Source organism: Siniperca chuatsi, linkage group LG20, assembly GCF_020085105.1.
Source record: "Siniperca chuatsi isolate FFG_IHB_CAS linkage group LG20, ASM2008510v1, whole genome shotgun sequence".
Taxonomy (NCBI): Eukaryota; Metazoa; Chordata; class Actinopteri; order Centrarchiformes; family Sinipercidae; genus Siniperca; species Siniperca chuatsi.
In genome coordinates, this window is record NC_058061.1 from 23,116,779 (window position 1) to 23,238,674 (window position 121,896).

General features: G+C 41.3%; 4 protein-coding genes across 11 annotated transcripts in view; all 4 read right to left on the reverse strand.

Moving 5' to 3' along the window:
- myo15b (myosin XVB) overlaps positions 1 to 45,904 on the reverse strand; it is an 81,915-nt gene extending 36,011 nt beyond the window's left edge. The window contains exons 1-39 of the mRNA XM_044178562.1: positions 43,394 to 45,904; positions 43,092 to 43,268; positions 39,741 to 39,805; positions 39,554 to 39,617; positions 38,121 to 38,230; positions 37,884 to 37,958; positions 37,453 to 37,546; positions 37,199 to 37,302; positions 37,006 to 37,069; positions 35,650 to 35,763; positions 35,380 to 35,541; positions 35,186 to 35,299; positions 35,033 to 35,091; positions 34,739 to 34,862; positions 34,541 to 34,636; positions 32,476 to 32,607; positions 31,610 to 31,735; positions 31,436 to 31,513; positions 30,030 to 30,178; positions 29,479 to 29,524; positions 29,260 to 29,384; positions 28,300 to 28,414; positions 28,043 to 28,218; positions 24,553 to 24,646; positions 20,148 to 20,210; positions 19,785 to 19,842; positions 19,567 to 19,691; positions 18,517 to 18,612; positions 18,184 to 18,419; positions 7,535 to 7,704; positions 7,330 to 7,402; positions 7,058 to 7,240; positions 6,854 to 6,963; positions 4,620 to 4,687; positions 4,252 to 4,336; positions 1,635 to 1,667; positions 1,410 to 1,490; positions 816 to 919; positions 425 to 658 (exon numbers count right to left, since the gene is read on the reverse strand). Coding sequence (XP_044034497.1) covers positions 425 to 658; positions 816 to 919; positions 1,410 to 1,490; positions 1,635 to 1,667; positions 4,252 to 4,336; positions 4,620 to 4,687; positions 6,854 to 6,963; positions 7,058 to 7,240; positions 7,330 to 7,402; positions 7,535 to 7,704; positions 18,184 to 18,419; positions 18,517 to 18,612; positions 19,567 to 19,691; positions 19,785 to 19,842; positions 20,148 to 20,210; positions 24,553 to 24,646; positions 28,043 to 28,218; positions 28,300 to 28,414; positions 29,260 to 29,384; positions 29,479 to 29,524; positions 30,030 to 30,178; positions 31,436 to 31,513; positions 31,610 to 31,735; positions 32,476 to 32,607; positions 34,541 to 34,636; positions 34,739 to 34,862; positions 35,033 to 35,091; positions 35,186 to 35,299; positions 35,380 to 35,541; positions 35,650 to 35,763; positions 37,006 to 37,069; positions 37,199 to 37,302; positions 37,453 to 37,546; positions 37,884 to 37,958; positions 38,121 to 38,230; positions 39,554 to 39,617; positions 39,741 to 39,805; positions 43,092 to 43,268; positions 43,394 to 45,889 — 6,678 coding nt within the window. The 5' untranslated portion in view covers positions 45,890 to 45,904. The remainder of the gene's footprint in view (positions 1 to 424; positions 659 to 815; positions 920 to 1,409; positions 1,491 to 1,634; positions 1,668 to 4,251; positions 4,337 to 4,619; positions 4,688 to 6,853; positions 6,964 to 7,057; positions 7,241 to 7,329; positions 7,403 to 7,534; positions 7,705 to 18,183; positions 18,420 to 18,516; positions 18,613 to 19,566; positions 19,692 to 19,784; positions 19,843 to 20,147; positions 20,211 to 24,552; positions 24,647 to 28,042; positions 28,219 to 28,299; positions 28,415 to 29,259; positions 29,385 to 29,478; positions 29,525 to 30,029; positions 30,179 to 31,435; positions 31,514 to 31,609; positions 31,736 to 32,475; positions 32,608 to 34,540; positions 34,637 to 34,738; positions 34,863 to 35,032; positions 35,092 to 35,185; positions 35,300 to 35,379; positions 35,542 to 35,649; positions 35,764 to 37,005; positions 37,070 to 37,198; positions 37,303 to 37,452; positions 37,547 to 37,883; positions 37,959 to 38,120; positions 38,231 to 39,553; positions 39,618 to 39,740; positions 39,806 to 43,091; positions 43,269 to 43,393) is intronic.
- A 3,195-nt stretch (positions 45,905 to 49,099) lies between these two features.
- On the reverse strand, positions 49,100 to 94,867 carry llgl2 (LLGL scribble cell polarity complex component 2). 8 transcript variants are annotated; one of them, XM_044178446.1, is made up of 27 exons: positions 94,537 to 94,866; positions 82,298 to 82,417; positions 77,083 to 77,180; positions 72,718 to 72,799; positions 72,402 to 72,517; positions 71,597 to 71,755; positions 70,736 to 70,898; positions 70,457 to 70,592; positions 70,302 to 70,356; positions 69,939 to 70,093; positions 68,794 to 69,005; positions 68,117 to 68,184; positions 67,880 to 68,033; positions 65,466 to 65,570; positions 64,072 to 64,167; positions 63,637 to 63,833; positions 63,349 to 63,496; positions 63,019 to 63,166; positions 62,695 to 62,811; positions 62,430 to 62,596; positions 58,124 to 58,388; positions 53,136 to 53,286; positions 53,030 to 53,046; positions 52,785 to 52,832; positions 52,379 to 52,421; positions 50,855 to 50,916; positions 49,100 to 50,750 (listed from the first exon to the last, which is right to left on the reverse strand). In XM_044178446.1, the coding sequence occupies exons 2-26, from the start codon at positions 82,370 to 82,372 to the stop codon at positions 50,877 to 50,879; spliced, it is 3,015 nt and encodes a 1,004-aa protein (XP_044034381.1). In that variant the 5' UTR covers positions 82,373 to 82,417; positions 94,537 to 94,866; the 3' UTR covers positions 49,100 to 50,750; positions 50,855 to 50,876. The 8 variants fall into 8 exon arrangements, with proteins under 8 accessions (XP_044034381.1, XP_044034377.1, XP_044034380.1 ...); XM_044178442.1 differs by having other exon boundaries at positions 53,018 to 53,046; XM_044178445.1 differs by having other exon boundaries at positions 50,844 to 50,916; positions 53,018 to 53,046.
- Positions 94,868 to 106,579: 11,712 nt separating this feature from the next.
- galk1 (galactokinase 1) lies at positions 106,580 to 121,599 on the reverse strand. The gene is made up of 8 exons (XM_044178657.1): positions 121,312 to 121,599; positions 119,872 to 120,061; positions 119,510 to 119,629; positions 119,083 to 119,218; positions 118,732 to 118,913; positions 117,460 to 117,610; positions 117,198 to 117,360; positions 106,580 to 108,266 (listed from the first exon to the last, which is right to left on the reverse strand). Exons 1-8 carry the CDS (start codon positions 121,474 to 121,476, stop codon positions 108,192 to 108,194), a joined length of 1,182 nt encoding a protein of 393 aa, XP_044034592.1. The 5' UTR covers positions 121,477 to 121,599; the 3' UTR covers positions 106,580 to 108,191.
- On the reverse strand, positions 108,273 to 114,809 carry LOC122867633 (BTB/POZ domain-containing protein KCTD21-like). The gene is made up of 2 exons (XM_044178658.1): positions 112,559 to 114,809; positions 108,273 to 110,454 (listed from the first exon to the last, which is right to left on the reverse strand). Exons 1-2 carry the CDS (start codon positions 112,961 to 112,963, stop codon positions 109,990 to 109,992), a joined length of 870 nt encoding a protein of 289 aa, XP_044034593.1. The 5' UTR covers positions 112,964 to 114,809; the 3' UTR covers positions 108,273 to 109,989.
- Positions 121,600 to 121,896: the final 297 nt, after the last annotated feature.

Below are 121,896 nucleotides of genomic sequence, written 5' to 3' on the forward strand. Positions count from 1 at the left end.
ACAATAACTGGGAATAGCCCTAGAAAGTTCAATGCTAATGTTGCCAGAAAACTCAGATACTTATGTGCTATTCCGACCTCTTTGCCTATGCATACATCAACTCCAAGTGTCCTTTAGACTCAGCCTGCATTGGTCATTTAAATTACGCTGAATGTTTTTGTTTTGTATCACTGTCTGTTTGGCACTTTGGGTCTAGAAAAGCGCTTTACAAATAAAATAAATACAATGAATAAAATAAGTCAATAAACAACAAGAAATCAACAACCAAATGGGAGGGTATAGACCTGAACATAAATAAGGATAGTTAGTAGAAATGTATGAAAGAAAGCAGCAAAAAAGGCATAGTAAGACATAGTAAGATAAGGATGTGCAAAAAAGCAGCATTGGAGTACACTACAAAAATATATACTATATGAAGAAATACCTCAGGCTGCCTGTAGCTGGAAGTGCGTTGAGGTGCAGGTGCAGGTGCTTTGGGCTGGGCAGGTGGGTGTGAGAGAGATCGAGGGGATGGTGAGCGTTCCCTGGACCGTTGCTCGGACTTTCGTCTCCGCTGCCTCTCCTCTTCCTCCTTTCTCTCCTGCTCCTTCTTCTTCTGCTGCTGCTCCTGTGTCTGCTGCTGGGACAGAGTCATCGCCTGCAGGGTCATTTGCTGGGCCTGAAGAGGAGGAAGCGAGAGGACAGGAAAGTATAGAGTTGGAGGGGAGGCAGGAGATGGAGTAAGGGAAGGTAGACATGGGTGGAGGGGCAAATACAGCATGAAAAAATTGACCATCATGCTATAAGAATAGTGTGCTAAGTGTGCTTGTCCTCACCATGAGAATGGCCTGCTGATTGATGAGGGCCTGCTGTGTTGCTGCCATCTGCACGGGGTCAATGACAGGCGAGGCAGGCATGGAAGTCTGAGGCAACATCATGGCTGTGTAGGGATGAATATGACAGTTTTTCAGGTAGAAATGAGCTACATTTAAATCCGTATCAGAGGAACATAAGTAGCATACAACACACACAATGTATATACTATGACACAGATTTTGGGGGGTGGGGGCGATAATGTTTATATCCTTCTTCTTATATCAAATCATGTTTCTGCTTTCTAATATATATGTCTATATTTGTGTCCATGGGTGCCTAGTTATGTTTTAAAATGGGGGAGCAAACTTGGAAAGATACATAATTGGCGCGGTTATGTGGGGTCGTTGCTTTTGTTATAAATTCACACATTTAACATCAATGACAGGTAATCAATTACATCCATCCAGAACCTCTTCACATACAGTAATGTGCATAAGTATTTCATTTGATTCATTTTCTTTAACCTACATGGTGTTAAATAAGCTCTGTAAAATTTTTAGTTGTCTCTGCATTTACTGATATAACTGGATGAAAGGTTCATATACTGGGATTACCTGGCATGGTTGGCAAGGCCATCATGTTTGGCATCATGGGAGTTGCACCATTGAAGGGCATTGATGGGTCAACCGGCATTCCTGAGCAGAGGCAACACAGTAACAAAGATTAAAAAACTGAAAGATAGTTACTTTTTCTGATAAGATTCAAGGTTTGAGAACATTTCTCCAGCAGGACACAAAAAAATTTGATTCTCTGTGACACAAATGAACCTTTGCACTTACTCATAGGATAGCTTGGCATTGTCATAGGCATACCTGAAAAACAGAATGATCAGTTCTAATTACAGTTTACAGAGACTGAAACATTTCATTCCAAAATGAGATGAGAAATGTTAAAATCCCTTTTTATAGGTAACATTACAGTTAGATTCATTGCAATTGAAGATGCATTTGTATATACAGTGCATCCGGAAAGTATTCACAGCGCTTCACTTTTTCCACATTTAGTTATGTTACAGCCTTACTCCAAAATGGATTAAATTCATTATTTTCCTCAAAATTCTACAAACAATACCCCATAATGACAACGTGAAAGAAATTTGTTTGAAATCTTTGCAAATTTAATAAAAATAAAAAATGAAAAAAATCACATATACATAAGTATTCACAGCCTTTGCCATGACACTCAAAATTGAGCTCAGATGCATCCTGTTTCCACTGATCATACTTGAGATGTTTCTACAACTTCATTGGAGTCCACCTGTGGTAAATTCATTTGATTGGACATGATTTGGAAAGGCACACACCAGTCTATATAAAAGGTCTCACAGTTCACACCATGTCAGAGCACAAACCAAGCCATCAAGTCCAAGGAATTGTCTGTAGACCGCCGAGACAGGACTGTATCGAGGCACAGATCTGGGGAAGGGTACAGAAACATTTCTGCAGCATTGAAGGTCCCAATGAGCACAGTGGCCTCCATCATGCGTAAACGGAAGAAGTTTGGAACCACCAGGACTCTTCCTAGAGCCAGCCGCCCGGCCAAACGGAGCGATCAGGGGAGAAGGGCCTTAGTCAGGGAGGTGACCAAGAACCCGATCGTCACTCTGACAGAGCTCCAGCGTTTCTCTGTGGAGAGAGGAGAACCTTCCAGAAGAACAACCATCTCTGCAGCACACCACCAATCAGGCCTGTATGGTAGAGTGGCCAGACAGAAGCCACTCCTCAGTAAAAGGCCGCCTGGAGTTTGTCAAAAGGCTCCTGAAGGACTCTGAGACCATGAGAAACACAATTCTCTGGTCTGATGAAACAAAGACTGAACTCTTTGGCCTGAATGGCAAGCGTCATGTCTGGAGGAAACCAGGCACCACTCATCACCTGGCCAATACCATCCCTACAGTGAAGCATGGCGGTGGCAGCATCATGCTGTGGGGGTGTTTTTCAGCAGCAGGAACTGGGAGACCAGTCAGGATCGAGGGAAAGATGAATGCAGCAATGTACAGAGACATCCTTGATGAAAACCTGCTCCAGAGCGCTCTGGACCTCAGACTGGGGCGAAGGTTCATCTTCCAACAGGACAATGACCCTAAGCACACAGCCAAGATAACAAAGGAGTGGCTACGGGAGACCTCTGTGAATGTCCCTGAGTGGCCCAGACAGAGCCCAGACTTGAAGCCAACTGAACATCTCTGGAGAGATCTGAAAATGGCTGTGCACCGACGCTCCCAATCCAACCTGATGGAGCCTGAGAGGTCCTGCAAAGAAGAATGGGAGAAACTGCCCAAACATAGGTGTGCCAAGCTTGTAGCATCATACTCAGAAAGACTTGAGGCTGTAATTGGTGCCAAAGGTGCTTCAACAAAGTATTGAGCAAAGGCTGTGAATACTTATGTACATGTGATTTTTTTAAATTTATTTTTTTCGTTTTTTATTTTTAATTATTTTGCAAAGATTTTAAACAAACTTCTTTCACGTTGTCATTATGAGGTATTGTTTTGTAGAATTTTGAGGAAAATAATGAATTAATCCGTTTTGGAATAAGGCTTTAACATAACAAAATGTGGAAAAAGTGAAGCGCTGTGAATACTTTCCGGATGCACTGTATACTACAATATACAGTATACTGTATACTACTTGGCATAGACATGAAGTGCTGCTACCTCTGTTACTTTGCAGTAATGTAATTCTGTTATTCTTAATATCTTTAAATCTTAATATTATTAAAGTATTCCCAATACTTTGTAGCATTTCTAATTTCTAATTCTTGGTTGTATACTGTATTACTGTTTATCTCAATTATAATTTTACAAGGTTTCTGCAGGGTTCACCAAGTTAAATTTACAGCTTTTTAAGACCTGTTTAATATCACAATTTAATACCTGTTCCACAATTATACTGACTAAAGTATAAAAGTAACAGAAAACCAGTAGGGAGATTAAGGCCTAGAATGATCTATAATTATATCACAATTTTTTTGGTACTTTCCAACAGTATATAACAATTAGAAGAGTGCACTCAGTAGAGTGCAGATCTCTGCCAGGCCTGGTATCACCAAATAGTGACTGAATAACACAGCAATTTCTGAAGTCATTTCGTATGTTATCACAACTCCTTTTTTGCTTTTTGCGTGTCATTTCGCGCCATTTAGTCTCTACTGACTTATATTGTGCAGAGACTAGAGACAGAGACCCTTACTGATAAAACAGTTCTGAGGACAAAATAAAACATGTAAAATTTATTTTTGAAATATAATGCAAGTAACATTTTTTTAAATATAGACTTTTTCAGGTTGGTCGTTTAAGAATGTTTTTTAATGCAACTATACTGTACACTAAGTGATTATAATCCACATGGTGTGGAGTGTATTGTGGGGATGGAGCAGGAGATCCAGTTTTCCTACCAGTTCCATACATGCCAGGCTGCATGGGTCCAATTCCTCCTCCTCCTCTCATCCTGCGGTTTAGCATGGCTACTCTTTCCATGTCCTACATACACACACGCACACAAATGAGTAATAAATTACATTGTGAGTGAAAAAGCTGCCACAAACTGGAGGAGTGCAGTTCCTCGAAAGGCAGCAGGAAACACAACCCAGTGACTTCACACACTCAGTAATAAGATACAACCAGAGATACACAATCCATTGAGACCATTGAGCATGCTCAATACACCTTGTGGTATAAAACTTTAATTCTTTTTAGGAACAGGCAAAGTAGCCTTTATATTAATTACAGGTTAAATAATAAAATAAATCTGATGATCACTGACTGGAGGTCCTTGGTCTAGTACAGGGTCAAACAAGTCATCAACGTAGGCATCCATCTGTCGACCACGGCCTGCAAACAGGTGGAGAAGAGAGATTAGAACAACACAAGGATGTGGCTGGGCATGGTCGGAATTACTCATTAGTGGGTCCTGGGACAAAAATGAGCTGAGGAACCCTACTGACACCCCCTCCACCACTACTACCTCTGTGTGCACTGTGCATGTATCCTGTCACCTTCAACTAAACAAATTAAAGTTATTTAGGAATATGCACTGTGTGAACACACTATAAACTTACATAAAAAGGTAAAACTAGTTTTTGATACAACAGCATAATAATCAGTCTGAATTTCCTTTTCAGTTCATTAATCCAGCACCAAACGGCACACAGATAAAGTTAGCACCAGTGAACATAATGGAGCATTTACAGCTAAAGAGCCAGATATTTTTCTCAGGAGTTGTAGAAAGAGAATAAAAATTGGACTTCTGTTTGTCAGGTGATGAGAAATGCGGCTTCATCTAAATGCTTAATGTTATTCTGTATCTGCTGGATGTGTAATTAGTTAGCTTTTTGCTAAACTGTTCGCCATATCAATGTTACGGTGACAATATGTAAACATTGTGTTTACAGATTGTTGCACTGCCCCCCAGTGGCCAAAAGAAATCAATTACTGCAGATTTAAAATTTCTTCATGACAGTTCAAGAATTACACACAGTTATTTCTGTTAGTCAACTTACAACAACATGTACAGCTGCATCAACCTCATTTACGCTTGTCGCCATTTCTCTGATGCTATTTTTCATGGGTGTCGCTAGGTAGCTAGCTAGCTATGTAGTTTTAGTTGTTTTTCCAGCCAGTTGACATACAATGTGTGTTGTTGTCTGGAACCATGATACTTCTATAAAACTGGGCCCCAGAACCAGATAATAAAGCAGGACCCAGTTTAAAACTCTTGTCATTTGAGTTGCCAAACAAATTTGCAATGAATGAAATTACCACAAACCAAACACACTGTAAGCCTGTGGCCTTTAGGAGCTCTGAGGGTCTAGGACCTCTAGGAGCATGTGTCTGCTTTGTCCAGTTGGTAATTGAGCCTTGAGTTGGGACAATGCAAAGTCACTTGATTACATTTGTGTCTGAGTTCAAAACAGTCTCAGTTACATGACCAAGAAGGTCAGCCAGTGTGAGCACAGTCACTTGGAACAGTGAAAGTAAATCCAGAGTAACTGATAGACCAGCTGTTGAGATGTGCCACGCAGAGATAATCATGTTGTGTTTCATTTGTGGTGTTATGATTATGAGATGATATATGAGAGAGTTCAAAGAGAAAGTGAACAACTCAAGAACAAGAGCTGAAAAGGCTTTGGCACAAAAGGAGTACAACAGATTCCACAAAGAAGTGCAAAAGAGCATCAGGAGGGACAAGAGAACACAGGTGGAGAGATAGCCAAGGAGGTAGAAATTGTGGCGACTTAAAGGAACATGAAGGAGTTATATACCCTCACAAGGAAATTGACATACCCACATAGTAATAAACCAGTTACAGACAAGAAGGGCCAACTGCTTTCAACCCAGGAGGCGTAGCTTGACAGATGGGTAGAGCATTTTGAAGAAGTCCTAAACAGGCCACCACCGGCAGAACACCCACATATTCCCAAAGCCAGGATACCACTACAAATTAAGTGTGATAGACCAACAAAATCAGAAATAAAGGCTGCAATCAAACAACTGAAAACTGGCAAGGCTGCAGGCCCTGACAATATTCCACCTAAAGTAGACATAAACTCATTAGACATGCTCTATGGCTTCTTTGGGAGAATTTGGGAAGAGGCAAAGACACCCACAGAATGGGCAGAGGGACACATTGTGAAACTGGCAAGAAACGGTGACCGAATAGGGATGTGCATCTCTATCACTGAGGCAGATGCGATACGCATCTTGATGCATTGCCAACGATCTGATACATTAAAAATATATCTCCATCTCTCTTGAAAAATCTGAAGTGTCACCAAACATTTGATTTGTAAGAATTCAGAGGAACTTGTAGTTTTTCTGCCTCCATGTTAATCTTTAATGTGACACGCCTCTGTAGTAGCTTACAGGCCACTGACAGCACCCTCAATTCAGACGTCAGAAAGGTGTGGTGGAAGGGGGTTTAAGATGCTGTTTGATGATCCGATAAGCATTTCATTTAAAGCATACTGGTACCTTAACATTTCACAATGTAACACCTACCTTCCTGTGGATAATCTCTTCCCCAGGGGCTTCCCTCAAAAGAAGGCAGCCCAGGAGCTTGCATGGGAGGTGCTGGTGGGATGAAGTCATCCAGATCTGTAGCTGGCATCCTGGAGCGAAAGAGAGAGACACAGAGATGCTCACTGTTTTAGCAAATTCTTCCTGGATTGGCCACTAAAACTAGTCCGTTGTTCACTGCTCTACCTGTCTCCTTGGCTGCTGAACAGGTAGTCAGAGTTTAAAGAGGATGGAGTCCCTGGTGGTGGCAGCACTTCAGCTTCAGCTCCAGCCAGAAGATCCATGACAAAGTCCGAGCCTACCAGATCTGACCAACCTTCATCAGTCAGAAGAGACACCGTCCAGCCCTGCATCGCCTCCGACACACCTCTATTGCACACCAATGCACAGGAGAGGTATGAAAACTACCACTACCAAATAGAGGTAAATACACTGCATGTTCAGAAGTAGAGGAGTACCTGAAATGAAGAAGCCATGAGGCCAGCTGCTCTCCTGTGGTCCATGATTCCACTTCAGTTGTCAGCTTTTCATCTGAGAAAATATATCAAAGGCTTGTTATGGGTTTATAACAGCAGATATTTTTACACTGGAGTTGCCAATAAGAAAATTGGTCCAATTTCATCATAAAGTTTTTCTAAAGAATTTCACTTCAGTCAGTCTCACCATTGAAGGTGTGTACATCCAGCAGCATAGTGCCCTTCCTCTGGTTGGTGGTCCACTCTAGTTGGACAGGGGGGTAGATGCGGGCAGTGGGAGCTGGGAGCTGGAGAGATGTCAGCAGTTTGTGTTGGCACAATGAGCGGTACTCCCCTGGACCATGGTCAGACACATACCTGCACAAGAAATACTGTACACTGAGTCATATACAAACAGATAAAGTGGTTTAAAGTGTTTTTCAGACAGGGTATAGTAACAAAATGGTAAATCACACTATAGGTTTGTGGCAGTATACACACGTCCACACCTTTCCTACCGTCATTTAACATTTTTTTCAAAAACCCAGTACTGGTGTTACTGAGCTTTTTTGACTGCCTCCAGCGAGGATGCATCTGGATGCACCAGACCACTAAATGCTCCAGCTGGTGGGCGATGCCGTCATGCAGATTGTTTTATATTTTCCCTACATGTCTTGCCGGTCTTATTAGAACTATTTGGCGGGGTAGTTGAGTATAAAAAAGTTGAGTTTACATGAGCAACCACACCTGTCTTTATGGATTGCAGGAAGAAGATCATTGCTGTAGCACTTCTTTACCAATGAAGATATTGGATCCATCCAATTCTCCAGACTCGCCATCAGGGGAGAATATCAATTGGTACTGGAGCGTCACCTGGATGGAGTATTGTTTCAGCAGTCCTTCAGACTGACGAGGATGCAATTGCAATGACAACCTTCTATCCAGGGTTGGACCCAGGATTACAAGGATAGACTGGCTATCTGCCTTCGGTAAAATGCATTGATAGTTGTCTTCTGGTAATGTTAATAGCGTAGTAACCAGTAGCATAAACTATGATTTGCTATTATGATGAGGTGCTGTCATATGCTATGATATATTTTGTTTGTGAGCTGGAAATGGGAGGAAATGTCAGTGTCTAATAAAAGACTGACTTTGTTAATGTTAACTTATTAGTCTGTTATTATCTTATTACTCTGTTCAAAATTAACACCACCCTCTAACAATTAACCTAATACACAGTCTATATAGCCTATACCCTTCTACAGCCTTAATCAATTATGGTTCTTTGAATAGCACCATAGGCTACATACAGAAAAATATAAAAAATGTATATGCTTCATTTTGAATTTTCAGGTATTTTACAACTGGTGATTCACTGCGGAACATTGCCTTCAGTTATCATGTGGGTCACAGCATAGTGGCCGTCTCCGTTAAAGATGTGGCTGCAGCCATCTGAGAGTCCCTGGTAGAGGAGTTCATGCCCAAATGCCCCATGCCCCATTCACAGAGTTGTTCCGTAGCCACTCCTTTGTTATCTTGGCTGTGTCCTTAGGGTCGTTGTCCTGTTGGAAAATGAACCTTAGCCCCAGTCTGAGGTCCAGAGCGCTCTGGAGCAGGTTTTCATCAAGGATGTCTCTGTACATTGTTGCATTCATCTTTCCCTCGATCCTGACTAGTCTCCCAGTTCCTGCCACTGAAAAACTTCTCCACAGCATGATGCTGCCACCACCATGTTTCACTGTAGGGATGGTATTGGCCAGGTGATGAGTGGTGCCTGGTTTCCTCCAGACATGATGCTTGCCATTCAGGCCAAAGAGTTCAATCTTTGTTTCATCAGACCAGAGAATTTTGTTTCTCATGGTCTCAGAGTCCTTCAGGTGTCAAACTCCAGGCAGGCTGTCATGTGCCTTTTACTGAGGAGTGGCTTCTGTCTGGCCACTCTACCATACAGGCCTGTTTGGTGGAGTGCTGCAGAGATGGTTGTTCTTCTGGAAGGTTCTCCTCTCTCCACAGAGAAATGCTGGAGCTCTGTCAGCATGACCATTGGGTTCTTAGTCACCTCCCTGACTAAGGCCCTTCTCCCCTGATCGCTCAGTTTGGCCGGGTGGCCAGCTCTAGGAAGAGTCCTGGTGTTTCCAAACTTCTTCCATTTCCATCCGATCCGTCCAAAGCCGTTTCGTCAACTCATTGTAGTGCCATTGGAAAAAATAATCTGGCATCTTGAACAGACATTCGTGTTGTAACTGACTCGGGTGATCAATTTGACAGCCGTTACAGATTTCAGATCTGACAGGCAAACCACCACGGCTCTCACCGTGTTCACAAATAGGTCAGAGAGCACCCCGTCAGGTTCGTCCTCTTTCTTGGGATAGGGGTGTGGTGAGGCGCTTGGAGCTGAGGATACCGAAGAAGAAGAAGAGGGCCAGTCGAGGGGGGGAGATGGTGTAGGAGGAGGTAGAACCCAGTCAGAGGTCTCCGGCGGTGAAGGTGGGGGTGTCGTATTGAGGGTTGGGCTCCCGATGTGCGGTGGTGCTGCTGCTTCAGGAACCGTATCAAGCTCCTGCGGTGCTGCTGCAGGGTTCTCTTCTGGGATCGCATGCATGGGCCTCCTCCACGGGGTAGGCTGACAGTGAGGTGGTGGTGGAGAAGGGATCGTCGCATTCTCACCCTCTTCTCGGAGCTTGCGCTAGCAGCTAGGTCCATGATGCATAGCAAAACAGGTTGGTCGTATCCTAAGAGGGGTCTTGGCTAAACCTCCCATTTACGCATATAGCCTGCATTACACCACTGCGTGGCTGGATCGCCTGCTCTCCTTAGAAAATTAATAGAATCTTGTGACTTGACATACGTATTCGCATCCAGGCTGCATGCACCTTAAGTTGTTCCATTGTTCATATAAAAATATTGATTAGTGCAGCTTGAAAGTGAGCCTATGTAGCTTGTGGCCAAAGTGACAATCACAGGATAAAATGTAGTGTAACAGTAACACAAGTAGAGAAGACTCATAACCATCGAAGTGACTCAGTAATGTCAGTTTCACAGCAACATCCTAAGTTTGCTATTAGCTAACATTAGCCACTATAAGCCACTGGTCATACCAGGGCATGTAAGACGCGGCAAAGCGGCAAAACCTTACATGTGTTGTATTGAATAAGGGAGTGTTTTATTGTTTATTCAAATGTTCATTTTTGAGAGGAAGATTGTGTTATTTCTTTTTTGTAAAGTCACATAGTTGAAATATCTTCTGACTCATGGAGCTGGAGATGTGATTTCAGTTAAATAATGGCAGTTGCGCTTTTCTAGTCTTTCCGACTACTCAAAGTGCTTCACACTACATATCACATTAACCCCATTCACACACATTCATACACTGATGGCAGGTGCTCATCAATACAAAGAAACTGACTGATCAGTCACTAACATTCACACACTGAAGACACAGCCCTAGGGAGCAATTTGAGGTTCAGTGTCTTGCCCAAGGACACTTCGACATGTAGGCTGAGGGAAGCCGGGATCTAACCCGCTCTACCACCAAGCCACAGCTGCCTAACTTTTGTCTTGTTTTTTATTTTTATTAGACCTGTGAGGTATTTTGAAATCAGTGATTTTTAATAAATTTCACAAGCTTAAAATGTGAGTGGATATTTAATTTTAGTTACTTTTTCACAGCACCACATGGGTGTAATGTAAAACCATTACTGCATTTCTCTACATGTCCACATTCAACCAAAAATGATCAGTTCAAAGCACCACATGAATATTGATGCATATAAATGAGCCTGCTTACGATGAATCATGGCAACAACAGCTAAGAGGAAAAAAAAAAATTTCTGACACAGAAATTGAGGTGCTTGTGAAGTGGAGGAAAGAAAGCACATACTGTTTGATGGCCAAAGCAGCAGGGTCACAAACAAAAGAAAATGCAGTGAGTTTAACAGAATGATATTATTCCCAAAAGGAGCTTTAGGCAGAAAGGTAAACATTATATATTGTTTATCATATCAAACACACACCTGTCGGCTAATTCCCGCTGGTAACAGCCAGTTGCCAGAAACCCCAGAGTGGTCAGTAGCCTACTTGTATTTGTACTGGGATGGCACGGTTCTGTCTTTGGATCTTTGGGGATATCTTGGTGGAACACTTCTCTCAGGGCGTCTAACACGTATTTCTGGAAATTACTTAACTTTGGGCATGACTAAAAAATATGAGTGTGGTTTCCATTTTGTGGTCCAGATTTTCTCCAGCACTGGTTGGAATCCACTTTGCTGTTATTTGCAGAGTTCGAAAAAAACCTTGTTGTAACTTTCCATTTCAACTCCCTCCAGGCATCTAGAGATATATCTACATTAATTTCAGCCTCCCATTTGTCCCTTATTCGTAAGGTATTGTTTGGGGTTAACGAGAGGAATATCGAGTATACTTTAGAGATTACATTTCTAACCTCATTACCAACTTGGAGTTCTGTGAGGAACTGTTCTATTGGAGTAGGCTTTTTTTTCATATTATCCCATTCCTTATGTGTTGTAAGAAAGTGTCTCAGCTGTAAATACCTGAAAAATTCAGTCCTTGGGAGTGTGAACTCTTGTCTTATTTGTTCAAATGACTTAAGCTCCCCATTCTGAAGAATTTGATGCAAATAACTGAGTCCATATCAGACCACTTTTTAAAGCCTGCATCTATATGTGATGGTGCAAAATCCTTCAGATAACCTACACTAGCCACTGATGAGATATGCTTCCAAGGGAAATGTGCCTGTTGTTAAAATCTAAATCAAATAGCCGCTGCTGCTGCAAGGCCTATTCAAATGGAATGGAGTTTCTCTGAGAGCAAAGAACTTAAAGAGCAAAAACTCAAATTCAACCCAAAAGCAAATTAATTTGTGCCAAAGGGGAACACCATGACTTTGGATCAAGGCTCAAGAACCTGTTTCATCCGCACATGATGTGTGACCAAAAGTAAATATACAAGGAAGGAAGGAAATGTGCTGATTAATGTGACAATGTTAACATCAGGGGGTGAGGGAAAAAAAGGGTGTTGGTTTGCATGTGTGTGTGTGTGTGTGTGTGTGTGTGTGTGTGTGTGTGTGTGTGTGTGTGTGTGTGTGTGTGTGTGTGAGAGAGAGAGAGAGAGAGAGAGAGAGAGACAGATAAGGGAGGAGAATATGTTTTTTGTTTCTCCTCCTTTAGTTAAATTAATCCAGAGAATCAATTTATTGTCTTTAAATTTTGCTTTTTCTCCATTAGCATGATAAGACATGTCTTTTCATCCGGGGTGGAAAGTTCTGGTCTTGTCTGGCAAGTATCCAAATTAACACCTTTACTGTTTGAGAGGGGAAGCCCAGAGTTTATTCAGACCTTCCCCCATCTTCCACCCGTCGTAAACTATGTTGCTGTGTGTTGTTGAATGTGGGGAGACATTCACCCCCTTGCTGTTCTCACTACAAATGTGTTCAAGAGAGAATCAGCAGTTATCAAGACTGTTTGTATTTTCTGGAACAATACACCAGGGGGCAGTCCAAAGAACTGATGCGAAGCGGCCTACATATGACATCAAAACAAGGATATTAAAGAGCACAGAATAGCAACAACCTATATGGATAAAGCATTTGGATGGCCTGTCATTAAAGCAGAGGATGTTCATGTGCAGCAGGAATTTGCGCTGTTTCTAAGAGGTTGCTGTAACACTGACAGATATACAATACATGGAGGAATTGAACATTCCATCAAATATGAGGCATAGTGAAGTGGCCCTACAAGCTGCGGGAAAGATGGAGGTTTACAGTTTGCAAGATACAAGAACGACGAGGCTACAGGGCCACGTTCCCAGATATGGTGAACGTTCTGGAGAACCAAGTCAAAATCTTATCTCATCCACTTTTTGGTGATATTTCAGATGTACGACCAAACAACCAAATAAAGGCTGTAAACAGGAGCAAACCACTACCCAGGAGCAATATCTCTTTAGGCATGTGGTTGTACTGGGGCCGGAGACCAAGACTATACCCTTTCCATTGTTCCAGTACAATTGAAATCTAAGAAGGTAGATAAGGTGCTGCAGACCTATGCCTTCTTAGACCCTGGAAGTACATCAACATTTTGTACCAATAGTTTCATGAAGAAGCTAAATCTACAAGGCACAAAGACCAACATTCTGCTGCGCAATATGGGCCAAGAAAAGGTTGCCAAATCCTTACAGGACTGGAGGTGTCCAAACTGGACGGTAAATGGGAATATCTCAGAGAATATCAGGATCCTAGAATTGGACACTGATGTTGAAATCTTGATCGGGACTAAAGTGCCAAAACTCATGAAACCCTGGGAAATAATCAACAGCCAAGGTGATGGATGTGGATTATGCCGTGAGGACCCGTTCCTTTGAGGGGCAATAGTGGTTGTTGCCAGAGAAGCTGGAGGAGCTGTTGGTCTCTCAGTATAACCAATATTTCAATGAGAAGGCACTGGAGGAGAAGCAGGAGATGGACCTGATGTTCATGGAGATATAAGTCCACTTGCATGCAGGGAGGTCATTACTGCATGGACTTACCCTTTAAAGTGGATGACATCACTATGCCAAACAACCAGTGCATAGTTGAACAGCACATTCAAAGTCTCAAAAGAAAGTTTGAAACAACTAAGACCAACCAGGAGGAGTACACAGCATTTCTTACTGAGATGATTGACAGTGGATACGCAGAAGTCTCAAGACCAGTTGCACTACAAAGACGACAGTGTGTGGTATCTCACTCATCATGGGATGTACCACCCAAAGAAGAAAACCCTGTGAGTGGTTTTCTACTGTGGAGCAGGGTTTAGAGAAACCTCCTTGAACTGTCAACTTTTGCAACGTCCTGACCTCACCAACTCTCTCTTTAGTGTCTTAATAAGATTTAAACAGGAGAATGTTATTCTGATGACCAACGTCCAGGCTATGTTCCACCAAATAAAGGTATCAGAAAAGCATGTGGATTTCCTCCGCTTTCTGTGGTGGCCCATGGGAGACATGTTACAGAGTCCAGTAGAACACAAGAATGAAGGTACACATCTTTGGAGCAGTTTCATCACTGAGCTGTGCCATCTACGCTTTGAGGAGGACTGCAATGTGGAAGTGACTGAAACCATCTACAACAACTTTTACGTGGACGATTGTCTGAAATCTTTGCAGCTGTTAAAGTAGCAGTAACAGTTGGGCTGTATTGTCATCTATGCCTGAGGTAAAGTGGTCTAAAACAACCAGGCAGCTGCAGACAACCTGCCTGTGGAAATGGCACTTGGAATGAATTGGTGCACTAAAAGTGACACTTTCACATTCAAGCCTGCACTGGAAAAGTGACCACACACCAGACGTGGGATTCTTTCAATTGTCAGTTCCATCTACGACCCACTAGGAATCTTGTCACCATTCATCTTGCTACCAAAACTGCTATTGCAAGAAATGTGTCGAAAAAACATGTCCTGGGATGACCCTATACCCCAGAAATTCTCACAACAATGGACAGGATGCCTGCTGGACCTGGAGAAGGGGGCAGAATTTAAGGTGGACTGCTGCATTAAGCCAAAGGACTTCAGAAGACCCTACATGCACAGCTGCACCACTTTACAGATGCCAGCGACCATGGTTATGGCACAGTGTCTTACCTGAGGCTGGAGAACCAGGATAAGAAGGTACATCTTGCATTCATGTTGGGCAAAGCCAGAGTCGCACCATTAAAACAAACAATTGAACTTCAGAATTAGAATCAGAAATACTTTATTGATCCCCGTAGGGAAACTCTTTGTTACAGTAGCTCGCCTTTATGTCAGTGCACACAGGAGAAAGTACTAGCAAACAATATGATACACTATAAAACACTCTAAAAACAGGTCAGAAAATAAATTAAGTATCAGGTGGGTATAAGTATAAGATAAAGTGAAGTACCAAGTGGGTTTACCGATTGATGATGATAACACAGTATAATAATACAATGTAATAAAATAAGTAGTAAGTAATAAGCAGAGGTGCATGTACTGTCGAGAGTAATAGAGGTATATAATATCAATAACAATAAATAAGAAAAACTAACATGGGAAAACTAATATTGCACGGGAATAGAGAACTTACCGCTGGTTTGCTGGCCGTTAAAGTTGACAAAATGCTGAGCAAGGAATTACCACTTCAGGTGGAAAATTCTTGCTTCTGGACTAACAGTCAGACCGTGCTGAAGTATATCAATAATGAGAACAATTTCACACCTTTGTGGCAAATAGAGTGGCTTCTATAAGAGAAGCAACAAATGTTGTTCAGTGGATATACATAAGCTCAAAGAACAATCCTGCTGACAAGGCCTTCAGAGGTCTGTCTATGGATAACTTCCTAGCATGTAGGAGGTGGATTGAGGGCCCAGACTTTCTTTGAAAGCCAGAGGTGGAATGGCCAAGACCATTCAATCCACTGCCCATTTCCTCAGAAGACCCAGAGGTCAAAAGGGACCCAATGGCTAATGTCATTATCACACACAAAGGTGCAACTGCCAAACTCATGAACTACTTTTCTGAGTGGACTAAACTCAAGACCTCAGTCGCTTGGTTCCTTAGGCTCAAAACTATTCTTTTGGAACTAAGGAAAAAGAGGAAGGAATATGGAAGTTCTACAGTTAGTGCCAAAGAAAAAGGTGAAAATATTCTTAATATAGCAGACAACTTAAACTTAACTTAGAAACTTAAACTTAACTTAGAAGCTTAAACTTTTTTAGGTGGGCCCTTTGTATGTGGCTAAAATATGTTTTGCTGCTGCCCTCATCCACAGCAGTGCATTGCTCTGCTTCCCCGTCGGGACTCCTGTCTGCTTCTCCAAACTGGGGGCAAGCTGACCACCGTCTACTGTAGGTAATACACTGACTATGAATAAGTACCTTATACCATCTCACTTCAAAATACCCAAACTATCCATTTAAGAGTATGTGAGACGGAGGACTGAAATTTTAGGGATAGGAGAGATCTTACTTTGTACACAGACTCTTTTACTTATCAAGCGATGTTTCTTTCCTCATGGACGTGTAAAGTCTCAGTCTCTGTCCCTGGAATTATTATAGTCCATGGCATCTGCTGCATCCCAAAATTCATTCTCTTCCCAGTTGTGCGAAATCAGGAATCTGGCTGGGAACAGCAGGCCGTACCAGACTCCCTGTCGCCCTCTGAGTATTTTTCGGACATCCGTGAAGGCTGCTCTTGCTCTGGAGACACTGGCCGTGTAATCTGGATTCCCATTGTAGTTAAATGGGGTTTAATCTCAGACTCTCTCTCAAAATCTCCATACAGTCTCCTTTGTTGTGCAATTTTGCAATAATAGCACAAGGTTTGTCTCCTGGCCTTCTCAACACAAGGCTGCGATGTGAGCGGTCGATTTTTACATCTCTGTCCATCTGAAGTGTCTCTCTTAGCAGTTTGGATATTGCCGTGGGTGTTGAGTCTGGTTGTTCCGGGACTCACACGATCCATCCGTCCCTCCATGTCCTCACATTTTCCTTTCAAGTCTTCCACTTCCTTTTTGAGATCATTCACCTTGGTTTGAAGAGAGATTACCTCTTCTGACCAGGTTGAGAGCCCCTCCTCAACGTCTCTAATGTTTCCCTTCATTTCCTCGATTTCAGAGTGGATGGCAGTGGTGTTGTTCACAATGTCAACTCTTAGTTCTTTTAGTTCGCTTTTTAGTGTGTTAAAATCTTCTGCCAGCGCATTCAATTTCAGGTTAATCACAGAGGATATGTCTGACCTCACGGAAGAGAGAATGTCCGATTTCATGTCTGAGTTCATGTTTGTAGCTTCTGGCTTTGCCCAGGGAGCACGTTGGTCAAGGTTACCAGGAGTACTTGGCACCAAGGCTTTAGGCCTGGTACTGGAGGACCGGGTCCGAAATGCACAAGATTCTCAACCAGTATCAAACTTTTCTAATTTGTGACATGCGTATGCAATTAAAATAGGATTTTATGCTGTGGATACCGTTGCAGTGTCGAATTATTAGCAGTTCTGCAGGAGCCCTAATCAAACACGTCTTACTCTATGTCTTGCTCATCAGTGCCCCTGCTGATCATGAGCAGACTTTGATTTAAGATTTGAGTTGGCTTATATCTTTTTCAAACTGCTGGTTTGAATGTTTCTGATAACGTGTATCTATAATTAACATGTGATATTAAATGTGAGAGGCATCATTATACAATCTGGCTTCAATTCACTACCTTACCATCTGCATCGCCCATTTTCCCTGTTTCCAAAATGTTCGTACGCATGGGACAGATTTTACTTACAGGTGCGCACATTCCTCCCATCAAGGTTTTTTTTTTTACACAACTTTTGCATGGGAAGTGGCGTATGCCTCTTCCAGGCCCTGTTTTGTGTGTATGCAACAGTTATAAATTATTCCTGTTAGTAGCAGTAGTAGTATTACTGTATATGGAACTTTTCTTTTTGAAGAGCCTTAGATTACAAATGAAAATGCAATATGAGCCATCACTACAGAACATTCACTACAAAACAAGCACAACAAAAGATCACAGTATAACAATCTATTTAAACACTACGTGTAGAATTTGAAAATGTATGACTTTGGCGCCCCTGGTGGCAGTATAAAAACAACACTAGCAATGCATGCCAGATTTGACCCGGTGACACTTGATGAATTGGCTGAAAGCAACCTAAAGAGTGCACCGATTTTCACCAAGATTTCTAGAAACAAACAAACAATTTCAAGGATGATATATATAATCACAAAAAAGCACAGTATGACTTAATACCATTTAGATTTAGCTTAGCCTATAAAGGTGCACAGTCTACCCTCCACCAACCCCTGTTGGTAATAGAAGGCTAACGAAAGCCTAGCACCTACTTGAGCAGGGGTTTTTCCAGTGTTGGTGAGGGGGCAAAGGCACTGAGGCAGCAGGCCAGCAGCAGCCAGCCCCTCAGACTGTCCTTCTCCTCCTGCAGGCCCCACATGTGATAAACCAACTGGGCCAGGATCTCATCCCTCAAGGCTGGCCGGTTCTGACCCTTCTCCACTATGTAGTTACCCAACATTTGCTCCTGCCAGCCACTGAGGTCTGACTCACCTGTAAACCGTAAGATCTGAGGAGAAAAGGATTGAAAATTATAAATGAAACAAATGAGAGTAAAAACAATCTAATGTATTCTAACACAATCTAATAAAATCACTCCTATATACCAATTTGTAAATCTCCAGGGCAGTTCTGGCATCTTCAGGTTCCAGAGGGGTTAGGGGTCTCTGGAGGGGGTATCCCTGAGGCTGGCACCATGTATCCTGAGGACACAGCATGAGGAAACTCATAAAGACAGGAAATACAATCCTTCTTATTTCATATATGTTGGTACAAGATGATTCTCCATGTTTTCAATACAAATAATAATTTTCAGGCACTATTTTCCTAATGCCTGTGTAGTTATGATTTTCTGCTTTGGTTCAAGTCACAGTATTGACACGTTTCTTAGAAAGCATTTTAGACATGTATAATGAGTTCATCCTATTGTAAGAATTTAATTATATTTTGAATGAATCTCAACAAGTCTCCATATAAAACTGATTTAAGTACATCATGGGAATAGAATGGTTCATTGGACTTTGGACTTTCCATTAATATCAACACAAACAAACAACAAAGTCTGCATTGAGTCCCTGGTAGATCATTGGCTAACACTTATGTTACAATTTAATGAGCAATAACACACAGGCATTTTAAGCTGCCATAAATCGACCTCATGTCCTATGAAAACAACTCTCAGCACTCTGGTTTCCAGCAGCAGCAGAAGGCAACTGTTTTCAGAGAAAAAGCTCTAAAAACACATTGTACACTACCTGCTCAGCACCTGCTCTGCTTTAGCAGCTAAATATATATTTAGCTGCTAAACCAGAGCACAAAGCCAGATATTTTTCTCAGGAGTTGGTGAAGACCAAACCAGAGCTAAAAGGAGAGTGAATATTGTATTTACATTCATCAGGGGGACACAAATACCACTCCAAATGAATGCTAATGTTACTCTGTGTCTGCTCGATGTGTAAACACTACAGGCAACTGTTTGCTAACATGTTTGCCATAATAAGTGTATGATACAGTTGAGAAGAAGGTGATAATATGTCAGTGTTGTGTTTATAGCTTATTGTAGCAGCTCTGAAGTGTGAGGTGGAGCAGGATTTATAGTGTAATAAACCAGGACTGGATTATGAATATGTGGATGTGTGTGCTCCAAGCTTGCTCACCTTTAATATGGACTTGGCATAGCGAGAGAATGGGTATCTGTCTATATCCAGAGGCAGGGTGAGCTTGTGTTCTGCCTTCACTTGAGGAGGTGCAACCTCTGTGACCCCTGACGCATGCTGCCGCACTGGTGGAGAGGGAAAGAACAACAATCACAAACTAACAAAACACTATGGCATTATCAAATCTTTCCATCAATTGAGCTTTTTATGAAGCTGACCTGCTGCACTGCGAAGTCTGGCTGACAGCTCAGCAGGGATCTCCAACAACCCCACATCCTAACCGGAAAACAACATGAAGCAGACGTTACAGCGCGGTTACCACAAGACAAACTAGGTTGGTCCTTCTACTGAGGGCGGTGTAGTCCCTCATTCGTCCAGGAGTGTTCCATCGTAAAAAAGGTTTCTAATTGTGAACAATTGAGAATGACTTCCGGATGGGAGCCGAAACGTCTTGAATTTGAAAACATTGTCCAGATGACTACGACTGAAACCTTCTACTGAGGTTGAAATTTGTATTTCTGATGAATGTTACAGCAGGATCTCTATGATACAGGATTAGATTGGTCATTTTTTTCCCTTACCATTCCCGGAGAGACAGACTTAGTCCTTGTCACTGCCTTTACTTTGTTCTTCTCGTGAAATTCCTGAAATTGACACACACACACGCACACACACACACACACACACACACACACACGCCAGTAAGTCAATCATACTGCGACCAGCACGATCTTTAAATCATATTAATCCTTGAATTTGTTTCTGTCACCTGAAGCTTGTTGCTAATTCAGTGTGTAACGCCTCAGGTGAGTTATCCTCTTGTTATCCAGGTACATCAAGCACACTCAACACTCCCTCATTTCTGCCTGAGGAGTGTGTTCAATCCTATTCTTAGTTACACATCTTGTTATATACTCCTGCAACACCCACAGTCCTGTTGCTCCGCCTCATACAACAGGCCACACAGTTCCAAGAGTCCAGAAAGTTAGGTTTTAATCCAGAGGTTTACAGTTTAAAGAGAGCAGGACAGTGGCACTCATATGATTATGGTGATGATCAAAACCATCCCATGTATCTCTGTCCTTCCTAGTATTAAAAGTATTTGTACATTTATATTTCATGGTCAGTAGTTGAATCTGCTGTTGATCTTACTAGATAAAGGTATCGGATAAATGCCTAAACTGTAAACAAATGTCAAGTATGCAGTTCAAATTAAACATGGGTGAGCACATCTACATTTATTAGACTTCCGTTCAGCAACATGCACTGGTCAAATAGCCTGGCACAGAATGAGACACGGTATCTGTTATTTGCATGCTTTTCTTCATGTGGGTCCAGTATTAGATGTTATGAGGTCATATTTATTGGGAAAACTAAAGGTTTTAATGTAAACTATGAAAGTTTACATTTTTCAATATTTTTGCTGGAGGGTCAGATTAGCCCAACGGGCCACTTTTTGCCTACCACTGCTCTAGGAATTGCAGTGTTGGTCAATCAGTCCACTACTTTGGTCCAGACTGAAATATCTCAACAATTATTAGATAGGCTGCCATGAAATTTTCCACAGACGTATATGGTCCCCAGAGGATGAATCCGTGACTTTGGTGATATGATATGAAATGTCTAATGAACACTTGAAATCTTTACAGGGTACTCATGTGCACTTTAGTATTGCACTTTAAAAAGTTGGGGGACTCATGAGAGACAGATTAAATACAGAATGATCAAAATCCAAGCAGAGAGCTCCATGTCCAGAGAGGTGACACTCTGCGCTCAGCTGACACTGGAAACGATACATGTTGAATGTGTCCCAGTCTGTCTCCCTGTCCCTCCTTTCCAGCCACATTTAGGGCCACTGTGGCTTTTTATCAAAGTACAGTTTTATACAAGTACTCTTTCATCACTACTTTTAAACTCCACATGCAGTTTATAATTCAGGAAATCTGATAAAAAATTTTACACTCCAAACCCAAGCAGAGAACCTGATGACACCATCACGATGATTTTCTCATACTTTTAAAGCTCCTCCATAGCCACAGAAGAGATTATGCAACTGTCTTAATAGGCTGAGCAGTACTCCTTATTTCAAGTTAACAACTGATGTGTAAATAGCCTTTTAATGAGATTAATTAAATCCCAAGTAAATATTACTTGTATTATTGCTTTTTATATTGAAATGTGTGCTTGTCTGTTATATGCAACCACATAGAAAAACAATACTTGACATTGTTGCACGTTCGGCTGACCTGCTGTGTACTTACTAAAAGACTCTCTGGGTTACACTGGCAGTTACTTGGCATTAATAAACCGAACCAAGTGCACACTGTCTCCATTTCCCCAGTTATTACCACACAATGACACAATCCTATAGGAAGCTTTCTAAGAAAATCTAGTTACATAGATGGTTCCTTTCTAGGGAAAATAGTGTTACCTATATGACTCTAAAGCTAAGAATGAAAGACAAAAAGTGAGTATGAAACAGTTCCACAATAAATATGTAACAAATCAAACTGCAATATTCATATTGTACCTGAAAAAGACGACACTGACTGATGTCACTTTTGGCCCCAAATCTATCAGTTAAACTGCAGTCTGTGAGCAGGAGTCTGACAAATCCACTGTTCATAGTCCAAGCCTCATAAAACAATAACACCAAATAGACTGACAGTAATACAACTGAAGCAAAAGGACTAACAAAAAGAACAACATTTTCAGTTTCAGTTGAGTTTACAGCCAAGGCAAGAAAAGGAAAAAGATGAAGGAAGCACCAGCTGAAACAAGTGTTTCTAGACTATTTTGAAACCTGATACAGACTATCGCAATCTCTATTGTTCACGAGATTTCATGGTGCAAACTATTTCTCAAGGGAAATAAACGAATAGGCTGAAGGCATTCTTGCATGTGATCTGATGCGGAGGGTAAAAAGTAGCCTACCTGTTAGAGCTGAGGAGCTGGAAGTCAGATAGGCAGGTTTCAGAAGGCGGAAGGAGAGATGCAGTTCTGCTTCAAATTTCAATGAGAGAGGTTGAAGTCCGAGACCGGAGTGTGGCTGAGGTTTACGCAGGGTGTGCCCAAGTTACAGGATTAGATTGGAAGATAAGAATGCTAGTTAAAGGAAAGGAATGAGATTTTATAAAGTGGCTGTAATACTGTCAAGGAAGATGCTGCCATTGCTGAAATATGTACGAGAATGAACACACCCAATAGATTGTTTAGGGCACAGCAGTCATCAGTCCAACATTTACCTCTATAATTGAAATTTTTGCCTGTCAAGGCATACAATCCAATGCCTTTAGAAGAAAATCCTTTGCAAAAGTCATGATCTGGATTATATGATTTCCCTGGGAACTGGTGTTGGAAATCTCCCTTAAATGTCTCCTTAAATTAAAGACGCCACACATTTCAACTGATTTACGGAAATGAAAAATATTAAACACAGACTATATTCACATAGCCTACAATAAACTGACCACACACATTAAATCCAAATAAATATTGCAAACCACTGAAACAATCAACAAAGTCCTAAATCTGTGTGGCAAAACTGGGAAAAGCAAAGACATGAAAGGGTTGGTTCACTCAAATTAAAACATCTATCTCTGAGATGTCTGCCTCCACCCCAACACAACGAAGGTGACTGGAATTTTAATTTGGTGCTCAGAGATGACATTTAAAAAATTCAACAGCAACATTTGTTTCTAGAAACAGTGTCCTGTTGCCTTTGATATACAGAAAACACTGTTAAGAGTTGAACTGAAAACTGTTCATTGCAAGGTTTGTGGAGTAACAGAGACACTGTTACTGTTTACTATTAAATCTTTCAAAGCTAAATTATGTATAATGTACAGTATATGTATAATTAAGTTTTGGCCACGTGGGCCAGAAGAACAACACTGACATCATCTTATATAAAGTGTAACATGTAAGCAAACAGTTGCCAGTACACTACCCTGTAACCCTATTTACACATCCAGCGGACACGGAGCAATATTAGCAGGTTTGTGTCCATCTAATAAGTAAATAAAAAAGTCCAACATTGACTCTTTCAGTTCTGGTTTGGCCTTTGCCATCTCTGTAGGGAAATCAGCAGCTCTTTAGCTGCTAAATGCTCCACTATGTTCGCCAGCTAGTCTCTAACGGTGTCTGTGCTGTTTGGTGCTGAGCAGGTAGTGTGCGGTGGGTCTATCAGAGCTTTTTCATTAAAAGGTCGATGAATTTGCGGTCTGTAAAACCAAAACAAAGGGCTGAAAGAGGCTAAAATGCTCTGTAGAGCTGAGGAGAACTGCAGAATTGATTATTATTCTCTGTGGGTTTGTCACTATGAGTGACACCTATAGATAGTCATTTGATCCATTTTTTATATAAAGAATAGTGATTAGTGCGGCTATAAAGCAGCGTACACAACACTGACATAATATCACCTTATACATCTATTACAGCCAAAGTGTTAGCAAACAGTTCCATATTTCCACATAAAGCAGACACAGAACAACGTTGGTGTTTACAAGGTTCATGTTTTGTGGTAGATACCACTAGAGATAAACAGTTAAGGCAATTTTTACCTTATCTTACAGAACAGCATTAGTTTCTTCACCCAAGAAACTAATGCTGTTCTGTAAGATAAGGTAAAAATTGCCAATAGTTGGAAATTGTGTATACAGACCATTGACACAACAATACAGGCAGCACAATAGGTGAAGTCATTTGAGAGGAAATAAAAAAAGCACGGAGTAAAAAAAACTACACTTTGACCCTAAACATGGATGTCACAGCCTTATCACTGAGAGGGCATGGACATATTTTTCCTATTACAACTCATATGCTGTTGTGCTAAGCTGCCAGTATTACACAAGAGACATTTGGAGCAAAGATTTATAGCACAATAAAGTCAGCAAACACGAGGTTGTCAAGAAACCCAGCAAAGGACTCTGCAGAGGGGATCTCTCTCTCTCTCTCTCTCTCTCTCTCTCTCTCTCTCATATCTACCTTCCTCCAATGGCGTCTCTTGATGGTGTTCCTGGTTATCATCATCACTGCCCAGAACTGGATGAAGGACTGCTTCAGGCGCTTATAGTACTTCCTAGAAGAAGAGAGGGGGCAGCAACACACAAACACACAGTGCTCCACGTTAGTATTTCACTCTCTGACCTAATTTCAGCCCTCAGGTGAAACCTTAACTCAGTTCAATTCAACGGGGCTTTATTGACACGGGAAACAGACGTTAACATTGCCAAAGCAAGTGTGAAATAAAAGTATATACATAAACAGAAGAAATGTGCTATTCAAATATATACAGAAAAGTAAGATAAGATGATAATAAAAATTGCAGACTTGCAGTTAAAAAATACAAATACAATTGCCCTGCAACGTTTTTAGGGGTTCAAGCCCTGAAGGGGCTGCAACTCTATTATGCTTGTGCTGGTTTATTATTATTATTATTATTATTATTATTATTAGGGGTTCAAGCCCCGAAAGGCATAAATCAGGCATTGTTTGCCCAATTATCACAAAACTTCCAGCATATGTCCACATAAGAACCTGACACATGCCTTGAAAGTTTCCTTGAAATCAACCGCTACAAGGGGAAAAAATGTATATATATACCCTGAAAGTTTCATTCAAAATCGACCGCTAGGGGGCGCTACAAGGGCAAAAAATGTGCGTGGTATAACATGAATCAGACTATGAATCAGAAATTGTTTGTTTTCTTTATTCTATTTGTAAACATGCAAAAAAAAGAGAGATTTCACTGCTATAGTCACGTCTAGGCCACATTTGACCAGGTCCAGATCAAAAGCTCTAAACGGTCTGTGCTGGCTTGAACCTGGAATTGCCGCTTGCGGCTATATTTTTTTTAATGAATGCGTGTGTGTGTGGCATGTTGATACATATTGGGCAGCAAGATATGCCCTGTCTCCTTCTCCTAGGAGTATTTTTTAATTTTGAGAGGTCGTTTAGCTCTTTGAAATCTGAGATTACAGAGTTGAGCTTGTTGAACAACAGCATGCTGTTCCATGCTGGGGCAGCAGGCTGAGGGTAGCGGACGCCAACAGGCTCAACAAACTGATCCGTAAGGCCGGTGACATTGTGGGGGTGGAGCTGGACTCTCTGGCAGTGGTGTCAGAGAGGAGGATGCTGGCCGAACTACATGCCATCTTGGACAGTGTCTCCCACCCGCTCCATGACGTGCTGGTCAAACAAAGAACTACCTTCAGCGGAAGACTCATCCCCCCACAATGCACCACAGAGCGCCACAGGAAGTCATTCCTGCCTGTGGCCATCAAACTCTTTAACTCCTCCCTCTTAGTGTCAGTCTGTAAGACCCTAAGTCATTAAACTGGCCATTGATCATTAACATCTCTGCAATACTTGACATAATTGTGCAATATTCTGTGTTAATACTGCTGTGTAATATACTGTTTTCAGTTTAATTTATTGATATTTATTCATACCTCTATTACTGCTGTGCAATATCGTCCGTCTCATTATAATCTTAATAAGCTACACTTAACATGACAGTTCATGCACTATTACTTACTACTTGTATTATTACATTGTATTAATATACCGTACATACTTATCATCAACCGGTAAATTCACTTTGTACTTCACACTTATTTAAATTTTATACTTATACCTACTTTGTACTTAATTTATCTGACCTGTATTATAGTGTATTATATTTTTTGCTGAGTACTTCTATTCCTGTGTGCACTGACAGACAGTGAGCTGCTGTAACAAAAAAGTTTCCCCTCGGGATCAATAACGTATTTCTGATTCTGATTGTAAAGTAAATGTTCCTTATTTCATTCAATATTTTACATTAAGCTCATTTTTCAAGTACTCAGGTATTGTACTTCAATACAGTTTTCCATTTCTTCAGAATTTTTGAGGGACATTTTGTACTCCAGTTATTATGGACTTTGACATATATTTTAACTTTCACATTAAGACAACTACAAAACCAAGCAAATAGCAAGAATGAAAGAAAGTGGATGATATGAATCGAGAACTGGACTGATGTGATCTTTGCACTGGCTTATTGTGTGTCAAAGAAATGATTTTAAAATACTTCTGTTGATATGTAAAGAACTGAATCACATATCTGCTGCCTGTTTCCCCAAATTTGTAACATGCAAGCTGCCATTTGCAACGTGAGATCATTTCTTTCTTGTTAATTTTGACAAGTTTCATTAATCAAAACAAATGCCATACTTACCACCCACGCATGAGCATGCAGGAACCTTAAAGTTATCTGCAATTTGCAAGTAACTGCCACCATTTGTGATCTGCATGCAAGCAGTGCGTGCAAATCGTTTGGGTGAAACAGGCCCCTTGAACAAACTCCCAGAAAACTCGAGTCTGCTCCAACTCTTAGTTATTTTAAATGGAGGCTTAAACCTGCTTTTTATTGAAGAGCCACTTAATCTGTTTCACCTCTGTCAGAAGTGTGCTTTGTAGCACCTGTAACCACACCCAGTGATGCCACGGTGTACTCACACGCTGGAGTATACTTCCACACTGCAGCAAGGCGAGACGTTAAACCACTGGAGGAAGTTAATCTCAGTTTGGGGCTATTCATTCATATCTTGCACTGAACTGTAGTTTTTTATTTTCATGTTTATTCTGTTTTATTCAATTTAGCTTAATTTTATATTCCACATTATTTTATTCTTTTTAAATCCTGTTTATTGTGTCTTTGTATATTGTCTTGTGGTTCTTTTATAACTTATCTTAATGCCTTTTGTGTCTTATGTACAGCACTTTGAGTTACATTCTTGATTTTATATGCATTTTAAGACAAGCTCTTAAAACATTCCTGTTGTTGGTTAAACATCTCTAAATGTCATCTTTTCAGGAACTCTGACACACAGACATGCTCTTTCTTTCTTTTAGCTTTTTCCCTTCTTTTCCTTCTGTCCTTCCTTTCGAAGGAGGAGGAAGAAGGAAGAAAATAAAGAGAGGGAGGCTCTGTCTTTATTTTCTTCCTTCTTTGATCTTTTTTTCTTGTTTTTCTCCTGTCTTACTTTGGTCTTTGTGTAATTCCTTCTTTCTCTTTCTTCTATCCTCTCTTCTCTTCCTGTCTTGCTTTCTTCCCTTTTATACTTCTTTCCTTCCTTCCCTCTTTCCTTTCTTGTGTACTTCCTTCTGTCCTTCTTTGTGTCCTTTCTTCTTTCCTTCCTTGTGTCATTCCTTCTTTCCTTCTGTGTGTCCTTCCTTTATTCCTTCCTTCCTTCCTTTCATGTGTACTTCCTTCCTCCCTCCCTTCTGTTTCTTTCTTCAACTAAAAATGAAAAATCCCTGACTGGAGATACAAGGTATAGATAACTAAACTCTACTCTACATTAAGGACTTGTAAAACAGTATTTTGTGTATTTTATTATGTAGTTTTGTCATCTCTGAGGTGATAGTCTTGAATCTAGATGCAAGGACAGCTTTTATCAACCCGATACTCCTCTCTCCCTCCTTTCTGTACCTCGCCTGGTGTCCTCGGATGTGGCTCTGGATGACGATGGCTTTCTGTTTGAAGAACTTGAAGTTCTTCCTGCAGAGGAAGCCTCTGATGTTCCTCTGGATGGTGATGGCAGCCCAGGTCTGGGTGCTGATCCACTTCTCCTCTAGCTGCTGGTACAGAAGCTCCTTGAGGAACACCTAACACAGATACACACACATATCTAAACATGTTGATATGTACAGTAAAAACTTTAGTCTTATGAATGGGCACTTCGGCACCTTGGTGAGTCCCAGCTGGTACTGTCCCTCCTCTGCACCAGCCATGTCCAGCAGCGCTACCGCCTGCTCTCTGTCCGACACCTCACTCAGCCGCTGTGTGAGCAGCACCCCGTATCTGTCGAACAGAAACACACGCTGCCTTCAAGCTCTTCTTGGAGGCTCCATAATCAGCTGATGATTTGTTGGTGCATGCATCATGGCACAACTCCTAAACATGGCTTCAAACAGAGTGTCGCTCCGTACAAAGCCACACTTTTGGTTGTGGAGAGAACTGCATCAAGAGGGAGGGTAGAAAATAACAGGTAAACTGTGGGACACACTCTCCACTCACCAGCAATAAACACCCCCATGGATACTGATAGACACCTTGCTTACTCAATGATAATATTATTTGCGGTTTTCTTGTAAATGTTTACCCATATATCCCCAAAATGGGCATATGCTAAAAAATAGATAGTAAAAATGTATTATTTTTATCCAGACTAGTGAATGACAAAAAATGCAAAAATCTCATGTTTTTTCCCTTTATCACTGTAAGAAAAAATTGCTAAAAGTTTCAATATTTAATGACATAGCCAAACAGGTCTTACGATTGCATTTCATCGCCACTTGTGCGTCAGTTTAGAGGGTTTTATAGTCCATTTCCACTTCCCCCTTGCGAGTTTAATGCAACCCTTATTGATGAACCCTCCACAAGAACATGAAGACAGAACGAGGGTGTAGGGGCTGGATTTGGATTGAGCGTGAAAATGCTGATGGATGTTTGCTACACTGGATCAAGGTGGTTATCACTTGAATTGCCACAGCTCAGTACTGAACAGGCAAGAAGAGGAAAATAAGACTAGGCGAGTAAAAATGAGACACACTGATTACTTAACGGAGTGAACACATAATAAGCAGAATAACATTAAAGAACTGTCATGATGGCGCAGGCAGGGATGCTGTGTATGTTGGCAGCACCTCTCAATGAAGTAGGAGTACTGTAGCCGTATGGGGAAACCCTCTTTTCTGATGCGGATGGTCTCCAGCATCCCGGCATACCTCAGCTGGGCCAATACATAGTCTACGTCAAAGATCCCAGGAACCTGACAGAGGACATGTGAGGCACAGTACATGGTCATACAGTGTCTGCCGATGTTAAGATACTAGTAAGCATCAGTGTAAAGTATCTGGTGCTACCTTGATGTAGTTTGGCTTCAGACAACGAATAAAAGTGGTTTTGCATCTAAGAGTTAAAGGACAAAATATTGACACAGGTTATTCATCAGGAAACGTGATTAACGTTCGACCTACATGCATCTAAAGGAAGGATGAGCCGCATCTGACAGCTGTTTTATAGAACTGAAATGAAATATCTAAAGGGCACCAACAAGAGGAACTGCCAATTTCAGGCATCTGGAACAAATATTAACCAGTACAGGTACATCCTGAGTCCTGTATGATGCGCCTCATCTTGTGAAGTCTACTGTAGAATTGTTTTCAGTGATGATTCACACCAAATGAAAACATTATGAACTTAGACCAACTATGATAATTCTCACACTTCTTTCCATGACATTTACTAAACCCACAGTCTCTACAAACCACAGCTTGTTTGATTTAAACACATGCAGTGAAACTGTATTCCTTCAAGTGACACTGTGTTGGCTTTCACACTGATCCACAGCTTTTGTAATAACAGCTCAGTGTCAGTCAATCTGGTCAGCCAGGTTGGGTCAGTGTGTTGGTACCTCTCCAGGCGGGTGGTGAGTTCAGTCAGGGACTGAAGGAAGTGTGAGGCAGCAGTAGAGGGCTGCTGACGGAGGCCCTTCCCTCTCCAGCCCAGCTCTCTCTGCTGAATGTAACCATCCTGAACCTTCCGGAATAACTCAGACACCATCTGACAAACGGGGTCACATGAAGAAAACAAGCTAATTCACAGGCAAACTGTCAAAATGAGCAATTTCATGTTCAAGTTGTATAAGTGTGTTTTTGAAAGCCTACAAAGCAACCAATATATTTCGTTTTGATGTACAACATCTTCAGAGTGATCACTTTGGTAGATAGTTTTTCCCCTCAAAGGTTCCTGTGCTTGTTAATTGTTTTTTATTGTATAGTGGCAAAGAGTATGGAAGCACACTTCATTCACCAAAGCAAAAAAAACCAAAACAAAAAAAGCAGACATTTTCTCATAATTTTGACTTTTTAAAAATCTAATAATTATGAACCAATAAGTCATAACCTGTCTTTTAGAATTACAAAAAAGAGCTTTAAAAAGATCTTATAATATTTATATCTCATTATAGATATGGATCTTTCACTAATGAAAGCAAAGATTTGACAGATTGTGTTGTAATTATGATTTCTGTTTATCATAATTATAACATTGTGTAATTACAAGATACAGGTTTTAAACCAAAGAAGCAACATTTGATCAGAGAAAAATGTTTTATAATTATGATTTTTTTTAATCTAAAAATTATGAGATACATTTGTCATTTCTCCCAATATCACAATTATGAGATGCTAAGTCATAATAACAAGATACAGAAGTCACTATTATGATATAGCTTCACCAAATTTTTTTCACCATAATTCTTTGGTGAATGCAATGCATTTCTGTATGAGAGAGCTCAACACATTGCAACTTAGGAAAAGACATGCAATAGGAAAAAACTCATAAACAGCGTACAGAAATGCACTACAAATACAGAAAACACAAGCAGAAACAGAAAACCTGCAAGTCGTACATAACAACAGAGGTTTCCTGGGAATATTAAAAATTGCTGAACATACCTGGATGTGCACTTTTGTTAAGTTAATCGCTTGTGTTATTGTCCTTGATATCATTTGTTGGTTTTATTTATTTTATTTGACTTTTATTCACACATCTGTCTCTATATTTTTAGTTTCAGCGTGGATTAGTCTTCCATTGTTCTACTGTTTATCTTTCTGCTGTCTTAATAGTCTTATTACTTTGTTAGTTACACGTTGAACTGCACTAACTTGAAAGGTGCCATATAGTTTGAAAGACTGATTGATACACAAACCTGTGTAATCTGGTTACATTATGTGACCAAAATCTCTTGATAGAATCTTGATAGAGGGCTTCCTCTGTAGCTTCTATACACACTATTCATTCATACATACTATTCACCTTTAACCGACTCCTGGCAAAAAGCTCCACCACTTCTGTCCTGAACTGGTCATGGTTCTTATTCAGGAAATTATGAACCTGGAAAAAGAGTATTTTTTTAAATACAAATGTTATCGCTGCACCGGCTGCTGTTTGACAGATCTGCTGTATATAGCAGTGTGCTGTGCCCGACACCTGATAAGTGACAGCTCCAGCATAGTGATAGACAGTGAAGACTGGCAGTGGGTTCTTGGGCTTGGCATAGTAGGGGCTGTTCCCATGGTGGTAGTGGCACTTCTGGAGGAAGGTGTGGTCAGTGGCCTAATGAAAAAACACAGAGGAACAACACCAGAAAACACATACAGATTTACTTTTTTAATATTTTACACTCCCTCACACAAGGTCAGATGTAGAACAACATGGAAACATTATAAGATAACACCTCTGAATTTAAGTGAAAGCTCTGGTTATTAATTTGTTTCCAAAATTAATGACCATGGCATAGTGTCATGTAAGCAAAGCCATTTCAAATAAACATAAGGCATCTGTTGCGCTTATTGCGGTGTTGATAGAGGATGTCAAAAGTGCGAAAATGATATACTGTATTGTCTTGTGTTTAATAACTGATCACAATACCTGCCAAAGCAGCAGGGGTTATTAGCCACAAACACTTGGTCTTTCTAGTGTATGCACCTGTGTTATCTGTTGGATGTGTATGTGTGTGTGTGTGTGCGCGCCTGTGTTTCTGCATTGTGATGACATTTTGGCCATCAAAGGACTGCCTATTCAATTCAATTCAATTTTATTTATATAGCGCCAATTCATAACAGACGTTATCTCATTGCGCTTTTCCTACAGAGCAGGTCTAGACCGCACTCTATATAATATGTCTGAAGGTTAAAACTTGGTTTTAAGATTAAGGTTATAATTAGGTGTAGGTTAGTTTAGGGCAGGGGTTGGGGTTAGGCATTTAGTTGTGATGGTTAGGGTTAGCACATACATTATGTCAATGAGGGTCCTCACAAGTATAGAGGTGGAAACATATTTGCGTGTGTATGCACCTGGGGGAGGCAGGTCTGATCGTCCAGTATGCGGAGGATGCCGTGTGGTCGGGAGGAGATCAGCTCCAGGCAGGAGTGGAAGTTCTTAAGTGGCATCGGATACCACTGGATCTGTTCTGCACTGTACTCTTCCTGCAGGACACACACACAGTAATATTGCAGACCACACTCAGTTTAAGTGTGTGAAGGCATTTATTGAAGGTGCTCTTTGGTTGAAAGAATATAAGATCTTGGCTCTATTGGCCAGATTTCCTATTGGGTGATGAGAACACAGACACCAAAACCGTTGGCTTCAGTACTCCATGCTAATATATTAGCACAAGCTATAACTGACATTAAAGAATGCACTCTTTGATTTTGTTACAGTGGGAATAAGTCCCAAAATTTGGGGATTTAGAGAAGCGAGGAAAGTGAGTAAATGAGAGAAGCTATTTATTTCTTTGCTTGTAGAAGGTACAGATGACAGGTGACAAATTAAAGGAAAAACCAACATGAGGTGTCTTAGTATGGAGTCAGGCCACAACGAGCCTCCAGAACAGCTTCATTGCTCCTTGCCAAGTCTGTGGAACTCTATTGGAGGGATGAACATCGTTCCTTCACTAGATATTCCCTCATTTATAGATACAGTCTAATTAATCAGGTCATCTCACTGAGATCAAGATCTTTTGCAAGAGACCTGAATACAGCAGATAGAGAGAAAAACAAACATAGCCAGGCAAAAGGACGTATAGCATCAGAGACAGTCACAGACATCACTACATAGATTTGAAGATAAAAGTTTATATTATTATATCATTTGGTCTTATGGAGGTGGTGGTGGAGAGCATTGTCTTACATGTTGGTCCAAAATCTTCCACAGGTGTGAAACTGGGTTGAGATCTGGTCATAAGGACGTAGCATTTTATTCACATCATTTTCAAACTCACCAAACTATTCCGTGAGCCCTAAATCCGAAAGAAATTGTGTTCTTTCCAAGAGTGAACAATATCAGTCTCCTGTCTGGGTGTTAAGTACAGAGCTGGAGTCAGGAAGTGGTTAACTTAGCATAAAGACTTGAAGCAGGGGAAAACGGCTAGCCTGGCTCAGTCCCAAGTTCAAAAATACACCTACCAACACCTGATTTACAAACATGTTGCATCTTGTTTGTTTAATGCATACACAAAATAAACGTCATTTTGTGGTTTTTAGGGTGAGTTATGTGCTGGAACTACTTTGTGGCAACAGTTTATCCATCCACCCACTAGTTCTGTGCATCTCCGGCTATAGTGCAGGTGGTCAGATATAATCAGCTTTGGTAGTGGTCTCTGTGCAGGCATGACAGTACCAAACCTGGCAATCTCACTGTTATGGCAAGACTCTGGGAAGCTGCGCACAGTCACTGCACCAAGCTGTTTGTTCGCCGAGAAATAGTTTCAGCACATTAACACAGTAACTCCCCCTAAAACCACAACCTCATTTTTATATATTTGTTTGTGTATGGATTAAACAAGAACCAACATAATTAGTGAGTTTTAGAGGTGTTGAGCTATATTTCTGAACTTTAGACAAAGCTGGGCTAGCCTATTATGCCTGCGTTGAGTCTTAATGCTAAACTAGGCTAATCCAGATCCATACTTAACACACAAACTTGAGACTGGTATCAATCTTATCATGTCCCTCTCAGAAAGAAAGCAAATAAGTGAATTTCCCAAAAGTAATTAATTAAGGGTTCCTACACTAATCCATCCACTCTGCAGCTGTAAATGTTAATAAATTGATAATAAATAGATTTTCATCCATATATTGCAAAACTTTTCAGGAAGTAGACAATCCATTGGCGGAATCTTCCTAGCAAGCTAACTAGCTAAAAAGACAAAGCAAGTGTCATGCCGGAGGACGATGGAGGATTTTTCACAACCTGGCAACCCAAAAGTTGTAATGGTTTATAAATTATCTATAGGGCATTAGTAAACGACTATTGATAAAGCCATTAGTCACAGCTTATAAACCATTTATAAAGGGTGATTAGAAATTGGAACCCTGAGGGTCAGTTGATCTTCATGGATCAAGCATACAGCCCACTGACTTGTTCCTGGGAGATCAGTGCCTTGTTGACAAAGTGTTGCAGCTGCTCATTGGCAAAGTTGATACACAGCTGCTCAAAGCTGTTCACTCCCAGGTCCTGCAGAAGAATACAGAGGAGCTGTGACGTTACATCCAACACCACAAGCAAATGCTCAGTTATTTTTAAGTTTCCAGATCTCAATCCAGGAAGAATACCAACCTCAAACCCGTAGATGTCGACTATGCCCACTGTGCTGTCCATCTCTGTGGGACTCAACCAGTTATTGATCTGCTCCAACAACCAGTCAAACATCACTGAATACAAGGCTTTGGCAATAGCATCTCTGCATGAGAGGACAAGGAGGAGAAGGGGATGTGTACCTTTAAATGCAAGTTAAAACTATTTGATTCACAGTCCTTTCAAGGGCACTCCACCAATTTTACACATCAAGATCATCTCATCAGAACAGAAGAAGGAGAACAGGCATACAGGCTATCGTCCTTTTTTTCTTACCTGGCTTCTATGGCATTTTCCACAGATAAAGGGCAGTAGATCCTGTCATAGGCCGTCTCCTGTGGATGAGAAAGCTAATCAGTGTGCACACGTGCAGAAATATGGAAGATAACTCTAACAAGAGGCATGACTAGTGCATGAAAAGCTACTGACTGTGACTTTGTGAGTGATGACGGTCTGAAGGGCCTCGGACGAAATCTGCAACAAGGAGCCAACCCGCCTGCCCTCAGCCTCGCTGAAGATACGAGCCACCTCAAACGACTCGCTCTGAAGCAAAAACATCAACCAACATATGATATCAATGTCTGATCTGTCTAATTCTCACTCTCTTACCTATAGACACACACCTCATACGAGCTGAAGCACATGTTGCCGAGCTGCAGGATAGAGGAGAGGATGGCCCAGACGGTTGAAATCTGGTCAGCATGCAGACCGATGGTCTCAAAGCACTGAACCAAAACCTGGAAGTCCTGCTTGTCCTGCTTCCCCTTCAATTCACAGGCACCACCCTAGAGGAGGACGATGAACATGTACAATGAGTGAAGAGGAAGAGAAATCATTACGAAAACCAGAGATGGAGAATAGTTCTGTGTTCACTGATGTGTGCTGTAGCCTACTTGGTTTAGGTAGTAATAGGTCTCGGCTCCTTGCAGGTAGAGCTCCTGTTTGTCCCAGTCATTCATACCTGCCAGCAGCTCATAGAACACATGGTAGTTCCTCTCCTCATTGGCCTACAAGGGAAATGAGACAAGAACTAGACTAGTGATATCAACTGAGTTCATACAAATTGGAGAAATTAAGATTAAAGGTAAGTGGAGACAAGATTAAGAGTCTAAAGACATGCTAGCGGCTTTGTGAGATGTTAATTAGGCACAGTGTTGCTTTGAACTAAATGCAAACAACAACAACATGCTCACAATGACAATGTTAACATTTTGATGTTTAGCAGGTAATGTTTACCATGGTCACCATCTTAGTTTAGTGTATTAGCATGCTAACATTTGGCAATTAGCGCTAAAAGTTATTTGGTCATAAACTAAACTAGTGGACAAATAAAAATTGTGACCTGATGATGGTGCTAGAGGAAAAGTAAGGGGATCATTGAAGTTATTACAATTCATCCTGTGCGAAACAGGAATGTCTGTACCAACTTTCATGGCAACCCATTCATTATTTTTCGAGACATTTCAACCTACTGATGGCGCTAGAGGAAAAGTCAGAGGATCACCAATGTCATTAAGATTAGTCTTCTGGAAACCATGAATGAGATGTTGAGATATTTCATTAGATAACTGAAAACTTTGACCTGTTGGTGGTGCTAGGTGAAAGTTCAGGGGATCAACATGTTCATTAGGATTCATTGTCTGGGGATCTTGCATATGTGTACCAAATTTCATGGCAATCCCTTTAACAGTTGCTGATACTTCATTCAAAACCAAAAAACTCAACCTCATGGTGTAGAGAAATTTCTTGCGACAATTGAAAACTTTGACCTGCTGGTGGCTCTAGAGTCAAAGGATCACTAAAATCATTGTAATTCCACCTCTGGGGATCATGGATGTCTGTTCAAAATTTCATGACAATCTATTTAAACATTTCCCAAGATATTTCAGTCTGGAACAAAGTGGTGGACAGACCAACTGACCAACATTTCCATCCAGAGCCATGCCGCTAGAATGGCTAAAAACTGAGGATTGAAAAGCTAGTTTTATAGGTGGTGGTGTCCTCTATCAAGCTGGGAAAGCTGAGCCTCCAAACTGTTAAATTTCCAAGAAGCAAAACCCTTCAACCAGAAAAGTAACTTGAGACATTTTCCTACAAGCCAACACAAGCGTGATATTTTAGTCAAATAGCTGATCACACAGTAATTTACAGTGACAACTTTTCCAGTATTTTCTCCAGCAAATGTAATATCATGGACTCTGTTTGTTTGTCTGTTTGAGCACACAGCACACCTCACTCAATGTTCTCACCTGAAAGACAACCCTGGACTTCTCAAGGAGATATTTGGACAACGAGGTCCCTACAACAACCCCACTGTCAACCAAGAGGAGAGACAGTCGACCAATTAAACAGCTGCAATCAATCTCATCAGTAGCAACAAAGGAACATATGGTGAAACATCATCAAGATATTTCTAAAGAGGGTAACATTAGGTGGACTTACTGGAGAATGTGGATGTGGAGGTACTTGCCAAAGCGGCTGGAATTGTTGTTGAGGATGGTCTTGGCATTCCCAAAACTCTCCAGGATGGGAAAGACCTCCATGGGCTGGTCAAGGAAGAAAAAAAAAAGAAGTGAATCAAAGACAAAAATTGGTGAAGGACTGAAAGGTACACCCACCAATGCTTCGCAGTGTTACTAACTGATAAAACTGTACATTAATGAAGGTGTTCCTTTGTGTTTTCCACAGTGAATTACCTGTTGCAGTTTGTGATTTCTGCTTTGATACATGGAGCTGAGGTAGTGGACTATCAGCTTGGTAGTTTCAGTCTTCCCTGAACCACTCTGGCCACTGCACAAGAAATAAAGATTACCTGAAATAAGACACCGTACTTTTTTCAAATTATTTTTTGGACATTTCATGCCTTTATTAGACAGCTGACATTGGAGAGATACACCAAAACCATTGGGTTTGCTTGGTAGGATAAATCACTGGATTTGTTGGCCATGAGAAAAATATCAAACTTAAGCAGCCTATCATTTAAAACTAGTCTGTATATATTATAGGTGATGGAAAAGAGCAGGTCTTTTGGTAAAAACCTGAGGCAGGAAAGATAAAACCCAGAATTTGGCAAAACTATATAGAAGTAGACTATAGAAATTTATGAAATTGGTGTTCCTGTCACTACCTTATGATGATGCACTGCTCCTGTGTGGAGGCTTGAGACTGACTGAAAATGGCGTCGGCTATGGCATACACATGGCTGAAGCAGGAAACAGAAACAAACACTAATAATAATAAAAAAACATAAGGGGGACAGATGTTCTGAAGGGACTGAAATCTTTGGTGAGACACATGCCAGTTGTAATAAAAAGTACAGTAAGAGAAAGCTGAATAATGTACAGTGTGAGAAGTGTTTGCTTACGGTGAGTTTTTCTGCTGCTCTTTGCCCTGGTATTTCTGTCTCAGCTCCTCTGTGTAGATGTTAAGGGGCTTGAAGGGGTTAATGGACAGCAGCATATTTCCAATGTAAGTCTGGGAAAAAAGATAATGACATAGGTGTTCAGAGAATAAGCACACAGAAAGAAATAAGTTTTGGGGTTAAAAAAACAAGTCTGAAAGTCTCATTTAGCAAAGATAACAGGTATTGTTAGGTGCAATACTGATAGCTATTGAGTTGTACTATTATTGCACTATTATTGTTCTATGATTTGATTTTTCATTGTTGTTTTTTATTTATCACATAGCATTAAATCTCTAACTTTCACCAAAAAAAAAACTTTACTCAAGGTCCCCTTTACTAGTTTTTTCTGGAACTTTCAACCGCATCTCATGGTCTTCCCAAGTGGATGGATTTTGCTCAGTCGTTAGAGTAAACTCCATCCAGTTTAGGAAGGCCGTGAGATACGGTAGAAAGCTCTGGAAAAGTGGCAACAGGGGACCTTCAGTTAAGCTGCCCACTACTAACGACGTGGAGTCTTTTGAACTCCACACCCCCTGTTTGTAACGCAGGCTTTCTGTTGTAAATTTGTAGTCTTCAAGCCCAAGCTGAGATATTCTTGATGACATTACTATGACATCATCAGGGCTGTTTTCTCAGACTTGACAGAGCTCCTCTAGAGCCACAGAAGACAGCATGAGTGTGGAGGTTCATTCTCAACCTTGGAACAGTCTAAACTCAAGGTTCACTTTTTAGCTTCACTTAATTCAAGAAGGCCGAAAGCTATGGCAACAGCTAAGTAAGTGAACCTTGAGTTTAGTATTTTTATCACTTTATACTGTTTTGGCTAAGTAGTAATAAACACCACAAATAAAGTAGCCTTTATGTGTAAAATCAGTGGCGTTACCCTATAAAGAGCAACTTAACAGCAGCTGAAAATGTTTGCTGACCTCGAGTGCAGTGACATACAAGTATACTCCAGGGTGTGTAAGTACACTGTGATATCACTGTTGGGTGTGATTATAGGTGCAACAAAGCACACTTCTGATCACACCCAAGCACACAATCAACCACAGAGGGCAGTGAAACACTGCTTTTCAGCCTACTGCATTTCGTTGCCTTGTACTTGTACATGTGTAATGACAATAAAGTTGAATCTAATCTAATCTGGTGCCAAGTTACTCTTTAAGCGTTAAGCTATCATCTGATTTTCAAAAACAAATCTGTCATATTTTACTATCTTCTTGTGAATTCATGTAAGACTACTTTATTCTGCCATTTCAATATACATTCAATATACAACCTCTTTTAACATAAAATTCCAGTTGCAGCATGGAATTATTTCACCCAAATGACAGAACATTTTACCTTCTTTAAGATGCTTCAGATCATAGTGCGAGGTCAGTAATGACACTTACGTAAATACAGTCACGGTGGAACCTCTTCTTCAGATTCAGAAGCACAGAGCTCTCACACACCTCTCTAAAAACATTAGACAAACAGGTTGAAAAAGTGTGCGTATTTATACCGTACTGTACTGTGTGTGTGTGTGTGTGTGTGTGTGTGTGTGTGTGTGTGTGTGTGTGTGTGTGTGTGTGAACTCACTCTAGCTGAGACAGATCCTCCACCTCATCCACCTCTATAGCTATTTTGCAGCCAGTCATCACAACCTCAAAAAGGCAGAGACATTAGCAGATATGAGGACACAAGTCAAAATTAAAGCCCTGCCACCCTCCATTTGAAACATCCCTCAAGTCAGGACACAAACTTCAGACAACTTTGCCCTTACCTTCTCTCCACAGCCATCTTCTAGTCTGGTTAACATTGAATTAAATTAGTATTTCAAAAAAGGGACTGAGCCTTTGCTAGAGCCCTTTGTGGTTTAAGATGTGTTTTGTTTCTCCACTTCCCTGCTGCTAATGGTCCACTCATTGTCTCACATAGCCAGACATAAACCCATACTTCGTTTTAGCGCTGTACTCCACTCATAACCTCTCCCCAGGGTAACCAATCCACTTGAAGCAGTGGAGCAGTGTGATAGCTGATAGCAGCATACTGCGGTGTATGACCTTATGACCTACATGATGAGCTCATGTAATTCCAGCACAACTCTCTAAACTTCAACCAGAGCAGAGGTCTAATCTGCCAGGATAAGTGAAAACACCCGTGTGGGTGTGCAAGGCCTTGAAACAACAAGGACAATGGAGAATACTTGTTAGACAAAACAAGTTGGTATTTGACATTAGGCCTCGTGCCCGCAAGAGGCTTCGTCTTAAACCATCATAAATTGACATTTTATTGGGTTTTTAAGCCAAGTTTCTACGCTACACTGGTCCTGTTCCTGCTATTGTTTTACCTATATGTTTTAACTTGGTAAAAGTTCAGTCATCGGACGTATGGATGGAGCACTGGACTGTAGCCTGCAAGGACAGACATGGTGCAAAGCGCCTGCCTCCTCCACCTTCACATCGGGACCTCCCGCTGGCCAACAGGTTTGAAATTCTGGATACGCAGGACTTTCCTCCACTGGAGGGACGCTCCCTTCTTCCAGCAGTCAAGTCTTCTCCTCCTCTTGCCGCAAGTTACTGAACGAGGCCGTGATCAGGAGAAGCTCTGGAGGTCTCATTCATCCTGAGACAGCATAGAACACCTCTGCTAAGAAGGACGCCGCCCCCTCGCCGCAGCAGTCCCCGGCCACAACTATCTCAGGGACAGCTGATGGAACTCTGCGGTCTCCATGATCATCGACTCTGCATCCTCTCTTCCCCCCAACTACGCTGATAGTTGGAGATTCCATAGTAAAGAATATCCGCTTTGTTAATGCGGTCACACACTGCTTTCCAGGAGCTACGACCCCCGACATCCTCGAAAAGCTCCCCGGACTTCTGACTGCACTCCCGTCGACTATCACGAAAATCATAGTCGGCACCAATGACACCGCCCGTCAGCAGTTGGAGCTGACGAAAACAGACTTCATCCGCCTCTTTGACCTGCTCAACAGCACCGGAAAGCATGCTTTCATTTTGGGTCCAATTCATACACTGGGTCGTGGAATTGGCCGATTTAGCAGGATCCTCAGCCTTCATACCTCGCTCCAGTCTGTCTGCAGCACCCATGACGTTGGTTTTATTCACAATTTTAACTTATTCTGGGATTGTTCTTCCTTGTTTGCACAAGATGGTCTTCACCCAAAAAAGTCAGGTAGTCGCGTGCTGGGGGCTGTGCTGTCCTCCTCACGTAATTGACTATTTACATCACCTGTCTCCCCTCGCTCTTCTTTCTGTTCTCTGTCCACCATAAACAGCCATGCACACTCTGCTGTCACTAACTCCCCCTTGTGGACTGACCATAGTGCTGCTATTTGCTGCTATCCCTCTAGCGCTACTTTTAAAATTCCTGTGGTAATTTTGCATAGGTCCTTAATACGAAACAGACACAGCCAACATAGCAATAATAATAACAATTTAATAAAGAACCAGGCCAGAACCCTACCTCCAGTCTCAACTTCAGCTCTGACCCAGCACAGACTTTTTAAGATGGCTCTTCTCAATGTAAGATCCCTCTCTAACAAAACGTTTATTTTAAATGATTTTATCTCTTCTACTGATTTAGATTTTATGTTCTAATCCTGGTTACATCCTGGTGATCACAGTCAGCTGGCTGAATTGTGCCCTCCAGATTATGACTGCTTTAGCCACCCTAGGGACTGTGGTCGTGGTGGTGGCCTTGTTACTGTCTATAGCAAGCATTTAAAGTGTAACCTCATAGCTTGCAATAATTTTTCCTCCTTTTAAGTGCTCATGTTTAAACTTGGTGACCCCCTCCCAGTTATATTTGCTATTATTTATCACCCCCCTAAACCAGCTGGCTCCTTCTTGTTGGAACTCCCTGAATTTTTATCGTCCCGTGGCAACGCTTTAGACCTAGTCTTTAGTCTGGGTCTGAGAATACCATCTGTGGAAATTCAATTCTCCTGACAATGTGTTTCCTGATTCCTCCAACATCAACAATATGGTTGATTCTTTTAACTACCTGTGTTCTTCAACCTTAGATCTCATAGCTCCTCTGAAAAATGGGTTAAAACAAGGATTAAAAACAGCCATGGTTAAATGACAGTATTCAAAGCTGTAAAAGGAAATGTAGAAGGGTAGAATGCAGATGGAAGAAATCTGGTCTCCAGGTCCACTTTGTGGCCATGAAAGAGTTATTACTCCTTTATAACAGGATGGTGAAAGATGCAAGATCTCTGCACTTATGCACTTCAGCACAACCCCAGATTCCTATGTAAGACTGTGGATCAGTTAGTTAACCCAGCCTCTTCTTGTGCCCCTGCAGATTGTGAAAAGGTTCTTTTGCACTTTGCTGGAAAGGTGGAGTTAATAGGATCTGGTATCACCCCCAATCCTGCCTTTTTAGATGTGGATCACCCGCTCAGGGATTCTCTCAATTTTTCTGCTGTTACTCTGCCTGAACTCACAGACATTATTGTGAACGTTTTAAAGTTGGAATGGAGTTTCTACATGAATGTATGAATTACTGGGAAGAGGTTGAAGATGAGTGGGTTAGAAGGTTTTTGATTCCCATTATAACTTTACGTCAAACAAAGTTGAATATTTTGAAAAGTTTTAATGGGATTTGAAGTTGAATAATACCTAGAATGTATGAAAGATGTGGAACATTTTGATATTTGAATGGAGTTTCTAGCTGAAAGTATGAATGAATAGATATAGGTTGAAAAACCTTGAATATTTTGGAAAGTATGAAAGGTATGAATGAGAAAAGCAACAGCTGGAATGTCCTAATTGAACTGAATATTTTCATGTTTGAATGAAGTTTCTATGTTGAAAAATATGGAAGGAGTTAAGTGCCAAAAAAAGAGGCAGAAGAATAATAATAATAAGGAATTTTTTGTAGAAGAACATAGGTTGTTCACACCCAATAATGCAGTATCAATACCTGTGCGCTGAGTAGTCGACTCTCCAGCATCTCCTGGGTGGGGTCCTCTGATTCCCAGGGGCCCCTGCCATTGTGGGCAGGAATTGACCTGGTCTGGCCCCCATCGTCATAGACTGTCCACTTAAATAGCTTCTCTACCGTCTGGTGGGGCAACAGGTTCTCAGCACGCAGCCAGTCCTGAACCACACAAAGCAAAGATAGATGACTGCTCTTAAAAGAAGCGAAACTCCCTCTATTGTTATTCCTCTAAGACGTGTTTAAGTGACAGAATGCCATTTCATACCCAAAAATGTAACACATACCTGAGGATCTCCGCTCATCTGTGGGTTCCCAGCCCAGTGCACCTCTGGTTGGGCGATAGTATATATACCCCCCCCACCCATCAGCTGGGCCACTTCTCTGTCTGCCTCTTCTTCATACAAGGGCCGCGAACTTGACATCACCGCACTTGCCTCCCCATTTGGAAAGGGCTGAGTGGTGGACCTGGGTATTCCAGCTGCAGCCTCTCTCTCTGAGTCTTGTCCTTTGGCCTGAGTCAGTCCACCACCTATTGTTCCTCCTGACAAGGACATCGTGGTCAGGTTGATCTGGGAGGGGTCCAGTTTCCCTCTTGCAGCCTGTAGTACACTGACTCCATCTTGATTGTCTAGGGCAGCTCTCCTGTTTCTATCCTCAGCGTTGGATGCTCCTTCCAGAGTACCACTGGACCCAGGGCTCCTCTCTGCTACATCTCCAGCTGATGTTAACCCTCCTGGCAAGGGTTTCTTGATGGACTTCAAGAGGCTGAGATCCGGTTTGACAGTGAGCACAAGCCTGGCACCTGGTTTCAGGACTTTGGGCTCTGATGTAGTGAGTTCTCCAGGTGATCCAGTGGTACTTGATAGAATAGAGGGTCCAGGAGCTGCCTGGGGCACCTTAACTGTCTTTGCTTTGCCCATTTTGTTCATCCTGGGAAGTACCACAGCATATTTGGCCTCTATCTCTTTCTCTCCAGCTGGGGCCACTTCTTCCCCTCTGTCCCCTGCCATTCCCTGGAGGCTGGCTTTCTCTTTAGCCAGTTTGTCCTCAGAGGAGCTCCTATTTTTCTTACTGGCCAGGCTGGTTTTACTGGCAATTCTCATGACCATTCTATGTTTGAGGATATTGTCCTTAGATTTTCTGGGACCTTGTTTCTGTTTTATTGCCCGAAGGGAGAGCCAGCGGGAGACCCCGATGGCTTTAGTGCAAGCAGAAAGTTTCTTTCTCAAGTTTAACCCCTGTGGCATGTTCTTCTGAATCCAACCAGTCACTCGGTGAAGAGGGGTCATACCTTTTCTTTGTGCTATCAAATGTTCCTTGGGTTTGCTGGACCACCCCTCAACTTCCTCACTCTCTGATTTTTCCTTGTCAGGCTTTGCTAAAATCTTATTTGCTTTATGTCGGAGAGATGCCATCTTGACCTTCCCCAAGAGCAAGCTCTGTGGGCGCCCTTTGACGACGCTTCTAGTATCCTGCTGCTCCTCAGGCTCCAGAATGGCTTTGAGGTCTTTACCTTTGGCTTTGAGAAGCATAATTCGGTTTTGGCCTTTGATGGCTTTGGTCAATGTTGGTTCAGCCTCCTGCTCATCTGGATCAGCTTCTACAGATGCATCTTTCTCATTGATATTTTTTGTTTTGTTTGCTAACTGGGTCTTGTCTTTTGCTGTGTTAACCTTGTTGAAGGAAAGACCTTTTGGTGGTTGTATCTCGTCTGTTGCAGAACTGGGTTTGTCCTCTTTTTGTGGCTTCTTTATGTTCTTTTTTTCTTCCTTGGCTTTTTGTTTGGCTTCCTTTTTTAACCTCTGCTTTTCTGCTTTGGCCCTCTGTTTCTCAGTCTTCCCCGCCTGCTTATCTGCCTTTGTTTTTTTGAACATCTTGTGTTTCTGCCCTTGTGTAGGCTTTGATGGATGAGGAGTCTGTCTGCGTTGTCTGCAGGCTTTAACAGCTGTTGGCTTTTCAGATGTGCCTTCCTGGGTCATCTCCTTGTCTTCACCCCCATAACTGATGAACGCTTCAGATACAACCTCATTCTTGTTTTCCTCTTCTTCTTCTTCACTGGATGCAACTGGTTCAACCTTGGAGTCACTTATGGATTTGGCTTCCTCTGAAAGCTCTTTGTCTGATTCTTCGTTTGCTATCTGTTCTGTGTCACTTTGAGTATCTGATGCCTCAGCCTCCTGCTCACTGCTCTCCTCACTCCCCTGCGTCTCAGCTGGCTCTTTGTTACTGCCCTGCTCCTGCTCCTCCTCCTTCTCACCGTTACTACTTTCCTCTTCCGTCACCTCTGCTGAGCTTCCTGCATCGCTCTCTGATTCCTCCTCCTCATTCTCTGTCACTTTGTCACTTCTCTTATTGTCAGGCTTGGCGGGGAGCTTGTTGATCCTCCCTTGTATGGTTGTGGGTGCTTTGAGTTTGGTGGTCTTGTTTATGCCCCCTGTATTCTTACTATCTTTCTCATGTTGAGGTTGTGATTTGCCATTTGCAGTTGGTCCGTTTCCTAATGTGTTCCCCGCTTGTTCCTGTGGTTCCTTTTGTTCTGTACCTCCCTCTTTACTTAGATCTGCTTTGTTCCTTCTGTTACTCTTCACTTGAATTGTCTTTCCATCCTCCAGAGTTGGTGAATTCCCTCTACCTTTTTGTTTTCCATTAGGCACTTTAGAGCGAGACTGAGAAGCTTTGGAACCATTCTGTCTCATATCTTTCTGTTGATTTCCTTTTTTTGCTGCCTCTGCCCTCTGCTTTGTGGCATTTGTTCTACCTTGGGACTTGACTGGTGACATGGTTATCAATTCTTCAGAGTTGAAATTACCTGGAATATAACAAAACTGTATAAAAATTGTCTTTATTTTGTCATTTGAGACCATATTGACTAGAAAAATGTAAAGTAGTGCAGATTTTAGTAGTCAGGCTTTAGAAAATGTAAATCTATCATTGACACACTTTGATAGATAAGTTAAACAATTAAGGGCTATAAGTTGAGTAACACACAGTCATTGCTAGGCTGAGTTTGTGGGCTGCAATGCATCTCCCTCAAGACAAACTTGACAATAAATCAATGTAGTGAAACAAGGCAGAAGCACACCGATGAAAAATTCACACAAAGCGGCTATGAATCAGAAATACTTTCTTGATCCCAGAGGGGAAACACTTTCATTGCAGCTGCTCACTGTCACATCAATGCACATAGGAATAGAAGTACTAATCTGATGAAAATGACTCCTTTTCGTTTTGTAACAGCAGACAACAGCTATTATCTGCAGGTTAAATCTAAACTGCAATGAAAGGCTATCTTTAGATCTGCCTAAATGTAGTTGTAAAGTCTGTACGCCCTGGGGGTAAAGCAGTGAGAGCTCATTTCAGTGTAATATAGCTTACCAGGCTTCTCAGGTGAAACCCAGGCATGGCTGGGGGGGCTGCAAAGTGCTCCAGCTTGTCCTCAAGAGCTGGTGTCACTGATACAAATATGCATCCATGCTCAGGAGAACTGAGGGGTAGCTACGCACCAATATCCCACCCACTACCATTATACAGGAAGGCACACAGCCACATATGCAATACATACCCAATAAAAGTGTGTGGTTTAGACACACACACACACACAATGCCCCCATCGACAGGTGAGCTGGCGTGCACCAACGCTCACGCACACAAACAAAAAGCACCTTCTGAATAATACAGCTCTAACTGGCAGGTAATTTAGCTCTGCTGCCGCTCATATGGCCAGCTGGTGAATGCTTGGGAGGAAAGGTGAGAGGCACTGCTTGGAGTGGTCAACAATAGGTGCTGATGGAGGAGAGAGGGAGAGAAAGAGAGAGGAGACAGAAAAGGGGTTCTTTACCTGGCTTTTTCCTCTGGGAGACGGATGTGTGCTTGAATGCTGGACTGGCCTCATTTCTAAATGATTAGTGCAGGTTATAAGTATTTAGACAATGACATTTTTTCTTGTACTGGCTCTGTGTTCCAGCAAATAGCATTTAAATAATGACTATGAGGTGTAACTGCTAACTTTCACTTTTTTTAAAACAGATTTCTTAATTGAAGATAATGCAAAATAGTAAAATGAGTATGAGGAGAAGAAAGATATAAATTATAACATTTACATTTACATTTTAATATTCCCCACTACATCTACACCCACCCTTCTATCATCCCTTACCCCTAACACCTGTACAGTATATATACTATACAGTGGTGTGCAAAAGTGTTTGCCCCCTTCCTGATTTTTTTTTTTGCATGTTTGTCACACTTAAATGTTTAAGATCAAACAAATTTGAATATTAGTCAAAGATAACACAAGTAAACACAAAATGCAGTTTTTAAATGAAGGTTGTTATTATTATACATGGCCCTGTGTGAAAAAGTGATTGCCCCCTAAACCTAATAACTGGTTGGGCCACCCTTAGCAGCAACAACTGCAATCGAGCGCTTGCAATGACTTGCAATGAGTCTTTTACAGCGCTGTGGAGGAATTTTCGCCCACTCATCTTTGCAGAATTGTTGTATTTCAGCCACATTGGAGGGTTTTCAAGCATGAACTGCCTTTTTAAAAGGTCATGCCACAGCATCTCAATAGGATTCAGGTCAGGACTTTGACTAGGCCACTCTAAAGTCTTCATTTTGTTCTTCTTCGTCTCTCAGCCTCAATTAGGTCTTGTCAGATGAGGCATCTCTGAAAAAGGAGATCATGGGTTGCTAGTGGGAACAAAACATTTCTTCAGGTTTCAGAAATGACAAACGATCTCACAGTCAGGAATTCGATAAAGGTGGAGTTGGGGATTTCTGCTGATGCAATATTCTCGTGCAGCCAATTTTGGATGCAAACATAATGTTAAGTAAGCTAAGTAAATGTCCAACTCCTGTTTGAAGAAGAATGCAATTTCAGGTGACTGGGTTATATTTCTCTTTGGAACTTTTGACTTGAAGAAGGTGAGACCACGTGGAGTTTGGGAGAACTCCTCACAGTTGTAAGCAGCCACAGGGTAAATTTATAAGGTCTAGCCTTGCTTAAATGGACTCCATTAAGTATTTTAACTTAATGAGACCAAGCCTTGCACAAGATGATGAGTTTATTGCTTCTAAGGCATCCTCCCACCAAGAGTCTGAAAAGGTCTTGCCCAATTCCTACTCCCAATGTAACCTAATCCCCTCAAGAAATTGAGGAGATTGGAAGGTGTTCTCAATGTAAAATTGGTGGTGTATCTTTAAACAAAATTTGAATACATTAAAACATATTGGTCAGTACTTCATAATGCAGCAGGACAAAAATCTTAAAAATAGAACCAAAGTAACAAAGCAGTAGGTAAGTAAGTAAGTAAGTTAACAACCACTGATGCCAATTGAATGTATCTGAGGGCTGCTTTCTGTCAGTAGACAACTTTTTTCAGACTTGAGTTCAAAATTAAATTAGTGAGCTGTGACCTGAATATAAAACACATTAAGCTCAATACAAAAAGGTATCCAAGCACCATTTCTAGCTCACTTAACATCTTCAGGTTGCAAATGACAATGACTCATCTTGTAGGGTCATCCTCTAACAGAGCTTTTGCAGTTAGCTGGCCTAGCCTGAGCCAGGTCCTTAGAGAGCTCAGGTTGCAGCGAAGCCGCTATGGCTTGTGGCAATTAGCTGACAAAGCGCCTCATTCTGTAAGGGATGATCAAAACTCTCTGCTGTGCATATATGACAACTGATCCCTCTTTTATCCACTTCAGCAGAGATGGCTGTGCCGTTGCAGCTCACAAAGACCAAGATTATAGCTGGGCTTTTAGAAGGAACCAGAAACTGAAAAAGAACACTGAGTTTTGGAATATAATCAGACAGGCCAAAATGATGGGAGTCTAAATGGTATGCCTTTTTTCAGGTTTCAGTGGAGCATAAAGAGACACTGTCATTGTGGATTTCTTTGCAGTACAGCGGAAATTAATGATGTGGAAAACCATCAGGTTATAAAATAAAAATGTCAGTGTTCTGAGAAAAAAAACAGACACATTAATTCTTGGGAAAAAACATGTAATAATTATCCACAAGAAAACTGTAGTGTGAAGTTACAAATAAAAAAAAATGAGGGTTCTTAATCAGTTCACTACAAAAATATATTCTAGGCTGATGCTAAAATACCCAGCATTCTGAGACACAGTACCAAAATATTTCCTTGTACGATCTAAATAGCAGCCAACCCCGTTACAACAGGCCCACAGGTACAGACTGAGTCACATACATACTGTATATATTAAAAACATTTCACTACAATACCTTACAATTACATTCCTAAATTACATTATTCATTGGAATAAAAAAATGGTTTAGATAAAATTAATTAAAAACCAAACCCCATAGAAAGCTGTTCCCCCAAAATAGTACGGCATTGTGAGCTACGCAGTAGTGGAGAAGTACCTATGGCCGGTTATAAAGTTACAGTGGACGGGAGGGGACAGGGCTGTGTTAGCAGTAAGTACAATACAGTTGGAAATACTATTACTAATTTTGTAAATGATAACTGAAAAATAAACATCAGTTTGGTTCAACATACATCAAACAACTTTTTTTCTCTTCTGGGGCATCACTGAAAACATTTTCCCTTGATAGTTCCTCCGAATAGTATGGAAGCTTATTTACGCAAAAAAAATAAAAAAATAAATGAGTAAGTAAAATTATAAACTAAAAACATACAACAAAAGATGAATAAAAATTGATAGTGAAAATTACAAGATACTAAGTCAAAATTCTGAGAAAGTAAAATTTTTTGACTACTATAATATTTTGACAAAAACAAGTCACCCATTAGTCATAACTTAATGACATAATAATCATAATTCTGTGTTAATATAAGATAATTTCTCATTGTTGATTTAGTATCACATAATTTTGACTCAACCATTTTTGATTTTTATCATTCCTACCTTTTCATCAATTTTTTCTATTCCTGGCAGAAATAGGCTTCCATAGAATAAATCTAATGTTTCTTCAAATAATAAAAAAGAACAAATCAGGCACAAATCACATAAAATTTAAGCTACAAAATATTATTAAAATCATCCCCCACATTCCTTCCATCTGTATGTCCATGTGGGGAGATGAAGGCCAGTGAGATTGCACAGCAGAGAGCATGTTGATTGGATGAACAGTTTCCACAGTCAGAATCCACATGAAAAGGTTGGTGGTGATAAAGGCTTTCAGAATGAAGTTGGTATGGTTGCTATTTAAATTAAGTCAAACAGCTTCAACAAGTGGTATCTATGGCAGTTTTTAGATGCTGGTTTGATGCTGGCGTTGATCTTGTTGTGATGAATTATGGCATTGGTCACATGTCAGGAATGTGCATCATGTAACTTTGGGTTAAATGGTTGTGACCATGCTGTGATGATTTGTGTACAGCGTGTGGTCTTTAGGCACAGGTGGTTTCTTCCTTCACCCTCTGTCTGCACTGTTAGTGAGCCTTCAAACAGCCTTGTGGTGCTCATAAAGCACTACTGCCAAGAGCCCTTTGGTGTCTCTCTACGAGGGGCCGTTGTGAGCTGAGAGTGGGGAGGTCAGTCACTGAGGCAATGGGTCAGGGGTCAGTAGTGTTTGTGTCAGCTGAGCAGGAGGCGAGTGCTGCTACAGGACTGCAGTACGCTTCCTACACATAAACATGTCAGTTCACTCTGAGGAGAGACAAATGAAAGACACGATGTTGATTCCAAAACAGTTAATGACATGTCAGTTTTTAGTACCAAAAGCTAAAAATGTGCCACTACCTTAGTCTCACCTCAACTGTCCAGAGATGCCTCTCAAGCTACAGCACTCTTCACATTATTTTCCAGGAATGACCTGTGGCAAACATACAATAGCTTCCATCAACATGACTAGTTCCAGCTTGCAGGTGGCTGGACTGTTTCCATGGTTCCCTTAAGATTAGAGTCTGACCAAAATGGAATTGTTTGTCATGTGGGAGTTATCATAAATTACGATTTTCTTGTAAATATTGTTCACGTCAAAACACAAGTCCTAATTATGACTGGGAATATATCCAAATAGGCATTAAAGGTGCCTAATAAAGCAAACAAACATGGGTCTGTCGTTCATTTAATGGATGTAGTGCTGTGCTTGACAACGCACAGTATTTTTAACCCTCCCATGACCAAGTCTGCCATCATACAACCGTCACTCAATTTTAGATGACTATCACTATTCACGTTCAAATTACATTTGTTATTAGTAGATATTAAAAGCGTGTTTTGTTAGCAAATGATTTGTTTGTTAGATAGTATTACTTCTGATATACTTTCAAAACTGCATTAATTTATTTTTGGCCACTTGGGGGCAGCAGAACAAGCTGTAAAGGACGCTTATGAAGTTGTCATGGCGATTGACAACTCCATAGGTGATTACCTATTGAAAACTACTGCCTGTTGCTGTTGGAAATGAGGTTAATGATAGCAGAGTTTGTGTGCCAACAAACCAAAACAATGAGCTAAAAGTGGCTAAAAGCTCCATAGAGCTGAGGGGAACCTGCAGAGTTGGTGATAATTCTCTGTGGGTTCGTCACAACGAGCTACACCTATCACATTACACATAGTCATTTGATCCATTGTTAAATATTGATTAGTACAGCCTTAAAATTTGTAGTTAATGTTTGTTGCCCACATTTTGAGCTGTCCGATGACATGAATGTCATAAACATGAGAATCTTTTCCTGTCACTACCTTTCATTAAAATAAAGTCAATGTTAACAAAAAAATTTAATTTATGACTAATTGAGCATGACAGTTCAATCTTGACCTTAGGAACAGTAGTTTGACAAAAAATCTTAATGTCAATATGAACTTTTTCAGGAGCTTTCAAGCTCAGTAGGCCATTTACATCTGACACCAAAGACCATCTTTGGTCATGTGATAAAAGGTGGTTGTATTTGGGACGAGATTGTAATCTGTTCCATATTTGTGTCACGTGATTACAACTGAGGCATGATGCGGCTAGTAAGTGATCCTTGAGTTATGATTTTTTGTCAAGTATTCATCACTAGTATTAATTTTTTTTTCTCTACAGTTTTCGTCTTGGCCTGGTGGGGTATCTTCTAAAACTGTATTTACATCATGACAAGACATCACAAAAATTCTACTTTCCAAAAGGGACTTCCCTTACATTTGCTCATTTTAATCACAGTTTACTGATAAGCAAATGTCAGTGCAGTCTGTTATTATATATAATATTAAGTGGAAACAGTGACGGTATTGTTTGCTTTTAGAAAAGGACAACCCCCCTGATTAAATTATGAATGGCTGGTACTTACGTCTGCTCTCCTTCTAGTGACTTCTGGATCTCTTGAAGTACTTCTGCAAGAAAACAAAACATGACTGCAACTAACCAGTGTTCAACGCAACACTGTACATTTCATATGAGACCTGTGCTAGCAGCCAAGGTTAGGATACAGCTTGCTGGGATCAAAGCGAAGCTATACAAGTCATGCAGTGGGATGATGTTTGGTAAACACTGCTGTGTGACACTTCAGGTTCCCAACCTGCTGATGTAGGTGTGTCAGACGACAATGGGAGCAGAAAGCTGACATACCAGTTAGGAGAGGCAGCACATGGTGCTATTACAGCTGAAGCCAGACTTTAAAGTAACAGTAACAGAGGCTCCTCACATATCATACAGAGGGTATGATATTTCTGTCTTTTTCTCTCTCAAGTACTCACTCTCGTCATTCAGCAAAGCATGCTCCATAACACGTCTAGCGGCTTTTTCTGGAACACACAGGCAGCAGGCAGAGGACACGTCAGTACAGTCAGCCACAAACGAGGTTTGTGTGTAACAGACAGACAGCACAAGCAGAGTTTAACAACATCAAACAAAACACTACATCTAGATGTGTTCCCACAGCCAGTGATGATGGTTTTCTGCATTTAGACGTCTCTGAAAGACATTTTACCTGCATCCTCACCGTCTTGTCTGGCATTTCTAGGACAGAGAGGACAAAAACTCATGAGTACTGAAAGAAATTGTGTTTCCAGAGTAAGATATAGAAACTCAGAGTGTATATACAGTACCTATGAACAGATGAAGCTCCATCAGGCTGTGGCCTGCGTTGGGTGGAGGAGCATGAATGAAGAGGAACTTCCACCAGACAGCGAGGCTCCACAATGTAGCGGGTGGACAGAGAGAAGCGTTCAAACTCAGATGGAGAGATCAGGTAGAAGCCTGAAGGAAGACAACAGTACACAGAGGTTCTTAGAGGTGCAATCAAAACAGAACAATAAGACTAGAGAACACAGATTCTAATGTGGAGTAAATTTATTGCCATTTTTAGAACTTGGGCAGATGTGTCTTTGGAAGAGATTCATTATTTTGAATGACACCGTCACGGCGGCCATTTATTGCACCCTGACTGACAAGAATTAACTGACAGCTTGACAGGACATGTTTCACCCTCCATCATTGACAGTATATAAAGATGGTTGACACGTCCGCACTTCCTCCCACTGCATGCAAATTAATTCAAAATATCCCGGATACGGGAGCTGCCATCTTGTGCTGGTGGCGTCATTTGGAGTCTGCACAGTAGTGATCGGGGTTGGTGCGGCGGTATCGAGGTCCCGCCCATACACCCGGCTGACTTAATCGCGAGCAGGGCTCACCTGTTAATTAGTTATTTGACGCTATAAAAAGCGTGTTTCATGTAATGATTAAAACCCAACTTATCAGAAAAATTAACACCTGGAACATACACCAGCGTGGTAAGAACTACCTAAAATGACAGAAACCATCTTTGGGAAAATTTATTTGACGTGTACTATGATTTTTTAGTTTGGCCCATGTCCCATCCACTAACATGGAGCGGGCGGGGTTTATGATCTATACTGCAGCCAGTCACCAGGGGGCGATCGAGATGTTTTGGCTTCAGTTTGGGAGCGGTCATGTCGTCCATCTTTATATACAGTCTATACCCCCTGTCAGTGCCTGTTGTGTCAATGGCCGATCCGTTGGGCACATGCACAAAAGCTGTCCTGTCAGTCAAAAGAGGTTACTGCAAATGCGCCTGTTCAAAATTACTCGTGATGTGAATGAATGATCATAAAACAATCCTACTCAAGATAACAAAATGGTTTTTAATCATTGGAAATGAACAGTTCAGTCCGTGAATCATCGGATAATCTGTACTTCATTTGTAATTAAAAACGAAAAAAAACCAAAATGTAATTCTGTTTTGTTTTAATTCTGTGGTCATTCAATACAATTCATTCAATATATGAAAAATACATGTTGCAGATAGTATGTCATTATGAAAGTTGTTGTAAATATACATCACAGCATATAATATAAAAATAATTAATCCGGTTTAAAAGGTCAGCCAAACTGAAGCGACTGAAGATGGAAGAGCGACTGGTAATAATCATTCAGGGATACCCGGAGCTGTACGACATGTCAAGTTCATATTATTTTGACACAAACAGAAGGAACAACGCTTTGAGAAATATTAGCTCAGAACCTGGGATAGCGGGTGAGCACGATGATACACTCCAGTTACGTTACTAGATGTAACGGTTAACGGCTGTGCTGGCTAGCTAATTCAACATTAATGTTAGTTTGTTCTAATGTTTGCTCTAACGTTAATGTTTTCTTGCTAAGCTAACGTTAAACATTTCTAGTGTCCTGCAAATGTTGACGTAATGCAATTTTCCCTAATTAATAGTAACAACAACAACATTTATTAAAACGATCAACAGTAAGTCCTGTCAGTCATTAGTAACTATTGTTTACAACGATGTACACGTAGTTACGTTCCATGCATAATGTTAAGCGTTACCTCGTCACTGCATCGTATTTACACAGAGGACGGGGCCCAAAAGAAAATCGAAATACTTGAGAGACAAAAACGTAAAGGAGAGCAAAGCCGACAGGGAGAACAGAAGTGGCTCTGAGGGAGGAAGTCAAAGGAAATGGAAATTCACGAACGCTCTTGGTTTTCTGGAGTGTTTTGGTAAAGAGAGGCCGACTTCATAAAAACATGCCCCAGGCCCCATATCAGCCAGACTCCAGACTGAGGTAGATTATAAGAATGAAATTATCCACAGATCTAATTTTGGTCTATTTTTAATAATTTTTGGTTGACAATGGTAGATCGAATCACAATTATTTCAGTGTGTTCATGGTAAGTTGCAAACTAGTCTGTGAAATACATTGTTGGGAAATTAAACAATGAAACCAACATTTTCCCCTTTCAATATAACCATAATATAACCACGTCACTGATTACTCATGCTTATTGCAACTGTATTAGTGAGGTAGCTAGCCAGCAGTCATAGTTTGTCAGTCAGTAACATTAGCAGATGGAAAGGTAAGCGTCAGAGCATCTCCATCATTCTGCAGCTCAGACGACGGTGCGGTGGTGGTTTGAGTCTGTTGAGTGTTCACTTCACGCTACGTTGTTACCTAGTTGGTGAGAAAGTAAATAAATAACATCAGGAGCCTGTTTTTTCACCGGATACGTTGAATGTTTCCCCTGAACGTTTATAGCAGAGGCGCTTTTTGTCTCTTGACTTGGCAGCAACTAACCATGAGTTAATGTATGTGTCCATTACATTAACAGTGAAATATTGCTACAGATGACATATTTTGATAAGCAAGAACAAAGAGTTTCTGATTGGAGTTCAGGTCATTGAAATAATGGTTCAGAATCGGAACAAAGCTGTAGCATGAATCTCAGAGCTTGATAGAGCAGAGAATATGTGGTTTAGTAGCGAGCAGTGGTGGAAAGTAACTAAGTACATTTAGTAGTAATGTAGCCTACTAGAGGTACTTGTACTTTACACGAGTATTTTCATGGCATTTTCTGCTACTTCAGCAACTGATAGTTAACAGTGCTGATGTTAATTTAGCTATTTATTTTCATTTATTGTTCATTCAAATGTCAGCAATTGACGGATATTGAACATACAGTACCGATGTAGATTTAGCTATATTTTTTTTAATTCTTTATTTTCTCAGTGTTCACTTCTAGAATTGGTTGACAATGTATATTATTTAACATGTTAAAGAATATAAAAGTTATTTGTTTAAGAAAGCAGCCTTCTGAGTACCTTTGCAAAGGCATAATGGTGCAAAACCTGTGCACAATCCACATAGGAAAGGTCTATTTTCATTCCAGCTCAGAAATTCACTATATCAGCCGCCGTATGGGTTTAGTTTCCCCTTCTAAAATCGGTATTGGTCTCAAAAATCCCATATCATATACTTTACACATGACTTTTCAGGTGCTATCAACTTCAGTCAGTGACTTTGTTGTCACATCTCAGTGACTGGTTTGAATGCTACATTTTATATTGAAAAGTAGTTGTATTGTATTTGTATGCATTCAAATATTTTGATATTTTTAATTGTTTTTAAGTGACAAATGAATAAATTAATCTTCTGAAATGAGGCATGTTTTGTTAAAAATGTAATCTGTTTATTGCATTAAAATGTATGAGTATCATGACTATTCTCAAATTGCTTTTTGTCAGATATTAAATAATACGTTCCTGCCGTGACACTGCACCTTCAGCGGACGAGAAATACTCTGAATCTCTCCTTGGTGGCGATAGCCTCTCGTGAGGCTGAGATGCCTCATTGCCCTGGCACTGCACTCAGACTCTGATTCTACACGTGGGTGGTCCTGTGTCAGATCTGCCCTCAAAAGGTTGTGGAGGATACAGGTGGCTTTTACTGCTTTTCACTCCCAGTACTCTTCTGTACAGCCGCCATTGTATTGAGTATACCAAATGTGAATTTCACCATTGGTCTGGCCCGGGACAGCCTGTAGCTGCAGAGCCCTTTTTCTCTCCCGATGTTTTGGCCAGGATGTGGTCGCATCATGTGTTGTCAGAGGGGAAATGCTTCATCAGCAACAAATATGTGTGGCATAGGCCCCAGATGTTAAGCGTCAGGGAGAGGTGTGTCAGGAAAAGATCATGGTTTGGGTTAAAATAAGCACGCAAGTTAAAAAGAAGCCAGTGTGACTATTTGCTTCACACAGGAATCGAACTGCTTTCTCTTGGATTACAGTCCTGTGTTTGACCTATCTCACCTCCCCGACCTCAACTGTAACAGGAATTTCATTGCTCTCCTACTGCGTCAGCTGACTATGATGGCACATCAAAACATTACCTTTTAAAATCTAAATCTATGCTCCCGATGACAACTGAAAACGGCCATTTATTGGCTGATCCATCCCGCTGGAATAACACTTCTCGTTGAGCTTTCATGGCACAGAATAGTTGCTAAATAGCAAAAATACTATTCAAAATATTGAGTCACAGCCAACCTCTTAGCCCAAGCAGATGCAAACACAAACATTTCACTGCCACTGTTATTAATACAACAATTCATTGTGATCTTCATTCAATAAATACATACTGGTAGTTGGAATAATAATAATAATAATAACAATAATAATAATGCTTAAATTTGGGGAAGTGTGTCTTAAATGATGCACTGAACTTCAAAGTCATTAAGGTGAAATGTGAGGGTAAAAATCAGGGTTTATGCTGACAACTAAACAAAGAAGCATGACTCTGCAGTGTACTGTGGGACATCACACATTTGTATATGTGTGAATGTGTTTTTGTGAAGGAAGCACCATCTCATGGTGACACCCTGTAATTGAATGAATGTGCGTCGAATCTAGACAAAGCCGGCAGGAAACAGGAGGAGGGAGGAAGACTCCCAATGGCTGGGAGTTGGGTGGAAACTGGTTCCCAGTCGGCTGACAGCCGAGAGACCTTCGGTTGGGAGAGGCAATTCTAAATGGCTGCCACTGTAGTTCACAGTTTATCATTTCAAAATTGTTATAACATTCCTAAAATATTCCTGTCCTCATTTCTTCAAAGGGCTGTTTGAGGCTTAAGGTTTAGGTTAGAATTAAGTTTAGGTTAGAGTAAATTCTAGGGTTAGGCCTGTTGTTGCGATGGTAAAGGCTGAGGGCTGGGAAATGCTTTTATCATTGAGGGTCCTCACAATTATAGCAGTAGTAGAAAAGTGTGTGTAGGCATGTCTTTACCCTGGCCATGCTTGGTGAAGACACAGGAAGCGATGCCGCTGACGTCCTCTCGGCGGATGCAGGGGTACTGAACCTGCATCTTGACTGTTGGCAGTGACACCACGTGGAGGTCGCCCTGATTAGTCAGAACAACCAAGCCACTCTCACCGTAGTCCTCCGACCGACTGCTGCCGAACCAGGCCACGCCGACCCTCCGTACTCTGGAGCCATCCACGGCTGTCAGCTTCAATTTCATCTTAGCGCTCACCTTTGGTAGGGTGAAAACCTGAACACACACAAACATGGTCAGCTGAACAACTATCAATGCATAGTGTTTTCCCTCAAGATAGTTGAGCACTATTTAATGCCATTATAGTTTGGTAAGAAAAACTTTTAAGTGAACTACATGTTTTAACATCTTAGTTTTATATCATAAGGATCTCTTAAGTCTTCAATAAGACTTAAATAATCTCAATTTAAAAGGCCTCCAGAGGTCTTAAAGAAATTTCATTTAACCGATCTGTAACATATACAAATCTCTACCTGTTGCAGGTTGTCTGAAAACTTAAAACAACTGCTAGATGAAGAAGTCATCATCTGTACATCATAGCCATGTGTGTTGTGGTGACCTGCAAAACCTGCACTTGTCTGCAGTTCTTATATTAAAAAGGAGGGGTATGGGATTCTGGAGAAATCCAGTACCATGACAAATAACATGATATAGAGCGAACAACACAGCAAGTAAAATAACTAACATTGGCTAGAATGTGGGTTAGCTTAGCTAGGCTGTGGGTTAGCAAACTGTCCCTACAGTTGCTGCTGCGAAGCTGACAGCCAGAGAGGACGAGACGGTTGTCCAGCCAGCACAGCAGCTCCAGACAGCGATACTCACAACTCTCCTGCTGCTATAGTTAACATCACAACAGCAGCATATCTTAGAAAGTAAGCTGAATGTCCGTGGGCAAGTCATTTAACGTTACCTGACACACAGATCATGGCTGGAATAGTGTGGTGTGGCACGGCCTGAGCCACTTTGTTTATTTCCCATTTACAGAGCCAGGGCTGTGTACAAACAGAGTTTTTTTTTTCCAGTGCACACACTGAATGGGCAGCTAGCGGGCCGTGAGGAGATATTCACTGAATTTGACAAAAAAAACAAACCTGTATTGGATTAGAATCGCATACCCCACCTTTAAACTGGAAGATCTGTGGTTCAAATATCAGTTGCAAGTAACTGATATTTTGTGCCAATATTCAATATCTTGATCATGTTCATGCCATAAAATTAAACAAATGGCTGCCTTTTAATTTTATTCCCCTCAAGGTGAAATGAACTGAAACCCAGAATGGTGTTAATATACCATCCTTCAGTGGAATCCATTTGAAATGTTGCATTAGAATTAATTAATTAATGGTTCCTAGTTGACAACACTATATTTGCATAGTATTGGGTTCTCTAGTGTTGAGCCAATTTCCGGTTGTGAAGAAATCTGGATTTGCTAAAACCAAGGCTAACTAATCTCTTCCCAACTTTTTGGTAACTTTTTTTGTATTCGCTAAGTGCAAAGCAGAAAACATTCAGGTAGGAGCTCAAGTTCAAGCAGGGAAAAAAAAATAGCAGCCTGGTCACAAACTTGCTCAAATTACAGCTAAACAGTACACTAAAATGTGTTTCTGAAAACATTTAAGGTGGGAAATAGGCAATGCTGTAACAGAATCTTGATTCATGTTTGATCAGCACTGCCAAGTTTGACAGTCTGATTTGAATTTCGTGAGCCTGGTGGACTGTGCTGGACGGACCTGCAGACTGGACACAGACCTACACCTACAACCAATCAGAACAGCGAAACGTGTCACTAGAGAACCACAAGGCGGCTCTTTAGGCAGAATTCAAGACGGACTCTCCTCGAGTCTAAAACTTGATCTGCTGCAAGCAACTGTGTCCAACCACGGGTAGCATATTACTTCTTTGGAGTCTAACGCGGACTCAGTCAGTGAACGCCTGTTGATTTTGGAAGCTACGTGCGCGGAGCTAGCTTCTAGCAACGTTAAACTGAAGGCCAAATCCGCAGACCTCGAGGCCCGAAGCTGTCGTAGTAACATCTGCATTCATACAACTCCCAGAGTCGACTGAAGGCCTGCAACCAGCCACCTTCTTCTCCGACCTACTACTCCAGCTTTTGGGCGACAAACCCTGCCTAACCCCCCTCTGAACTGGACAGCGCTCACAGATCACTGAGTGCAAAACTGAAGCAAGGTGAGAAACCAAGGCCTGTCATCATCCGGTTCCACAACTTCCAGACCAAGGAAAAAGTCATTCGTGAGGCTCGTAAGAGGAGAGTGGAGTTGCAGTACCATGGCAAACCCATTGCCTTCCACGAGGATTATACCCCCGAAGTTATGGAGCAGCGGGCCGCATACTGTGACGTTATGGCGCAATTATACAAGGTTGGACTCAGGCCTGCCCTCCAGTACCTGGCCAGGCTAACGTAATGATTACGGCGGAGAGCGGGGATGAAGTGTGGCTTTTATCTGTCGAAGTAGCCAGGAAGTATCTTTAGGCTAAACACACTTAGCTCCTCCTATGGACATGGTAACATTAGCCGGCTAACTAGCTATATTGAAGTGTGGGTTAGCTTTAGCTGGACAACGTTACTTTTGTGGTGAATGGGATAGCTGATTAACCATGCTACTAAGAAGGGGGCTAATGTTAGGCCCTTGTAAGGTGAATGTCAACGTAGCCTAGACACTGCTTTCTAAATAAGCAGCTGCTTGAGAAGTAGACTAATTTTCTGTATAAGCTTGTGATTTAGGGCTAAAACCATACTGATGGTCTTATTTTCTCATATTGATATCTTTTATGGCAACCAACCTCAGACTACTATCTATTTTTGAATATTATTGTGGGCCTGCATTTCAAGTTGCTTAGGGAGGCACACTGATGGAGACCATTTAAAGCTAGCTACTGTTAGTGCTTTTCAACTTCCAAGTTTGCTTTCCATGTGTAGTCTTACTTTAAGAGATTGAAAAAGCTGCTCCTTAGGTGCACTTATGTATGATACAAGTACTATTGTTAGAACTATTATCAAGGATCCTCGTTATACCTTACCTTCTTTATATTGTGAAGTAGGGCTGCAACTAATGATTATTTTCATTATCGATAAATCAATAGTCCTCAAATATCTTGTTTTGTACACAACCCAAAGATATTCAGTTTTGTGTCATAGAGGACTAAAGAAACCAGAAAATATTCACATTTGAGAAGCTGACATTTTTGCTTAAAAAAAAAGGGGGGGGGGGGGCGGACGACTCAAAATGATTAATTGATTATCAAAATAGATTAATTTAGGCAATTAATTTAACACTGACATTCTCCTGTCACTGTTGAAAGGTGTCACTAATTCTGTGTTGCCTGGCTAGACCAGGTAATTGTTATAATAAATGTGCAATCTTAGGGTTAAGCCCACACTGTTGGCCTTACATTGCCATGCAAATGCCTTTTATGGTAGCTAACGTTACATCAGGCTGTTTCTATATGCCAAGACTAAATTAATGTTCAATTGCTGTTCAGGAGGGCCCTTAAACCAGTCCTTTACTATTGTTATGGTTCCTCTTTGTACCTTATCTTCTTTATACTGTACAACCTTGTATTGCTGATTTATGTTGCCGTTTGTTTATTGCAACTGGAATGGAGGTTAACCAGGAACAGGGAAGGATTGACCTCTGTCAGGAAGGACTATATCCAGGGAGATACACAAACTTAATGTTCCCATTGAGACTAGGGTTTTGTTTTTGGGCGAGTGTGTGCGTGCGTATGAATGTCTCAATCACTTTGTTGCTCAAAATGGTAAATGGACTGTACTTGTATAGCGCCTTTCTAGTCTTAAGACCACTCAAAAGGCTTTACACTACATGTCACATTCACCCCATTCACACACTGATGGCAGAGGCTACTATGCAAGGTGCCAACTGCTAATCAGAAAGAAACTAATCATTCACACATCGCTGGCACAGCCTTCGGGAGCAATTTGCTGTTCAATATCATGTCCAAGGACACTTAAACATGTGAGCTGGGGGGAGCCCAGAACATACACACCCTGTCAAACAAATAAATAACTGAGCTGAACTGAGCTAATTTCTGTGCAAAAACCAATTGAGATTTTTTTTTTTTAAAGTCAGTAGGCTACAGCTGTTATTTTGATATGTCAGATACATATTTAATCAACAATTTATATCTTCTGTTCCTCGTCTCATTCTCAGGTTATAGCAGCAGGTTGTCAACACCAATCAGGCTGCCACTGAAAACCACAGTGTCTGTGATCCTGACCTTAAACTGTTCCTCAGATATGACCAGGAGGTGGTGAGAGCCCTGCATGTCAGGTGAGCGAGCCAGATCGTGGGCTACTTCTAGGGGCTCAGGGAGAGGAGCCCCGTGACCATCCAGCACCACTATACCAACAACAGGAGCCCGGTGCATCAGCTGAATCTCCTTAGCTGGAATAACGGAGGAAAAGAAAGAGGGGAGAGAAGGTTACAACATTTGAAAGAGATGGAAAAACAGTATACCCCAAAAATCAAAAACTGTGTCTCACCGGGCTGAGCGGTGACCGGTTCATCTGCTCTGTGCTCTACAGGAGGAATGCGGAGCATGTATGCAAACACACAGCCCCCATTGGTCCCTGCCCATAGTGAGGGTGTGTTATGTGAACCTTATGTGAAGGAAATCAGAATGAGAATCAGAAATACTTTATTGATCCCCGAGGGGAAACTCTTTCAGCAACAGGCAGCATGACCGTTTGCACATGCGCACAAGCAAGCAAGCAAATGAGGAGACATGTGGAAAAACCTGAGGTATAGTCAAGGTTTTTTTGTTTTTAGGGGCTGCATTCAGTGTTTGATGGGGTATCTCAACTCACTGTCTGAGAGGAAGGTATCAGTGAAGTAGAGCGTCCGTACAAGACCGGTGAAGGAGTCATCTGAGGAGCGAGCCTCGATCTTCCTCTGGACGGGAGCCAGCTCCATCTCTGCCAGTTCGGCCTCCAGACGAGCGTTCGCCTCGTGGAGCTACTCAGAGAGAGATGAGAGTGATGAAGGTTCAAAAGAAATAAAGATTTAAGGACACGAAAGGAAGGTGGGGGTTCTTTCTAGTGCCAGTGGTGTTAAGCAGCTTTCTGTGACTTCTGATTCAGTCAGTACTGCTTCTATTGAGTCCCAGTGAACAGAAGAGCAGAGAGCTATATATCTACCTTGGCAGCGTTGTTGACGTGATGTTTCCTTAGCGATACTCTGCTGCGTCTGATTCTCCTGAAGGACTGTCGGAGGGATTTCTTTATGCTCTTCACCCTGGACAGAGGACCCTCCATGGCCAGCTGGTCACTGGGGTTTAGGGTGCACCTACAATTGGGAAAATACTGAGTTAAAACATACATTAATTAATGCACAGGGGCACAAATACTGGCACTGTTGATGTACACGACAACTTCGATCGATCGATACTATGTACAGGTTTTATCTCTTTCTCTGCATCTCCTTACTTGATGAAAACGTTGTTTTTCTGTTGGTAATCGTATAGGCCAAAGCCATGGCTGGTGCCAAAAGCTACCAGTTTCCACTCCGAGTGCAGGGTGAGGGCGGTGACCACAGCAGGAGGCTGGCACTGCACCAGAGCAAACGGCTGGAACCCTGGAGGAAACAGCACCGGCTCCTCGCGTACATCCAGCCGAGCGTGGCCCTACAAGAAAACAATATACTGATCGGATCACTTTAACTCTGTGGTGCGGATATAGTTCTACTGTTGGGTGGTACAGTACGTTAAAACTGATGTTAAAAGATGTTTCAGAAAGTAATATACTGTAACAAGCGCTGTAAGATATTACAGCCTTCAGGGAGTGATGAGTAAAGCATTAAAATCCTTAACTTATGAGTAATGTATTTGTTTTTGCAGTAACCAGTCCAACACTGCTCATTACCTTCCAGCGGAAGCCCTCTTGGCCCAGCAGCAAATCCACAACTTTAGCCTCCACTGTCTGCTCTGCTGCCTCGTCATTCAGCTCCAGCACCAGGATCTGGAAAGACAAACACGAGACACAGTGGAATACAAGTGAATAAGCAGAACAAAGCCTCTGTGAAAACTCAAAGATTAGGATGGGTGAAAGGAGACAAGCTCAGTCCCATTCTGGCCACCACACTTCTCATACTCTATTATTCCCTAAACAGTGTACATGCCAGAGAGATGAGGAAACATCATAGAAACTTAAGTTCTCTCTTGATACTTGGCCAAATGCAGGCCTGTCACAATAATTACTTTCACTTATGGAGTTCAGCAAAAATTATTGAGGTTATGTCCAAATGTCATACGATATTGCCCATTGTATTAACATGCGTGTTTATTTGGAGAAGAACGTCACCAACATTTTAGCCAACATGATGCCAGAATAAACAGCGGGGTTTTCCCTACATTAGAAGACTTGGGCACAACGCCTGAGGGTTTTTCCCCCACAGCTCCTAAGCTGAATGTAACTGAAGAAAACTATGCCGAGTCTGAGACTTGTTTCGCTGTCGTTTCTGGTCGCGCTGCTTATGTCCTCTCATCGTCTGCTCTCTGTGTCTGAGTGTCCCCATGGGCGGGGCTCAGGCAGCTTAAAAGTTCACAGCTCTTTGAAAGGGTGTACTTGCATTATTATGCTATTATATTATCATTATATCAGTGGCATAAAACAGTCTTAAAATGACAATGATATTGTTTATCGCAGTTTCTTCTGGGACAATATTATCGTCCAACAAAAGTAGTTATTGTGGCCTAAATACGTGTTATTTTGGTCATGCGCACATATTCCTTAAATTGTCTTTTCATGGTGGATTTAGACAAAATCATAGAATATGTAGTGATTTATTACAACGTGGGTCTTACTTTCATGGTTTTGGTCATTCCTGCCATTAATAATAACAATAATAATAATAATAATGTATTCACAGAGTTAAGTGCCGAGATCTGGGAAAGCAGTAACATCACTAAAAAGAAGTCAGATAGGTCAAGACAAACAAGCAGTCTGATGATCAGACAGCAATTAATTTGGTGAGTCCAATGTTATTTTAACTGATAGAAATGATGGCTAAAACTATGAAAGACAGACTCAAGATGTAAAAAATGGAATTATTTGTATTTAGAAGTTCACAGCACAATTATTATGTAATTATTATTTCCCCTTAATGTGGACAGCTGTGAACATGACGTCATGCAGAGTGACACTGATACTGTGGTAGCGCTACAGTAGTGGGGATGAATCATTTTGAGAAATCTTTAGCACGTTACCTACGTTATAGATTATAATTCGTGTCGACAAATGTTCAACAGTCATCTCACCTGTCCAGCAGTGCCAGCCACAGTCAGATAGCCACTGTATTTACAAAGGTGGATCTTCTGAATGCCGAGCCTCGGGTCATCACTGTAGGGATCAAAACAGCCAACCTGGACAGTAGTAACAAATGACATGTACGCCAGCAATTTAGTATTGTACTTCCATACAGTTGGGAGACATAGATTAAGAAAAATAATAGTCATAGTTAAAGCAGGATAAGCAGAGATATTCTGACTTTTAGTCTCTAATATGAGTCAAGCTACAAACACAATGGATCCTACATTTCCCATGGTGCAACTCAACAGAGTCTCTTTATTAGACCCTCCATGATTTGTTAACACCCACATCTTACAAACTCAACCCCCAGTTTGTAACTAAGGTTCTGTTATAAATTTGAAGTCTCCCTGATGACAACATCAGGGTTATTTTCTCAGACTCCTCCCGAGCTGACTTTATTTATATAGCACCTTTAAAAACACTTTACAAAGTGTTTTGACAGACAAGGCGTAGCAGAAACAGGATACCCAGAAGGTAGTATAACAGCAGAAAGTCAAACAGAAATGCCAAACAAAGCAAGACAAAATTAAATTAATTAATGAAATTAAAATTATGACATCATAAAACAATGAAAAACATGACAATGGAAATAAAAACGGAAACAATTAAAGCAATAAAGAGACAAATAAAAAGTACAAAAAAGCAAGTCTATAAAGAGTTTAACAAGTGACTTAAAAGAAGTCACTGATTCTGAAAGCAGGTCTCCAAAGCCGAGGGGCCCTGATGGCAAAACCACGGTCATCTTCAGATCTAAGCCTCGACTTTGGAACAGCAAGAAGGGCCCCACCTGAGGATCTAAGGCTACCAGCTGGGGTCAACATTTCCATTATGTAGCTTGGGGCCAGACCCACACGGGGTCTGGCACCTGCCATCAATGTATGAATGTGATATGTAGTTGAAGCGCTTTGAGTAGTCGGAAAAGACTAGAAAGACGCTATATAAGTACAGTCCATTTACCACACGTGCTTTAAAAGTGATGAGTAAAATCTTAAAATCAATGCTAAAACGAACAGGGAGCCAATAGAGAGAAGCCAGGATTGGGGTGATGTGATGTTGTCTGTTAAAACCAGGGAGAAGCCTAGCTTCTGAGGCGATACCGACTTTTGGTTTATGCCAGAAAGGAGGGAGTTACAGTAGTCAAGTCGAGAGAAGATGAAAGCATGAATGTTTCCAGGTCAGAGTGTGAGAGCAGATTCTCTGGTTTGATTCTGGAGATGGTTCTTATTTGGAGGAAGTACGACTGGACAACTTTTTTGATTTGTGGTTTAAAGCTTAGATCACATTTTCAGACAGGGGGGGCCACTCTCAATGAGACTGATAGGGTTCGTGGGATTGAACAATATGATTTCTGATTTTGAGTTATTGAGTTGAAGAAAATGTCGTGCCATCCAACAGTTGATCACAGACAGTCTAAAACAGCAGCTAGGCTTTTTGGGTCATCAGGTCTCAGGGGAAGGGATATCGTGTGTCGTCTGCGGGGCAATGAAGAGAGACACTGGACGATTTGGCCAAATGGAAGCATGTAGATAGAAAATAAAATTGGATCTAAAATTTAACCTTGCGGTCCACCACAGGTAATTTGAGTTGTAGAGGATGAGTAGTTACCTATGGTGACCACATAGTTGGTTTTATTCTTACCTTTTTAGTGGTGCAGTGTCTTTGATGCCAACCCAGGTTTGAAGGCGGTCAATTAAAATGGCATGATCTACTGTGTCAAAAGCTGCACTTAGGCCTAAAAGGATAAAAATTGCGCTCTCCCCCGTCAGCTGCTAAAAGGAGGTCATTGGTTACCTCGAGGAGGGCAGTTTCTGTGCTATGCAAAGCTCTAAAACCTGACTGAAACTTCTCAAAGATGTTATTATGACACATAAAAGCTATTTGATAAAAACAGAAGTTCAGAAACTGGCCTAAAATTTTTATATCGTTAAAAACTTCCCACACAAATCTTATGAGGCGTAAGATTATGGGGGGAGGGGGTGATGACAGAGCAAATAGATCATTATGTCTAAAATTGGTGGACTGTCCCTTTAACACAAATAATAGTATATGAATCATAACTAAGGGCCAGTAGCTTTCCCACTACCGTTTTGATTGGACAGTTCGTTGACCCTTCATTCTTCACCGGAGAAACAGTAGTTTGACAAAACAAATCGTAACTAGTTTTATTTCTGAACTTTTTCAGCTGCAAGATATGGTTAAAAGCTCCACAAAAAACTTGTAAGAAGACCTTGAGATTAACACTTTTTTGTCAGACCACTTTAGTTTTGTGTGAGGTTGCCACAACGAAGGTTTGGTTTATCAATACATTTTCAACAAACAAAAAGGCAATTTTCTGTAGATTGTCTGTATTACAGACTCACACCTTTCTGAAGGGTGGCCAGTCTCCTTCTGTGCCTTGGTTCATGTTGTCATTGGGGTCAGCATCTGTGTGGAACACTCCAGCTGTGCCCAACTTATACATGGGATACAGACAGACTCCTGATGCATCCCAGAAACGCACTGTCCCATCCTCATGCCTACACACACAAATAAACATGACATTGTTAAATCTGTCAAAGAAATGTTCCAATCGATACTTCCAAAGTTCAGCTGAACTGACCCCGTGAGCAGCAGGTCTCTCTGTGGAGGATCTGGGGCCAGGTTTTGGCCTCCTGTTATTGGCCATGGCTGCATGGAGAAAGGGGAAATTAAAGTTTAACAATAATACCAACTCAATGCCATCCGTTCAACCAGAAATGAAGGAATGTCTAAGACAGTGTAAGACATTTCTAGCTTCATTAAACTTATGAATGAAGAAAATGTAGCATCATTTGATTAAAGTATTTACAAGATATGGACTTAATATCTCAATAAATTAGAATAGAGACTACATTGACCACTGCTTATAAATCATTATTAGTCTGTTATCGTCTGAAAAATTAATTTCTCTGCTGTTAATTAGCATCTTCCTTCAACATTATCATTCACATCCCATTGAAGCCAATGACCAAACCAAACCATGATGCATCTGTCAGATACATTATGTAAAATCTAAGACTATTTCAAGCCAGGTTTGACACAGTTAAGGCTTAAAATAGCTGTCATCTTATATGAAAATAAGTAATTTCAACAATATTCCTTACTAATATGTATTTTGAAATTCCTTGTGAGCAGTGAAAAATGACCATGACAATAAAACAGAAACAAATGGGAGGAAATGAGCAAAAATGACAAACTCACTGGAACTGGATCAGAGATCTACAGAGTCCATTGTTATTTTACGAGGAACACGTGTACCTTTTTGGAGTAGTGTGTCTTCTGCAGGTCTCCAGCGGCGATGACCCTCTCCCACAGTTTGAGGGGGATGGCGGAGACGTGGTGGGAGCAGGTGATGGCCGAGCTGTGGAGGGGAACCAGGTATGGTGTCTGAATGACAGGCCAGCCCTCTGTCTGCAGGTCAATCACTACCAGCTCCTCCTCTACCAGGACCACTAGCGCACTGGGATCTCCTGCAAACGGACAGGCCAGAGCCTCAGGAGTAGCCCTTAAGCCGTGCAGACACTGTACGGATTAATCAAGATTTTAACCTCAAACTTGTGTCCCCCAACTAATTTTAGAATAGGGCTGAATTTCTGCCGGATTGGTTGTCATTTTAAGTGCAGTTTGAGGGGGGTCATGATGCCTGATTAATTGCCCGAAACAACAAAGATCTGGCTCTCAGACAATCGGTTGGAGGATCTAGCAGGTCAGAAATTTTGGTCGGCTGTATGTTGAGCTGTTTCCCACATGGCTGCTGTCAGAAGATCTGAAATTCGAGTAGTATTTTACATGTTGTGGCTGTAGTCTTGACCTAGACTTATGTGATATAAAACTGAACTTCACTGCATAACAGACTATATTTTCTGAATCGTCCAGCCATCTGCAGCTCCATATGTCTTTTTTTCCTTCTTACTTTCTGTTCATAGTAGAATTGCACATAGGAATGCTGCCTTGCTGTCTTTTGGTCAAGATTGTTGAAGATGCCTTCTTTCTCTTTCACCAGGAGAAAGCTAGCTGGGAAAACCAGGCTTCTCTGATCCCCTAATCTGATTATGGAAACTGTGTTTGTTGTTTACACGATGTTCGAGAAATCACATCACCGAAGAAAGCTGACAGTAATCGGGTTACTTAAATGCATGTTAAAGCACAGAGTGACGCGTCCTTCCAAACTGAGGGGAAAAGGAATATATAGAAAACCACAGAGTTTCAAAAAACTAAATTTGGATCTGACTCCTTGGAAATAACTTGTTCACCTACTAAAATTGCACAAAATCAGAATCTAAGCAATTTGGTTATGGATGGATCTGGACTATAGGCCTTTCAAGCTTTGCTAAACAGCTTCCTTTCCATAACCGTGCATGAGTGTTTGCGCCATACGTCAGTTGTTTGTGTGTGTTGCCTGCCTGTGTGCTGTGGTCCGTCTCTGATGGCGAAGAAGTCAATGATCCTGGAGGTGAAGTCCAGAGCCACGTGTGTTTTACTGTGGATCACTGTGATACAGTGTCTGTCCCCGTAGCTGGCCCTGGGCATACCACCACTGAACAGCAGGAACGGAGGCCTACACACACACACACACACACACACACACACAGGTTCAAGTTCAGTTCAGTTTGCCCAGAGATTAATGTGTAACAATAGGTCATGTAACACGTATAGGAAATAAAGTTAAGCATTAGAACGGTGAGGACAGTAGAATCCCTTTCACTGAGGGGGGGCAATTAATAGATATCACAAATTGTTCTCACTGGTGAACAAAGTGGACTTACCCTTCTTCTGTAGGTAGCTGAACTATTTTTGAAATGGCCTTGCAGGGGAAATGGCCTGCGATGATAAAAGACAAGTTATCATCAGCCAGAAAAAAAAAAAACATTTCATGCCTGACAGACAGAAAAATGGGCACGGGACACATCTTTATCCTCACCGTAAGGAATGTCTGATTTCTCCTCCTCCTCCTCATTCACGTCCTCTCCACCCACCATCCATCGACAGTAACTTCCATCACTGTGCGAACTGAGAATGTAGCCTCCGTCCTCTGTCCACCACACACTCTCCAATTGCTATAGTTACAGCGAGTTGCATGGAAAATACACAAAGCAAATGTCAAGATTAAGTATGCTGCTTGTAACCACAGTTTATCCAGGACTGGCTGGTATTCTATTCAGGTCACAGGCTCACTTACGCTGAGTTACAGAGCAGTTACCTGTGTGGCAGGGATGTGCTGGATGACACACTGTTTCTCCAGATCCCAGATGACCATGAGACCTCGTCCATAGCCAATAACAACCTGGTTTGGGTTGACCACGTTCTCCTGTAAGGCCTCTACGTGTTCCAGATTCCTGCGGCCGATGTAGTCATCTGGTACACTGGAGGAGACAGGCGAGTGAGGATAAACACAGGAGAGAGGGAAGGAGGAGTGAGAGATACGCAACAGAAAGACTGGAGTAAGGCCTGAGACAGTGTGCACAGAGCTGATTTGTTGATGACACAGTGATGTATTGTATGTGTGTGACAGTGAGTTAGTCTGAATGATCATTACGCATTTAATCTGTTTATGGTCAATCCATTTGAAATGCAGGCAGCTGCAGAACTGTGTATTTCCAGAAAAGACACCAGAAAACCAAAAACAAGCAAAGAGAATCTGATACATAAAAGCAAAGCTACAGAGTATCAGTGTAAGCTTGTGTTGTTGTTTTTTCAAGCCCATGCATTTGTGTTGACTATGTGCTCTTGTGAGTTTGGTGTGAAAGTGGCGTCTGGGGCCCCAAAGTCCAAACCAAATATTCAGAAAAATATATTGCATAGTCAACCAAAATAAAATCACTTTCCCTGTCCCACATGCCAACATGTGCGCTGCTTTGCAGATTATACTGCGAGCACAAACATTGAGCTCTATTCCATATGACTGTAATCTGGTCTTTTTGGCTGGACAAGATGTGAGTGATATACTGGACACAGTGATAATGGATGCCATAAATGCTGTGTTGACTTGTAGACTACTGTTGTCAACTGGGGACAGTTGGACAGAAACCTCCGCTCCCTGCAGTGTGTTCTAGTTGCTGACCTGCTGGCGACTTGGTCAAGACTGATGTTTCTCTCTTCCAGCTCTCTGAACCCTGGGACTTCAACTACGAAGACATGTCCTCCTTCTGTCCCCAACAGCAGCAGCTCCCCTGAGGAGTGAGCCAGCACTGCTGTCACTCTGGTCACACTTGGAGGGGCACTGAGGAGGAGAACAAGAGGGGGGTGAGATAACTTGTCAGAATGATGAGCAGCTACTGTTTGCATAAAATATGGCTGCAACTATCAACCATTTTCATTATCTATGAATCTGACGATTATTTTTTCGATTTCTCACAGCCTCAGGTGATTTATTCATATAGCTTGTTTTATTCAACCAAATGTCCAAAAACCAAAAGGTAAGTTTACCATAATATATGACAAAAAAGTATCAGAACCTCACATTTGAGAAGTTGAAACAGGGAATTAGTTTGGCATTTTTGCTTCAAAAATGACAAACGATTGATCAATTATGAAAAAAGATGCAGATTAATTTTCTGTCGATCGACTAATCGGTGCAGCTCTAGTATACAGCAAGTTTATAGAGAATATTAAAAACTGTCTGGAGGCTTATGCTGATCAGTCAGCTCCACCTTGATAGCTCCTGAGCGATTGGAAAGTACTATTTCAGGCTTAGGGACTTTTGGGAGGCAGAAACTACATCCCAGAAACCACAACTGGAACTAACATCCCATGATGGAAACGTTGCTAAAATTCCCAAGTTCCTAAAAAGGTTCCTTGAAAACTACCTGCAGTGGAAAAAGGTCAAGAAAGGGGGAAATGTGTATGAGTGTGTCTGCGTGTTTTACCCAGGTGGTCCAGTGAGTGTGAAGCGTCCTATCTCCAGAAGTTCAGAAAGTCCCTTGTGGGCTTTTAAAGTCCACATGTGGAGACTGTTGTCATCCAGCAGAGTCACCAGTTCAACCTAAACATAAGCCACCATCAATCAATACTGTCCAAAAAGCTATTAAAAGTCACAAAAGGCATTTACTAGTGGCGAGCAGGGAATACAGTTCCTTACAAAAGACGGTTTCTCTATGATAAACAAGTCAGGCTACTTTAAAAAGCAGAAATGCTGTTTGGAGTGTGATGTGTGTGTGTGTGTTGTATTTGTTCTGACTGTACCTGGTGGGGGAGGAAGTGCACCTGTGTGACGGAAGCATTCTCATCATGTAGACCCATGAACTCCACACCTTGAGCTCCATACCTGAGCACTGGTCAAGGACAGACTAGATTTGTGATAGACACAGCCCTATTAGACATACCAGGGGCCTCCCTGGTGTCCATATCACTTGTTGAACCAGAGTAGAATCAGTTTCACTTGAGAACCAGACTACATTGAATTTGCTTTGACAGAGCTTCACTGAGCCTAATATTGGTGATCTTGGATAACTGGTATCACAAAGCTGGTTATCAGCCGGCTCATTTAACTCTGGGTTTTTCTATGCAGCAATGAGCAGGTTCACATTAAAGAGGTAGAGTTCTTGATTACAAGCCAATCACATGCATCGTCATCTGAACCATTGATAAGATGAAACAGCGATACCCGCGGAGAAATGTGATTATTGCCGCGGGACAAAAAGTGATTTATAGCAAAGTACCACATATACAATGTAAAATCGACATATACAGACTAAGAACCTGAAGAAACAGTAAGAATAATACCAAATATTCCAAGTAAGGCTATGTAGTTTGCCTTTTTGAATAAGGTAGGTATTTTCAATATGTTCAGTAGTTTAGGGTGTTTTGTTCAGTAATATTTAGTGATGGGATTTTTTTTTTGTCTCACAGCAAACAAACTAACACCACTAATATAAGAGATAAGATAGAGGAACAAAATTGTGGGTGCATGTGTGGGTGTGTGCACCCTTTTCCAGACGGCAGCAGCGTTTAGTGTTTAGTGTAAATGTCATGGATGGAGGGGAGAGAGGTCCATCGCAGTCTGGCTGACTTCACTACCCTCTGTAGGGCCTTGTGGTCTGAGTCGCCCAGAACATCACTGGTACTTATTGTCTGAGGGTGCTCCGATCAGGATTTTTGGGGCCGATCACTGGAAGGAGTATCGGCCGATGCCAATCACAGATCACGGTATCTATTTGAAGCCTTCTATTTATTGGGTAGCATTATTTAACAATTCTTAAAAACATTGTATATTAAGTATTAAAATTAAGACATTGGGAAAGTATCATGAATTGACAACTGTTTATTTATTGGCAGGCAACATGTGCAACACATCCCACTGTCTCTCAGAGACACAACTTAAACCATAGCAGCCTATGCTTGGTTACTGGGAGCAGATCGAGTTGAACAAATACACAGTGTTTCCCACAGAATGACAGTAACTGTGGGGGGGTATATTTCTGTTTCTAGTAGGTTATTTCACCATTTTAAATTTAACTTCATTCTCCACCGTATTTTAGTGTTTACTCACAAACTACTTTATCTGCTCAACTTGCTTTTCCCTTCTGGATTTTTCCACCCACGATTAGGGCTGCAGCTATCGATTTTTTTAGTGATTGAGTATTCTGCCGATTATGCCAGTGATTAATCAAGTAATCAGATAAGAAATAGTTTCACTTTATTAAAGAGCAATAGTAAATATGCAAAAGAGAAAATAAGACAGGTCTCCTAAAATTAATTGGTTTCATTTATTTATTTTTTTACATTGTTATTACTTAAATTGCATACAATATTATATGTCAAAACCAAACCCATTTAGTGCATTTAAGTTCCATATTACATTCTGGGTTTTAAAGAAAACGTTCAAAAACACCTTTTGCTTTAAAAAAAGGTATATATATATATATATATATATATATATATATACACACTTGACTTTCAGAACTACAAGTTTCAGCCTAACTACAGCTCAGGCACAACGTAAGCCTTTACTGTCTTTGTGGCATTTGTGGGAGACAAAAACGAGTGGACAGGAACTATCAGTAATAAATAACATGAATGATGCTCAGGCTTTCACAAATTGACCGCAGCATTTTATTTTCTGTGGTTATTTTCTTGAGCCTAGTTAAATCCTAGCTTGGGGACATCATAACTAGCCACCATATTGATTTACTAGCCGTTATATATAGCCATAATTAATGTATATTCTTTACTAGCCTTCATATACCTTGTGTCGGGTCTGCTCTGTGTATAGCATAGACATCATGTTATTGTGGTAGGCTAGTTGGGTTTTACAATAGACAGTGTACATTGTTTTCATGGACACTTTGTCGCTTTTTCTGGCCAGTCTCTTCTCTGCGCCCCTGGCTATTTTCTCTCTCCCTCTTTGTAATCCCCCCCAAAAAAATAAACCACAGCAAAGACGCTCTGAACCGTCTCTGATCACACACAGCGTAAGCGCGTTGTGCGGCAGTAATAATCATCCATGCAAACAGTGCGCTGTATATAATTAGTTGGATTAAATGAAGGGTTGATGCAAATAATTTGCATTGATGATTTTTAGTAATCGAGTTACTCGAGGAATCGTTTCAGCCCTACCCGCGATTCCGTTTTCACAACAGCAGGTGAGCCGCGTGTGGAGGAGGCTTATTGTTAATGACGTAGCCTATTCAAACAATCGAAACCAACGTCGTACCGAGTGACAGCTGCACCAACAGGTGTGTTCCTTTACCTGGTTCATGCTTGTAGAATATCCACCATTGTCTTCTAACATAATACCAGTTAACGTTTCTCTCTGTGTGTTTCTCTGCAAACACTCGCTCGCTGGCCACCTGGGTCGCATTGCCTCATCTGACCAGCTCTTTTGATCGGCCTTAATAGAGACCATGATCAAACTTTTTAGAACAAATATCGGCCGATTATGATCGGTGGCTGATCGATCGAAGCACCCTTATCATCTACCGAGCATCAGTGATATCGGTGAGGTGAGGTGTCTGCGCAGAGCCCAAAGGATCCTAAAAGACAGTACCCACCGCAGCCACAGCCTGTCACCCTGCTGCCGTACCACCCGACTACAGAGCAGCTTTTTTCCCCTCAGGCTTCCCTCAATTTATCCTCTGTACTCCACCATAAATAGTAGTTTTCTGTTTAGTTTTTATAAATTTATTTTTGATAAATAAATTAACCTTTAACTGTTGCAATTCCCATACCAGACAGTGATGCAGCTGGTCAAGACAGTCTAGATGGTTCCCCTGTAGAAGCTGGACAGGATGGGGGGGGCTGGTTCTCTTCAGAAGGCGGACGCAGTGGAGATGCTGTTGTGCCTTCTTGGTCAGGGAGGTGCAGATGACCAGCTGAGGTCCTCAGCAATGTGCACACCTAGAAACTTGGTGCTCCTGACTTGGTCCACAGGCAGCGTGGGCCTCCCTGAAGTCAATTGTCATCTCTTTTGTCTTACCAATGTTGAGAGACAGGTTGTTTCCTTGACACCGGAGTGCCAGCTGCTTCACCTCGCCTCTGTACGCTGTCTCATCATTGAGGATGAGGCCCACCAGTGTCGTGTTGTCCACGATTTTGATAATATTATTGGAGAGCAGTCATGAGTAAATGGTCAGCAGTGGGCTGAGAACACATCCCTTGGGGGCGCCAGTGCTGAGTGTGGTGGCTGCGGAGGTGATGTTCCCGGTGCATACTGTCTGGGGTCACTCTGTGGTAAAGTCCTGGACCCAGTTACAAAGGGAGGTGTTTCCTGATGGACAGATAGCTTTACTTCTTCAAGTGCAGCATAGGTTACCATGGTGATTTACCTCAGTTAAAAGTGAGCCATCTTCATGATACCAGAAAACCTGAGATAGCTAACCTGCTAATGTAATTTTGTCATACAGGCTCCAGGCTGACAGTGAGCAGGGAGTCTGTCCATCAACATGAAGAACGGACTTTAATCTTCCACGCTGCCAAAGTGTCAATGAGCCAACCACTGAAGCAGCTCCAGGGCTGCTGCACTGTATCTGACCCTGACCTCACTGTGGAGAAACAACAACGTCCCTATGGAGACTGATTCAAGCATTGTGTTATCAAATGATTTGTGTGCTAAATAAAAAGAACAGAAGGTGTTCTGTTCTTTGACTTCAACTGAAGCATCCTGCTCTTTGACTCCTGATATTCATTTACAGATTTTCCTTTATCTGTACCCTCTTACTGTTTAATCCTGAAACAATCTGCAGCATTGTACGAATGGATTATGCTAATGGGAGAAGGTACTGTGGTTATCAAAACCAGTGTGTGTGTGTGTGTCTCTGTGTCAATGGGTAGAGTGTACAGACTGGCTCTGCTGCACTGTCAATGAGCGTAATTGTGCAAAAGGCTATGGTGACACAGACCCCACTGTCTGAAAATGCCAGGCGGCATTGAGCAACAGCATGGGAAAATTAAATACCTGAACTAGGTGCTGATGTGTCTGTGCTGATGTGAAACGCAGTCGAGGATTTAGCAGTGTCGCAGCCGTTCATTAGCACTGCCTGCCTCAAGTTCAAACATGATGCTCAGATTCCACCCTGACAACTATTTACACACAGGTAGAGTGAAGGATACAGTTTGATGGCCCCAGAGCGGGTGCCGATGGCCAGCAGCTGCAGGGAGGGACTGTAGCTCAGAGCGCTGGGCTGGTGGGGGAATCCATGCTCCACTGTCTGAGGAGGAGATAGTGGACAGACAGGGGGAGGGTGAGGTCGAGTTGTTACAGCAGAGACAATGACAAGATAGGATAAAGACAAGAGGCCGCAGCAAAACACACTGCAGATAGCAGCAGGTCGACAAGAAACTGGGAGGATTACAAATAACTAGGGCTCTAGTCAACCAAGAAAATCTTGGTCGACTGAATTTCTACCAATTGATTGGCGAAAAAAAAAAACTGCACGTTATCTCTAGTGCAAAGTGCACTCTACCTGGCAGCCTAAATCAATTCTAAATAAAGATAAAAATCTATTTGCAGCATATTAAATTATTTTTAACCTAATTATTTTATACTGAAATGATAACAGACTCAGCCGACCAGCGTGCACCTGCCCATATTCATATGATTTCCGAAAATACAACTACTATATAAAAACTGGTGATCCCAGCACAAGAACTATTGAGGACTATACAAAATCATTTTAAGATAATGGTTTGTCTTATTTTATTATAATAAGAATAATAATCATCATCATCAGAAGAACCCTCTACTATTGTTCCAGCCCGCACTGTGTGATTTCCAAACACAAATCTATGCCTATAGGTGTGATCTCAAAAACACAAAATAGCCTATTAACTTAAAGCTTTTACTCTTAAATACAAAGAGGCAAGTCCATTTTAAAATGAACATTTATTAAACAAACCAGCTCAAGGTAAGAACAACAGAAACGGGCTCAGCCGTTTGGATTATTAATCACCACTAAGCTCAAAACAGGTGGGCTGAGCATAATTTAATGGAACACCATAATAACAGTACAACAGGTTATTAAACTTTTTTTCTCTCTTTTTTTTAAACTCCAAAATGAAATAAGGCATGGCGGGTCTCTAAAAAGAAACTGTACAATTCCAATACTGCATCAGGCTCAAAACGTAATAAATATGCACAATTCCAAAAGGCCATTACAGTCTCCAGAATGAAATAATGTGCAAAACAAGGAATTAAAACACTATATACGGTGCACAATCGGCAAGGTGGCAAGTGGCGGCTAAGGCCTATATCCCCAATAAAGAATAAATAAATTATACATATAAAGAAAACTTAAGCCTACACAAGTTTTAGCAGCAAACACAGTGGTGTGGTAGACCTGATAGAAAACAAAAATATGGCATAGAAACAAATGCCAAGAGACTACTTAACTTATAATTGCTGGCTTTTGCGAATAGGCTACTCACAGACAGTGTCCACAGACTATATACATCCCCAGATTTTAAAGTTGCGTAATGGAAACACTAGCAAGTCCGCGTTCTTTGGAAGGAGACAGCGCCTCGATTGGTTGAATAAATCCTGCCTTGGAAAAAATGCGTTCAGAAGGCGTGGAGGTCGCAGGGGTACAGAGCAGACGCTTTGCTACTGCGGCCAGTCTTGGGGAGCTGTCTTTTATCTGACGGGTTTTTTTCCCCACCACCCAAATGGTCCAGAATCAACTTTGGTTGTCTTTCATCTCTTCTGTGCTGTAGAATCTCCTGTTTCTGTGGAAACCAGATCTTCCTCATCTCTGCACAGCAGCATAGCTATCTCCTTCTCCTTTTTTTTTTTAAATAAAAAAAAGAAAAAAAAAGAAAGAAATGTAAATACATGTTCCTCTTCCTCAGCGGGGAGTTTACCTGTGCCTCTGGTTGCGCTGTGCGCACTCAGTCGGTCTGCCAGCTGTGCAACTACAGTTATGGGGCGTGTCTTGTTTTTAATCATCCAGAGAAGAGAGCAGCTTGAAATGACTTCTATTACAGCAGCTAAAATGTATACAATGCTGGTCATCATCATCAGTCTTTAAGTTCCCACTTACTGTCAACTTCTTCGATCAGCTTGCTTTTAATTTGTTTGGTAATGGGGCTGTCATCATCCATAATGGCCGGGTGGCGTCTTCCAGCATAGGTATTGTTGCAGACAGGGAAGTGTGGTCCTCTTCAGACAGTAGCTCAGTCAGTTATCATGGGTTTCTGCACATTTGTTGTCCTCAGCTGCATTCCACTGTGCTGTAGTAAGATCCAGTGTACTGCACTCGTTCTTCTTGGTAAAATGTGGGTCAGAAAGCAATGCGTTGAGTTCCAACGCGTAGAGCCATCCTGAATCAGTTCATTTTGAGGGACGTGTTGCCGCTCCTGTTTCTCTTTTAGCCCGGTTTTTGCTTTGTGTCCCTGACGCGCTGCACATCTGGTCATTCATCCGATTCCTTCAGTTTCTCCACACACAGTGCCATATTAGCCACATCGTCGCTTACAACGGAAACTCTTTGCTCCTGGAATTCCAAAAGGCATCGCCAACTTCACCGAGTCGCGTAGCAATGTTTTTGTCCATGTGCGCCTCTTCCATTTGTTTTGTCTCAAGAACAAGACTGTGTAGTTTCCTCTTTGTCAATAAAATGGGCAGTCACAGTCAGGTATGACTCCGTTCGAAGAGATGTCCACATATCTGTGGTAAAGCTCAGTGCCTCGCTGCATTGTATTAACTCCAGAACCTTCTCTTTTAGTGGGTTATATTTTGTGGTTAGTGTGTGCATGATTGTCCCGCGTGCTGAAAGCCTTCACCCACCACAACGTCGACAGGCCTCAGGTTGCGTGCAATAAATTCGACAAGTCCATTCGCGATATCATTTTTCCGTTTTGATAAGAGGAGGCCTCACATCCAGCTTGGTCTGGGTGTAACTGCTGCTACTGGCAGACCCTGGAGCTGTCGAAGCTGTTGCAAGGGGATGCCTGCAGTTATACTTCGAACAAAACGATTAGGCTATTTATTAGACCAAACCATATGCCAATTCTGATACGTTCACACTCAAAGCCTATCAAGCGTTAAACACGAAAATTGATGGAGCATCTTAAAGCAGACTACCTGGAAAAAAGACCTTGTTGTCTGTGTTTCCACCGCGATCTGAAGACCCGCGAAGATTAGGCAAATTACACCCATCACACAGCTGCGTAACTATTGTTTTAACTTATTAAACAAATCACCTGCAATTCAGCATAAGGACCTTTTCTTATTTTAACCTATTCACTCTCACCTGTTTTAAATACTGAGTTTACCAGTATAATGGTGAAACTGACAGCCACTACTTCCTCAGAGCGTCTTTTTTCATATATAGTAGTATATACTTGTTTTCAGATACAAGAACAGCCACTACACACACATTTGGTTCCACAACTATTTTATTTATCTGCAGAAATATAAATGTGCAAAATACAGCGCTTGTGTGCTTCAGCAGGAGGCGAGGGACGAGCGCTGCTGTTGGTCGGGGGTAAACACGCTAGTCTCTACCCGTCCGTTTCATTTGAAAAACACGTTGAAAAAAAACTAAAACGTTGTGTCTCACTGCAACGACATTAACAAGATATAATTCTGTACGATCGACTTAGCCAACCCTTGCCTTAACAAACACCACGATTCTACACCGTGAGCAGTTGGCTTTAGCATGTAGCTAACATTAGCTTTTGGCAAGGGTAGCAAGAGCATGACAGTTAGCGTTATAGCATTTACCAAGCATCATGTGGGCCGTATGTGATTTACCTTCAACCGACTGGCCATCCGTTTACGTGTCTTCCACCAGCGCAGTAGCTGAGCCGCTGCGCCAGAGAAGACTGGCCTGGCCTGCTCCACCGGGCAGAGCTCGACCAATCAGAACTGTTCAGCACAGCAAGCCCCAACCTGAAAGTTCCTGTACTTTTCGAAAGTACTACCCTCCGAGCAGGGACCTTTTGGGAGGGTAAGATAATGTCCCCAGAACTTAATTTAGACCCTGGTCCCTGAGGTGGAAAAGCACTGAGTTCCTCCAAAGGTTCCTAGTCCCAGGGGAAAGTTCCTGAGGTGGAAATGCAGCTTTAGAGATATGGGAGCAAATTAGGGACATTAATATTTTGAGCTTGTGAAATGATTTGATCACAAATAATTTCACAGCCTGCAGTTGTATATCACCTTGTGTGTGCGTGTGCCAAAATTTGCATGCACGTATCTGAATGTGTGACTTTGTAAAAAAAAAAGTTTTGCAGCTGTAGAAATATTTTGTGTAAATGTAATTAAAATATGTCCAGGGACGGAACCTGCCAGTAAAGTTTTACATCGTAATTAACTAGATACATCAAGACAGCTGTGCCTGCATCCCGGAGTTACTTCATTTGCATATTAGCTAATGTCTTAGCCGTTTGAACAAGTAACGTTAATATTAAGGAAAGGAAAGCTATTCTGTAACAGGCGCTTCAAGACATAATGCTGTGGGCATTTAATGTGAGAAGGAAGGTAGTTAGCTAAAGGTCGAGAAGTTGTACTAAACTTCTATATCAAATACCAAACACACAGGAGCAGAACTCCTTCATAGAGAGAGGTGTTTGCAGCTTTGTGGACAACGCACAGCAAAAAATTCAAGTTTCAAGTGTGCCACAAGCTCACCAGCAGTCAACAGCAACCCGAGAAGACATGCAAAGGTATGATACGACAGGCATAAATATAGTTATTATAGAATAAAAATGTATTTGTTGCTCATTATTGTTACTCAACATAACTGCTGTTTTTTTATTTATTTCACAAGCTCAAAATATTAATGACCCTAATTTGCTTCCATATAGCGAACCTCTCTTTTTGACTTGTGACTGTAGAGCATATAAATAGGATACATTGAATGATTTATATTTAGCATGTAGATCATTTTCTGTGAGTCATCATTCAAATGAATATCACTCAAAGGAGGGAATTAGGTCACGTAACCACAATCTCTTAACTTGTTTATTTAACAGGTCAAAGTGGGTGTGTAGGTGTAAACACAAAATGACAATGGAAGCTTAACAAGCTATTAACACCAGGTAACATTTGGCAAATCCTGTTTAGACACTGATAACGTTGTGCACCTTTCTTTGGTGAAAATAGTGACAAACACAGGGAAACAGCTCAGGAAAAAGCATAACATCAGGAAGCAGTTTTTTGTTTAGGTGCACTTTAATAGTCAAGATTCTTTTCTAAAAAATAATTAAGACCAGATCAACTTTTTGGGGCAGTCTGCTGAAAGGATTTCTGCCTTCACTTTCTTTCTAGTCCTATCTATGAGCTGCTGTGATGTGTTCTGAACTGTGTGTTGCGTCAGGGTTCACTTGCCTTGTTGAACTGGTAGAGTTCCTGTTTGAGTCGCTCTCTCTGGGACTCCTGGCCATGTCGTCTGAACCTCTTCATCCTGTCTCAGCACCAGCGTGGAGCCTGCGGGCCCACTGACCCACACTGCAGGGAGGAAAGACAGACAACATGAAGAACGAGGAGGAGGAGGAGGAGAGGAGGACAGTGTTAAACTACGAATCCTCTAGTTCAGTGTTTTTGTCACACACGGTCATCTCACAGATGATGTACATTGTGTTCCGCCTTCTAAAGAGCACTGCATTAAATTTATCACTAAACTGTCATCTTTAATAGACAACGAAAATAAAATCAGTTTAGTAAACAACAAAACACATACAGTAAGTTGTTGAGATTTTCATATAAAATGTGTCAATAAAAATGACTCCCCAACGTTAATGTCTTCAATTCGCTTGACCAACAGTCAAAAAGCTAAAGATTTTTAATTTACTGTCCTATGACAAAGAAAAGCAGCAAATCCTCACAGTTGAGAAGCTGATAACAGAATATTTTGCATTTTTGCAGAAAAATAAACAACTGCAGATTAATTTTTAATTGATTAATCGTCGCAGCTCTAGCTTCAAAGTTTACAAATCCATCACTGATGCAGCCCGTCACAGAGGAGAAAACACTCTTCTCTCTTTGTACCATAACTTTTTAAACTCTCCACTCTATTGTGAGACAAGTGAGACAGCAGAGTCACTACTGATGAACAAACAACTTAAATTTGAGTGTTGGGTTTGGAGCTGACTTGGGACAGTCCTGTCTGCAAATGTGTGCCCACCTCAACACTCGTACCCAGAATCAGTGGAAATTGGGAACCACAGCCAAGAATCTATCAAGTCTCAGAACTGTGTTTTCTAACAAGACTGATGTCTGGCACTTCATCCCATTTCATCAGTGAATGCACACACACACACACACACACACACACAAGTAAAAGAAAGTAGCTCAGAGCAGAACGTGGACAGGAAAACTCATAACTGCAGTCAGACATATGATCCACAGTGTCATAAGTCCGTGACAAAGGCCTGCGCCATGAGTCACAGTTTTCCGTCCAAACCAGCTCATTTGCCTCGGTCCAAATCGAGACATAGTTTTGTTATTACCCTCATAAGCAGTGCTGCCTTGACTCACTGCTGGCTGTGGCACACATGTCCAACGCCAGCCTCCTCAAAGAAAAAGTCAACACTACTTTGGTACAGCAGGCTGACTGGGCTCAGTAGTTACTGGTCTCAATCTCAAACTGTTCTGAGGGCAGATTGAATTTCTCAACTAGACAAATAGTTCTAAACGTCTTTCTCTCCTGGTAAATATTTGTTGGATCATTCTTGACAGTAATGGTACGAAGCATTTTAATATACCTATGATATGAGATTTCATAGTGCATGTATGTGAGTGTGTACGTGTAATTGTCTTTTTGGGTTTGCCCATATGTACGTACACTATACCTACATTGGATTAAGTTACATGTTTAAAAACACTTTTATTGTGGTAACAAGAATTAGAAAACACTGTCTTTAGCACACTGTCTTACTTGCCAGATTGTTTATTAATTTATAATGTTTTGATCCTTTCGACCGTCATTAGGTATCAGGTAGGTACCCACCTTCATTTTATTTAAAATTTTTAATTCTTCTTACCAAAAATAAAAAAGTAATCAAGACAGACCGCAAAACTTCTTCTCAGTTCAAATCTTAAAACATGCATTTTAGATTCTTCAGTTAGTAAGACCTTTATGCACTGGCTATTAGGAAATACACAGTAAATGTATTTAAACTAGTTGTGATTGTCTTGTTTGACATTAGTCAATAGTGCTGTTATTAAACATCAATACTTTTTTCAAATTTTCACAATCGACAGGCTTAAACAACAGACAAACAACAATCAATTATCAAAATAGTTACCTATTAATTTACTGCTGACTGACTAATCGATTAATCGTCCAATCGTTGCAGCGCCACTGTAGTGTGCTCAAAACTGCCCGTTAGTGAAATAAAATTATTTTGTTATGTCAAAATTTCGACTGCAAGTACTGCAGCCAATTACAACGCTCACTGGTAAAATAAACACTGGAGGTTGATCAGCAAGGAACATGCTTGTTGTTGCAGCAGGTGACGAGCTTGTAGTCCTTGTAGACACTGAGCGCGTGTGTGAGACAGGCCCAGCAGAAGCAGCGGAGCAGAAAGAGGGAGCTCAAAGCCATAAGCTCTGCTGACAATGGCAGGGTGGGAGGTCTGCTTCACAAGCAGCTTTTAAAAGGGCTACAAGAGGAATCTGCTGATTGAAAACAAGAGTAGGAACACGACCGTCACATATGCACACATGTACAAACAGTGAAGCCATCAACGAGTGTGGAAATCTTGGGTTCATCCTGTAAATACAGCCATCAACACATGCTACATGTCAGGTGCGAGTTTCTCGCTGCAGTCCTCAGACATCCTAATCCCATAGTTGTTTCTCCCCAACCAGATTAACTGGGGCCTTTCAAGTAACCTGACGGACATTGGAGCACAAATTACCCATTCATTAAACGCACAAAAGTGTTATTTCTACATCAGCTACTTATCAAGGGCGAAGGCTGGGAAAGAACATCACAATTATGTGAACTGCAGTGATGTTTAAGGCTGTTTAAATTCAGAAAGATTAACCTCCTCCTCTGCTTCCTCTCAAAATCCTGTACAGTCTGGCTGTGGCCAAGAAGAAACTACCAAATATTCAGCAAGCTGAGCTAACAGAGCAACAATTAGGCAGTTTTAAATGATGTAGACTAGGCACTTGATCACCATACAACAATTTGGATGGAATAGGGATCTTTGTTTATCCTCTATGACATACGACACATGTACAACTTTCATCATCATTGCTCGACAACTGCTACTACAGTTGTTGTTATTGGCTCTGTTACTAATACTGACATTATTTTTCCTATAGCTGTCATTCCTATTATTAATAACACTACAATTACAATTCTATTTTTTTAAAAATCTCTCTCTAAGATTTTCCTTGCCACTGTAACCAAATGCTTGCTCATGGTGGGATTTGTTAGGTCTCTGTAAATAATATTATAAAGAGCACGGTCTAGACCTGCTCTGTAGGAAAAGTGCAATGAGATAACTTCTGTTATGAATTGGCGCTATATAAATAAATCTGAATTGAATCAGAGGGCAAGTCACAGAGCATTAGTAGCCAGGAATTGTGCTTCTAGAACAGGAAGTAGACCTGTGGGAACATGAACAAGGAAGGACACACTTGCTGTGTGACCTTGCTTGCTTGAAGAAATTATCTAGTAATCACTTGACCAGAGTTGAATGTCCTAACCTCAGTACTTGTACTTGGTACTGACTGAAATGTGTCTGTACCATAGACTGTATATGAAGATGGACGACATTGACAGCTCCCAAAAGTGAAGCCAAAACATCTCAATCGCCCCCTGGTGACTGGCTGCAGTATAGGTCAACCCTGTAAACCCTGCCTTCTCCATGTTAGCAGACAGGACATGGGCCGAACCCCCCAAAAAAAAAAAAATCACGTCAAAAAAAATTTCCCCAAAGATGTTTCTGTCATTTTAGGTAGTTCTTATCACGTTAAAGTATGTTCAAGTGTTCATTTTTCTTATAAGTAGGGCGTTAATTAGTTATTTAATGCGATAAAAGGGGGTTTCACGTCATGATTGACAGCTGAGCCCTGCTCGCAATTGAGTTGGCTGGGTGTATGGGCAGGACCTCGATACCACGGCACCAACCCTGATCACTACTGTGCAGACTGACGTTACGAGCGCAAGATGGCAGCTCCCGTATCAAGGATATTTTGGCTTCATTTGTGTACAGTGGGAGGAAGTGGAGACGTGTCGTCCATCTTTATATACAGTCAATGGTCTGTACTGACGGAAATGTATCTGTGTGTCAGTTGTTGAAAGCTGGCATCAAATTCCTGGTCTGATTCGTAACACCAGCTAAGCTGTTTAATTTTTGTACATGTGGCGTTACTGAAGTGTTTATCTGAGGTTTTGTTGTTGTGACGTCTTTATCTGTTAGGTTATGCTAAGTTGATGTTAGTTTATGTTATGCTCCACACAGACAGTCGTTGCATGCTAACTAACTCCTTTTAACTTGGCACCGTTATCCTAAACAGATCAGACACATAGACTTCTAGTTTGGCCCTTAAAGACAACCACACACACAGCGGAGAGTAACTTTAAAGCTCGTGCTTCACATGTTCCTTTGTTTCTGACCACGTGCGTTCATGCTGCTGCACGCGAGACATGCGTAACAAAGAAACACACACATTCCTTTTGGCGCGTAGCCAGACCTGCGCGCACACACACACATATACACACCCTTTGTTCATTAGTTTAGTATTGAGAGTTAGACTTCACATTATGTGTTTTTGCTTTGTTTATGTTTTAAATAAATGCTGTTGTATAATTATGCTGGCTTCTTTAAATGTTGTATAAGACTAGAGTAATTTGCCAACCTCTTCTATGTTGAACTCCACAAATCCTTCAACCTACTAGCTATTGGTGGTAATTATTGTTATAGTTATTAATTTAATTACTAATCTGAGTTCCAAATTGATAGTTTAGTGTATTTTAACATTTCTCTTCTTTAAGAAGAGTGGTGCCCCAGAGGACTTTATTCATTAAAGTTATTTATGATTATCTTTGATAATTCTGCCATAATTAATTGATCACACCTACACAAGTGGGTGCCCCCCTTTAACCATTGTAAATCCCAGCACTGGGCACTGGCCAAAAATGAGACACACGAGACTGAGCGCTGAATTGAACACTGAATGCTGCAAAATAAATTACAATTATATTTAGAATAATGTTACTATCTGTAATGTTCCTATATTTTATTTAGACTAGCTTTCCATTTGCAAATCAATCACTCCATCAGCCAACACCACAAAGCAATCAACGCCAGACCCACACCGCGCAGCCAAACCACATCCAGCCGGCCAACCGGTTAGGTTACAGTTAGCTAGTTGGCCACCCCTGCCTTACATTGCTCTTGGCTAGTAGAAAGCAATCATTATACACCTTTACTTTGTACCGTTAACGTTACATCATTTATTGCTGGCTAATAACATAAGTTAGTACCATGGATCACTCAGATAGTATTTTGGTAGGGATAACGTTAGCGAGCAAACAAGCTAAGGTTAGCCAGCCAGCTACAATCCAGCCATGCTGCGGGTATCCGGCCGCCCCGCAATGCCAGCCGACAAAGTAACCTGCAAATGGCAAGCCAACCAATTTACCAAGCAGATCAGCCGCTGAAGTCTGGATGAATTAGCTGACGTTATCCAGCCAAGACAGTATTTTGATACATTAGCTAGCTAGCAAATCGTCCGCCTTAGCAAGTAAGCTAAAACCACAGTGTCACAACATATTTCACGTTTTGCAGTAATGTTAGCTTTGACTTTGGACTTTGTGTTCAACTCTGTTTCGGTGGGTGCTGGTCGTTTGCTAGTGGACTCCATTTCTAAGCCAAATTCAGCAAGTGTTGCACACTGTTGATGTAGGAGAGCTGAAGAGAAGGCACTCAGGAGCGTGCATAATGTCACATCCTTTGGATTTTCCCGGAAAAACTGACCCAAGTCCTTTACATGGGAAAAAAAAATAAAAAAATCAGTCCACAGGCTATTATAGGCAACTGTGAAAATCTGGGAAGGTTTATTTTTTTAAGTATAGTTCACCCGTTCACACATTGGCAATAAAAAGCGATTAATACATGTCAAAAACTACATACGGTACCTTTAAAGATTCACATCTTTAGTAGGAACCGGTGGGCTTGGGGCTGAGAGCCACAGACAGGGTAGGGAAGTCAAAACGTATTGAGAGACAGACTAACATATTGCTGGTTGTTCATGGGATACTAAGTAAGGGATCATGTACAGCGAGCCGGGCATTATTGTGAAATTAACCCCGACAGAGTGATGCAGGACCCCGATGCAAAAAATATAACAACGCCAGACTTACCCTTTAACATGAGAACTTTGGCTATGTCAAAAACAATGGTGTCCCAAAAACACAGCCTTTAGCAAGACAATATACAAGTTAAATACAACCCTAACTATGCTTTGTTTTCATAAAAAGCAACTTTCTAGTGTTTAAAAAAAAAAAAATAAGTTACACCTAAGCGTATGTTGAATAAAAAAAAAAAAACGTCCCCAAATTATGGTAGAGTCGTTCATGGGTATTATTACTTAGTTATTAAAGTATGGAATTGAAGTTTGCCATATCGTAGGGGGGAAACAGTCAGTTTGATAACAATTAACATCTTGACAGGGAGACTTGTATAGCAGAAAATGGCAATCAGTATACAGACTAGATACACAAAGGTAAATTAACCTTTGTGTATGTAATCATTGCCAAGAGGTTGCTATTGTGACAGGGAAGTATCTGTTAGATTCAGGTTAATCGGGAGAACAATGGCAGGTCAGAAGTGAGCGAAACAGAAACGCAGCTCATCAGGCCAGTTTCAGCAGAGCACTGTGATGTGACCTAGTTGTACTATCACATATGGATTTTCCCAGGAATTTCACTCGGCAGTAGAAGAGCAGTGAACTTGTATGGGAACAGATAACAGTAAATGACAGTGCAGACTTAGTCTTCATCACATTGTTTGACCTGCAGTGAGCTCTTCTCTCAGCAAGATAAGGTCACGTACGGTATTTACCTTTGATAGCAAACTCAACTGGCTTACTGATAGGGTTGGGTACCGAACGCCGTACTTTTAAGGGTACCGACAGAATTACGTCGGTACTACCAAGTACCGATTCACGTTAAATCAATCAGTACCAAATTGTGGTACCTGAGCACATCTGGGTGAGAAAGTAACTTAAGAGTATATACAGAAATGGAGAGAGCGAGACTACGTCACCCCTGCAGCTTGTTCACATGGAGTCAGGGGAATGGCGAGTAGACAGCGGTCGCAAGTGTGGTTACACTTTTCAAAACGTGACGCAGACAACACTCGCTGCAATATTTGTAACGCGAAAAGCAAAGTTGTTTAACACATCTAATCTGAGGAAACACCTTTTCAAACACAAAATATATCTAAAAGCTGAAGAGTGTATTTGTTTGATAGCCTGAAAGCCGAGTCCCCCACAGCAGCCGCAGCTAACATTAGCATGCCTGCAGTCAGCCGCAAAGACCAAACGTTAAGTGAGGCATCGACATCTTCAGGTAATTAGCTAGTTGGATAAGTTGTTGTTGGAGATAACTAGGCTTTTTGCACTGTCTTGGTTGACGTTAACTTAACATTTTTACTAGCGTATTTTTTTTAAATTTTATTTATTTATTTTTTTACAACTGAAATTACATTTTAGTTATTACAGAGTGTAAAATACTGGGGGAAAAGGTACCAAATCAAATGTGAACAGTAGCCAACCCTACTTATTGACTCTTCTCACAAAGTCACATTCAGCAACACAGTCTGCTTTAAACATGCTGTCCCTTCTGTCCAATATACCATCCCAAATGTCCTTCACTTAAAATGTGTTCACTCTCAGTCAGCAAGATGCCATTTGTTATCTTTTATCCCACAGGTCAGTGACATCATTAAATTCCCAGCATTTATTTATTTTATTTAAAAAAAAAAAAAAAAAAAAAAAAAAAAAGGGACCATGTACAGTTTAAAACCTAAATGTCACCATTTGATGCACCGTACCAGATTATTGCTTTAAGCTAATTTGCATCTGTAGTCCCTTGGCAGGTCAAAACAAAGAAACAGCACAATGAAGTTATACAGAAAGGAACACGCAATACAAAGCTGATTTGTGGCTTTTACAAAAAAAGCTGATTGCCCAAATGCAGTGCGGCGAAATGGTATGTTACAGTCTCTATAGAGGATATTCTTGAGGATCAAATAGAATTTACTGAGCGAGTATACACAAAGCCACGTCGTGGAGGAGGGGCCAAACCCTTTAAAATTTTATAAACCAGGCAAAATCTGAAAATAAATCAGAAATTCTCAAAGCTCAGTAAATTGTATTTCTCCAGAACCCAACAGTGATGACAACGCAGTGGCTTGCAGAGTTGTTTTTATAGTTTGTTTGTATAAGGACTCAAGAAGTCTGATGGCTGATTCACCAGCCTGCCCCCAACTTGTAATGCAGTAAGACATATGGGAAAGTATCAGTGTTGGAAATTAACTTAACCTGCCACTCCGGCTGGTGGATTTAAATGTTTTTACCAGCCACTTTCTTAACCGGTGTTGCTGTCGATATGTGCTGCCTATTGAGATGTGCTGCTTAGTGGTTCTGTGTATGACCCACAACTCCCTGAAATCTTAAATAGAATTATTATATTAGTATTTCAAAATGATCCCCATATTCTTAAAGTATACATGGAGTGATGTAGTAGTGGTGTAATTTAAATTGATTCTGTAGTGGGAGCATTATTTGATAGGGGTTATATTGGTCTATCGAAATACGCTCCTTCTGAAATCTTAAATAAAGATATAATAAAGTATCAAAATGTGCTCCCCATGTACTTACAGTACACTTACCCCTGATTGTAATCAAAAAACATAAATAAAGACTAATTAATAAAAAATAAATAAATAATAAAGGGATATACACAACTGTAACACATAGGGGTGAATTTTTCGACAAGGCAGTAAGTCTCTCTCAAGTTGTCGCTCGTTTTGAAGGTTATGTAATCGCTGTGGCGAGTGTACATAGGCTACATTAGCCAACTATAAATGACCACACGATCAAACGTTAGACTGACTTTGTGAATGGTTTCTTCATGATGAGAATATTACGTGTTAGTCAGCCAAACGTCTAGCTAATTATTACTAGGCGATACCATGGACGTAATGGCTTATAATTAGCGTGGCATTAAGCAATAACTTATAGGCGAACAAACACAAGTAGTTTGTGTTTAGAATGATTTCATTTACTTGTGCCGAGCAAATGAAGCTACATTCGAAACATCCATTCTGAGGAAAGTTGCAGTGCATGCAGAGGTCAAGCTCATCTCATAGGCTAGGCCTGAAAATGGAGCTACCAGTAAGCAAGCTGTCATTTCCTGCAGGCGTTGTGGATGCAGCACAATGGCCAAGTTGGTTCTTTGCAACTGCATTACAAATAAACCGTCAGAAGAGTGAAGCATGAATGAAACGATGTTTTGCTGCCTTTTCATCTCTATTAGTTAACGTTAGCTACAGAGTGCTGCTCAAAGTCTACCGGCATCTACAGGCTACTTTTAAAACGTGGAATGTTTTCTTGCATGTTTCTCAATGCATGAGTTGACGTCGTTAATAAATCAAGACACCTTAAATGTGAAACTAAATACGCAACAGTGTCTCCTTGTTAAAGTGTCCAAGTGAAACATGTAGACTTGCGATTCAATCTGCGTTGTGGAATGTCACAAATCTCTCTCTTCCGCTACTTTCATTCATCCGCCACCGTGGCTGGTAGGTTGAGCAACTTCAGCCCGCATTTAGCTGGTGCTAATTTTCTCCCCTGGAAAATATCATAGCATGCATAATGTCTTGGCTGTGTCCAGAGAGACAGTTTCTAATATGTCTAAAATTTGATAAGTTGTCCTTTATGGTTGCATATCAACCCAGCCATCAAAGTTGAGAAGGGAGTCAATGGAGGAAAGTAAATATACCTAAAAACATGCCCAGACACAACAGTAACAACCTCAATAGAAGGCAGCTAAACCAGCAGGACTGCTACACGGCCTGCATCTCTCAGCGACATAGTTCTTCGGAGGAAGAATGAATGGCTGGGAAATGACTGACATCCAAAACATTCTACTTATGGACCTATGCAATCAGCAGCTATGCCAGCACTTGCTGCGAGACAGGAAAAAAAGGTGCCAAGATAATCAGCCCTTCCTTGAATGTCATCTGATCAGGTCATAAACTTCAAGTACAGACAGTCACATTCATGCTGTCAACAAATGCAGCTATAAAATAAACCATATTCACACAGGTGGAGCAGAACCCGTTTGACAGCTGCTGTTAGAGTCTATAGCCTCAGAGAACTGGCTTGCACACGGTCTGATCACAAAAACCCTCGTGACTACACCTGCTCGCTCACTCACACACTGTTGATAAGGCACCAATTAAAACACCTCTGTGATCTCGAGCTGTACGTCACGCTGACACTTGGCTAAGACCAAGCACTGGTGAATACATGTGAAATAGAAATTGCTTTCCTGTGTATTTAAGCTGAAGAATGCAGCTAACACAGCGCAGTAGGAGGAGTCTGTCATACAGCAAACATTACAGAGATATCCTTAACAAAACAGAAAGGAGATCTTGTCAGTTTTGGGTGTGGCTGGCAGGATATCATATCTCCCACCAACTCCCTCTTTCCTGTAATCGGAACCAGGGAGACACAGAATAAGAAGGTGATCAGGAGCACAACATTTATACTAGTCATTTATACTAGTCTAACTCATACACACACACACACACAGACACAGTCACTAAAAGACAGAAAGAAAATATACATTATGGCAGAACTTGTTTTGATTTGGTGCGACAGTGGCCACTTTCAAGTGGCACCTGCCGTTAGGAAACGGTATGTGCCAGTGAAACACAGGCAGCATACCATTCTAGGAACCGGCATATGCCGCTGAACCACCAGGGCACACCATCAGCCACGTTTCGTTCGCGGCGCTACTGCCAGTGTCTCTGGCTTGCCCTACATTTGGGAGGGGCCATTTATTTTGCCTCCATAATAGTTTCAGGTGGACTTTACCATGCAGGTGCAGTATCACTAAGACAACTGAGAACAAAGGCTTTTTGTTTGGCTAGTCTTGCACTGATGCAGGTGGAGTTGGAAGAACGCAGCCTGTGTCCTTCAGCAGTATCCTGTCCAGATTATGGGACTTTTTTTTTGCTGCTTGTGCTCAACAGTCTAAGTGCTGTCTGTCAAAGTTAACCATACTATGATTTAAAGAGGCGGAGGACTAAATTATATTTGCCTAGGTTAGCATGCAGTTGACACAAGATGACTCACATGTAAGACACAGTTAAGTACTACAACTGAGCTAACTAAGAGTTAGCTTTGGTTGAATGTATACGATGTGAGTAGGACTGTGTATGAAATGTATTATTTTACTCTACATGTTGTCATTTTGTTGTGAATTATCCTGAAACTAGCCAAACAGGTTAAACGCCACACACACACACACACCCCTCCCCAAACGCACCAATTACGTATGCTTGAAACCAGACCGTTGACTCAAAGGGCTTACTAACATACCTGCTGGGGAGACACACCTTGCTGAAGTTATACGTTTCCGTAGTTATGCAACACTATGTGCATCTACTACTGCTCACCTGGCTGCTCCCTGAGGTTAGCAAGAAACGCCACGGTTTCCTCGGTACGACTGAAATCAAAAGTTAGACCACTAACAGCTAATCAATTTCTTGCTAATGTTCTGTTCTGGACTCATGTCTTGCTAAATGAACGGCTTCAAGTTGATGTCATTATGCTCAGGTGTGTTAACGCCTACTTAAGCTAGTTTTTGGCCTGGACGCATTGTTACTGTAGGTTTACAGTTGACAACAAGCTAGTCAGCGGTTAGCCAACCAGAATACGAGATTTTATTAAAACTCATCCTTACCAATCTCTGTACAAAAAATAACGAATGCTGCCGTCGTTATAGACACTTATCCCACTTATTTCACAGGACATGGTCATGGAGTTTTTAGGAGCCATTCGGGTAACGGTTAATATGGTACATTTGGCATGAAAGCAATTCACCAAGCAAACTATTCAAACTCAATACAAACTGTCGCTAAAACAAATTCGTAACTTAGTGCCCACAAAAGTATGTGTTTTAGCGGTGTAATGGTTGTGAGATAGCAGGTTACTTAAAGCATTTTTTAAACATATAGGTAAACAACCTTTTGTTGGTTATTACCAATACGGAATAGAAGAATTTATGTGGAGAACAACGTAAATTTAATTCTACGAAATGTGCAAATCAGTTGATATATAAGACACTAAACTGCCTGATTTCTGGGTGGAATATCAGGAGTAAAGATTAGCCAGCTAGCCAGTGAAATTAGAATGTCTGGCTAAACAAGCAACTTCAGCTAGCTTGAGTTGGAGCCGTTCAGGTGTTGAACAGAAAGCAGGTGCCTGTGATGAACAGGGTACTTCAATTGTTAGCCAACTGGATCACAAGCAAACACCTGTGGGCACCAGTTCTCTGGAAAAATGAAGTGCGGGCCCACCTCCCAACCCACCTGAATGTAAACGGTCTTTGCTCAGCCGATGTCCACCGTTTACAGCCGCTAGATAAGATTCCACCTCCGGCCAGTGTCCAGTGTGTTTTAGTTGTCTAGGAGCTCTCTCCTCATACAGAGTCAAGCAAAATATGACCGGACCGAAAGCGAGTACAGGTTCCAAGCGACAGCGTATTTGCCGAGGAAATATCACGTCTGACCACCGGTTAAAATCTAAAAACTGCTCCTTTTTTCCACCGCCTCGGCGGTAGCCTTGGTGTTTCCTGCTAGGCTAAACTTCACTGCTTTGCTAACTCCTCCCTTATGATGCATTCAAGTGCACCTCGTAAATTCCTACGGACAGTTAAAATCCCGCCCCACTTCCGCGTTAGCTTTTGTTCCAAAAGCTTTCATAGCTCCGTTCAGTTTTTCATAAACAGCTTCTTTCATCATTCTTTCTGCAAACGTGATACTGTCCATATTCTTAGCAAAATCGGTATCTACTTCTGTATGGCTTGTACAATTGAAACATGTCATAATTTTAACAAGGACAAAAGAAAAATGATTTGGGGTTCAACAACTATAGTTCCCATAAATCTTTGAGCTTGTCTGCTGGGAAATGTGGTTTTTGAATGTTAACAAATATTGTTGATGGTGGTTAAATTTTTGTAGCCATTAAAAAGTGGACACTGAATTTTGAATATGGACATGAATAAAGTGCACTATTGTATTCTTGTTTACAAGTTACAGAAACAGTTGACTTGTATATTTGTATGTTGTTGTTGTTTATTGTTGTATTGTTTATATATATACTTTTATATACTTTATACATATTTTTCTTCTTTCACCTACTTGTATGTACTTAATAGCTAAATGTTTGTTTACCTTTGTTCAGCTTTGTTGTCCTTGTTTTTTTTAGCTGTATTTCTGTTTCTGTGTAAGTACATTGAGAGGAACAAAAACCTGGAGTCCGATTCCTTGTTTGTATGTATGTGTACATACTTTGCCAATAAAGCTCACTCTGAAAATGCCAGTATCATGTTAGAAAGACCAATGAAGACCCCTCTCACACCACCGATTATTCGCGTTTGGTCTGAAAAGGCCTTTAGTCTGCTTCAGCGGTATAAAGGCCTTTTCAGACCAAATGCGAATAAAGCGGACGTAAACTTATCCACGCCGAGTCAGAAACTTTCGGATTTCGCCACGCGGTTTAGTTTTTTTCGCAGCTGTTTGGATTTCAACGAATTTCGGATGCCAACAAACGAGCCAACCAATAAAATTTTGACTTTTGCTCGTGCGATCAATAGATTCAGACGTTAATGTCATAATTCCGTTCACACTCATCAAGATGGATATTGATGGGCTGATCCATTTGGTCTCACAGCATAGTGCTCTGTTTGACAAACAACATAAAGATTACAACAACAACGAACTCAAAGACAACATCTGGCAAAGTATGGCGGTTGAACTGGCCTGTGACGGTGAGTAGCCTGCAAAAGAGGGTAAACATCTTTCGTTGGCAAGGTAAAACCATTCATTTTCAAGTGCATTAGATAACGTTATGCAATGGACATTAGCCAGTGTATCCTCTTTTTTTTAACCCAAAAGATAGATATTAGAAATTCGTCGTCTCTGCTGCTGCTGCTTGAAGATCCTATGACAAGGATGAATGGATGATTTTGTGTCGCTGCAAAGCGTTCATTTTTGGTGGAATATTCATGTCGGACTTGGTGTGAAAGGTTTGAACGCGAAAAATCATCAGCGGATATATTCCACATTTTTGTTTCGTCCCCGATGTGAAAAGACCTTAGTTACCTTGGTTACTGAGCAGGGAATCCTGTAAGCCACAGCAATGGAACGGATCTCTCACTTCAATTAGCGAGACTTATCAAAATAAGCCAGGATTTTCCTTTATCCAGCTTGAAGGAACACCCCTCAGGTATTGGGAGACATTAGGTTAATGGCAGACAATCATTATATACGATCATTACACTACACTAACATCTAAAACCTGTGTTTACAAGAACCTGATGGGTACTCAGATTTCTCTCATCCAGGGCCCTGTTTCAGAAAGCAGGTTTAGTGAAAACTCGATGAGGGAACTCTGGGTTTTCAGTTCCAGAAAGAGTTTCTGTGTCTCCTCCCTCTTACAGAGCCTGGCACGCGGTTTTATTTCCTCACTGATTCAGTCCGTATCGAAGCGCATTCGTTAGCAGAGGGTTCCTGTATGTCCGAGTCAAAATCCTGGTTGGATATTAGTTTGTTACTCAGGACTATCTGAAGTTACCGCTTTAATGCTCTGTGCACTGAGTCTGTGCACACAAGACAGCCGTCAGTTAGAGCAGTTCCACTGAAATGTTTATTGCACACAAAGTGTAATCTCAGTTTAAATGGTAAAAATCGGTAGGAGGCTTTAGACACGTAGGATCAAAAAATAATTATCTCTATCACTCATGATGTGATTGGCCGCACTGGTGGAAAATAATTCGACTACTTATTCATCTTCAGCTGATGGCCCGTGTGTTTTGTCAGATTAAAGCTGAATCTAAAGTAGGCTATGGCCTAACACACAGTCAGATTCCACCACTTCATCATCCATTAAGGAAATGTAGCCTGGTCTGGTAAATCAATGGACATGGATGACATGGATGAATCAATGGACAACACTGAATAAAACTTTATGGTACTAACTTATTGACACTTTTCCCCACTCTGACTTTTTTTATAGATAAATGTGCATAGTCTGCATATACATGCATTAATAGCTCTACATCCACTGTGGCAAGCTTCGGGACAGACTTCCCTCTCCACGGCAGAAACAGGAGCTGTCATAATTTTTCGTAATCATGTTTCGTATCAGCATCTTTCGGAAGCAGCAACTTTATTATCATTATTATTATTATTTTGAAGTAGAAATTGTACATCAATAGGCTATATGGCAAGTGATACATCGTCAGTAGTAGGCTCTTTATTAAACGGAGCACACAATGTAAACATAATTCTAACCGAAGGGGTCTCTCTTCATATACTTCAGTGATTTGCAGTAGTGCTGGCTCTCATTAAAACCACCAATAAGGGTTGGGTCTTAATACATTTACATTTGCTGATAAAAAAATGTAGGCCTACCTAAAATAAATAATGTATTCAACAGAAATTCAGTTTTCTGAAAGCTGCAACTGTTGCCATAATCCACCAGCTGTTGGAAGATGAGAGGAGGCATTTCTTTTTCTGTAACCATCTTCTCATTTTTCACTCTGACGTTTATAAGCTGCTTGGTTTTTGCAGCAGTCGCTGTAAATACACAACACTTTACAATCTAATGAACATGTCTACCGTTTTCTAGACTGGAGAAGGGTATATTTGATTCTAAATACAATGTAACCTGTAAGTTGTGAACATCTGTATGACAATATTAAATGTCCATCCTAGTTTGAGCAGTTTACATTTGTACAGCTAATCACACGGCATGGAACGTTTGTACAGAGCGTCTTCCATGACGAATCGTAGAAAAGGTTTCAGTCGTAGTCATCTGGACACTGTTTTCAGAATCAAGACGTTTGGCTCCCATCTGGAAGTCATTCTCAATGACTTCCAGATGGGAGCCAAACGTCTTGATTCTGAAAACAGTGTCCAGATGACTACGACTGAAACCTTTTCTACGATAGAACACTCCTGGACGAATGAGGGACTACACCGTCTTCCATGACGAACACAACACGGCATTGCACGTGACCAGTAAGTCAGCATCGATGGCCAAAGGTCAAAGCCAGTGGAAGGGTTCAAGAGAACAGGTGGTGAGACTGCTTTCACCTCAAATACGTGTTCAAGCCCATCCTCAGTTAGCCTCTCACCACACTGTTGTCACAGACACGCCAGGCTCCACCATCATCCAGTCACAGCGCCCTCCCTCACCTGAGTACTAATCACACACACCTGCTCCCCATCAGCACCTCATCACCTCTGGGATAAAAGCACACCACTCGCCGCAGCCAGCTGTCTGGTCTCTGAACATAAGGACTCTACGTGTCGATGTCGCAAGACTTCCCCCGTTCTACTCCAGCGTGTTCTCCCCATCTCCACGCTTCATCTACTCATCAACGGCCTGCGGCACAGTAAGACTAAGGACAGTAGCAACAGCCAGTATTCAGCCTATTACATGTCCGTATCCTCACCTCTTACCTGCATACCCGTCTACTCCGTGCTGTAATCCAATAAACCATCATCTGTTTCCGTATCGGTGTCTCCTGCCTAGCTGTCCGTAACAACTATACAACATGGTCATGGGTTCTTGTCTCCGCTTGAGCGACAATTTTTCCCTCATTAAGGCATTGGCCATAGCCATATGCACCATTGAATTGATGTATGCCTTGAAGCAAGTATTGGGAAGACTTTGGAGACCTTTTGTGTGTTTTGTTTTTGAGTCCATCCATTTTACCCCATGTGTGTCGATTCTTTCAATGTCATCTACAAACAGCTTGAGGTAAAAACATTTCAGGTTTCCCCTTTCCAAACCAAACACCGGCTCGAAGAATGTTTTTGAAACGAATATTTGCTGTCAGTTCATTGATTTCCACACCTGATCAGCCACAGAGAATATGGTCACGAATTCAACACTTTGAGTCCATCACAGTTCCAAAAGAGTGATATGTTGTCTTTTTTTTAAGGAGGAAGAGTTTCATACATTTCTCCTCGCACACATCACTCAATCTATCTTCATTTTGAAGAGTACTCTCCTCTCTTTGTAAAATGTCTCTAATCTGGTCTGCCAAAGAGGCTGATTTAAAAAAAAAACAAAAAAACAAAAGTTGCCTGTCTTCAAATTTTCATGTTCATTATACCCTAAATAACACTCAGGACACTCCATGGATCCTTTTGGAAGTGAGTGAATCCGATGGAGCTTTGAAAATCTTCCTGAATAGGTGGAGAGTCTGTGGCAAAAGGTTGTTACATGGTAAAAGAGTACTAAAGTTTTAAGAAGTCCTCCACGGCACATGCAGTCGTGTTGTGCCTTAGCGAATAGGATAGTACAAGCACCACACACTGCAAGTGTCATTTCTGACCGGAGAAAAGGGTGCCCCAAAATATTTAAAATCTGTAAAACCACAATAGTCTTTATCAGAATCAATGTCCTGGTCATTGTGGACCTCAGTGTCCTAACAAATAGCTCAGGATAGATGTCCATACACTGACCCCGGCGGGCGGAGCGCGTGACTGCCTTAGACAATGGACTAAGCGAGGGCGGACTGAGCGAGTGGAGGTGCGTTGCGAACTCGGACTGCTGCGGGTCCCCCTGACCCCGGCGGGTGGAACGAGCGAGGGCGGAGGTGGGTTGCGTTGCCTGGCAACCACGCTATTGTTATCAAAATGGACACGGGGTCCCTCTGACTGGTGGCGGCGGGCTCTGTCTGTCCCGGGTCTCGCCTACACACACATGCACGGGTGCTGTAAGCGCTACCTTTTTGCACCCGGGCCTGGTTGCTCCTTCTGCAGTGATAGAGGGCGCGACCCCGGGTTATGTATAACGGTACTGCTATTATTGCTGTCGCTGGTGCTACTGCTTGTGATAGTGCTAGTGCTGTTGCTATTGCTAGTGGCTAGCTAAACAACAATAACCCGGGGTCCCTTTGACCCCACCGGAGCCGCGGGAGGGTTAACATACGGCAGAGCAGGGGCCCAGGGAAGTTCCACCAGAGGCCAGTTGGCTCACAGAGGGAAATTCCAAAAGGTAAATATTTTAAGCTACCATTTTAAGTTAGAGCCTGTGTCTTTTTTGTAATTGTAGTAGAAAATCATATCATGTACAGTGTATACTGAAAATAACTCCATCCTAAGGATATTTCATGGTAATGATTTTGTAAACAGTCACTGAAGAGTAAGTTCTGTAAATTAATCTGCATATTTTCTGAAAGGATTGTAGCGTTACTGTTTTAAGCCTATTTCTTGTGATCTGAAGGTGAAAATTGGTTCAAACACCACAATCAAGTGGGGAGATTGCAAGAAAACCCAAAAGGGAGCTGTGGGTAGCGGTCTTTGGAAGGCAGGTGCTTTCAACCCACAGTGTGACTGCCAAAATGTCAAATGCATTCAGGGAGAAAGAGGCAAAGCCACAGCTGGCCCCGGACAAAGTTTCAGACATTATTGGTGCCAAAATTCAGAGAAATTCTTGAGGTTTACTTAAGTTTACTTTATTTGTTTATCAGGGACAAGACACATGGGTTTCCCATATGTACACTGAAACATGTAGTTTTAGCACGGAAATCTGAAAAAGTAACTTCTTCCACAGAGAAAAGGTTACATTACTTTTACAACAAAAGCAGCCATTCAGCTATTTACACCCGACGTGAGCGTCATGCGTGGGTGATTATTGCCGGCCGTGGGGGGTTGAGTGCTGGCCACAGATCATATATTGTCGGCTGTTGTATGGCACAGCTAATGCTACTGAGCCATCATTTTGTATTGTGTTCATTCAGAACAAATAGGGGCATCTTAAGCCAGCTTTGCATGTGTATGCTCACTATTCTACTCAGGAGTAATATGGATAGCAAAGCATTTTGTAACTCACCATTCAGTGACCAACTGAAATGAAAAATGCTTGATCTGATTCCGAATCAGACGGCTCAAACATGTAGGGCTGGACTATGCTGATTATCGCTTGCACCATTGCTGTGAGTGACTGTTGCCATGAGGATTATTGACATAGGCGGAGCCAGGGAGATGTCAGTCATACTCCATAGACTGTACAAAAGGAGATGTCAATCAAAACGTGATCTGCCACGCCTACACAGTCTTGAGAAATGGTCTAAACAGCAAAATGAGCTGTTTTTGAACTAGGTTTTGTAATAGTTATGAACAAAAAATTTTGTGGATGCTTAATGATTATGCTTTGATATCATATATGCATTTTTACTATTTCAAGCCAAATTTCCAGTGGCTTTAAGAACAGGAAACATTGCTATATGGGCATGATAAAACGTCAGTATTTGACGACTTGGGAATGAGAACGGGTTGCACAGAGAGACATGGAGATGTTACTTTGTAGCAAATATTTTCGTTTATGTTCTTAATATGTATTTGTGTAATTAAAATATGATTTGTATGTGCTGCTGTTCTCTACCTGAATGTTTGTATATTATCATGTTAGTAAAAAAACAAAACAAAAGCAACATAGAAAGTCACACTGATCTGTTTTTCTGTCTTTGAATACACCGTGCGTCTGATCGACTTCAAACTTGGCGGGTGTATCGCTGAAGACCCTAAGGAGTGTTGTGTCGAATTTGGTGCAATTTGGCCAGATCGTTCATCCAATCAACACACTTAGCAGCAATCAACCCACTCCGAACGGTCATGCACACCGAACAGACATGCGTACCGAATAGGCACGACCCCCGACAACGCTGCAAGCAGCAATACCCGGAGCCAAGCAATCAGCCCACTCCGAACGGGCCTGTGCTCCGAAATGGCCACGTCCCGAACGGGCGCTGCACTAGACTAGCTTAACTGTAAAGGAAGGAATCTATGAATGTTGCATATCTTGAGAACAGTTAATCTGATCAACTTCACACTTGGCAGCTGTATTGTTGAGGACCCGAAAGAGTGCAGTGACGAATATGATGCAACATGCGACACGTTTAATATTAATAAACTTTGAATAAATAGCGAGCGGCTATTACCACACGAGAAATGGTGAATTAACAGTGTTATGAGTCAGCGTTTAATTCGGCATGTATCTGATCCACCAACCAGCACTATTTTAATGAGCAATCTTAATTTTTGAAACAGTTTGCTTTTTTTCCCCACTAAAATAGCACAGGTAAACAACAGAGGCTGGTAAGTTGAGGCAACAAAATCCAAAATCATGTCAAATTTGTACAGAAATACAGTCTCTATGTATTATATTGATGCCGAATTGACAAGAAGACTGTCGACTGTCGGACGCCTTTTATCTAGTGTTTATTCTAGTTATGTGTTTTTGCGGATACATAAGGAATTGTTAGTCATATTTCTTTAGGGAGGGAATACTGTATACATTTTTCAATGTTTTGTCACCACTACAGAAACACTAGGTAACTGCGGTTAGTTATTGGTTTGATTAATGGTTTATAGTCTGTGTGTTTGTATTGATTACTGATGGTGGCTGATCAGGGTAATTGGCAGCAAATTGATTGTATTGTAAGTTTCTAACAGTAGTATGCAGTAAATGGTTGCCCTTTTTGTTTGCATGTTTTTAAACTACTACTAACATGTTGTGCTTGATTCAGTGTACAGTTTTAATAAACTCAATACTGTTTTTCGATACACTGACTCCTAATTGTTTTCAGACTGTTTTGTCTTCATACAATGTAATTATCACTTTATTTTTTTAATTCAAAACCAGTGGAAGCACAAATCTTTTGAGCAAATATACCCACTCAAATTATCTGAACGGAAGGCACAGAAAACTGAGAGCCCAATATGATCCATCCACTTTATTTTCTGATGCATATTTTTTCAAAAGCTGTTATGTATTTTATTTTTAAATGCAGCCCTCTTTTATACTTGAAATGAGAAAATATTCACTATTACAGTAGTCTACTTAATATCTGTATATAACAGAATGTTAGTTTCTTTCATGTTGTTGGTGTATATACTCATTCAGACCTCAAATCAGCAGTGTTAACTTTTATATGCGTTGAAGCAGTAATACTGCAGGCCAAGCAATCGTCCCATTCTGAACAGGCCCGTTTTGAACGGGTACTGCACTAGTCTAACTATAAAGGAAGGAATCTCTGTCTATTTCTATCATAGACTGTATATAAAGATGGACGACATGACAGCTCCCCAAAAATGAAAAGTTAAAACTGGTTTCTTTACTTAATAATACTACTATTAGGGCCCGAGCACGAAAGTGCAAGGAACCTATTGTTTTTGGAAGGATTAATAATAATAATAATAATATAAAAAAACTTTTTGGGATAGCACCATTCATAAAAGAAATGCAGCTCAAAGTACTTAACAACAAAGAAAATTACATGCACCAAGTGCTTCACATGAAAGACAGAATGAACATAAAAACAGGGATAGAATGCCATAATTATGTAAAAAATGGAAAGATGGAAAATAAAACCCTCTTGATAATTAAATTAAAACTAAAATAAAGATAAATAGAATACATAAAATGCATAGCATAAGATGGAAAATAAAACCCACTAAATAATAATAAAAAATAAAGTAAAAAAAAAATAGAATGCGTAAAATACAGCACTTTAAACGTAATACAGCAGTGCAATGAACTGCTGCACTTCTTTTAGTGCAGCGTTTCCAACTTGTATCAGGAAAGTCACAGCTAATTAAAGGCTAAAGTGAAGAGATTTGAAGTTTTTAGCTTGCTTTTTAAAAAATATTTAGCGAGCTGGCTTCCCTGAATAGGTAGTGATGTTCCATAGCTTTGGGGCGTCACTGACAATAATAACTTTATTTGTATAGCATATCTCATGCAAAGATGCAGGCCAAAGTGCTTCACAAGGCATATATCAATAATAAACAACAAAGGCAATAGAAAGAAGAAAGAGAATAAATAAACAGTTTGATAAATGATACCAGCAACGTCAACCCAAATTAAAAGCCAAGTTAAAAACATAGGTCTTTAATTTATTTTTAAAAAATACCAAGGGAGTTTGCTGTCCTGAGATCCAAGGGGAGAGTGTTCCACAGTTTAGGGCCGTAAAAACACAAAGCAGCCTCACCAGATTTCTTGTGGGACACTTTAGGAACTTCTAAAAGAATGGCAGTGGAAGATCTGAGAGTTCTTGTTGGGACATAAAATGAGAGGCAGTCGCTAATGTATGAAGGTGCTAGATTATGTAACGCTTTAAAGATAAGTAAAAGGATTTTAAAAACAATTCTAAAAGATACAGGTTGCCAGTGCAGTGATGCGAGCAGATCTCTTTTTTTTTTTTGTATTGGTCAAGATCCTGGCTGCAGTGTTCTGAAAGACCAGTAAAAAGAGAGTTGCAGTAGTCCAAGTGACTAGTTATAAAAGCGTATTTCAGCATTGTTGTGAGTTTCCTCAGATGGAAAAATTATGTTTTTGTGACCTTGTTAAAATGGCTAATAAAGTTAAGATCAGGGTATAAAAACACTCCCAGATCAGTAACGCCTTTTGATTTGCTTGGACAGACTAGCAAGCACTGACTCAAGTCTCTGCCTTTCTGCTTTTGGACAGAGTAGAATTTCTGTTGGTTTTTTTTCCTCATTTCTTTTTAGAACATTTTTACTCATCCAAATGTTAATGTCAATGAGACAGGTAAAAAAAATCATTTAAGGAACTGTAATTGCTGGTGAAACAGAGATGTAAAGTCGTGTATCGTCCGTGTAACAGTGATATTTGACATTATGTTGATGAATTATGCTGCATGTATAAAGAAAAGAGAATAGGACCCAGAATGCTTCCCTGCGGAACGCCGTATTTGATGTCAAGTGTCTGTGACACAAAGTCATCTAAACTAACAAAGAATTTTCTTTCGGACAGGTATAAGTGAAACCAGTCGAGCACTGTGCCAGAAAGACCCACCCATTTCTCAATTCCATTGATTAAAATGCCATGATCAATCATATCAAATGCAGCACTCAAATTTAAAAAAAAAAAAAAAAAAAAAAAAAAAAAAAAAAAAGAGGACCGCTACATTGTTTGAGTCATTGAAATTCTTAGTCATTTACTACCTTTTAGTAAAGCTGTATCAGTGCTATGGTTGAATCGAAAACCGGATTAGTATTTATCTAAAATATTATTGGTGTTCAGATGACCTTGTAACTGCTAAAATACAATCTTCTCAAGAAGTTTACTCATAAAAGGAAGATTTGAGATAGGCCTGTAATTTGCAAGGTCACTAATGTCCAGATCAGGCTTCTTAAGAAAGGGTTTTACTAGAGCTGTTTTAAAAGCAGAGGGGAAGGTACCTGACTACAGAGATGTGTTGATTATTCTTGTTTCATGGGAGATGCACTGGAAGCTGGATTTAAACAGGGTTGTAGGAATGGGGTCTAGTGTGTGGATGACTTCATTTTGTTGATGGTGACGACAATTTCATCATCTGTTGTCAAACTTTCATAGTAGATGGAGGCTCACCCACCCGCAGATCACAGAGTTGATGAATCTGCATTTGTACTACTGGATATAATGGTGTTTTTTTGTTTGTTTTTATTCAAAAAATAAAGCAAATTCCTGACATCTAAGAACTGAGGCTTCATCATTTAAACTGAAGGCCGGAGATGGGTTCAATAGGGTGTTTATCGTGGAGAAGAGGACTTTGTGGTTGCAAATAGCAGATTTCCAAGGTGATTTGTTGGCTACTTGTCGTTTTTTAATTCTTGGAGGAGCAGCAGTTTCAAAAGAAGATCTCAATGTATTATTAAAATTATGCACTAGATCATCAACTGAGCAAACCTTCGGTAGAGGAAAAGAATTCATAATATCTAAAAACCTAGTCCTAGCATAGTTATTGAGGATTCGCTATACAACAACAGACTCAGAAATAGGGCTTTACTTCCTGTTTGGCAGCAACACCATATCTTTTTAGAACAAAATATCTTGGGAAGCCTCACTACATAGCCAAAACATCACAGGTAAGGTTCTTGGCCCAAATGAGCCACTAGTGAATCTCTGTTTTTTGGGGGGGCGACTGTGGCTTAGTGGTAGAGCGAGTTGTCCACCAATCGAAGGTCGGTAGATATGTAGTTGAAGTGCTTTGAGTAGTCAGAAAGACTAGAAAGGCGCTATATAAGTACAGTCCATTTACCATCTATGTCTGTCCTTGGCATATCTCGAGAACCATTCGTCCGATCGACTTCAAACTTGGCGGGTGTATTGCTGAGGATGCGAGGGAGTGCAGTGTCGAATTTGGTGCAATTTGAACATGCGACATGTTTAATATTCATGCAATATTCTGGCACACCTGGAGATCAGCTGTAACATTACATCAAGTCAGAAAAGTAGCCTAAGTAGACAGCGAAAACACGTTTGGACACACATTAATAAACAAGCGCAGAGTATGCTGTCCAGGAGTAAGGAAAGAAGATGACACAGAAGAAAGTTGCGGATTTCCTCATTTAATAGGCCTACACCTACTACATGGGACACAGCAAATAAATAAACTTTCCCAGTGTTTTCATCATCAACAAATACGTGTTGAAATAATAAAAATAAACAAATGAAACCTCGCTGTCAAAAAACCTTTTTCTTACCGTCTGCGCATATATCTCTCTAGCACCAAACGGGAAGCAGCAAACTGGGTAGTTACTTTGGTAACAGCTGAAAAAACTCCTCAAATACCGTCACACACACGATAGACAGTGAATTAACAGCGTTATGAGTCAGCGTTCAATTCGACTTGTATCTGATCCACAAATCAGCATTATTTTAGTGAGAAATCTTAACCTTTGAAACGGTTCGCCTCATTCCCATGGTCCTCTCCCACTAAAATAGCTCAGCTTAACAACAGAGGCTGGTAAGTTGAGGCGACAAAATGTAAAGTTTGTATGGAAACAGTTTCTTTATGGATTATACTGATGCCGAATTGACAAAAAGACTGTCGACATAGGACGCTTGTTATTTTGTGTTTCTAGAGTTATGTGTTTTTGCGGACACGTAAGGAATTGTTAATATATCCTATTTCTTAAAGGGAGTTTGACGTAATATTTTACCCGGAGAGTAGGTAGTAGGTAGAGCTCTAATTAGCCAGAAGTATTAAAAACACCTGTGTGAGTGTTCAGGGCCTTTAAAGCATTAACGTTACTATCTTTTTGGCCACTATTGGGCAGAATAACTCCAAATCGAGCTGACAAATACAGTTCTTAAATTTTATTGCCTTACACAATTATGGCAAATGTGTTCTCAAACTATTTCTGACACATCCAGCAGACAGAGCAATTATCATCCCAATGGACACAGGTTTGTTTCCACCTGATGGATGTTGGAATAATATTCAGTCTGCTTTTGGTCTCCACAAACATCTATAAAAAATATCTGGCTCTGTAGCTGCTAAATGTTCCACTATGTTCACCAGCTAGTCTCTAACTTTGTCAGTCTGCTGTTTGGTGCTGAGCAGGTAGTGTGCGGTGGGTTTATCAGAGCGTTTTCTTTTTTGCTGAAATAAAAGCGCTGAGACTGAACCCTAACACTAAATGTGCTGTAAAACCAAAACAATGAGCTAGAAGAGGCTAAAAAGCTCAGTAGAGCTGCAGAGTTGATAATTATGTGTTCATAACTACCAGAGACCTCTTTCACATTACACAGACATTAGATGTTAATATTAAAAAAATATTGATTTAAGAAAAAAAGTTTCACATTTTCTAAACATGATTTATTCCATAGAAGTCAAATGGTAATAATAAACTGATCCTGTATTTTTACAGTACATGTAAGTCATAATTATACAAACAGTTGTTACAAGTTATCTAGATGATAAAGCACTGCATATCTGAGAGAAATAAAAAAATCGAATAATAAAAATGTTACCGGAAAACAATGTATTACTGTGAAAGCACTTTCTCACATTAACAGGTGCTTTTCAAATCAGATCCAGTCTGCATAACAGCATATCATTTTCACTGTGAAAATAAAAAAATAAAGATCAAATAGCAAAGTCTATAAAGTGAAGTGAATCTGTTGTGCTCATATAGCAGAGATGTGTTGACAAAGGTCAGGACAGACTGAGAGCCCGAGCTCCCTCTGAAGGAGTTGTGACATAGAAAGTCGGGGTTCCACTGTATCGCTCCTGTAAAAAATAAACATACATACAAACACACACAATGAGTACATTAAACCATGGCAACCTTCAACCAATAATGAATCTTAAATAAATCCCTAAATCTGAGAGCTAAGCATTATAGTTGCATGTGAGCATAGTGATGTCACATCTCTCACAGTCCTAGGAAGGAAGTTCAGGGAGGGAGCAAGAAGAAAGAACCGCTGGGTTTGTTTTTGCAACTAGACACCTTTCCTCTTCAGCCGAGACACATCTTTTCCTCCTCAAACTTCCTTTACTACTGCTTCCTCCAAACTAAAATTACACACTCAGACCATAACTCATCTGACTCCCCCAGTCTTTCAAACAACAAAGGGCAGACGGATACAGCCCTCCCACAAGGAAATACAGTCAGTTGAATTAATCATGAAGTACTGAGAATATGTAAGTGCAAACCTTTTTTAGTGGGTGGTAAAGGAGAAGAAAAAACCCCTTGAAAAATCACACGAATCACTGGCCAAGTCTAACTTTTCATCTTTCCATTCATGGAAACTATGTAGTATAGAAAACGCAGCAAAAAAACTTACAAAATTAAAACTGTTAGTAAAATAGGAACTAAATAAGACCATATGTCAAAGTAACATTTTGTCTCTATGTTTTAGGTCTAAGGCTCAATGTGTAGGTGTGAAAGGGGTTACAGCTTAGCTACTGAGCCTATGCATGTGGCCACTACACCTACTACTACACCTCCTCAAACATGTAACTACACGTCGGGGCTACGGCGGCTTCGAGTTAGCACGTGTGGACTCCCAGAACTGTGATTGGTCAGCTTTGGCTTTCCTCTTTGTCTCAATAATGACACAAGGCAGTTGCCTTGAGGCAACTATAAATCGAGTTCAATGGAATAGTTAAAAATTTTAGGAAATACGCTCATTTGCTTTCTTGCTGAGAGTTAGATGAGAAGATGGACACTCATGTTTGCGCATTCACTGGAGCTAGAGCCGGGAGCTGATTAGCTAAGCTTAGCATAAAGACTGGAAACTGTGACACAGCTAGTCTGGCTCAACAAACTTCAAAACTATTTGTTGGCAATCGGCCAGTCACAGCAACTGAAGAGTCCGCTGGATGCCTGGCAACCTCACGATGACGACGAGCGTCCAGGAAGTCATTGCGTCCGGAGAGAAATAGTTCTAGCATGTGACGTCACGTCTGCTTCCAGTCTTTATGCTAAGGTAAGCTAATCGACTCCCGGCTTTAGCTCCATAGTTAAAAGGTACCCTGTGGATTTTTTGACCACCAGTGAGCTCCACCTGGAGCAATGCCAACATATATTTACATACTTTGACTCACTTACTTTGACTCACTTTAACGGATAGATGAAGTCTGCAATGTTTTAGATTACAATACTTACAGATGTCTAAAAAGGGCTAAGTTACATCTAAATGTTACATGTAAATGTCCATTATATGACATGTCAACATTTGTAAAAAATGTTATTTAACACAGCTTATTTACTATTTTGGTAAATACTATGAGGAGAACAGACATAGAAGCCACAGACAAAAAACTTTTCCAATGACCTCCTATTCATAATCTGTATCCTTTTGATGTTCCTATTACAATATTAACCCTAATCCATAAAGGATTTGATTAAACAATGGATAACTGTTTCAGTTGTGACTACAAGGAACAATCCACATTTCATCAACTTGGCATGTTTTGGTGCTTTTAGATTCTGTTCTTCGCCTAAAGCTCAGGACTTGACAAGCCGAAGTGAGGTGCAGTTAAGAATTTCCGCTGGGTCAGGAGTCACCAGATCAACCTTGAACCCTTCAGCCAGAGACACCTTCAGCAGCTCCTCCACAAACCCCTGCATGTCTGTGATTTCACATTGGCTCCAGTGCATTGTCATGAAGCCATCGGACTGCGTGACCTCAGGGTTAGAGACGGTTAGCCCCCGGTAGCGCTGCTTGTCGTACTGGTCCTGCGGGAGTTCATTAGGCCTCGGCACCCACTCCAGTTTCAGCCTGTTCTGCCTCGGGTTGCATGGATTGGGGCTAGTGAGACCCTGGGATGTTCTGTAGGAGAAGCGTTCACAAAGCAGAGCCAGGAAAGCTCTCCAGGTACAAAAGAGGTCAACTGTGAGGGCTCGCACAGAGCATGTGCGAAGCTCATAGTTTTCTGGCCCATGGCGCAAGTTAAAGTGGAGAACGCGGACCTGGAATGAGAAGGTAGAATATGCTGACTAAACATTCTCCAGAGTGTACACAAACAAAGAACCGGTCTTTCCACGTCTCCGGATGTGCAAACTGATGCACACATACATCCTCTGCACATATACTGTATATACGGTAAACATCCGCTCAAAAGGTTAGTGAAGGCCAGAATTTTCTATAGTTTTATAATTCTCCATTGAAACCCAGGCTGAAAGACGTTAGAATATTCTTAGATATTTTTCTGTTGAATCCAATCAAAATTTCAATTCAGGTAAAAGAAATAAGTTTGACATTTTGAGAAATGTGCTTATTGACTTTCTTACTAGAGTTAGACAAGAAGATTGACACCACTCTCACATCTGTACCCTAAATATGAAGCTACAGTCAGCAGCCAGCTAACAACACTAAGCACAAAGACTGGACACACGGGGAATGGAAACTAAATCTGCTTACCGACACCGTAAGACAATAGAAACGTGGTAAAAGCTCATTAATTAACAAGTTGTTTCAAGTTAAATAAGTCATTTTTACACTTCCGTTTTTGTATGGATTAAACAAACAAGATATAACATGTTAATTAGTGAGCTTTAGAGGTGCTATTGTTTCCAGTCTTTGTGCTATTTTTCAAGATGTCTAACTTTTCCTTAAAGGGAGAGTTCACCCCAAAATCAAAAACTTACTTATTTACCTGTAGTTTATCCATCTAGGTTGTTTTGGTGGGAGTTGCTGAGTATTGGAGATATCGGCTGTAGAGATGTCTGCATTTTTTTTTTTAACATAATGGAACTACATGGCACTCGGCTTGTGGTGCTCAAAGCGCCAAAAAAATACATTTGAAAAACTCAGCAGCAGTGTCTCTTTCCAGAAATTATGATCCGGTTACTCAGGATAATCCACAGATTTGTTGTGAGCAGTTTCATGTAGGAACTATTTTCTTTCTACTGATGGTTCCTTCATGAAACTGCTACCAACAGTATGTTTATAACACATACTGCTGATGATGAAAGTCAACAGACATACAGGGAGAGAAACAGAAAGGGGCGGGGCGGGGCGGGGCAAGGAGACCAGAGGTGCAGGTGTGTGTGCGTGTAGAGGGAAAAAAGAGATCTAAAAGGGAAAAGCAAGGTGTAAACACTAAAATATGGTCGAGAAATAAAGGGATATTTCGGGTTTTTTGAAGCGGGGTTGTATGAGGTACTTATCGATAGTGTAGTACCTGCAGTAGAGGGGGGTCGGCACACAGCCGGTTTGGAGAAGCAGACAGCTGCTCCGCCACAGACGCTTAGCTCTGTACTGTTGTGAATGGTAACAGTAATACGTATTTTAGTTGAATCAGTCTAAGTCTACGCTATAAAAGTGAAATTCTCTCACCGCTTCCCCGTGCTGTCAGACAGCCCTTTCCTTTGGCACTACATTTTCTCAACCGTCTCAAGCGGCTGTGGCGGAGCAGCTGTCTGCTTCTCCAAACCAGCTGCGCACCGACCCCCCTCGACTGCAGGTACACTATCGATAAGTACCTCATACAAACCCACTTCAAAAAACCCGAAATATCCCTTTAAGTAGAATTAAAATGGTGAAATAAGAAATAACTTACTAGAAATAGGGTAATGTATTAATGTATTCTTTCAAATATTAGCCTATATACATATATATATCCGCCCCAAAAAAGGTAACGCTTAAAATGTATTATTGGGTGCACCTAAATGAAAACGTTAGGCGCACCAGTGCCACCAATGAAAAAAGTTAGTCTGGGGCCCTGAAAAGTATATTCATTTAGCATGACGTTTTTGGTCGTTATATATTTTATTTTACTTGATTTTGCTATCATATTTAAACTCCAGATTCATTCAGATTAAGGCATTATAATTCATTATAAGTCAAACATGTGCTTTCCCCCCTGCCATCTACAGACAGTGGCAGACTGTCTGTACATGACTCGTATGACAGATCTGGGCCACTCATGAATTTTTACTTACTGCGACAACTTCTCTTAAATCACTCGTACGTGCCACTTAAAACAAATTTGTTCGTACAAGCGGTTCTTGCATCAGGCCCATTGACTTGATTTATTGTCAGACTAACATGGTCTAACTTTAAAACACGTACCTTGGAATCAACATTAATCATAATCATGGCTCCTAGCGGCCCTCCTCTAAGGCTTAGAGGCACTGATGCCTCATAGCGGCGAATCTCCTCCAGCAGGGGGCATATCTGGAAGAAATCAGCCTCTCTCCACAGCAGTGCCAGCTCTGAAAAGCCATCCGGCAGGTCAAGGGAGCTGGAGCGCAGGTAATTCAGAATGTACCTGAACACTTTACCATCGCGGTCTATGAAAACATTTCCTCTATTATCTCTAAGCACAGGGATTTGTCCAGTGAACATGGCGCCTAGCATCGAGTCACGGCAGCGTGTCAGAGTGTTCAGGGTTGTAGTGTAAATTTCTCCACCGACGTTCAATGTAATCGGGTCCTGGAGAGAGTTCCTGTTGCTGTTGTCATTGAGGTTCAGCATCTTGGAGGCGAAGCAGTGATTTTTATGATCCTGTGAAGCCTTCTCCGATGTTGTTGTTGGGAGGACAAGGATCCTTCTGCTCTGGTCAGGAATGCTGAGGACTGAGGGATGTGGAAGTTTCAAGTGTTTCTTTTGTTTCCGAGAAAGACTTGTGCCTTTGACAGTTAGCAATCCACAGTAGTAGCCAGGATACGGCCGAGATAGGAAAGATGCAAGGAAATCTGCCAAGACTTTTTTTTTTTTTAAATCTATAAAAGACTGCTGCTCTTTTCTTTGTCACTGTTGCTTCAAACAAAAGTGTCATCCTTATAAATGCAGGTGTTTCCTGGGATTTTCTGTGGTTACATTTCTCCTCTCGGATTCTGAATGGTGTCAGCCAACAACAGGCCTACAGTCTGACTGTGTTAAAGCAGAAGGCAGCAGGGCCACAGTGACCAGACCGGCATGCTAATAACTGGACACTTCTGGCTCCGTCTCCACGAAGCTCGCTTTTATAGCTCACAGCCCCGATCTCTCACTCACACACACACACTCGCTCTCTCTCTCTCACTCTCACACACACACACACACACACACACAGACACAGAGGAGCTGTCTGAGCAAGACACGGGGGAGACTTGGTAATTTGTCTAAAATGCCCCCCTTAAAGTGACAGCCAGAACACTGAAAAGTGCTTTTTATCCCCTGTGAACAAATGGAAAATGTCCTCAGACACTTTTCATTTCAAATACCCTTTGGAATGCAGAAAACAGAATCAGAAAAACAGAAAAAAATAATTAAACAAAAGCACAACTGACTTCTATATGATGTTGCAGGATGAGGAAAATAAAGCTGAATATTTAAAAAGTCCAAAACTACTACTACTACTGCTACACTGCAGTCAAAAATAGATTTGATCAAAACTATCAACACTGCAATCAAAATTTTTTTTATTGCAGGTAAAATACATTTGTGATTAAAAATGTATTAATGCAAATCCAAAAGTTATGTTTTCTAATCCAAAAGTTTAAACTATTGAAACCAAAAGTTTTGCTTGCTGTTGAACTGACTCTCATGGGCGGGACCAACGTTGAAAGATGTAAGATACATCTCTATTGGCCAGCCTCGATTGGCAACATCTGCTGTTAGTAGACAGGTTGCTGCCTCATCAGGGTGTAACTGGTGTTATTAATCTGATGTGTAGTCAGGTTAACACACGGGGGCAGTGGCTACAGTACTTACTACTGATTACTGGGTTTATTTGTTGTCTTTACCAGTAAAGCGAACGCACCCGTAACAAGGCAGGGATCATTTCATTGGTCAACACTACACATTCTATTGGTTGGGGGATTTTGACAGGCTTATTGCACAAAAAAATCAGAGAGCAGATGTTGAAATCAATTAGTCATGCTCTCAAATTAAAAGAAGACGCCCTTGAATAAAGAAAATACTCCCATAAAGTCCCGCCCACGAGAGTCAGCTCAACAGGAAGCAAAACTTTTGGTTTCGAAAGCAAAAAAACAAACCTTTTGGATTTGAAAACAAAACTTTTGGATTTGCATTAATACATTTTAATCACAAATTTGTTACTTGCAATAAAACATTTTGATTGTAGTGTCGATAGTTGTGCTCTCAAATCAATTTTTTGATTTCAGTGTGGATAGTTTTGCTCTCAAACCTATTCTGTTTGATTGTATGATAAAGACACAAAAGTACCCTCATACTACCAGTACAAACACGATCTTCTAAATAATTTTACATATATACAGTGGTGTGAAAAAGTGTTTGCCCCCTTCCTGATTTCTTATTTTTTTTGTATGTTTGTCACACTTTAATGTTTCAGATCATCAAACAAATTTAAATATTAGTCAAAGATAACACAAGTAAACACAAAATTCAGTTAAAATGAAGGTTGTTATTATTAAGGGAAAACAAAATCCAAACCTACATGGCCCTGTGTGAAATAGTGATTGCCCCCTAAACCTAATAACTGGTTGAGCCACCCTTAACAGCAACAACTGCAATCAAGCGTTTGCGATAACTTGCAATAAGTCTTTTACAGCGCTGTGGAGGAATTTTGGCGCACTCATCTTTGCAGAATTGTTGTAATTCAGCCACATTGGAGGGTTTTCGAGCATGAACTGCCCTTTTAAGACGTCAGTCCACAGAGTATTTTCCCAAAAGTCTTGGGGATCATCAAGATGTTTTCTGGCAAAAATGAGACGAGCCTTAATGTTCTTTTTGCTCAGCAGTGGTTTTCGTCTTGGAACTCTGCCATGCAGGCCATTTTTGCCCAGTCTCTTTTCTCATGAGCACTGACCTTAACTGAGGCAAGTGAGGCCTGCAGTTCTTTGGATGTTGTTGTGGGGTTTTTTGTGACCTCTTGGAACACAATTTCCAATCATCTGAGATGGCTGAGAGGAGAGGATCTAAGAATCATGGGCTTTCACAGTCTGAACCAGTGTTAATTTCGTCAACGAAAGCTATGGCGAAAAATATTCGTTGACAACATTTTTTTCATGTCGAAAACAAAACTGAATAAAAAGTTACATTTGAAAATGAGAACTATGATGAAATGTATTGCATTTTTCATCAACAAATAAAAACTAAATGTGAAAGACAAATGAACTAATTACTGTTTTAATGCAGTCTTATTCAATGACCTGTATGTATCTGCAGAATCACACACTGTAGCTCTGATTAGTAAAACAGTATCCTCCTCCGCCCCAAAATATCTCTTGTTCAAAAGTTTACTTAGCCTCGTGACCTTTTGCACTACCGTCATTAAGAAGCATAGCAGCTTAGATGCAGTAACGTTCTGTCTCTGTCAGTAATGTTATCTGATGATTTAGTAAGAAACAGATTTATGGTCTAAATTAATCTCATATCCACTGAGAATTAGACAAGAAGCAGCAACAAAACAGCTGTGACAAACTATGAAAACATGCAGGCAGCACACCAACATTTATAAAAAGGTTAGCTACTGTAACATTATCAAGTGCTGTGAATGTGAATGTAACTTTCAGTCAGCTGTGCTGCAATCAGAAGGAATGAATAAGTTCCAGGATTAATGTTGGCAGTCAACCATTAAATCTTCCTCTAGGTATTTGCTAAAGAAATATCACTACGTTATTCTCTCAAGCTAAACCCAGACAGTGAACAGTATTTTAGAGAACAGTGAATGATTCACTGCTTTGCAGTGGAGAGAACAGGTAGTTATGGTAATGCTAATGCAAGGTGAGCAGGAACGAGGGAAAGAGAGATGTTCAGAGTTTCTAATGATAACTGGATTTACAGACAGACAGTTAATTAAATGCCCGACCAGAGAGGAGAATATTCTGGATCACTGTTACACAACAAACATCACGCCGTCCCCCATGCTGCACTGGGACACTCTGGCCACATCATGATCCACCTGATTCCTGCATACAGGCAGAAATTAAAGCTCTGTAAACCTGTGAGGATATCAAAGCAGTGGACCAGTGAAGCTATGGAGCACCTTTGGGCGTGCTTGGACTGTACTGACTGGGATGTTTTCAGGACTGCTACCAACCGTCTGGATGAGTTCACAGAGGCTGTGACATCATACATCAGCTTCTGTGAGGACTGCTGTGTGCCATCACACACCAGGGTGAGTTATAACAATGACAAACCCTGGTTCACCGCTAAACTCAGACAGCTAAGGCTGGAAAAGGAAGACGCGTTCGGGAGTGGAGACAGGGACAGGTTTAGAGAGTCAAAGTGCAGGTTTAGCAAGGCGGTGAGAGAAGCTAAACGACTGTACTCAGAGAGACTACAACAACAGTTCTCAGCCTACAACTCGGCTTCTGTCTGGAGGGGGCTCAGACAGATCACCAACTACAAACCTAAAGCCTTGTATGTGCAAACCTACTTGGCAACAAAGCTGATTCCCAGTTCTGATTACTGAGGAGAGTCAATCTGTTGTATTACATACAACAGACATACAACACGTAAAAGAGGCAATTTTGGTGTTAACTGAAGGCGTGTTTGTATCTATTTTGGTGGAAGCTAGCTAGTTTCCCCCTGTTCCTAGTGTCTGTGCTAAGCTACACTGAATAAGCCCTGAAACAATTTCTCAACTGAATACATGTAGATATATTGTTCTTTTTGTCCCAGTACGACAGCAAAGATATTTGCCAAAATGTTGGTGATAATCCTGATAATTTACATATAGTACACATGATCGCTATAGCGTATAGTATGTGTGTGAATGAACATGTGCGTGTGTTTTAACCTGTATGTGGAGTATAGTCCTGTCAATGGCATGGGCCTGCAGCAAAGTCACAGTACATCCGCCGAAACCTCCACCTGTCATCCGGCTGCCAAACACCCCTTCCACCTCCATGGCTGCCGACACCAGCTCATCCAGCTCTCTGCAGCTCACCTCATACAAGTCTCTGACACGGGGACATCAAGTTACCACACACACTTCCTACATTCTGTCCTAAACAATGACTCTAGGTTAAACAGATGTGATACAGCTGCTTTAACTGTACCTCAGGGAGTTGTGGCTCTCCAACATAAGCTTGCCAAACTCTCTGTAGGCTCCTCTCTTCAGGGCTTCAGCAGCTTGGACAGTTCTTTCTATCTCCTCAATCACATGACGAGCTCGTCGATAGGTTACATCATCCAATCTGCTCCTTGCCTCTGAAATGACAGGGAAGGTCAAAACTTCACACTAAAGCTTCAATGGACTTGAATAGTATTGGATGTTTGAGGCGGTTTGACCAAGTTTAAAGCAGTAAAAAAAGTCAGTATCAAACCCCACAAAGGATACATGTATTCATACACATTATACCTGGTCAGTTTTTCACAACACAAACAAATTAATAATTACTTTGCAAGGCAGTGGAATAAAACATTAAATTCGTTTAAACTCAACCACACGTTCAGTTACATTTTCCAATGATATATTTGAGCAAAGAAAGAAAAACAGTTATAGTTCAGTCCCGTTTCAGTTCGGGTTTTAAAGGTAAAACAAACAAAAAAAACACCCAACTTTGGGATTTCCCGGTTGTCAGTTCAGTTCATACAACAAAAATACTCGGATTTCCAGGGTAACCAACATCAAAACTCAAAACAAGGAAGTATTTCCAACTTCACTTCAGTTCATTAAAACAAACAAAAAAAAAAACAAACCCCCAAAGATTTTGTCGAGAAGGAAGAAAAAAAAGAAAGAAGGACAAACTAGTCACCAGGCTTACGCCAACTCACAGTTTACCGTGGGGAGGGATTATTTAACGGCAGTCAAGTCTCCAGAGACCTTTACTTGTTGGATCCGAAACAGTTTTCTGAAATGATGAGATGATTTGCCGGGTTCACGGAGAGACACACGCAAATCCGAGTTGAACGTGGACTTTACACGACACTAAAGCCTAGGTAGGCGAAGTGGAGGAATGACTTCTCCCTCAGTGGCCGGCATCCGCCGCCATACTGACTTGGGACTCAACATAAAGAGATATAAAGGGGCTAAACTTTCCGAAAGCCGGTAATCAGCGCCATATCGCTGGCTGACAGGACCGGTGGGTGTGTGGAGGTGAGTGAATAAAAACGGGTTAGGGGTAAAGCCCCTGAAATGAAACTGCATTTTCTGACAGCGAAGTAAAAGACATGACAAGAGAGAATTACATCAATGGAATGGAAGGGGACAGGATGGGGCAGGAATCAGGACAGCAAGCCAGTCGAGGACAAAGCAGGACAGGGGATAATAAAATAAGACAGAGTGGGACAGAATGGATCAGCACAGGATAATAAAATATACTTCACACCCTCCAGGTCCTTCACAGTAGCATCTCTGAGACTGTCCTTTCCCAGGATGGAGGCAGCCTCCTCACACTGTCTCCGTCTCATGGGGTACTCACTGCCGGTCAGGGAGTGTTTCACATTGGAGTTGGTGATGAGAATGACCAGGCCTGAATCTGCCAGAGGGACAGGGGTGGCCTCCAGGGACCTGAATCAAACCACAAAGGATATGATTGATAATAGTGGATGTAAGTATGTAGAATTTCCTCTGCCACTGAAAACATGCCAATAGGGAATAGGCAAAAAAAGGGACGAACCAGTCATCACGATGTTACCAAAGACTATCGGATTAATCTACGCTGATATGTTTACACTACCTGCAGTCAATGAGCAAAGCATGCCCCTCCCTGCCAAGAACAGACACAAACTGATCCATAATGCCGCAGGGTACACCAGCATGAGTGTGTTCTGCCTGCTGACATGCTACTGCTTTGAGCACCTTGTCTCCGTCATCTGAAAGATGAAGAAAGATGTGCAGTTAATACCAAAGATCCAGGCTCATATACCTGAAGATCAACCAGAAGGGTTGCAGAAATAAAGGGCTTTATTGCATTTTGAGTAACAGCTGCATCAGAATTTCAAGCTGTAATTAATTCAGCTGATGTGCTGATCCAATATTAGCCTTTCCTTGAAAATAACTGGACATCATCTATTTCTGATATAATGAAGATTCCTTCCTGACTGCACTTAGTGAATATCAGAGTCACACTGGTCTGACTGTAGTCCCTGTAATCAGATTCTGACCTGGCTTGAGTTGCTGCAGGAATGTGTAGAAAGCCACCTCCAGAGAGGCAGAGCTGGACAGACCTCCTCCCAGGGGGACACTGCTGGCTATCACCGCCCTGAACCCTGAGACAGGAGGAGCTGAAGCATACCAGACACAGACAAAGCACACATTATATAAATATCCTGTGGTGTCCAAACAAGGCAGCGTAACACAACATCTGTGAGATCATCAAGATCAGTTCTCATTCACTTTGACAGGACTAGATTCACTACTTGGGGTGAAAAATAAACTCATGTTAAAAGTTTTTTTTTAACCCTAATTACAGTAGATCCCAGGTAATGTTTTTATTTCGTTGTACAGTCATTGCTTATTTGTTTACCCCTGTAATGCTGTATAACACCCTTCACATAGTTTGCCCAGCTGGGTAACCCTGGAGACAGCGGCGATCCATCACTGGGCAGGCTGAAGTCCGCCCTCCGAGGCTCATCGGTATCCTCAGTTGCTGTTACCACAGTAACATCCTGGCCAGAGGTTTGACTCCCTACCACCACAGTCACCAGGGGCAGCGCCTGACTCACCAAACACAAACACATGCAGCTGGGTGGTTATCTTTTCCTCTTTGCCAGAGAGGAGATATCTTGCCAAACTCCATTAAACAATTTGGAGGTATAACGTTTCTTGCGTATTGCTGCTGTGTGGAAGTACTGTACAGCCTAGGTTATGAGCCGATCCTTAGGCTCTGCTCTTCTGTTCAATTCGACAAGCAAGGGACCCACGGAACAGCAGATGAAATCTTGGCATTTTGAACTACAACACTGTTGTTAATGCAAGATTACACAACAGGCCGGTCAGTGATAAAAGTTGCATTTTTGCACAAGTAATTGTTGCTGGGTGCACCGCATGCATGCCGAGCACTCGAGTGACGCCCTAAAAATGTTTGAAGAGGCCCAGAGTTATGTCACGATTTTGAATGACATTTGGAATGATCAGGGGTGAAAGTGGATTGAAGTTCTTGCCAGTACTACTACCACCACCCCAACCTTCATCGCTTCACATTGTCCTCCACCTGTCCCCAGCTTCATGCATCCCCGAACACATGCATCACATTTTTTAACGCCCATATGGTGCAGAGAGAAATTAGACTCGACATCATGTATAGCATATTAAATGTAAGTGCCACAGGATAATTGTGTTTTGTTTTAAATTAGAAGAACATTACTTCTACATTAAAAAAGCAGCACTTGCCCCGCCCTCATTACCACCACTGAGGTGCCCTTGAGCAAGGCCCTTAACCCCGACCCCGAGCCCCCTCAGCGGCCCGCAGAGCAGACTGATGGACCCGGCAGCTTCCAGCTGTGAACAGATGTGTAACTCTGCGAATGTGATCGGGGCGTTCCTGCAAAAGAGAGGCTTCCTCTCAGTGAACGTGCCCCGAATAAATAAAAAGGTAACACATTAAAATAAATACATTCATCGACAACAGCTTGACAGTTGCACGCCGGTGCGAATGACCTTAATAAAGTGCGTGGTTTGCCCATGAAAACATCGAAAGTACCCTTCCAAGCACTGTGTGTGTGTGTGTGTGTGTGTGTGCACAAACACACTGCAACTCTTCAAGAAAACGAACTGTTCGTGTTGAGCTAGCGTTAGCAGCTGTGTTTTCTTGTTGGACCGTGGCGGCTTGTTGTACGGGGGTTTTGGCTGTCCCCTCTTCCCTGCCGGCATACTTCCACCCCTTGGTATGACAGACATAATGTTTCACTTCACCCAAATCACATTGGCACGCTCTTTGCCACCAGGTGAACAGCCATAATGTTACCATTGGAAGGACAAATCCCTGGTTGTAGTCAGTGTGCTCCCCTATCAGATTGACTCTTCCAGGAGCACACACCGCGATGTGAGGAGCCTCTTCCCCGAACACCTGCCCATACAAACGCCGAGCAACCGCAACAAGCTCGGCTACACTTGGAAATGAACTGGCCATTGAGCAATATGGAAGCAATTTCTACCGCTAGTTTAAACACAAATTATATCAATGGCGGCCGAGAGGATGACACACGCGCGTGAAAACCTTCCGCATGACCCAGGAAAGTTACAAGATAACATAACGTCAGCAGCTTTTTACTTCCTGGTGGTGTGGACAAAGTTTATTGTGAGACTCTGATTGGTGGGAAGACGTCACATGACACATCAGTTCGTTTGATTTATTGAATGGGGGTCAGAGTTGCCCATGTGAATCATGGCAGAATCAGTGTTAATCAAGAGAGACTTTTGTATGGAAACACAGCGCACTTGTTTTGACTTGTTAAGCGTAGGCTGTTTATACAGTCTGTGCTCCAAAGCCGCTATCCTCCTATTCTGTACTAATAAAATGAGATCCTCACTGCCTTTGCATTCATGCCAG

What these genes read in the sequence shown, in the direction of transcription:
- llgl2 (XM_044178442.1), bottom strand. Translation starts at nt 82,372, where the DNA reads ATGAAGAGGTTCAGACGACATGGCCAGGAGTCCCAGAGAGAGCGACTC. An exon ending in ACGTCAACAACGCTGCCAAG is followed by an intron (nt 63,167 to 63,348) that starts GTAGATATATAG and finishes CTCTCTGAGTAG; the next exon opens with CTCCACGAGGCGAACGCTCG. An exon ending in ACAAGACGGTGAGGATGCAG is followed by an intron (nt 52,833 to 53,017) that starts GTAAAATGTCTT and finishes TGTGTGTTCCAG; the next exon opens with AAAAAGCCGCTAGACGTGTT.
- LOC122867633 (XM_044178658.1), bottom strand. Translation starts at nt 112,963, where the DNA reads ATGCTGAACCTCAATGACAACAGCAACAGGAACTCTCTCCAGGACCCG. An exon ending in TGATTAATGTTGATTCCAAG is followed by an intron (nt 110,455 to 112,558) that starts GTACGTGTTTTA and finishes TTCTCATTCCAG; the next exon opens with GTCCGCGTTCTCCACTTTAA.
- galk1 (XM_044178657.1), bottom strand. Translation starts at nt 121,476, where the DNA reads ATGGCCAGTTCATTTCCAAGTGTAGCCGAGCTTGTTGCGGTTGCTCGG. An exon ending in TACTGTGAAGGACCTGGAGG is followed by an intron (nt 117,611 to 118,731) that starts GTGTGAAGTATA and finishes CTGTCATTTCAG; the next exon opens with AGGCAAGGAGCAGATTGGAT. An exon ending in GAGAGCCACAACTCCCTGAG is followed by an intron (nt 117,361 to 117,459) that starts GTACAGTTAAAG and finishes TCCCCGTGTCAG; the next exon opens with AGACTTGTATGAGGTGAGCT.